Raw genomic sequence first — 144,179 nt, 5'->3', positions numbered from 1 at the left:
GTGATGTTTTCCAGTTCAAACTTTAGCTTCCATCTTCAAGTAATATTTATGTTATAGATTCTCTGTAAAAATCTGCAGCATTAGAAGTGACATGTGTTAGTGAAAACAGTGAACGTGAGTGCATTACACTAATCGCTGATGTATAGACAAAACCAGATTCGAAAAGCGGAAAATAAATGGCCACTGTCTTTCATCAAACAGTTCTGGGAGAAATATATGCCCGTAGCGCTCGGAAATACAAAATCTTAGTGCTCTTACAGTCAGTAAAATGCACCTTGAGCTATATTTCACTAAATGATTGAATGCAAAGAACAGCAAAAAGTTAAATTATAAAATTAGTGATCATGGCAGGAGCAAATATCACTTAATGTGTTAATCTATTTTGAATGAAAAGGAAAAGGAAGTAATCGAAAAATTCCTCTCTGAAGGTTTCAGGAAGTGGGAAGAAAAGAATTTAGAGACATTACAAGTGACTGCTCGTATTTTAGAACTGTGTATCTCATATGCATCAGATGACACCACATGCACGTGATTTAATTTGTTACACAGTTCCCAGAATGAGATTTTCACTCTGCAGCGGTGTGTGCGCTGATATGAAACTTCCTGGCAGATTAAAACTGTGTGCCGGACCGAGACTCAAACTCGGGACCTTTGCCTTTTGTGGACAAGTGTTCTACCATCTGAGCTACCCGAGCATGACTCAGGGCCCGTCGTCACAGCTCTGCATCCGCCAGTACCTCTTCTCCTAATTTCCAAACTTCACAGAAGCTCTCCTGTGAACCTTGCAGAACTAGTACTCCTGGAAGAAAGGATATTCCGGAGACAAGGCTTAGCCACAGCCTGGGGGATGTTAACAGAATGAGATTTTCATTCTGCAGCAGAGTATGCGCTGATATGAAACTTCCTGGCAGATTAAAACTGTGTTACACAGTTTCTGTAGCTCTGAGTTGTAGTGCTCAATTTCTCTGTTAACACACGACCACTGAGGGAGGTCGTGTTGCACTGGGACATTTATTAAGGTGATATTTGTTTTGTACAGTTTTGGCAGTAACCTTCTGTAAACTAAAAGTGCTGACTTGCTCTCTTTTTTGTAAACACCATTGGTGCCATCGATGATTACAACATGGTCATCTTTCTTCAGATTGTTTGTTTCTGTTATTAGGTTTTCGACTACAGCACATAATGTAGCTCTGGGCTTAACTCTTGTGAATACACTACATTCTCTGTGTAAAGCATCTTGAAGGAGAGCACTAAGGCTTTTACAACAGTGTCTCCCATATGACCCCCCTCCCATGAAGTATAGACCTTGCTGTAAGTGGAGTTGCTTCCGTGCCTTAGCAATACAGATAACTGTACTATAGGTGCAACCACAATGGAGGAGTATCTGTTGAGAGTTCAGACAAACATGTGGTTCCTGAAGAGCAGCTATACCCTTTCAGTAGTTGCAGGAGCAAGAGTCTAGATAATTTACATCTCTGACCCTGTAACACCAACCAAAACGGCCTTGCTGTGCTGGTCCTGTGAACTGCTGAAAGTAAGGGGAAACTAAAGCCATCATTTTCTTCGTGGACATGCAGATCTACTGTATTGTTAAATGATAATGGCGTCCTCTTAAGTAAAATATTCCAGAGGCAAAACAGTCCCCCATTTGGCTCTCTGGATGGGGACAAGTCAGGATGATGTCGTCAACAGGAGTAACAAAACTGGCATTCGACGGATCGGAGCATAGCATGTTGGATCACTTAATTGGTCAAGTAGGTTAGAAAATTTAAAAACGGAGATGGATTGATTGAAGTTAGATGTGGTGGAAACTAGTGAAATTCGGTGGCAGGAGAAACAGGACTTCTGGTCAGGAGAATACAGGCTTATAAATACGAAATCAAATAGGAACAATGGAGGAGCAGGATCAATAGTGAATAAGAAAATAGAAATTTGGGGAAGTTACTACAAACAGCATAGTGAACTTATTGTTGTAGCCAAGATACACGGAGCCCACACCCACCACAGCTATACACGTTACATGCCAACTAGCTCCACAGCTGATGAAGAGATTGAAGACATTTGGGTTAAAATTAACAGTCGAGATCGCAATAAACTTAGACATTGTCTCTGGAGTGCAGCGATCTAGTGCTATATTTAGGTCAAAATCAACATCTCGACTATTGATTTTAACCTAAATATAGCACCAAATCGCTGCGATCCATAGACAATGTTGTCTATATTTATGATTGAAGAAATGTTTGACGTGATAAAAGTAATTATTCAGGTAGTTGCTGGAGACGAAAATTTAATACTGATGGGTGACTGGAATTCTACAGCCGGAAAAGGAAGAGAAGGAAAAACAGTTGGTGAATATGGACTAGGGGAAAAGAATAGAAGAGGAATCCACCTCGTAGAGTTTTTCACAGACCTTAATTTAATAGCATCTACATCTACATTTATACTCCGCAAGCCACCCAACGGTGTGTGGCGGAGGGCACTTTACGTGCCACTGTCATTACCTCCCTTTCCTGTTCCAGTCGCGTATGGTTCGCGGGAAGAACGACTGTCTGAAAGCCTCCGTGCGCGCTCTAATCTCTCTAATTTTACATTCGTGATCTCCTCGGGAGGTATAAGTAGGGGGAAGCAATATATTCGATACCTCATCCAAAAACGCACCCTCTCGAAACCTGGCGATCAAGCTACACCGCGATGCAGAGCGCCTCTCTTGCAGAGTCTGCCACTTGAGTTTATTAAACATCTCCGTAACGCTATCACGGTTACCAAATAACCCTGTGACGAAATGCGCCGCTCTTCTTTGGATCTTCTCTATCTCCTCCGTCAAACCGATCTGGTACGGATCCCACATTGGTGAGCAACACTCAAGTATAGGTCGAACGAGTGTTTTGTAAGCCACCTCCTTTGTTGATGGACTACATTTTCTAAGCACTCTCCCAATGAAAATCAACCTAGTACCCGCCTTACCAACAATTAATTTTATATGATCATTCCACTTCAAATCGTTCCGCACGCATACTCCCAGATATTTTACAGAAGTAACTGCTACCAGTGTTTGTTCCGCTATCATATAATCATACAATAAAGGATCCTTCTTTCTATGTATTCGCAATACATTACATTTGTCTATGTTAAGGGACAGTTGCCACTCCCTGCACCAAGTGCCTATCCGCTGCAGATCTTCCTGCATTTCGCTACAATTTTCTAATGCTGCAACTTCTCTGTATACTACAGCATCATCCGCGAAAAGCTGCATGGACCTTCCGACACTATCTACTAGGTCATTTATATATATTGTGAAAAGCAATGGTCCCATAACACTCCCCTGTGGCACGCCAGAGGTTACTTTAACGTCTGTAGACGTCTCTCCATTGATAACAACATGCTGTGTTCTGTTTGCTAAAAACTCTTCAATTTAGCCACACAGCTGGTCTGATATTCCGTAGGCTCTTACTTTGTTTATCAGGCGACAGTGCGGAACTGTATCGAACGCCTTCCGGAAGTCAAGAAAAATAGCATCTACCTGGGAGCCTGTATCTAATATTTTCTGGGTGTCATGAACAAATAAAGCGAGTTGGGTCTCACACGATCGCTGTTTCCGGAATCCATGTTGATTCCTGCATAGTAGATTCTGGGTTTCCAAAAACGAGATGATACTCGAGCAAAAAACATGTTCTAAAATTCTACAACAGATCGACGTCAGAGATATAGGTCTATAGTTTTGCGCATCTGCTCGATGACCCTTCTTGAAGACTGGGACTACCTGTGCTCTTTTCTAATCATTTGGAACCTTCCGTTCCTCTAGAGACTTGCGGTACACGGCTGTTAGAAGAGGGGCAAGTTCTTTCGCGTACTCTGTGTAGAATCGAATTGGTATCCCGTCAGGTCCAGTGGACTTTCCTCTGTTGAGTGATTCCAGTTGCTTTTCTATTCCTTGGACACTTATTTCAATGTCAGCCATTTTTTCGTTTGTGCGAGGATTTAGAGAAGGAACTGCAGTGCGGTCTTCCTCTGTGAAACAGCTTTGGGAAAAGGTGTTTAGTATTTCAGCTTTACGCGTGTCATCCTCTCTTTCAATGCCATCATCGTCCCGGAGTGTCTGGATATGCTGTTTCGAGCCACTTACTGATTTAACGTAAGACCAGAACTTCCTAGGATTTTCTGTCAATTCGGTACATAGCATTTTACTTTCGAATTCACTGAACGCTTCACGCATAGCCCTCCTTACGCTAACTTTGACATCGTTTAGCTTCTGTTTGTCTGAGAGGTTTTGGCTGCGTTTAAACTTGGAGTGAAGCTCTCTTTGCTTTCGCAATAGTTTCCTAACTTTGTTGTTGTAGCACGGTGGGTTTTTCCCGTCCCTCACAGTTCTACTCGGCACGTACCTGTCTAAAACGCATTTTACGATTGCCTTGAACTTTTTCCATAAACACTCAACATTGTCAGTGTAGGAACAGAAATTTACGTTTTGATCTGTTAGGTAGTCTGAAATCTGCCTTCTATTACTCTTGCTAAACAGATAAACCTTCCTCCCTTTTTTTATATTCCTATTAACTTCCATATTCAGGGATGCTGCAACGGCCTTATGATCACTGATTCCCTGTTCTGCACTTAAAGAGTCGAAAAGTTCGGGTCTGTTTGTTATCAGTAGGTCCAAGATGTTATCTCCACCAGTCGGTTCTCTGTTTAATTGCTCGAGGTAATTTTCGGATAGTGCACTCAGTATAATGTCACTCGATGCTCTGTCCCTACCACTCGTCCTAAACATCTGAGTGTCCCAGTCTATATCTGGTAAATTGAAATCTCCACCTAAGACTATAACATGCTGAGAAAATTTATGTGAAAAGTATTCCAAATTTTCTCTCAGTTGTTCTGCCACTAATGCTGCTGAGTCGGGAGGTCGGTAAAAGGAGCCAATTATTAACCTAGCTCGGTTGTTGAGTGTAACCTCCACCCATAATGATTCACAGGAACTATCCACTTCTACTTCACTACAGGATAAACTACTGCTAACAGCGACGAACACTCCACCACCGGTTGCATGCAATCTATCCTTTCTAAACACCGTCTGTACCTTTGTAAAAATTTCGGCAGAATTTATCTCTGGCTTAAGCCAGCTTTCTGTACCTATAACGATTTCAGCTTCGGTGCTTTCTATCAGCGCTTGAAGTTCTGGTACTTTACCAACGCAGCTTCGACAGTTGACAATTACAATACCGATTGCTGCTTGGTCCCCGCATGTCCTGACTTTGCCCCGCACCCGTTGAGGCTGTTGCCCTTTCTGTACTTGCCCAAGGCCATCTAACCTAAAAAACCGCCCAGCCCACGCCACACAACCCCTGCTACCCGTGTAGCCGCTTGTTGCGTGTAGTGGACTCCTGACCTTTCCAGCGGAACCCGAAACCCCACCACCCTATGGCGCAAGTCGAGGAATCTGCGGCCCACACGGTCGCAGAACCGTCTCAGCCTCTGATTCAGACCCTCCACTCGGCTCTGTACCAAAGGTCCGCAGTCAGTCCTGTCGACGATGCTGCAGATGGTGAGCTCTGCTTTCATCCCGCTAGCGAGACTGGCAGTCTTCACCAAATCAGATAGCCGCCAAAAGCCAGAGAGGATTTCCTCCGATCCATAGCGACACACATCATTGGTGCCGACATGAGCGACCACCTGCAGATGGGTGCACCCTGTACCCTTCATGGCATCCGGAAGGACCCTTTCCACATCTGGAATGACTCCCCCCGGTATGCACACAGAGTGTACATTGGTTTTCTTCCCCTCTCTTGCTGCCATTTCCCTAAGGGGCCCCATTACGCGCCTGACGTTGGAGCTCCCAACTACCAGTAAGCCCACCCTCTGCGACCGCCCGGATCTTGCAGACTGAGGGGCATCCTCTGGAACAGGACAAGCAGCCATGTCAGGCCGAAGATCAGTATCAGCCTGAGACAGAGCCTGAAACCGGGTCGTCAGACAAACTGGAGAGGCCTTCCGTTCAGCCCTCCGGAATGTCTTTCGCCCCCTGCCACACCTTGAGACGACCTCCCACTCTACCACAGGTGAGGGATCAGCCTCAATGCGGGCAGTATCCCGGGCAACCACAGTCGTAGTCCGATTGGGGGATGCGTGGGGCGAGCTGGCCGTCCCCGACAAACCCCCATCCGGACCCCCACAGTGATGTCCATTGGCAACAGCCTCAAGCTGTGTGACCGAAGCCAACACTGCCTGAAGCTGGGAGCGAAGGGATGCCAACTCAGCCTGCATCCGAACACAGCAGTTGTAGTCCCTATCCATGCTAAAAACTGTTTTGCAAAGAACGTCTGAACTAATCTACAGAGAGCGCAAACAAATCGACAAAATTTAAACTGTTATTAAAATACAAGATTGCCTAGTAAATGCAGTAATGCTGCTACTTGCGCACTGCTGACACTGCTCGGCGGCGGAAGGAGACTACGCGATTTTATACTATTCAGGTACTAAAAAGCGATGCTACAACTCTCAAATACTATAATACGCCCGAAATTTATGAATTAAACAATGCAAGTACCAAAAACACGCAAAGAAATTAAGAATTAAACTATGTAACAAATGAGTGAGCTAGGAGTATACGACTTGCTGTTGCAGCTGCTTATCCAACGGCGGCAGGGAGCACACTGACTGTGACCAACCGACACTGACCGTTCAAAACAAAAACAGAAGACAAACGACTACGCGAATTTACACTATTCAGGTACTAAAACGCGATGCTATAACTCTCAAATACTATAATACGCCCGAAATTTATGAATTAAATAATGCAAGTACCAAAAACACGGAAAGAAATTAAGAATTAAACTATGTAACAAATGAGTGAGCTAGGAGTATACGACTTGCTGCTGCAGCTGCTTATCCAACGGCGGCAGGGAGCAGCTTTGGTTTAAGAATCATAAAAGATGGTTGTATGTGTGGAAGAGGCCTGGAGACACCGGAAGGTTTCGGATTGATTATACAATGGTAAGAGAGAGATTTAGGAACTAGGTTTTAAATTGTAAGACATTTCCAGGGGCAGATGTGGATTCTGATCACAATTTATTGGTTATGAACAGTAGATTACAGCTGAAGAAATTGGAAAAGGGTAGGAAATTAAGGAAATGGGACGTGGATAAGTTAAAAGAGGGTTTCAGAGAAAGAATTAGGTAACTGTTCACAAGAACAGGGGAAAGAAATACAGTAAACACGAATTGGTAGCTTTAAGAGATGAAATAGTGAAGGCGGAAGAGGATCAAATATACAGAAAGACAAGGCCTAGTAGAAATCCTTGGATAACACAAGGGATATTGAATTTAATATACAAAAGGAGAAAACATAGAAATGCAGCAAGTTCAGCAGGCGAAACGGAACACAAACGTTTAAAAAATGAGATTATCAGGAAGCGCAAAATATCTAAGCAGGAATGGCTAGAAGACAAATGTAAGGATTTAGAAGCTTATTTCAGTAAGGGAAAGGTATATACTGCCAACTGGAAAATTAAAGAGACCTTTGGAGAAAAGAGAAGCAGCCGTATGAATATCAAGAGCTCAGATAGAAAATCAGTCTCAGTCCTAAGCGAAGAAGGGAAAGCTCATAGGTGGAAGGAGTATGTAGAATGTCTATTAAAGGGAAGTGTTCTTGAAAGCAATATTAGAAAGGGAAGTGGAGATAGATGAAGATGAGAAGGGATACACGATACTACAAGAGAATTTGACAGAGCTCTGAAAGATCTGCATCGAAACAAGACCCTGGGAGGAGATCATACTCTGTCAGAACTACTGATAGCCTTGGGAGAGCCAACCATGACAAAATTCTTGCATCTGGTGTGCAAGATGTATGAGACAGGCGAAATACTCTCAGACTTCAAGAATAATGTAGTAATTCCAATTCCAAAGAGAGCAGTTGTTGACAGGTGCGAAAATTACCGAACTATAAGTTTAACAAATCATGGTTGCAAAACACTAACACGAATTCTTTGTGGAAGAATAGGAAGACTGGTAGAAACCGAGCTCAGTGATGATCAGTTTTGAATCTGGAGAATGGTAGGAAGGCAATACTGGCACTACAACTAATCTTAGAAGATAGATTAAAGAAAGGCAAACCTTTGTTTACGGCATTTGTAGACTTGGAGAAGGCTTTGGACAATTTTGACTGGAATACTCTCTTTGAAATTCTGAAGGCAGCAGGGGTAAAAGACAGAGAGCGAAAGGCTACTTACAATTTGTACAGAAAGCAGACAGTAGTTATAAGAGTCGAGGGGCATGAAAAGGAAACAATGGTTGAGAAGCGAGTGAGACAGGTTTGTACCCTATCCCCGATGTTTTCAATCTGTACATTGAGCAAGCAGTGAAGGAAACAGAACAAAAATTTGGAGTTGGTATTAAAGTTCAGGGAGACGAAATAAAAACATTGAGGATTGTCAGTGACATTGTAATTCTGTCAGAGACAACAAAGGACTTTGAAGAGCAGTTGAACAGAATGGACAGTGTCTTGAAAGCGGGATATAAGATGAACAAAAGCAAAACGAGGGTTTGGAGTTGGTATTAAAGTTCAGGGAGATGAAATAAAAACATTGAGGATTGTCAGTGACATTGTAATTCTGTCAGAGACAGCAAAGGACTTTGAAGAGCAGTTGAACAGAATGGACAGTGTCTTGAAAGCGTGATATAAGATGAACAAAAGCAAAACGAGGGTAACGGAATGTAGTCGAATTAAATTGGGTGATGCTGAGGGAATTATATTAGGAAATGAGACACTTAAGGCAGTAGACGAATTTTGCTATTTGGGGTTGCAAAATAACTTATTATGGCCACAGTACAGAGGATATAAAATGTAGCTCGGAAATGATAAGGAAAGCGTTTCTGAAGAAGACAAATTTACTAACGTCGAATTTAGATTTAAGGGTTAGGAAATCTTTTCTCAAAGTATTTGTGACGAGTGTAGCCATGTATAGAAATGAAACATGGATGATAAAAAGTTCAGATAAGAAGAGAATAAAAGCTTTTGAAATGTGGTGCTACAGAAAAATGTTGAACATTAGATAGGTAGATCACATAACTAATTGTGAGGTACATAGTGAATATAATAAGGAAGATTAGAAATTTGTGACAACTTGCCTGTAAGAAGGGATCGGTTGATAGGACACATTGTGAGACATCAAGGGATCACCAACTTCGTATTGGAGCGAAGTGTGGGGGTAACAATCAAAGACGGAGACCAATAGATGAATACAGTAAGCAGATTCAGAAGGATGTAGGTTGCTGTAGTTCTTTGGAGATGAAGAGGCTTGCACATGATAGAGTAGCATGGAGTGCTGCATCAAACCAGTTTTTGGACTGAAGACAACAGCAGCGACAACAAAACATCTCATATGTAATTGCATATGCGAACTGCAAGAACTGAATGAGCTCAATGTAGGGAGCATGCTTCGAGTCATCTCTAGTACTAAAATATAATTGATTCCCACTGACTTTTCAGCATTTTAATAGACCAAATCACTAACTGAGTCAATAAATCATGTTTAATTATTTATAATCGTTGTGTCTACAACTGCATAACATGCAACTACTTTTAAGAAATTGTAGAGATAGAGTCAATAACAGGCAAAGCAGTTGCCAATAGTATTTTATGCTGTTTCGTTAGTAATGGGATTTTTGCAGAATTTTTTCTGATCAGTTAATCGGATTTGCTTCATATGGCGGTGCAAATTTACAAGGAGCAGCGACATGCATTTGTAATGAATGTAACTCTAATATTGTAATTATACATTGTTCGAATCATAAACTGGACCTTGCAATTCATGACGTAAAAGACACAATGTCTCTTCTACTACATTTCAGGTCTTTCATGGGCTCTCTATATTCACACTTTTCTAAGAGCCCAAGTGAATTACAGAAATCGCGATGGTGTGACTTGAATTTAAAAAACAAGAATAATATTTGATATTCAGTGAGTAACATACTCATGTGGAACCGTGACAGCCGTAATGTCAAGTTACAGTTCTCTTATCCAGTATTTTACTAACAGAAAATCATCCCTCAGTGCATCCGGAAAGAAGGGCAAGTTTTTGAGGATTCCTCCAGAAAATGAATTCATGGAATTTTGTCATGGAGTTAGTACTGTTTAGGTACATTCTGGAAATAATGGAATCACTTTCTTTGTACCTGCAGTCTAGAAAATCTGATGCTATAAAAGCTATTTCGAAAGTAAAATGGTGTATTGGTGCATTATCTGCAATGAAAGACGCTCCTGCAGTAAATCTTCAAGCTGCTCTAGTCGAATATTCACCTAGAAAAATATTCAAGAGTCATATTCGATCCTTCAGACAGAGTGAGTGAATCGTACACAAATTTCAAGCAACAACTTCTTCAAAGGTTAGTCGACAACATAACTGCAAAATTTTTCACTGCTAGTGCTAATTTGTTCTTGAAAGAGTGTGAAGTTTTAAATAAAATGTGGTGGCCACAGGAAGAATGTTATTTGGTGATGGCAAAAACGAGTCCTTGTGTAAAGCCACGGCATGAGTGCCCAGTCCTGGCGAAGAAGAGTGAACGATGACCTGGAAAAGACGTCGTGCCCGTTCGCACCGATTGTCCTTTGCTTCAAACACTGCTGGTGTCCCCGGCTCGACATTATGAGAAAACTACTCGTCAGCTGCCTGTGCCGCGCTCTTCGGAACCCCTCTCTCTCTCTCTATCTCTCTCTCTCTCTCTCTCTAAACGCGACTTTAGCTGCCGCTTTTGAAGATTAGGTGAGGCAGCGGTAACCGCGCAGGGAAGTCATCCGCGGCCCCTGGTGAGACGCACAGTAAATGTCATCAATAGTGATATGAGCCGCCATGGCTCAATCTCCCCCAGTAAAGCCCCAGTTTTTTTTAATCGAATAGAAAGAGAGAAACGAATCACTAGCTAGTTTTTATTTGGCTTTCCTGTACCTTCAAGATTCTGCCAGTGATCAGGTTGCAGACTAGCAGATTAACAGGACTAAGAATTGCACAGGATCCCACAAACCTGAGAGCAAGCTTCCTGGGGCCGGCCGGGGTGGGCGAGCGGTTCTAGGCGCTACAGTCTGGAGCCGGGCGACCGCTGCGGTCGCAGGTTCGAATCCTTCCTCGGGCATGGATGTGTGTGATGTTCTTAGGTTAGTTAGGTTTAAGTAGTTCTAAGTTCTAGGGGACTGATGACCTCAGAAGTTAAGTCCCATAGTGCTCAGAGCCAAGATTCCTGGTAATACCATTACCGTGTTTACTACCCGTGCTAAAATTCTGAACAAAAATCTTATCCACAACTCGGCTGCAAAAGGGTCTCCTTCCTTGATTATACTGTCTCTCTTGAGGGCGACGGTCTAGGTCGATGTCTTTCCTAGCTCTATCCCAGTTTTCCTTAATGGGACAAGGGGTAATCCGCTCAGGCAACAGATCGTTTATACTCCACAAATTATCCAGGGCCAAATAAGGGCATAAGAAAACATCAGAGCAGCAGGAACTCCCTTAGAAGCCTCATAATGTGCTGAATTGAAGGCAGTATTAATCCAAGGGATGGACATGTCCCACCTGGTCTGGTTTTTAGCGTAAATAATTAAGGCGACCTTAAGTTTACGATTAACCCTCTCTGAAAAGAAAGGTTGAGGGTACTAGAAGGAGGGCGAATTGGCTTAATGGCATTACCAAAACAAAACTGCCTAAATTCTCATTTGTCACTAACAAGCGACTTTGGGAGACTGAACCAGGAAAATGTTTGAGATAAATAACGAATAGTTAGCGAGGAGGTAACACCTTTACCTGGCAAAAGCCACAAGAAAAGGCATGTGTGACAACTAATACATAACGGTTCCCAGCTCTTGTTTGAGGCAGGGGACCTATATAATCAATGAACACTTTATCCATAGGGCTTTGCACCAATTTGGAGTACAACAAGACTTTCGTGAGTTGGAATTGGGCTTCGTCGTTTTGCAAAATTCACACTCCTGAACCAATTGGCGAATATCCTTATACAAGGACAGCCATGTTATATGTACATGGGTCTTACAAAGTGTTCTATAACGGCCCATATGCCCACCTAATATGGAGCTACGAAAATAATAAAATACATGTGTCATGAGTTCAACAGCTAAACAAATTTTGGGCTCAGCTAGTTTCCCAACTTCACAACAAAGTGTACCCTTTCTCAAGGAGCTTGCTCACCCACCAACAACCGCCTTTTTATAGGACCTATTCCTGAGATCAGAAAATAATTAAGGTATCTCGGGAAAGATGTGAAAAATGGAAGAGCTGACGACTGAACAACAGCCCACAAATTCATTGGCGCTCTCCTCTAACATGGGGCTGAGCGCATCGGCCACCTGGTTATCTGAACCCCTGATATGGCGAACCTTGAAAAGAAAGGCAGATATATAGATTACTCACATCGGAATCGTGCCTGTCTTTCTTGGGCAACCCAAAACACAACTTAGGCCTGGTTGTCAGTCTGCAGGTCAAATTCTCTGTGTTCAAGATAAAATTTAAACTTTTCAAGAGCAAAAAGGACAAGAGCCTCACAGTCATACACTGAATACTTAAGTTCGGGTCCCGCCAGTCTTCACGAGGCAAAGGCCATAGGTCATCTCTTACCAGCATTTTCCTGTAAAACGACTGCAGCCACACCGGCATTACACATACCGGTCTCAAGAATGAAAGTCTTTTCGAAATTGGGAATCGTCGTTAATACTGGCAGGTTATTTAGAGGGGTCCTAATCGCCTCAAATGTAACCTGCTGGCATTCACCCCAAACAAATCCCCATCCTTTCTTAAGAAGATCGTTAAGAGGGGCGGCTAACTGAGTGAAATTAGCGACAAACTTCCTGAAGTAGTTGGCCATCCCGATAAATCGGGTGACTCGCTTTTTGTTGTTAGGGGAAGGAAACTTCTTACAATCGGAAGTACGTTCTTGATCGATTCAGATTCCATCTTTAGAAACAAGATGTCCCAAAAACGAAATTTGCTGCTCGGCGAGAGTCATCTTAGAAGTTCTGACCATCAACCCAGCAGACTGAAGCCTCAATAAGACATGTTGAAAATTCGAAAGGTGTTCAGCAAAGGACCAACTACACACAACAAATCATCAAGGTAATTATAAACACAGTTGAACTTTAAATCCTCCAAAACATGATCTAGAAGTCGTGAAAGCTTGGCAGCGACAGTGGATAGGCCAAGTCATACAAATTCCAGCCTATACAGAAGGCTGTAACGGAATTGGAATCCTCACTCAAGGCTATGTAATAATAAGCCTGATTTAAATCAAGAATAGCAAAATAGGAATCTCCTGCAAACCAAGTAAAACAGTTGTGTAAATCCAGAAGGGGAACTGATTCTAATATGACCTTTTAATTGAGGACCCTATAATCAATAACTGGTCTAAGATCTTCCCACCAAAAGTATAGGGGAGGCGTGTGGAGAAGCTGAAGCATGGTCTCAATCTTCTGCCTTAAAAATTCATTTTAGGTGGTGACAGACGATGAGGAGCCTGGAGAACTGGAACATTATCCACTAAAGGAATTTTATATTGAATCTTGTTGGTCAACCCCAACTGATCAGTTAGTACATCGGGAGACTCGCTCAAAAGATCCCTTAACTGAATAGCCTCAGGCTCACTAAGATGACTAAGATCCACCTGCGTCCATTCAGTTGCAAGGCATTAATGTTGACACTACTAGCGGAACAGAAACAGAAGCCTATTTTCTCTTATGCACAAAACTCAAAGAAAAATGTATTGCTGCCAAAATCGAGGACTAATCCAGCACTCTAGATAAAATCACATCCAAGCAATGAGGTGACAGATAATTTCTTCACAACTGATAATTTAACTGGACAGGAAAAACAAAGAATGGACAGGCTCACTCAGACCTCACCTACCAAAGGCAACCCCAGCCCATTGCCAACACTTCATCTCCAGGGGGAAGGTGTAAGAGGAGCCAGTTTACACAAATGTCGAAACTCGAGGTACCAATCATAGTCAAGTTATGAAACAGAACTTCTGGAATCAAACAGACCTCAGACTGGTTCTCTATTAATTTTGGTACTTACATAAGGAGAAGCTTCTTATCACAAGCGAGAATACATGCGCAAAACCCGGGGGCTTTCTCATTCAAATGATCTCTCGCTTATTTTGGCATCAGCTGCTGGGCCTAGCCCTCACTCAGCAGGACACTCATGCACTTAAGTAACGCCGGGAACCACACCAACAACAAGTTTTACTAAATGATAATTTAACAGCTGTGCCAAGATAGTTGCTACTACAATAAGAAGAGCATTTAGCTCACCCTCACTTCGTTTACGCTGATCATCAGCAAATTCAAAGGCTTCCGTAGAGGGTGGAAGCATGCTGGGCTATAACCCAGATGTCCATTGATCGTAACCACGCTCTGCTACCAATGAAATAGAGAATTACCAAGGTCATGGAAATGACGTGAAAGGGCTAGGCCCCTTTAACTAACATCATTTATCCTTGGACAACAACATTTACTTTCATATATTTTGATAACAACAGGTCCCCTTTGAAAAACATGCAGGAAAACTGAAGTTAATTTGCCATTAAAGGCGTTCAAAATGGTGAATTAGACAGCCGTTAAATTACAATAATAATAATAACCTTAAGCAACTTCAAAGAAATATTAACAATACTGGTCTTTTTAAAAAAAAATCAAATTAAACTATTTTAAGTAAACCAGCCAATTAAAATAATTAAAACAGTTCTAGATTAATTTCTTCAAAACATACACCAAAAGATTTGCAACGAACTTAGAACAAGGATACAATATGTATTAAACCTCTTGTGCAAAGCCAGTTAATCAAAAGCCTCTTTGCCGACAGCAAAATTTCATTTACAGTGCAAGCAGTGGCGGATACATATGGGGGGGGGGGGGGGCGCTGAGCGCCCCCTCCCCCCCCCGTCCCCCACCCACCCACACACCCCTTGCGGGACCACCAGCATTGCCACCCGCGCCGCCCCCGCCAGTCATCCTGCATGCTGTTTGTTCGTTTCTTTCGTCAGTCGACTCGACTGAATCGAGTTATCGAGTGGTTGTACTTTCCTATGTAGCACGCGCATCCGCGTCATCGTATTTTATATGTTTCTGTCTAAACATAGATAGCTAACACATATCTACGAGAAAAGTCGCGGCCATTAGTGATCTCGATACCCTATTCTGTATGGCATTTGTTCGAGAAAAGTCGTGAATATTCTACTGTTTTCCTGTACAGAGAACCTTCGATACGCAGCGTTATAAATACGAACTATTCGCCGAATAAAAAGCTGGTTTACATCCAGAAGCAGAAATATTAAGACTGAAGAATGAGTAACTTTTTTACATCATAAGATGGCATTGTCTTCTATATGTGTATAATCAGTTTAAATAAAATTTTCCTAAACTTTGCATGTGACTTGATTATTTTTTATTACAGTAAAAGTAAAGGCACCTTAAAATGTCTTTAGCGCCCCCTCCTTGAGGTTTTTTTCTTCATCCGCCACTGAGTGCAAGTCAGATAACATAAGAGACCCAGCGCGAGCACAGACAGCCAAGCCGTGCAACTGCAACAAACAGCAAGCCGTGCTAAGAAATTCTCGTGAGCTGTGACACGGCCGCAAGTAAGCCAGACCCACACGACAAGAAACCACCGATATGAAACAGTCTCCCAGCAACTTAGTACGTGCTGTTAACAAACCAAGATAAGTTCAAAATGGTTCAAATGGCTCTGAGCACTATGGGACTTAACATCTGAGGTCATCAGTCCCCTAGAACTTAAAACTACTTAAACCTAACTAACCTAAGGACATCACACACATCCATGCCCGAGGCAGGATTCGAACCTGCGACCGCAGCGGTCGCGCGGTTCCGGACTGAAGCGCCTAGAACCGCACGGCCACCGCGGCCGGCCCAAGATAAGTATCTAACTGGACTATACTACAAGTAAAGTTATGTTTAACCATGACAGCACTTATAGAGCGTTTCCAGTAAGTTAATAAGACCTAGAAAATAAGCTTCTCTAACAGAGAACTGCTGAAAGGGATGTGTAATTTCTTCCAGGAAGGAATATAACAAACAATTCGGTAGGGTCTTACCACTAGCTGGAGCTCACAACATGCTTAAAATGGCTGCATAATAGTCACACCAGAGAGCCCACCAGCTATTAAAACATCATTCAAACAAATATTAAAACTTAGAACAGCTGGTTCTCTTGCATAAGAATTTTAAAAGAAACTTTTTTCCTTTTTTAAAAAACTAGACAAGGTGTAGGCCCCTGATATAGCTATGCATGACAACTGGGCACATTACATAACCATAAGAACATCTACATCTACGTGATTACTCTGCTATTCGCAATTTACTGCCTGGCAGAGGGCTCAACGAACCACCTTCAAGCTGTCTCTCTACCGTTCCACTCTCGAACGGCCCATGGGTAAAACGAGCACTTAAATTTTTCTGTTCGACCCCTGATTTTTCTTATTTTATCGTGACGATTCTTTCTTCTTATGTAGTTGGGTGCCAACAGAATGTTTTCACAATCGGAGGAGAAAACTGGTGATTGAACTTTCATGAGAAGATCCCGTCGCAACGAAAAATGCCTTTGTTTTAATGATTGCCACTGCAACTCACGTATCATGTCTGTGGCACTATCTCCCCTATTTCGCGATAGTACAAAACGAGCCTTCTGTGAAGTTTTTCAATGTCAACCGTCAGTCCCACCTGATGCGGATCCCACATCGCAGAGCAATACTCTAGAATAGGGCGGACAAGTGTAGTGCAAGCAGTCTCTTTGGCAGATCTGTTACACCTTCTAAGTTTTCTGCCGATGAATCGCAGTCTTTGATTTGCTCTACCCACAACGTTGTCTATGTGATCGTTCCAATTTAGGTTATTTGTTATTGTAATACCTAAGTATTTAGTTGCATTTACAGCCTTCAGATTTGTGTGACTTATTACGTAATCGAAATTTAGCATATTCCTTTTAGTACTCATGTGAATAACTTCACACTTTTCTTTATTCAGGGTCGATTGCCACTTTTCGCACGATACAGATATATTATCTAAATCATTTTGCTATTCGTTTTGGTCATCTGATGACTTTACAAGACGATCATCTGCAAATAATCTACGACGGTTACTCAGATTGTCTCCTATGTAGTTAATATAGATCAGGAACAATAGTGGGCCTATAACACTTCATTGGGAACGCCAGATATTACTTCTGTTTTATTCGATGACTTTCCGTCTATTAATACGAACTGTGACCTTTCTGACAGGAAATCACGAATCCAGTCGCACAACTGAGGCGATATTCCATAGGCACGCAGTTTGGTTAGAAGACGCTTGTGAGGAATGGTGTCGAAAGCCTTCTGGAAATCTAAAAAATATGGAGTCAATTTGACAGCCCCTGTCGATAGCACTCATTACTTCGTGAGTATAAAGAGCTAATTGTGTTTCACAAGAATGATGTTTCCTGAATCCGTCTGCTATGTCTCAATAAAACGTTTTCTTCGAGGTAATTCATAACGTTCGAATACAGTATATGTTCCAAAACCCTACTGCACATCGACGTTAGTGATATGGGCCTGTAATTCAGCGGCTTACTCCTGTTTCCCTTTTTGGGTATTGGTGTCACTTGAGCAATTTTCCAGTCTTTAGGTACGGAACGTTCTGTGAGCGAGCGGTTGTACGTATTTGCTAAATATGGAGCTATTGCATCAGCAGACTCTAAAGGGAACCTGACTGGTATAAAATCTGGACCAGAGGCCTTGACTTTATTAAGTGATTTAAGCTACTTTGCTACACCGACGATATCTACTTGTATGTTTCTTATCTTCGCAGTTGTTCTTGATTGGAATTCAGGAATATTTGCTTCGTCTTCTTTGGTGAAGGAGTTTCGGAAAACCGTGTTTAATAACTCTGCTTTAGTGGCACTGTCATTAGTGAGTTCACAGTCGTTATCGCTCGGTGAAGGTATTGATAGCGTCTTGCTACTGGTGTACTTTATATATGACCAGAATCTCTTTGGGTTTTATGCCAGATTCCGAGACAGAGTTTCTTTATGGAAATTATTAAAAGCATCTCGCAACATTAACCACGGTAAATTTTTTTGAGAGGGAACGCTGGCCAGCAGATTAAGACAAGTTACTTCAAAATCACACAGAGCAGACAGGCAGTACACTAGGCCTAGAGCGACAGAGCCAAGTAATAAGGCGTGCATGATGACTCAATGAACATAAACACGAGAAGCTGTTGACACAGCTTACGGAGTGGGAAATCAGTGCACAGAGCTTAATAGCTAGTTGCACACAACATAAGCGATCCAGACCTTTGCCGTCTGCCCAGTCCTGGCGAAGAAGAGCGAACAACGAGCCGTAAAAGACGTCGTGCCCACCAGCACCGCGTGTCCATTGCTGCTGTCCCTGGCTTCACACTGTGCGAAAACTACTCGTCAACTGCATGCGCCACACTCTTCGGAGGCCTCTCTGTGGACGCGATTTTTTTTTTCTTTATTGTGATTTTTATCACCTTACACAAGGCGGGCTGTCAGCAGCTGAGTACACCGCTCTTCAGCCTTGAGATTTACAATAAGTAATAAATAGAGGGAACACAGAGAATACAATCAAAATGGCGGGCAAAACAATGTAGACACCAAAAAACAAAAAACACGGAGCCGTTCACGCCTGACGAGAAAACATCACTGACACTAGTTGACACGGCGCACAAAACAGGGATGATGACGATGGTACACGTGAACAGTGGCGGCGTGTTGGCGAACAAACACTAAACACAAACGAAGGCACACACACTAGACACTAATGGCGATGACCTCCGGCGCGCGAATGTTCGCTGTGCGTGTGCGAGTCCAGGGACCTGCCAAGAGAAGAGGAGGAGGAAGGGGAGTGGGAGAGCAAGAGGGGGGAGCAGAGATGCCACGGGCAGGGGAGGAAGGGGGAGGGGAAGCCCGGGGGAAGAGGGGTGGAGGGACAGGACGGGAGAAAAGGAAAGAGAAGGGAAGGGAAGAGAAGGGAGGGAGGGTGCCTAAAGGAAAGGACACAGGAAGTGGGGGGAGGATCAAAGTTGATAGGAGGGGTAGATGGAGGGGAGGAGGACATCATCAGGGAGGGGGAGCTGGTGGAGGGCACCTTGGGAGAGGGTAAGGAGGGTGGAGAGATGGAGACCGGGTGGGACGTGGGAATACAGGCGCGGCAGCGGGCGGGGGTGGGTGAGGATCGGTGGATGCGACTCTAGCGGCTGCATTTAAGACTAGGCGAGACAGCGATAAACGCACAAGGACGTCATCTGCACCCTCTGGGGAGACGCCAGCTAAAAGCTATCGATTGTAAAATAAGTCGCCACTGCTCATATAAAGAGTTGGATATTATTCTGGAAAAGATACCACACATAGGAGAGAGTCTAAATGCAGCATTGCAGTGGTCAGTGCCTTTTTTAACTCCTATATTCCACTCTGCCTCGCTTGCTGTGCATGTAGCGTGGTTGTGTGGCTCGTTCGTCCTACAAGAAGAACACAGAACATGGACATAAGAGTAGCAATGGTTGGTATATCTGTGTTTTCTCATTATATGGCACCTTATACTCATGTCCTTATGTCATTAGCTTGGAATGGGCCTTAGTTGTGCACTCTCTAATTCATCACTGAAAAGTGTAACGAGCCGGACTTGTAAATATTTATCCTAGACCAACGATAAAAAGACCAGGCTAAATCCGAACAGCTGGCAAACTTTGAGCTTGTGGTTAATATTCACAGATAACGATTATCTTAAATTCAGTGTGCAGGTAAACCTTCAATATCATAACCGTTAAATATACTGGAAAAGATAGTCAAACGACACCACCTAGAGACAAGGCCAAACAACCATTCGTAATGTCACTGCCAAGTGGCCAACACCAAAATAATTGTGTTGCACGTAAAATTAGCGATTTTTTAGTTGAGTGGTACTTGAATGGGGTTAGTTAACAGAGAAAAGACTTATAATTATTTATGTGAAATGAGACAAAAACAATTAAGAATGCATAATTGTGATTTATTTCATTTATAACATACAACATGAGTGGCATATTTGTAAAATGAGTTGCTAAATCTTAGAAAATTGCATTATTTTCATGCGTATGAGCTGTTAAGAACATCTGGGCATTTTAATGTAGCTTTTCCTAAAAATATTTTCGTACAAAATACCGGGACATGCACATCACAGACAGTTGTATTCACACAGTTTTCTGTTACTAGTACAACAGTAAGAACAAATTCAATGACTAGAATTTTCTTTAATGAAACTCCTTTTGGACAAACCTACACTTTCAAATATTTATCAGTCACAATATACACTAAGTAATCGTACTGCATAGATAGATTGATACCCGTAAAAATAATACACTCTTCTTTCACTAGTTTTACCCAATTCTCCTGTAAATATATTACATTAACTTTACCTTCCAGTTTCTGAATGCTGTTATATGAAATTCTTTTTAAATACTCATTGTGGCTGGCTGCACTGATCTTGGTGGTTTCCTGTAGTACTGCTGCCTGCAATGTGCTTTTCCTTCTGTTCACTCTCAGCGTGGTCCTTCAACTGAAGATTGGTAGGCTGTACAGATGAGAAAAATGTCTGGCATGGCATTTGATTCAAGATGTGGGTTTTGAAAGTGGAGCAGTTACAGTTTTTCCATCTACGGCTGATACTTCCCAAATAATGTAGCTAGCTTTGACACATCTGAAAAATGAGCAGTGAAGTATGTTAATCGTAGTGTATTCAAGCCAAGTGATCTGGCAAATAATATAACATAATCTAAAACATGCCATACTAAATTACATTCAACACAAAAATTACCACTGGATAACTAGAAACTGGGAGATCCTGCCGTGGAATTGAGTGGAATCATTTCTGTCACATTACATCACCTTTACGAAACCTGAGCACATGAACCTTGTTTCCATTAGTTTTTGGCGCCCAATACTTCATGACTGTAATGGAGAAGAAACTGCATAAATGTATGTTACACTGTATTAAACTCGCACAAACACATCTTACAAGCGAACATTTCCAACTGCCAATAAACAATCGTGATGAAACTTTGTTGGTGTATAAAGGGGCAAAATTATGGAATAAATAAATTTTTGTTTCTGTCCATTTTCAATTTTAAGGGGTAAAACTTGCCCCAGAGGGTAATTTTGTGATACTAGGTTTTTGTGATATTGCGTCTTTGTGATATTAGGTGTGGAGGGAAATATCTTCAAAACGATGATATATAAAAATATTTCTCACATGGAAGTTGATATGTAATTAACGTTCTTGAAAATTGTATAACCGAATTTTGCAATAATTTGAAATTTTGCAAAATACTTCACCACCATTAATTAATTTTGAAAAATGAAAACTTCTGTTACAACATAAATTAAAGAAGCTTTCGAGCTACATACGTCCATGGGTAATACAGCTGGTTTCTGAGATACCATTTTTGTAAAATATGCTGTACACAATGTGCTGTCAGAGTAATTTCGACATACAGTATCTCATTAATGATATGAATGTGTGGTGTCTGTTCTTTTGGACATGTCCAAAAGAACAGGCACCTCATGGAATCCACTGCTGTGATACATATTATATAAATTGAAGGTGGAGGAGGAGAAAGGAAAGGGAAGGGAAGGAACTAATGACATCAGCTGCATTGGAACTTTATGCTGAATCAGTGACTTCAAGTGAAAATGTGTTCCGGACTGAGAGTCTAGCCCGAAAACTGCTTACTAGGCAGTTACATTAACCACTGTGGCATCAGAACACAGTGTTTATCGCAAATGCATGAACTATCTCAGCATGCTCCACACCCAACTCACATTCCCAGCTAGTGCCACCTGTCCACAGTCTCTGTCCTTGTCCTCTTTGCTCACTAATGTTAGATTCCTGCTAGGGGTTAAATGTAAATGAACATATGCACTCAAGGTTGTGGATTCATTACCCATGTCCAAAAGAACAGGCACCATGCATTCACATAATTGATTCACCTCGGTGGGTAATGAGTACGCGACCTTTATCAAGGTGACTCAGTTGTATGAATGCGTGGTGTCGGTTCTTCAAGATATCGTTAATGAATCCATAACCTTCAGTGCTGATGTACATTTATGCTCGACCTCCAGCATGAACCTAAAATTAGCGAGCATAGTGGACATGGACGAGGATTGTGGATAGGTGGTACTAGATAGGAATGTGTGCCAGCCAAGGAGCATGCCAAGATAATCGATGCCTCTGTGACAAACACTGTGTCCAGTTGGCACAGTGGTTAAGGCAACTGCCTACTAAGCAGGAGTTCCTGGGTTCGAGTCTCACTCCGGCACACATCTTCACTCATCACCACTGATACCACATAAAGTTCCAGTGCAGCTGATATCTTAAGTTCCTTCCCTTTCCTTTTCTTTCTCCCCCCCTCCACCTTCAATTACACAATATGTAACACAGCTGTGGATTCCATGTGGTGTCTGTTCTTTCAGACATGTCTGCAAGAACAGACACCACATATTCGTGTAACTAGTTAGGTATGCTGAAAATACTCTGACAGCACATTTTGTATAGCGTATTTTCCAAAAATGGTATCTCAGGAAGCAACTGTATGACACATGAATGTATGTAGTTCGAAAGTTTATTTAATTTATGTGGTAACAAAATCCTTCATTTTTCAAAATTGATTAATAGTGGTGAGCTATTTTGTAAAATTTCAAATTATTACATAGCAACTTTTGTATGGCAATAATTTTTATATATCATCATTTTCAAGACATTTCCTCCAAACCTAATATGCCAAATTACCTTTTGGGTGTGTTTTACCCCTTAAAATTGAAATTGGCCAGAAACAAAAAAAGTATGTATTGCATTACTTTGGCCTTTCTACATGCCTGCTAAGGTTCATCAAGCTCGTTTATTGACGCTTGGGAATGTTCCCTTGTTAGTAACACACAGTATGACTTCTGTGTACTTAAATAACAGTCTCACAACAATCACATAGCACAACGAGTTTTTGTGCCCAGCACGTTGTTGGTACAGCACAAGACAGCTACTGACTTTCACCACTTCTCGCTGACGTCACAACTTCGAATTCTTGCAGTTGTTCACCCTTTCCATCTAGGTAGTGTTCATTCAAAATGGGAAACAGACACGAAAAGAACAAGAATAAGATCAAAACTATAATCACACTTACAACTCCTCTGTTGCTACATTCACTGTTTCTTTAGTAAGAGTGTAAAATACAAAAGGGTTGGTGAATACAGGTACTGCATCTTTCAGAGTGAATGTGTCTGCCATTTAAGCCATGCATGTAACCTCTTACCGTTACAACTTGTAGCAGCAAGTGATATTGATCAGCGTACATAGATGTCAATGACATGCTTCAGTGTGTTTTATCGTTATGTACATTCAACTTTGTTCTGTTGTCCTGGTGCTCGCTCTTGATATGTTTTGGAGCTAGCTCACCCTGTTTGTAATTTGTGCTTTAGTGTAAACATAGTAAGTTATCTTGTAAGTGTGGATCTTATTCTTTCACGCCATCAGTTCTGCTCGCTTTAGGTAGATCGATAAAGTGATGACTCTGCCGAAAAACTAGAATCATGATTAACAATACTGAAAGCGTTACAATCAAGTTGGAGCAACAACCTTAAAATGTAGCTATACACGACACCACAGTAGAGACAAGCTCCTCAAATGAAGCTACAGTCTCAAGGTAGGAATTTCGGAAATGTTAAAATTACCATCTTCTGGACGAAACGCCCGCATCTATAGTTCAGGCATAGAAGGAGCATGGAAGGCGTCCTAGCTCCACTTTACAAGTTTTATTGTGTAGTGGCACATTTCGATGAGGCACACGTTACGCAAGCAAAGTACTTTTTACGTTCACGGAATTAATGAGATTCTAAAAGCCAGTTTAGTCAAACCCTGGAGAGCAGATTGCATGAACTATTACAGGCGACACCGACTGGTGACATGTCACCGAAAAAAAATGTTGGAACAACTAAAACTGAAGAATGCTCAGTATTGTAGAACACTCAGTATAATGTCGCTTATTTAAAATGAACTACACTTCTCAAACAATCACTATATACACACAAAGAAAGCAAATAACATGTAGACGACTATTCATCAAGAGCGTCGGTGATGTCCGTCGGAGCTGGTCCTAGCTCGGCGAGGAACTGGCTGTACTGCTGCTGCGCTGGCCTTATAAAGCCGATGGAGGTCGGCGGAGTACTTCAACTTTCCCTGCGTCTGTGAGGCGACCTCTGCAGAAAAATGTTCGCATTAGTATCTAGCAAGTTCTGTTTATTTTGAAGAATTATTTTCCTCTTGGTTGCGCCTGCAAGTGCTTGTGTATGTTATATGGTACACAGGGGTGTCTTGGGTGTAGTCTGCCTGGCAGGGGCCGTCGGTGGCAGACGTAACAAAAACCACTAGCTGACAATGACTTGTTGCCTGAGGCTTCCCTTCGGTTATTGTGGTTTAGGCAGCTACCACCAACAATCAGCCCCATCTCAGAAGCACACAGCGAATTGCCCTTATCAGTCTTGATCGACAAATCCGAGAAGATGGCTGAATATTCAGAGCATAAAGGCTGCTGTCAAACAAATTGGCATGGTTTCAGGCCCAGACTAAGCATTTGGGTAAGATGGCCCCAACTCAGGTACAATGCCAGCCACGCCCCCAAGCAAAGTACAACAACTGACGAAATGTGTGAGGGAATTGCAAGTCATGGTGGCAGTTCTGAAATGCGAGAGAATAGCCACTCCAGAAACAAAACTAAACACAGATAAACAAAAACATTAGTCCAAACTCCGTGGTATTGGTTCCGGCGTGCATCAGACCATGCCCTGGGAGGGCGCAGGTGGTCGTCGACAAGAAATCGCCCAACTACATCTACATCGATACTCCTCAAGCCACCATACGGTGCGTCGCGGAGGGTACCCTGTACCACTACTAGTCACTTATTTTCCTGTTCCACTCGCAAACAGAGCGAGGGAAAAACGACTGTATATGCCTCTGTATAAGCCCTAATTTCTCGTATCTTATCTTCGTGGTCCTTACGCACAATGTACGTTGGCGGCAGTAGAATTCTTTCGGCAGTTAGCTTCAAATGCTGGTTCTCTAAATTTTTTCAATAGTGTTTCTCGAAAAGAACACCACCTTCCCTCTAAGGATTCCCATTTGAGTTCCTAAAGCATTTCCGTAACACTTACGTGTTGTTTGAACCTACCGGTAACAAATCTAACAGCCCGCCTCTAAATTACTTCGGTGTCTTCCGATCTGGTACAGATCCCAAACACTCGAGCAGCACTCAAGAATAGATCGCACCAACGTCCTATATTGCGGTCACCATTGTAGGTGGACCACTCTTTGCTAAAATTCTCCCAATAAATCGAAGTCGACCATTCGCCCCCCCCCCCCCCACCCGCCCCCTACCACGCTTCTCACATGCTCGTTCCATTTCATATCGCTTTGCAACGTAACACCCAGATATTTAAACGACTTTAGTGTGTCAACCAATACACTAGTAATACTTTATCCGAACATTACAGGTTTGGTCTTCCAACTCATCCGTATTAACGTACATTTTTCCACATTTAGAGCTAGCTGTCATTCATCACACCAACTGGAATTTTTGTGTAAGTCGTCTTGTATCTTCCTACTGTCATTCAGCTTCGACACCTTACCGTTCATCACGGTATTATCAGCAAACAACCGCAAATTGCTGCCCCCCTGTCCGCCAGATCATTTATGTATATAGAGAACAACAGAGGTCCTATCACACTTCCCTGGGGCAATCCCGACGATACCCCTGTCTCTGATGAGCACTCACCGTCGAGTACAACATACTGGGTTCTTTTATTTAAGAAGTATCCGAGCCACTCACATATCTACGAACTTATTCCATATGCTTGTACCTTTGTTAACAGCGTGCAGTGGAGCACCGTGTCAAATGCATTCCGGAAATCTAGAAAGATGGCATCTGATTGTTGCCTTTTATCCATAGTTCGCGGTATATTATGTGAGGAAAGGGCAAACTGAGTTTCGCACAAACAATGCTTTCTAAAACCATGCTGATTCGTCTCAGTCTCAAGGAAATTTATTATATTCGAACTGAGAATATGTTCAAGGATTCTGCAACAAACAGAAGTTAGGGATATTGGTCTGTAATTTTCCGGGTCCGTTCTTTTACCCTTCTTATATAATGGAGTGACCAGCTCCTTTTTGCAGTCGCTTGGGACTTTATTCCGGGCGAGAGATTCACGGTAAATGCAAGCTACGTAAGGGGCCAGTGCTGTAGAGTTCTCTTTGTAAAATCGAACTGGGATTCCATCCGGACCTGGTGATTTATTTACAGTCAAATGTTTCAGTTGTTTCTCCAAGCCAGGGATGCTTTGTACAGCGACGTGCATACAGGAGTCTGTCCGAAGGTCAAATGATGTTATGTTTGTGCGATTCTCCTGTGTGAACGATTTCTTAAACGTGAAATTTAAAACTTCGACCTTCGTTTTGCTCTCTTCAACTGCCACACCAGACTGGTCAACAAGGGACTGAATGGAAGCCTTAGACCTGCTTAGCAATTTGACATAAGATCAGAATTTTCTCGGGTCTTCTGCCAGATGTTTCACTAAGGTGTGACGGTGGTAACTGTTGTATGCTTCGCGCATAGATCTTTTCACAGACTCCCGAGCCCCTACTAGTTCTTTGTCTACCGCGTTTAGCACGCAGGGGTTCAGGATTCGATCAAAATGGCTCTGAGCACTATGCGACTTAACTTCTGAGGTCATCAGTCGCCTAGAACTTAGAACTAACTAAACCTAACTAACCTAAGGACATCACACACATCCATGCCCGAGGCAGGATTCGAACCTGCGACCGTAGCGGTCGATCGGCTCCAGACTGTAGCGCCTAGAACCGCACGGCAACTCCGGCAAGCAGGATTCGATCGCTACCGTACGTAGGCAATGGGGAACTTACCAGATATGTCAACGAGAAGATTTCTACGGGCTACTATTCGATCAGGGTCAATCAGCAGGTCAGGTACCTCTGACGTGTAACGGGATGCACGAGACTGTTTTTGCACCGACGGAAGGCGTTTACTAATAAGCAACTCAGACGTCTATGAGAAGACGGTGCGTAACATTTATGGAGGGATTCGAAAACTACAGTTTTGGAAAGCTGCAGCTGGAAGATTGGAGGCAACTGACAAAACAGATTGGCCTTACGTGTACAACGGAGAAGGATTCTCGTCGGTTATTTGTGAGGGACAACACATCTGGAACAACGTTTTTGGTAGACACAGGTCCTGATTGCAGTTTGTTACCAGCTGGAAGTTTCACAGGGGACGGTTCCAAGATTCCGATGACTCTAACGGCGGCAAATATCAGAACTGAGATCACGAAAAAGAAGTTTTGACACTCGACCTTGGAATAGAACACACATTTACATGGCCATTCCACGTGGCAAACGTGACGGAACCGATTTTGGGAGCTGAATTTTTGCATTTCTTCCGGCTGGCTTCAGACTTGTCTTATAACCGACTCCTAGAAGTAGCTCAATTGGCTCAAGTTTCCAGCAGATGTGACATCGTACTGCAAGAATTTCCACAGATTGCAGAAATCAGGCAATGAGGAATGGCTTGCAAGCACAATGCTCAGCACTACATTCGGACTTCACCTGTCCCTGCAGTAATGGCCCACCCACACAGGCTTACACCAGAAAAGCTCGCCACAGCTAATAATTACATAGACATACAGATTTCTGAAGGCATCATGTCTCTGTCAGACAGTCAATGGGTGTCACCTATCCACCAAGTCAAAAAAAAAAAGTACAGAAATTGACACGTATGTGGGGCTTATATAGTCCTAAATTCCCGTACTATTCCTGATAAACGTCCGCTACCTCAAGTGGCAGACAACAACGATGCAGCAGGAGCAAGAGTTCTCAGCGTTATCAATTGCAGTAAGGCGTGTGCACAGCTTCCAGTCGCAAAGGGCGACAGGAAGAAGATTGCTACCACTACTCCATCTGTTCCATTTCAACTTTATGTCCTTTGGTCTTAAAAATGCCGCATTATCATGGCAAAGGTTCCAGAGGCTTAAGGAATTCGGAGTGGTAACCAACAAAGACAAGTGCGTGTTTGGGAAAGAGGGCATACAGTTTCTTGGTTTCATAGTTTTCACAAAACGTCTGTCTCCAAACCCCGAAAGAGTACAACTCATCTGTGACTTCTAATTTCTGAGGACTTTAAAGGAATTACGAAGATTCTTGGGAATGATTAATTTCTGCCGACGGCCCTTCCATAGGCAGCTGCGAAACAGGCTCCTTTGATTGCACTTCTGAATCAAAAGTTCACCTCAGGGAACAAGATGGTACCGTGGAACGAGGTTCTACTGAAGATCTTTAAGGATGTTAAGGATGATATGGAGGAGCCTGTGCTATTACACCATCCTATCCACGATGCCAAACTGGCAATCATGGTAGACGCCAGCCAGGAGGCAGTCGGTGTGACATTACAACAGAGGATCAATGGTGATGGGTAACCCTTGTCGTTTATTCCCGTCTCTTGACAGAAGCTCAGCGCAAATGGAGCGCTACAGACCGTGAATTACTAGCCATTGACGCAACAGTTAAATTCTTCAAAGAATACCCGGAAGGCTAGTACATTATAATTTATACAGATCATGCACTATGTGATGATACCTAACGATTACTGCTAGAGTAGTTGTTCGTGTAAACAGTGTCCCATACGAGCAAACCAGTTGTGCCTTTATCTGCAGTTACTGGCACTTTAGGTACTGGAGCTATGCACAGCTCCATCTAATAAGAATAGCTCAATGTAGTCATAGGGGTGAGCCTTGCATATCTGCTTTCATGGTCCACAGCTAATTCGCTGGAAATAATAATCTGTAGCTGAGATACCGCAAGCAAATATAAATGCGAGTTAATAAAATACACAGAAATACAAAATAAAAGTTAAATGAATAATTTAATAACAAGAGTTCTGTTCTAACGTCTGTAATTGATGTAGTTGACAGAGAATTATGATGCCTAATGTTTATTTAAGAAAGGACATCTCGAATAAATGGGAAGTGGTCCTACGATATTCAAGTACAAGACAGACAGAAACTACCCTCAACATATGCACTAAAGTTATGTTGAGAGCGTTACTAGAATGATAGCAAAATCCCCAAACTAAATGGTCATCAAAGAAACGCAAAAACTAAGTACATTTAGTGATCACCATACACGAAATATTCACCAGCTCTAAACAGTTCAATATGATGATTTACAAATTAACAATATAGTAACTCATACCACGTCTATTCTCAGTTCTATGCATCAAGCGGCAAAAGTTAGAGTCCTACTCTTTGAAACCTTTCCAAATATAAATCCCATCAGAAGTTAAAGTACCGTAAAAGCCGTTCACCACCGAGAGTCAAATACCTAGACAGCCAAATGACGCGTGTTACTGATACAGGTCTATCTTCATCCAGAACTGACGTTAAAGCGTCCAAAATTGCTGCCTCGGTCGTCACTCTGAAGGTTCTAGTTTCCATTTGACTTCTGTAGTGTTCCGCTATTGACCGCCTTTCCACTGGGTGAAGGCCATCCCCACCAAAAAGACATAAATCTTACTTGCTACAGACATGATCTTGACCAATTCCTGAACCAAACTAATACGTTACAACGATATTTAAATAAAGAAGAGTCATAAAGATTTGGTTACATTCAGATCATTTACAATAATTACAAATGAGGGGTTGTTCATAAAAAATAAGTTAGTTCTCTTGCTCAAGTGTACTAAAATTTAATGACTATAGATTGTCCTTACATATCGCTTAAACAATTATTTAGGCGTACCGGTACCTGACGGAAATGTCTTTCAGTTCTCTGTTAAATTATAGTGTCCGTTAACACATGCGACTGACCACTTTTAAATTAGCACTGTTTTTAATAGCATTTGGAATCAACATTTAAATAAGGTTACTGGCAAAATAGTAAACTATTCATTAAATAAATACACAAGTATGACAAAGTATGAGGTACTCATGTTGTCTTCATTTCCTGTGTAATTGTGGTGGATACGATGTTCTGACAAACATTTGTATGATGAAACAGATATAAAAGACATCGTAAATCAATAAATAAAATAAATACACATACATAGCTTTCAGGGATGATAGCTGTGGTACAATGCTGTCATCTGAAATATTGTTTGTTGAAATCGCAAGAAGCAGTTAAAAGTTGTTAATTCAGAGGTTCATTGATTAATTCTTTATTTACTGTGAAATATTAACTTCTATTGTCTTAATGATATTGACATGTTGTTGTGTCATAGGATGTGCCTCATTTTCCTGAAATTGCAGGTGTATTCAGATTCGTTTTTATGTGTAACTGTGACTTATTGTCGAAGTTCGGAGAGCTGTAACTCAGCCATCCTTAAGATTGACACTCTGCCATTTCCTGTAGCATTACCTGTTGTTCAAAGGCTATGCGAGCAACAACCATCCAAATTCCCAGTGTTGGGATTTACCCATTTCCAGTGATGCTGATCGTCTCTCCATGTAGCTAGCCAGAAACCGTCAACTAACCATTCTGGCCACAGCGTGCCCTGTGCCTGCCAGCATTCAGCCATACAACAATTCATTTCTCCTCAATGCCGTACCTAGGTGGATGAATAACTCGCCCACACACTCGTAACTTCACAAACGATAACAAACTGGCAATCATGGTAGACACCAACCAGAAGGCAGTTGGCGTGACATTACAAAAGAGGATAAATAATGACTGACAACCTTTGTCGTTTTTTCTCGCCTCTTGACAGAAGCATAGCATAAGTGGAGCGCTACAGACGGTGAATTATTAGCCATTGATAAAGCGGTAAGTTCTTCAAAGAATACCTGTATGGCAAGCACTTCACAATCTATACAGATGATGCACCTCTTACAGTGTTCTTTTCTAAAACAACAGACCTAGCATCGGCCTGTCAATGTCGCATAGTGAACTCCATAGCACAGCACCCCACAGACGTTAAACACATAAGCTGCATGAATAATGTTGCAGCTGATTATTCATCACATAGTTGTGCCAGCGTCAAGGCAGCCTGCTGGAAGAAAATAGCAGTTGATCAAAAGGAAGACTCTGAGTTGGCTCAGTTGTTCGCTAATCAATCTCATTATTGTTAGGCCTTCGATCAGGAAGGAAGACTTAGGTTGTTCACTGGCAGAGGTGATGTCTGGCGAGCAAGTATGACTACCTGCCGCTGTAGTGACCGACAAACCTACAATCTTACCGTCTGAGGAACACATGCCCAGTTTTGGTAGACAGTTGAAAGAGAGAATGTCACGGACCAACACAAGTCCTCCGCAACATCAAGGCAACAAAGCAGTTTTCATACACAAGAATCTGGTCATATCAATGCATGTCTGGCTATGGGATGACACCATACATCCCCCTCTCTGCCAACCATAAACAGGTCCATTCCGACTGCAGCACAAATTGCCAAATGACTTCATGATAGACTGGAACAGAAATCATGAAAGGGAGCAGCTGAACCCTCTCACCTCAACGCACAGAACAACGGGACTGTAAGTGCGGCCACTAAAAATCACCACCTTCGGGGATCACACAGACCTCGGGCTACAGACGACATCGAACCACGTACAGATCCTCGGCCTATTGCTCCAGTGATCACATGGGCCGGAAGAACCATTCGCCACCAGCACCTGGACATAGACGGCAGTAATAAGTCTCAGTGTGTTTTATCTTTTGTATATACTTCTTTGTTTTATTGTGCTGGTGCTCGCTCTCAATATGTTTTGGCACTAAAATGGTTCAAATGGCTCTGAGCACTATGGGACTCAACTGCTAAGGTCATTAGTCCCCTAGAACTTAGAACTAGTTAAACCTAACTAACCTAAGGACATCACAAACATCCATGCCCGAGGCAGGATTCGAACCTGCGACCGTAGCAGTCTTGCGGTTCCAGACTGCAGCGCCTTTAACCGCACAGCCACTTTGGCCGGCGTTTTGGCACTAACCCACCATGTTTGTAATTTGTGCTTTAGCGCAGATATATTAAGTTATCTTGCAAGTGTGGAGATTATTCTTTATCGCCATCAGTTCTGTTTAGTTAAGGTAGATAACTAAAGACGAATAGAAAATGCAGATCATATAACTTAATGAATGAACGAGCGCAGAGCTTCCTCTGGCTTCGAAAATGTTGGAGCTATTCTGTATATCACTCCCTCAAGCTAGGTTCACACACGCAACCAATGTGATGCTACAGCTTGTGGCTTTCTGTAGTGGCATCGTCAGCTACCGTTCACAAAGGACGCCACCAATTCTACGTAGTTGTACAGCTTTCAACATCGTGTCGACTGAGAACAAGTGAATAGGTATTAATTTTATAGTGCAAACTACAGCATTACAGCTGTGACAAGAGTTAAATACAAGGAAGACGAAGCCCAAATGTTATACCCAACAACATATTTCGCACAGTAATAAATCAGGGACCACAAGCACATTTACAAAAGAAATAACATTCAAAGAAGAAAGTGCTGTCTGCTATGGCAAACTAACCAACAGCTGGCACATGAATATCATCTGTCGGCACATAACTCTTCTTAGAATCTCATTGTACTCGTTAATGTAGGTCTCACAGATCACGAAGTTCGTACGACTCTTTTTCTTTCGTAACTTATTAAGTTTATTTGGGTAGGCCTACATCGTCGGTTTACAAAAGTGCACACGCACACACACACAGCTACAAAAAAATAAACATACACTCCTGGAAATGGAAAAAAGAACACATTGACACCGGTGTGTCAGACCCACCATACTTGCTCCGGACACTGCGAGAGGGCTGTACAAGCAATGATCACACGCACGGCACAGCGGACACACCAGGAACCGCGGTGTTGGCCGTCGAATGGCGCTAGCTGCGCAGCATTTGTGCACCGCCGCCGTCAGTGTCAGCCAGTTTGCCGTGGCATACGGAGCTCCATCGCAGTCTTTAACACTGGTAGCATGCCGCGACAGCGTGGACTTGAACCGTATGTGCAGTTGACGGACTTTGAGCGAGGGCGTATAGTGGGCATGCGGGAGGCCGGATGGACGTACCGCCGAATTGCTCAACACGTGGGGCGTGAGGTCTCCACAGTACATCGATGTTGTCGCCAGTGGTCGGCGGAAGGTGCACGTGCCCGTCGACCTGGGACCGGACCGCAGCGACGCACGGATGCACGCCAAGACCGTAGGATCCTACGCAGTGCCATAGGGGACCGCACCGCCACTTCCCAGCAAATTAGGGACACTGTTGCTCCTGGGGTATCGGCGAGGACCATTCGCAACCGTCTCCATGAAGCTGGGCTACGGTCCCGCACACCGTTAGGCCGTCTTCCGCTCACGCCCCAACATCGTGCAGCCCGCCTCCAGTGGTGTCGCGACAGGCGTGAATGGAGGGACGAATGGAGACGTGTCGTCTTCAGCGATGAGAGTCGCTTCTGCCTTGGTGCCAATGATGGTCGTATGCGTGTTTGGCGCCGTGCAGGTGAGCGCCACAATCAGGACTGCATACGACCGAGGCACACAGGGCCAACACCCGGCATCATGGTGTGGGGAGCGATCTTCTACACTGGCCGTACACCACTGGTGATCGTCGAGGGGACACTGAATAGTGCATGGTACATCCAAACCGTCATCGAACCCATCGTTCTACCATTCCTAGACCGGCAAGGGAACTTGCTGTTCCAACAGGACAATGCACGTCCGCATGTATCCCGTGCCACCCAACGTGCTCTAGAAGGTGTAAGTCAACTACCCTGGCCAGCAAGATCTCCGGATCTGTCCCCCATTGAGCATGTTTGGGACTGGATGAAGCGTCGTCTCACGCGGTCTGCACGTCCAGCACGAACGCTGGTCCAACTGAAGCGCCAGGTGGAAATGGCATGGCAAGCCGTTCCACAGGACTACATCCAGCATCTCTACGATCGTCTCCATGGGAGAATAGCAGCCTGCATTGCTGCGAAAGGTGGATATACACTGTACTAGTGCCGACATTGTGCATGCTCTGTTGCCTGTGTCTATGTGCCTGTGGTTCTGTCAGTGCGATCATGTGATGTATCTGACCCCAGGAATGTGTCAATAAAGTTTCCCCTTCCTGGGACAATGAATTCACGGTGTTCTTATTTCAATTTCCAGGAGTGTATATTGTTGTTGGTTCCAGAAGCTGCGAAAGTGCACCTGCCGACCACTCTTTTAGTTGGTTGGTTGATTTTAGGAAGGGGACCAAACACTGAGATCACTGGTCCCATCGGCTTAGAGAAGGAAGTCGGCCATGCCCTTTCAAATTAACCATCCCGGCATTTGCCTGAAGCGATTTAGGGATATCACGGTAAGCCTAAATCGGGATGGCTGGATGCGGTTTGAACTATCGTCCTCCCGAATGCGAGTCCAGTTTGCTAACCACTGCGCTACCTCGCTCGGTGCCACTCTTTTGACTTTTTTCGGTAATAAGACGAAACCACACCGAACTGTGACGGAATGCCCGTATTTCGAAATACAGCCACCAGGGAGCCGTGGTGGAAGGAAAGTGGCGTAACAAAGTACAACCAAGTCGAACATTTTGTGTCATGACAAAAGATGCATTTCGTAAGTTGCGCCACTAAAAACTGAAAGATCGCGTATGCAACTGCTGTTTGCCAGTAGCTGTGCGACACTTTTGTTGCGTTTGTGAACCCGGCTTTACGTTATTTCTTTAAAGTAATTTATATTATCAACAAAAGATCGATATAAACCCTACAGCTCGAGATTCTGGTCGTTGTTCACGATTGTTTGTTTCTATTGGTTGTTCTGCTATTTCTCTCTGACTCAAAACTCAATATGTCGGTATACATGATGGGAGTAGTCAGGTGTCGGATAGGTGGGTAGTGTACTGGTTGTGGGACTTTCTTATAAGGGTTCAGGTGGTGGTAACTATTTGTTGATAAATAAAGTGTGCACATTACAAAGAATGGCAAACAAACTAAGCGGGGATGTCAAAGGTTAGTGTTCTAACTCTAACAGCTATGTGTTTTGTATATTGGCGGGCTGGCCCCTCAGAAAATACACATTTAATATGTCAAAAACCATACCACAAGTCCGTCTATAGCCAGTGTACAAATAACTGTCATCTTGTGCCTAGAATTCGTTAGTTCAGAGTGTTTACTTGTACACATTCTGCTGGTTTACGTGATTAGCATAGAGGTAATGACATTTGTCAGTGACGTTTACAGTATAGTTTGAAGACTTATGTTTACCAGCGGAACGTGTTTGCTATTTCATATTTATTTACATTTTGTGAAACTACATCAGAGATACAGAATGAGAGTCGGTACATAATTTTACCGAAAATTTACGTTACTTAGCTGCATGTAACAGGAAAACGCGTAAACTGATACAAATATTTCTTTATATCGCAAACGATAATGGTGAATGAGAAACGTCCAAGAGTAAATGTATTGAGATTTTGATGTTAGTGTGCATGGCTGCCCCCCAGGGTGTGCCTATGTTTTGCCTTCGTATTGTTATCTCCGTAATCAAACGTTACGTATAAGTTTCAGTATGAAATCGAATAATAAAAAAAGTGCATAATACATGTCTGTAAAGACTTCATTTATTTATTCCTTCATCCAGTCATATAAATTCTCCATTGTATTTATGTGGTCAAAACAAACACTATTTCTTTAATATTTATACGTAATTTCACAAAAACCCATAAAAATACAAATTAAACTCAGTAACTTGTAGAATGTATACACAAAATCAATCCAAAATTTTTGCACACATCCTTATTGAGATTGAAACATGTTTAAATCCACTTTGGCAGTTTCACTTCTGCAGCTGTGCACTGAACCATCCTGATAAGGGGGGGTGGGTGTTCAAAGTGATAGTCTTCATCATGGGGTATGGGGCTGGATTCAGGATATGCTGCGCCCCCCCCCCCCCCCCCGCTCCCCCTCCTCACCACGCCTGCATTTTAGTAAGAATAATCAAGAGCAGTGTATTAACCACTAGGCATCTGTGACACAGTAAATGTAAATGTGACAGTAAGTTGCATCTGGGGGAAGGGGCAATACAGTAAAAGACTGTGAATCATGGAATCCCTGGTTCCATGCCTGTCTGCAGCATTATGGTGCCTGGAACATATTAGAAAGAGCAACACCGGGATATTCCATTCTTTCTTTCATTGACTAGAAACTGTACAGTTCTTGTTTTATGGATGCCCAGATATCTTAATTTCTCCCGCTGTCTAGTTTGCATGGAGGCATAGTCTTTTAACCTATATATAGAAAGATAAACTAAGTAACCTCTAAATTTATTTCTTAATGTGGATGCCTTTTCTGTGCAGCCTTTTCCTTGTGCTCTTTAATTGGATAAAACCCACCAAACTATTAAGGGTACTTATTGCTTAATTTAAACACTGGAAACATGTATATGGTTATTTAACTGAGCAGTACAGTTTATTTTCAGATGTATGATTTTTCATTTTTGCAGTTGTGTGTATATGGTGTAAGGCATATATATTAATTTGTACAGTTTTATTTGTATGTACGGATGTTGTCTTATTTGCATTTACAAACAAGAGACAAGTTATTCTCACTGAAATATTTGTTCAGAGGCTGTTGTTCCAATTATACTTCAGTGTCTCCTTTTTGCTATGAGTGAAGCATTATCTACATGCATTACTAAATTGTCATTTATGTTGGCATTCCATTGTAATGATTATTACATTTGCAAGCATAAAAAGCTCAAAACTATCACATTTATTTATTTATAGTGCCATGGATCCAACTGTGAGAATTTCACATGGATGTAGTGTGTAAATTTTTACTTTGTCAATGACAAGTACTTATACACTGTGTTTACAAGTAAAGATTAGAAAGTTATGTAACTACTACAATGATCCATAACACAATATGATGAAATGAGAAACCTTAGGCCTACAGATTACAAGGTATAAAACATGTTGTTGTTGTTGTGGTCTTCAGTCCTGAGACTGGTTTGCTGCAACTCTCCATGCTACTCTATCCTGTGCAAGCTTCTTCATCTTCCAGTACTTACTGCAACCTACATCCTTCTGAATCTGCTGAGTGTATTCATCTTTTGGTCTCCCTCTACGATTTTTACCCTCCATGCTGCCCTCCAATGCTAAATTTGTGATCCCTTGATGCCTCAGAACATGTCCTACCAACCGGTCCTTTCTTCTTGTCAAGTTGTGCCACAAACTCCTCTTCTCCTCAGTTCTATTCAATACCTCCTCATTAGTTATGTGATCTACCCATCTAATCTTCAGCATTTTTCTGTAGCACCACATTTCGAAAGCTTCTATTCTCTTCTTGTCCAAACTATTTATCGTCCATGTTTCACTTCCATACATGGCTACACTCCATATAAATACTTTCAGAAACTACTTCGCGACACTTAAAGCAATACTCAATGTTAACAAATTTCTCTTCTTCATAAATGCTTTCCTTGCCATTGTCAGTATACATTTTATATCCTCTCTACTTCGACCATCATCAGTTATTTTGCTCCCCAAATAGCAAAACTCCTTTACTACTTTAAGTGTCTCATTTCCTAATCTAATTCCCTCAGCATCACCCGACTTAATTCGACTGCATTCCATTATCCTCGTTTTGCTTTTGTTGATGTTCATCTTATATCCTCCTTTCAAGACACTGTCCATTCCATTCAACTGCTCTTCCAGATCTTTTGCTGTCTCTGACAGAATTACAATGTCATCGGCGAACCTCAAAGTTTTTATTTCTTCTCCATGGATTTTAATACCTACTCCGAATTTTTCCATTGTTTCCTTTACTTCTTGCTCAATATACAGATTGAATAACATTGGGGAGAGGCTACAACCCTGTCTCACACCCTTCCCAACCACTGCTTCCCTTTCATGCCCCATAGTAAATTAAATATGAAAAGGTCATATAACCCAGAGAGTTAAATATAAGCAGTTAACACTATGTGACATGCATGTACAGCTTAATGTTCAGTTTATATGATAATACATCTTATTTTATTTTAAGACAGTGTCTCACTGTGTTTCATAAACTCTTCCAAACTGTAAAATGACATGGCTAAAAGAAATTGCCCCAGAAGCTCTTTAAATGTACATTTGTTGGCTATTTCACATTTGATATCTGGAGGAAAAGCATTAAAGATCTTTATACCAGAGTACTGTACACCCATCTGCACAACCTTCAATTTTTTACCTTCAGTATGGAAATCATGTTTCCTCCTTGTGTTGTACTGATGGTATTCACTGTTACATTTGTATAAATCAGTGTTTTTACTTATGAAACACACAAGTTAATATATGTCTTGAGAAGTAGTTGTAAGAATTCCCAGATTCCGGAATAGGCTTCTGCAACTGCATCTACACCACACATCACTCAGCATTGAATATTTTCTTTGCAAGAGGTTGATTTCCCCAGAAAATAATTCCATATGCTATCAAAGAATGGAAGTAACCACAGTACACTGCTTTTTTAATGCTTAAGTTTGCACTGTCAGAGATGATTCGCATTGCAAAAATTGAAAAGCTGAGTTTCTTGTAAAGAAATAAATTTAAAATAAAGTGATTGATAGGAATTGCCTGTGTAAGCAGACTGGCTTCTGTAATTGAGTTTTGATGAGAAAAGTGCATAATCTTGTGAAAATAATGTTTATTTTTTTCCGTGAAGAAAGTAGTGTAACACGTGTTAATTAAAATGGACTTCTAAAACCACATCAGGGTAAGGGAGTTAAGATCTTCAACCTTGATGATAAAATTCTGAGGTACAAGTAAAAATTGGATTTACTGTTTATTGCAGGGCAAGTAATTTTAATATTTAACAAAATGTTTAAAAGGTAAATATAGTGTATCAGGTATTGCACAGATTGTAACAGGTGTTAATGAACATCATTGTTACGAATTCCAGACTTGTTTCCGTTCTAAACTGTAACTCAGAATCTTTTTGACATTAACATTATTAATTTAGTTTTCTAGAAGAAACAAAGTTACATTTTTCAAGGTTCTGAGAGCAGTTGAATTGTATTAAGCCTATGTTTCTGAAACATCAGTATTTTTGCACGATTCATAAAAAAACCTTCTTCCTTTTATTGTAATATTAGGCATAGGTAACATAGCCATAATATTATTTAATTTTAGATAAGAAACATCATTTTCTTTTGATTTAAATAATGTTTTAATGCTTTCGCAAGATTGTGAAAACATCTTCACGTCACAGTCTTCATCCACAGCACTTTGTCATACACCAACATATTTATATTAGTTTAGATTCCTTAAATTCTCTTTGCAGCTTGCAGCAGCAACTTAAACTAAAACAGTCTGCATTCACTTCCTCCACTTTTACGTTGCCAAACTCTTCTTCACAATCCACAATCAGAGTAGACTTGGGTTGTAGTGAAGCCTTGTACTTGCACTTAGTTCCTCAACTTCCAGGGCACAAATACCAACTTTCTTTACTTCTGACAGAGGTACATTAGACATTGAGATACTCTTCACATGCTTCTTAAGGTAAGCATAGGAATCTTCTGCTGATGAAACAATAATTCTTCTACATTTCACAGCCATCCAAACACTATGCCACCAATCCCATCCACAGCAGTATGTGTCATTGTTTCAGTTTGCTGATGTGTGTTTGATTGCTTGTATCATGTGAAGCAGTCAACCAGCCATGTACCCACAAACTGCCACAATGACACTTACTATAACAAAGAATTAAAATGCAATAGAATTTCCTATTCTTTATCGTGCTTACTCCTTAGACTTCAGCAATACAACTTGTACTGTGTTAATGTTGCTCATTGCATAAAAATGTAATTTACAATGTTCATTTGCACAGCATAAGTTATTAATGCTCAATTACATAGCTCTCAACCATTGTCACATCCACACAAACCTATGCCATCATAACCATATTACCTTTAATACTGTAAGATTGTGCATTTTAATTACTGTGTATAATACTGTCCATTGCCTAAAATTCAGTTACAATGTTAAAAAATGTTTGTTGCCCAACATAAATGAAGAGAGCTCAGTTTAACAGTTTCTCAGCCAATGTCAAGACCTCACTAAATTTAGCATTATAACAATTTAAACTGTAATATCGTGTAGTTTAATTATTTATTGTACTTAACATTGTCCATTGTGCAAAGCATAATTTCAACATTAAGAAACAAGTTTGATGCACAAAACACTATGAAAGTGGATTGTATCTTTGCTTTAAGGTTCAGTTACCTTAGAACTAGTGTCCCATTCAGACACTAGGCATTTGTTTCAAAAACTATTTTGAAATAAACGAAAAAAATGTACTTGTTATTCAACCTTAAAAATATCTCTTCTGCACATTGGATCTTTTACCAGATAAGAGATTTTTGATCACTGCAGAACAACTCCTGAATGGCTAATTTGACATTATCCATCAAAGTTGATAATTTGCTGGTTTCCCTAGGGGCTGAAGACATTGAAGGTCCAACAAAGTCAACTACAATTTTTTTTTAAGAAAGCTGGTTACTTACTGGGACTAATTGTAAAACATTTTTAGCTTTATACACTGCTCTTCCAAAAGACTGAGCAGAAGTCCTAATAGATGAGGCAGAAGTATGTGCAGTTCAAACTGCACCTTTTTTCTTTTTCTGCCTATGCAGTCTTTCTCTTTCTTGAATCTACCTATGCAGCCGTACTCTTTCTTGAATCTGTCTTCTATTTTCTTCTTTAAGCTTACCTACATTTTCCTTCGCTTTCAGTCTTCTAGCTTTGTCACATTCCTTTTCTTTTTCTGAATATTACCTCCACTTCACTGGATCAGATTTCGGCTTTCCCTGACACTACACCATTTGGTCAGACTTAACAGCTATTGTTGAAGGCTCCATTTTATTAAAATGTTATGTAGCGGAGCATTAAAATAAAAAAAATGCACAATGAATTATTCAGTTATTAAAATTTTAATTAAAATTTAAACTAATTAAATTATTATGTAATTCAGCATAATATTTTTAGGTTATGCAATATTTTATCCGGAAACCACACATAAATGCTATGTGATTCTCAGCACAAAATTTTCTCAATAATCTTCTCCGACTTCCTGTTGCTGTGAAATAAGCACTGTTACAGCTAGTTTGGGTACAGGGCAGACAACATTGTGGTATGTTTACTGTTTGAAATTATTTTTAAAGTTAGTCAGAAGTCAGTAAGTGCTCTTAGTATCTAACACTATGAGTATAGTCTCGGTAATTTGCACTCAGTTTTAAGGAAAGGCTATTTTTCCGTGGCTCTCAATGTTTATGATGAAATATCTACTAAACTACCTAACAACGAAAACAGCGAATTGTTGACAAAATTATTTAAGTGGATAGATAACAAATCTACTCACCAAGCGGCGGCAGAAAACACAAGTAAAAAACAGTTGTAATTACCAAGCTTTCAGAGCCATTGGCGCCTTCTTTAGGCAGAAGGGTTGAAGGGGAAGGAAGAGGGGTGAAATAAAAGGACTGGAGATGTCTAGGAAAAGGTGTAGATTTTGGGAAAGTCCCCCAGAACTGTGGGTCAGGGGAAAATTACCATTCAATATGAAAAGGAAGTTTCCTTCCAGATGATGCTATAATTTATCATGTAGTAAAGTCATGAGAAGATCAAACCAAATTGCAAATAGATTTAGAAAAGGTATCTGTATGGTGCAAAAATTGGCAATTGACCCCAAATAATGAAATGTGTGAGTGCTAAAAGAGATACATTAAACTACGGTTACATGGTAAGTCACCCAGATGTAAAGGCCAGAAATTCAACTAAATATCCAAGAATTACAATTACGAACAACATAAATTGGAAAGAACACAGAAGATGATATCGGGAAGGCAAACCAAAGACTGTGTTTTGTTGTCAGAACACTTAGAAGAGGCAACAGATTTACTAAAGAGACTGCCTACACAACACTTCTCCATTCTCTTTTTGGCATACTGCTGTGCAGTGTGGGATGCTTACCATACATGTTTAACGGAGTACATTGAGAAAGTTGAAATAAGGGCAGTATATTTCGTATTATCGAGAAATAGAGAAGTGTGTGTCACAGACGTAATACAGGATTTGGGGTTTACATCATTAAAACAAAGATGTTTCCAATTGCAGTGTGATCTTCTCATAAAATTTCAATCACTAACTTTCTCCTCTGAACGCAAAAATATTTTTTTGATGCCGATCTACATAGAGATAAATAATCATAATAATAAAATAAGGGAATCAGAACTTGCATGGCAGGATATAGGTGTTCGGTTTTTCCCACACGCTGTTCTTGTGTGGATTAATAGAGAATTACTGTGAAGGTGGTTGGATGAACCCTGAGCCTGGCATCTCAGTGTTATTTATGGAATAGCTATCTAGATGTTACAGTTACACATATTTTGTTGAAATCTGACCAAAAAAGATATATTTTTAGTAATTAAAATATTACATATTTTTAAAAACAAAGCTTATTTGGAAGAAGTACAGTCTTTAAGCCATTTATGAACAGTATTTGTAATTATATAAGTCAGTTTGAAAAAACCACTCATGAAGGTTCACTTTGAGGTGGATTGGCTATATGGGTGAAGAGGATAAAGAGAAATGTTCAACAAGTCATCAGCTTTGGCCAGTGATGTAATGTTGATGGCTGGTGTCACATAACCTTTTGGATTATGTATTCAGTTTTGTTTTTAGTTTGTGAGGCCAACAAATGTGATAGTAAAAAACCTGATTGTGGTGTCAGACTGATCTGTTGCTTAGCCCACTTGAAAATTCACGAGCAACATCACATTGTAGCTACCATATTGTTTACAGTATATGTCTCGTGTTTCTTATGTCACTGGTTGAAGCTGACGACTCGTATCAGACATTCCCTCTGTATACACTGAAGGCATGTAGTTGACACGAGAGCGCACAATTAAAGTAATGTCATTCATTTTGCATCCACTTGCTCTTAGTCACATAGATGATTTTATGCTGTCAGCCTCTTTGCCCATGATGCAGTAAAAGTTTATTTTGTTTATTTTATATTGTAACATACACGACAGAATACTATTGATAGGTTAGGGAAAACTTGAGAGACTCTTCTTACCTTATTTAATGCATCAGTTACCTTAGCTATAAAATTAGCTGTTGTGGTTATTGTAGATGTATATTTTCTTAGGTCATGCTGTGCCTTGTAGAGTAGACCAATGTTATTTCATGTAAAATGTAACGTACTATCATTCAAGACATTTCCCACAATAGGCAAGGCAGATGTAATAGTAATTGGCCTGTAAGTTTCCAGATTATTCTTATCATTGGCCGTGTACAATGAGGTGATAAAAATTGTGGTTTACGTCTTAATATAGTGTCGGACTTCCTTCTTCCGGCGCCGTGCAGCGTCTTGATGTGGCATGGACTCGACAAGTCGTTGAAGTACCCTGCGAAAATATTGAGCTGTGCTGCCTCTATAGCTGTCTATCATTGTAAATGTGTTGCCGGTGCAGGATTTTGTACACAAACTGACCTCTCAGTTATGTCCTGTAAATATTTGATGGCATTCATGTTGGGGGATGTGGGTGGCCAAAACATTTTCCAGCCTGTTCTTCACACCAATCGCGAACATTTGTGGCCTGGTGACATGGCACATTGTCATCCATAAAAATTCCATCCTTTTTTGGGAACATGAAATGCTACAAATGGTCTCCAAGTTGCCAAACATAACCATTTCCAGACAGTGATCAGTTCACTTGGACCAGAGGACCCTGTCCATTACACTTAAACATGGTCCACACCATTATGGCGCCACCACCAGATTCCGCAGAGCCTTGTTGACAATTTGGGTCCATGGCTTCATGGGGTCTCCCCCTAACACTCAAATCCTACAATCAGCTCTTATCAACTGAAGTCAGGATTTACCTGACTAGGCCACAGTTATCTAGGGTCCAACTCATACAGCCACAAGCCCAGGGGAGCCATTGTAGGCAATGTTATGCTGTTAGCAAAGGCCTTTGGTTGGTCATCCACTGCCATAGCCCATCAACACCAAATATCACTGCACTGTCCTAATGGATACATTTGTCCTATGTCCCACATTGATTTCTGTGGTTATTTTTAGCAGTGTTGCTTGTCTTTTAGCATTCACAACTCTACACAAATGCCACTGCTGTCGGTCATTAAATGAAGGCCACCGACCACGGTGTTGTCCATGGTGAGAGGTAATGCCTGTAATTTGGCATTCTCAGCCCACTCTTGACACTGTGGATCTCAGAATATTGAATTCCCTAACAATTTCTGAAACAGAGTGTGCCATGCATCTAGCACCAGCTACAATTCGATGTTCAAAGTCTGTTTACTTCTTTCGAGTGTCAATAATCATGTTGGAAGCATTTCCCCATGAATCACCTGAGTACAAATGACAGGTCCACCAATGCAATGCCCTTTTAACCCTTGTGTATGCAATGCTACCGCCACCTGTATTTGTGCATATTGCTATCCCTTGACTTTTTGTCACCTCAGTGTAAATAGGCACAACCTTATTATTTTTCGGTTATTTAAGCAATATCCCATTTTCCATTGTTTAGTTTATCATATCGGAAATGTGTCTGACCATTGAGCACGACTACATTAGTACGTTTTCCACAAAAATCCTGAGTGTTTTTGGGCATCTGTGTGTGTTTTACATTTGCTACTGGTGATTCATTTGTTGGCCACAGAAAAATGTATTCTCTGACAACGAAAATGTTCATATTCCTTGATTTGTGGAAGCTACTGGTATCTTTTATGAATTTTTGTTCTACTTCAGCATAGTTTTGATTAAAAATATTCCTGTCATTTGGATTCCTGCCTGCCTGTCTCTGGTATTCAATTACTGCCCCCTTTCATATCAGAACATTTTTTGTACGCATTTATGGGACCCCATACAGTCTTGGAGATGTTACTCAAACCTGAAATTTCATTTTGGTAAAAACTGAATTGGGTTTCTCTTATTGGCCAACAGTAAGCTTTCTTGTTGTTACAAGTGGGCCATTCCAGACTGAATGCCCTTGTGATCACCACCTGACCATCTCTTGTCTCAATAAGATTTAGCATTGATGTTTCTTACAGAATAAAACTAGGCTGTGGACAACTCAAGCTCAAGATAAACAAAATCCTAGCTTTATGAGGATTTCAGTAGGGGGCTGCAAAATGTGGTATGAGCTCCACAACTACTATGGGCACATTAAACCCAGCTTAAAATTAAAATTTTTTGTGCCCATTGCACTGTTAAAATTTCATTGTTGTATTATACATCATTTTTATGGTACATGGGATCAATTTTTATTTATTTATTTATTTATTTATTTTTTTTTTTTTTTGGGTGGGGATTGGGGGGGAGATCAGTTGCAATTTTCAGCCATTTTCTAACTGCAATAACTTTTTATAAAAAAAGGAATACTGGGTCCCCTTTAGTAGTTTCCAGAGGATTTACCTTGGAAAAGGTTTTATATAGATACGTTGCACTTCCTGCCATTTCCGCACATCAAACTGTATTACAAATGACGTGTCGTGGAGAAATGTTCAATGCAGTCTGTCGCTGAAACTGCATAGTTTTGTAATACACAAGTATAAAAACAAAAAGCTCCAAATGTGGCACATTAGTGTCATCACTGAATTCAAGATGGCAGCTGCTAGATTTGCGTCTGTCAACCAATCACAACACAGGAAACATGGTCCCATCAGCCAGTCATAGTCTACATTTATATTATTGCTTGTCCTGAAAATTTTGGCATCAGATTTATGCATTTTAGTGGTACATGTCATATTGCTAAATATTATCACCTCATTTTTCACTAAATAGCTCCAGTATACAAACACAGCATATATAAGTACATTTTAGGGTAGGTCAGGTGGTCGGCAGTGTCCCGTAAAAGGAATCATAACCCCATACTTCCAAGTAAGAAGGTAGTGTCTTTACAACTACACTGGTTGTTTGGTACATAAAGTAGTGTGTTCTCTTGATTGTAGGCAAATTGCACCATGGTGCCTTCAGGACCATAGAACATCCACATCTCTATGTTCACACTTGAGCCCATCCAAAAAGCAGTGTCAACAAAACATACACACACTCCCTCCGTCCCTCCCTCCCTCCCTCCCTCCCTCCCTCCCTCCCTCCCTCCCTCCCTGAGTGAGTGAGTGAATAAGATGTTGAGCTCAGGAGAATGTCACTACATTACTGTCATGCACTGTTGATCATGGCATATTTGCTTTTTATGTGACAGTGTGTTATATTTGTCCTCTTTCATTATAAAACCCTAATCTGAAACCCGTAAGCAATCTTTGATTGTGTAATATGCATTACTTATTAAGTATGTTTAGCTGCCTTTTTGAACATATGTATGTTAATCTTACTCATCTCCCAGGGCAATTTATTAAACAGTTTCACTCCCTTATTTAATGCTGTTTTGAGTATTTTTGTTTGTTTTTCTTGATAAATGCAAGTCTAATATGGCTCTTGTTCTTTGATCATGTATAGAAGTGCTAGTGCATTACTAAGTAATGTTTTCCCTGATATGCAACCAGGACTGATAGATGTACTAATCTGGTGCAGCAAGTATACCAAGTCTTTTGAACAGTGTTTACAATGAGCCCAACTACTGCTTTCGGTTATTATTCTGATGTTGCTTTTCTATGATTTGAAAACTGTGTCCATAGTTTGCACCTTTGATCCACAGAAAAGAATCCTTAGCAAAGAACTGAATGCATGGCTGAATGGTACCTCAGGTAAAAGTGCATTTAATGGTGTCAGCAGCTTTTCTGTTGTTTGCTGCTGTTGGTAGCAGTTTGTGGGATAACTCGTGGGAAGTTATCATGGCAAATCAAGTCAAATGTAGGAAGTGAATCTCACTCATAATTTCCTATGGTTCGTAAGTGGTTAGCTGGTATTTTGTTCTATCCAGGTAGTATGAACCACATTGTCAGAATTTTCAGCAAAAGTGGAAATAAGGCCTAAAAGTAGAGTATTGCAATGACGGATGTACATATCAGGCTGTGCTTTTATGGCAAGCATGTTTTCACATTGAGATTCACTGGCTTCATCAGTTCACAGCCGGATTGCCCCATCCCATCCTAATTTAGGAATCAAGCCTCGCTACAGGTCAGTCTGTCAGAACATCTACTTTTTTTCTAGTCGCCAAAGAAATACAAAAATATGTAAGCAATCTTAAAATTCATAACCGGACCAGTAAAAGTTATTGTGGCACACACTATATCAAAAGGAAATGTGATCAATTCATGTATTCTGCCAAAAGAAATCATTAGATTCAGTGATTCTCACCAGTTGGCTGTGACCAACCTGAACAATTTGCCAGCATCAGCACACAACACAAGAGTTTTCAAAACTGTAAGTGAACTTTAGCCAGATGTCACCACGTGACAGTAGGTCTTACAAATTGCTGCTGGAACACTAAGCTGAATAGTATGCTGATGACAATTTAACTGAAAACTAAAAACTTTCTATGTGTTATATTATCTAGAGGTATGTCATCTATTCTTGTTCCTACAGTTCTTTTCCTTCTTTGTGCTGTGAAGCTTGCAATTTGTTTCCTTTATGTTCGCTGTTAATTTTTTATATACTGGCCACTTGTAAGCATCCTTGGGCATTTGATTTAAGTTCTCTGTTAGGAGCTACAGTGTTTCAGCATTGATTATGGTGTTACTGTCATCAGCAAAAAGAATTTTCTCTTCATATCTTATACTGTCTCGAAAGTCACTGATATACGCTGAAGTGCCAAAGAAATTGGTATATGCATGCATATTCAAATACAGAAAGACGTAAAGAAGCAGAATACAGTGCTGCGGTCGACAACGCCTATGTAAGACAACAATTGTCTGGCGCAGTTGTTAGATCAGTTACTGCTGCTACAATCGCAGGTTATCAAGATTTAAGTTAGTTTGAATGTGGTGTTACAGTCCCTTAATGAGCGCTTTAACACAGCATCTCTGAGATAGCGATGAAGTGGGGATTTTCCCATATGACCATTTCACAAGTGTACCGTGAACATCAGGAAGCTGGTAAAACATCAAATCTATGACATGACTGCAGCCGGAAAAAGATTCTGCAAGAATGGGACCAACGACAACTGAAGAGAATTGTTCAATGTAACAAAAAGTGCAACCTGTTGTGGACTGGCAAGACAGCCAATCCACTATGACAGGTAGCCAAAAGGCACGCGTTTAAGCTCACGCAGGATGGCGTGAGGTCTGGAACAGGACAAGGTCTTTATAGTAGCAAAAATAGTATGTAGCTTCTGGAATACTTAACTTTAATCCATGATTGGTGAACATCGGTCTGACGGTACATGCATCACAAGATAAATAGCAATTGATAATGGCGCCTTGCTAGGTCGTAGCAAATGACGTAGCTGAAGGCTATGCTAACTATCGTCTCGGCAAATGAGAGCGTAATTTGTCAGTGAACCATCGCTAGCAAAGTCGGCTGTACAACTGGGGCGAGTGCTAGGAAGTCTCTCTAGACCTGCCATGTGGCGGCGCTCGCTCTGCAACCTCGATAGTGGCGATGTATACTAACGGACCGCGGCCGATTTAAAGGCTACCACCTAGCAAGTGTGGTGTCTGGCGGTGACACCACACAACCCTTCCATAAATTGCAGCAGAGTTCAATGCTTGGCCATCAGCAAGTGTCAGCGTGCAAACCATTCAACGAAACATCATCAACATGGGCTTTTGGAGCTGAAGGCCTACCTGTGTACCCATGATGACTGCACAACACAAAGCGTTACGCCTGGCTTGGCCTGTCCACACTGACATTGGACTGTTGATTACTGGAAACATATTGCCTGGTCTGACGAGTTTCGTTTCAAATTGTATCAAGCAGATGGATGTGTATGGGTATGGAGACAAGCTGATGAATCCATGGACCCTGCATGTCAGCAGGGGACTGTTCAAGCTGATGGAAGCTCTGTAATGGTGTGGGGCATGTGCAGTTGGAATGATATGGGACCCCTGATACATCTATATATGACTCTTGACAAGTGACACATGTGTATTTATCCTCTCTGATTACCTGCATGCATTGATGTCCATTGTGCATTCCGACACACTTTGACAATTCCAGCAGGACAATGGAACACCCCACATGTCTAGACTTGCTACAGAGTGGCTTCAGGAACACTCTTCTGAGATTAAACACTTCTGCTGGCCACCAAACTCCCCAGACATGGACATCATTTAGCATATTTGGGATGCCTTGCAATGTGCTGTTGAGAAGAGATCTTCACCCCCTCGTACTCTTACGGATTTATGGACAGCCTTGCAGGATTCATGGTGTCAGTTCCCTCCAGCACTACTTTAAACATCAGTTGAGTCCATGCCACGTCATGTTGCGGCACTTCTGCGTACTCGTGGGGTCTCTACACGATATTAGGCAGGTGTACAAGTTTCTTTGGCTCCTCAGTGTATAGTAAGAACAGAATTTGACCCAATAAACTAGCCCCCAGGGGCTCAGCATTCATTTGCTGAGTACGGGCTTGGCGACCCCGGGGTCCTGAGCTGGGGACTGGTCGGCGCCGCCAGTCTCCTGTCACCGTAACCCCCGGACATGCTTCAGCGACCACCGTATGGTGCGGCGGTGGAATGTTGTGTGCTGCGGGGAATGGTAATCTTGGCTTGACCGCCTGGATTGCGAGGAAGGCCGACCTCTCTAAAAACCCCTCAATCTTCCGGTGTGCTCCGCGCCTATGAGATGCATGGCTGTTGAGGTGGAACAGTCGCAAGCGGGCAACCTCTGGGGCACCTGCCGCACCCCAGTTGTATTAGGCTTACTCAGGCATGCGGGGCCCTGTCTGAGCGGACCTTTAGTTCCCTAGCTGCTCGTGGGACCGCAATGGACCCTTCGACCTCTACATTTCCCCCTGCCAGTGGATTGGGTGGGCCACTGGTAGGAAAACACACCCCATCGAAGAAGCGACTTCGTGCTGCGAGTCCTCCAGCGCCTAGTGTTGATAGAGATTTGTCAGACTGTCGTAACAGAGCACATGCTGACAATCAGAATGTGTTTTTGATTATTAAACGGAAGGAGGGTAGCTTTGAGAGGGTTTCTCCCTTTTACATCCACAAGGGTCTTGAGGGAATTGCAGGAACACTTAAATCTGTGAAGCGACTTCGCAATGGGACTCTGTTAGTTGAGACATCTAGTTCCCGTCAAGTCGCTTCTCTTCGGAAAGCAACCTGTCTCGGTGAGTACGCTATCGAGACCGAGCTTCACTCCACTCTGAACTACAGTAAGGGTGTTGTGACATGTAGGGACCTGGTGGATATCCCCACAGACGAGTTAAAATCTGAATGGGCTGATGAAGGTATTGTTGACGTGCAGCATATTATGAAACGAGTCGATGGGGACCTAGTCAAATCAGACTCGTTTATTCTCACGTTCAGTTGCCCACGACTCCCAGAGCATGTTAAAGCGGGGTTCTTACGTTTGCCAGTAAGGCCATATTTCCCCAACCCAATGCGCTGCTTTAAATGTCAGCGCTTTGGGCATACTACGTTGGGGTGCAATGGGATAGCCACTTGTGGTAAATGTGGTCAGCCTGCCCATGAAGGAGCTGATTGTTCGTCGCCTGTGAAGTGCGTGAATTGCTCTGGGAGTCACCCTGTCTGGAGCCGGGTCTGCCCCATCTATCTCGACTAACGGAAGATACAGGAGATTAAAACATCTAAGCGCATCCCCTATGGTGAGGCCAAGAAGCTCTTTAAGGCCATGCAACCTCCTGTGTTTACTACATCTTTCGCTTCCGTTCTGAAAAAACCGGTACAAATGGCCACTGTTGCTACGCAAACGGAGGTTGCTAGTGTTAGCACTAATACCTGCGTTTGCCAGTGCACTTGTGCTGCTGCGGTTGTTTTGCAACCTGCGGCTCTCCCCGCAACGTCGGACAAGGCTGTGGTTGCTGACATTGGGGTACTTCCTCCCTCTCCCCATATGGGGCCTTCTGCCCAGGCGAGTAATGCTCCACTTGTTGACAAGGCTCTGCCTTCTAAGCCCCCCAAGACGAAGACGCCGAAGCTGAAGGTTTTGCCACCTGCGGAGACTGGTCAGGGGCGGTCCGATGACGAGGCCATCGTACTGTCTGATGTCTCCCCTGGGTCGTCATCGGAGCTGATGGACATTGACGTCGACCGGGGGCGATCTTCTCGCCCCAGGAATAAATCTCCGGCCAGTACGGGCTCTCCTCCAAAGCACAGAGGCAGGATGAGAGTTCAGCCCCCCTAATCACTGGCTCCCATATTACAGTGGAACCTGAATGGGTTCAGGACGCATGTGGCCGAATTACAGCTCCTTGTACGAGAGTGCCCTTTGTGCTTATGTCTCCAAGAGACACATTTTCGGGCCACTGATGCTCCTTCTTTACGGGGCTATACCGTCTATCGGAAAGATGATGTGACGGGGGAAAGGGCGAAGGGTGGTGTTGCGGTTTTTGTCCGTGACCTGCACCCCTCCTCTGAGCTCCCTCTCGTTACAGACTTGCAAGCAGTTGCAGTTGACCTTCTTGTGGGTCGGAGGCTCACGGTCTGTTCACTTTACTTACCACCTCAGGATGCGATAGACTCTGAGGCTCTCGCAGACCTTATTAGCCAACTCCCCCGCCCATTTCTTCTTCTGGGGGACTTCAATGCTCATAATGTCTTATGGGGCTCTTCGACTACTTGCCCCAGGGGTCGCATTCTGGAAAGCCTCATGATGTCTGAAGAACTGTGCAACCTCAACTCTGGTGCTCCGACTCATTTCTGTACTGCTTCTGGGTCGTCATCAGCTATTGACCTTTCCTTTTGCTCTCCAGCACTCGCGGATTCTGCTCTGTGGGAGGTTGCTGCTGACCTCCATTCTAGTGACCACTTTCCCCTTTGGATTCGCCTCCTGGATGAGGCTATGGCATTTCCGGTACCGCCCCGGTGGCACCTCTGCAGGGCTGACTGGACACTTTTCAGCCAACTGGCTGTTTTGGAACACCGTGCCAGCGTCCACGAATGGGTAGACCATGTTACAGCCGTGATCTCCCATGCTGCTGAATTGTCAATCCCACGGTCATCCGGTCATCCCAAGAGGCCCGCCATGCAGCTCTGCGCCGCTTCAGGAGCCGTCCCTCAGCTGACAATCTTGCGGCCTTTCGGGTGGCAAGGGCCAAGGCACGGCGAGTGTTTAAAGAGAGCAAACGACGGTCCTGGCAATCGTTCTTGAACTCCATCTCCCGCTCCACTAGTTCTACGAAAGTATGGGAAGCCATCAGGAGAATTTCCGGGAAACTCGGCCAGCTACCTGTCACGGCATTGCTGCATCAGGGAAGTCTCCTCACGGCGCCGAGAGACATTGCCCAGACACTGGCCATGCATTTTGCGGAATCTACCGCTACTATTAACTGTGATCCGGATGTCTGCCGGTACCGCACTGCCATCGAGAGGGGTCACTTGGACTTCCGGTCTCCAAATTCTGAACCCTACAACTGCCCCTTCACAATGTGGGAACTGGATTCGGCCCTGTCTGAGGCTCATGATACTGCGCCTGGCCATGATCAAATCCGGTACAGCATGCTGCAGCACTTGTTACTGCTTTCCAAGGAAGTTCTCCTGACTTTTTTTAATATGATATGGTTATCTGGCACGTACCCTGACTCGTGGAAGGAGGCGATTTTGATCCCCCTCCTCAAACCGGGGAAGGACCGAACGCATCCCAGCAGTTACCGAAGTATCGCTTTGACGAGCTGTGTCGGGAAGACGTTAGAACGCATGGTCAACCGTCGCCTGGTTTGGCTGCTCGAAACCAGGCAGCTCCTTAGCCCCTCGCAATGTGGCTTTCGGAGATGTCGTTCAACTATAGACAACTTGACCCTGCTTGAGGCGGCCATCCAGCAGGCCTTCCTCCGTAACCAGCATTGTCTCGGTGTCTTCTTTGACATTCATAAGGCGTATGACACTACTTGGCGCCGCCATATCCTCAATCAACTCCATGAGTGGGGTTTTCGTGGCCGTCTCCCCATCTTCCTTCGGTCCTTTCTTTCCCACCGCCTCTTTCGATATAGGGTTGGTAATGTGCTATCTGATTTGTATGTGCAGGAGAATGGTGTTCCTCAGGGAAGCGTTTTAAGTGTCACCCTCTTTGCCGTCGCCATTAACAGTATCGCGTCCACTATCCGGAGTCCTGCCCAATGCTCCTTGTTTGTGGACGATTTTGCTGTTTTCTGTTCTTCCTCCAGTCTTGTCACTGCTAGTCGGCAGTTGCAGCTTACGATACAGCGATTAGAGGCATGGACTGTGAAGACGGGTTTTACCTTTTCTGCCGACAAATGTGTGTGTGTTCATTTTAATCATTCTCGACGTCTTTTTACCTCCCCTGAATTGCGTCTGAGGGACACCATTCTTCCTTTTAGCGACACTGCGCGGTTCCTGGGCCTCACTTTTGATTCCAAACTGTCGTGGTTGCCTCACCTTAAAGACCTCAAGGTGCGGGCCCTGAAGGCACTGAATATTTTGAAGTGTCTGAGCCATCGGTCCTGGGGAGCAGATCGGGCACGTCTGCTGCAGTTTTATAGGGCTTTCGTCCGATCGCGTCTTGACTATGGTTGCACCGTGTATGGGTCAGCAAGGCCTTCGTATCTGAAGATACTTGACGCAGTACACCATGAGGGTATCAGGCTGGCCACTGGTGCCTTCCGTACCAGTCCCATTCCCAGCCTGTGTGCTGAGGCAGGGGAACCGCCGCTCGCCATCCGGCGGCAACTCCTCATGGTGCGACGGGTGTGTCAATTTCTTGCCTGTCCTACATCCCCTGCATACCCTACCGTTGCCCGACCGCCTATGGAACGTCTCTTTTCCAGTCGTCCCAGGGCAACGAGACCATTTGGGATTCGTGCCAAGCATTTGCTTGAGTCCCTTGGTGTGGAGCGTGTGGCCCCCCAACGACAAGGTTTTCCTCGCCTGCCTCCCTGGTTGCTCCAGAGGCCCTGCGTCCTTTTAGACTTGTCGGAGTACCGGAGGAGCTGCACTCCTGCGTTTGTTTTTACCGCCTTATTTTATGATATTTTAAACCAGCATCCCGACCATGTACCAGTATTTACGGATGGCTCTAAACAGGGGGACTCTGTTGGTTGTGCTGTTGTTTTCCCTGATCGAGTCGTCAAGTTACGGCTTCCTGCGGCGTTTACCATCTTTGATGCCGAATTGTTTGCGATCTTGCGGGCATTGGAGCAGGTGAGATGTGTTCCCAGTCGTAAGTTCCTCATCTGTTCTGACTCCCTGAGTGCCCTTCAGACCATGCAACACTTGTACCCAGCGGATACGGTCGTCCAGAACATCCATGATGCCCTCCTCCACCTGCAGCGGCAGGGGAAGGAGGTTTCCTTCTGCTGGGTGCCGGGGCACGTGGGTATTAGGGGAAACGAGTTGGCGGATGTGGCTGCCAAAGATGCATGTTCCCTCCCTCACGTTGTTGACTGTGCCGGCCCCCTCCATGCTGTTACCTCCCTCCTGCGTTTTCGCGTTATGCGTCAGTGGGAAGAGGAGTGGCTGGCAGTCGGTGAAAATAAGCTGCGTCTGGTCAAGGCCACCACGCGGCCATGGCGTACGTCCTACCAGTCATGCAGGCGGGATGAGGTTCTCCTCACTCGCCTCCGCATTGGGCACAGTCCCTTCACACATGGGTTTTTACTCCGGGGGGAGGATCCCCCAATCTGCAGTGCTTGTGGCGTCCAGATTACTGTCCGCCACATTTTAGTTGACTGTCTTTTATTCTCTGACCAGAGGGCGGTGGTTTCTTTGCCACTGGATTTGCCCTCTATTTTGAAAGACGACGCAACGTCTGTGTTTAAGGTTTTACGGTTTTGTGTCCTGTCCAATTTGTTGCCACGGCTTTTAGGGAGAGGTTTTTAATGTGCTGCTGGATGACTGGCTCACCCAGATTTTAGGTAAGAGGTCAACCAGTCACGTCTACCTCCTTGTTTCCCTTCGGTTTCTGTCCTTTCCTTGTGTTTCCTTTCCTTTTTTAGTGCACTCCTTCTCCTCTTGTTTTGCCTCTGTATGTGAGGATTTGGCACTGCGTCAGGTCTGTGTCTTTTAGCTGTTCCCCTTGTTCGTTGTTCGTCTTAGTCCCTTCACTGCATGTGTTCCTGTTTTTATGCGTTTGGGCGCTGATGACCCCGCTGTTTAGCGCCCGTAAACCTCAAACACACACACACACACACACACACACACACACACACACACACACACACACCCAATAAACTACTTGAACACATGTGTTTGTATGTTTCTTGTCTGACAATTGGCTCACTAAACATTTTATCATTATCAGATGTGTGAACAAGCTCTATATTTTACACCCTGTTTTCCAGGTAAGACTGGAACTACTCATTTGTTATTGCTCTTATACCGAATCCTTCTAGTTTGTTTAATAGTATTTTATTTTCAATAATGTGTGAAGTCTTGGACCAGTCTAAGAATACACCTGTTACAGTTCTGGTTGTCAAGTGCTTAAAGTACCACTTCTGTAAACTCCATAACGGGTGATAATGTACCATGCTTGATTAGAAAGGTGATGTTTATTCATGTAACTAATTATTCAGTATATGACTGATTCTGTTATTTTTGAGAATGCAGGCAGTAGTGAAACTGGCCAGTAGTTGTCAGTATTTCTGCACTAGCATACCTTTCTTTAGTAAGGACCCAGCTGGTGTGTGCTTTAGTTACCCTGGAAAAATATCTGAGCTGAAGGGCTCATTTATTACCTTAGTTAAGGGAGTGTGTATGCTGGCTAACCACAACTTCAGAATGGAGACAGCAACCTTATCTACATCTGCTGACTTTTTTAAATTTTCTATATTGTCTCTCTCTTCTGAGAAACGTCATTGTGCTTCCAGTTTAATTCATTGTGGGTCCCTCATGCGTTTTAGAAATATTTTGGTGCAGCTTCTCTGCAATACCACAGAAATAGTCATTTATGAAATTTGCGAATTCCATGAGAATTTTGTGTTACACTATTCCATTTTTGATTAGCATGTTTGTTAGAAAAGTTACAAATAATACCAACAATAATGAAACTCTAACATTCCACAACACTTTCTCACTGTATATTTTACTTCTTTTTTTCCTTTTCTGGAAAAAGCTACTCCCAAAGCTATGCAGTGTATACTACTAACACCTTATCCTCTTTCTGAGCTTATCCTCTTTCTGAGCTCATTATAGAGGGGTACTGACTCAGTATAAAATGGAAAATTACAATGTACAAAATTATAGTCTGTTTACTGTTACAAAATAATGTGTGTAGTGTGTACTTTGACTGGGGGGTGAGAAATGAATGAAGAGTGTAGCATTATCCTGTTATCATTATTACATAACTTATTTATAAAACAGTGTTGTACACTATGATAGCACTGTTTTAAACAGTGTGTCCTTGTATTTGGGAGGGTGGAGATGCCAATCTTCATCCAGCCATCCTGATATAGGCTAGCCACAATTTCCCTAAATTATTCCAGACAAATGCAGGCATTGTTCCTGTTATAAAGCCACAGATGACTACATGTCCCATCCTTGTCATTGTAGCTTGTAAATCTATATATGTGGATCACTTTATTGTTGTTTTTAAATTGTAATACCAAGGAATGTTCAATATCCTTGCAAAAGAGAACTACAGATAAATAAAACTACTACTACTACTGCTACTACTACTACTACTACTACTATTATTATATTACTATTACTACACTTGTCTACATTTACCAGATTCTCATTTTCTGACATACCATACAGCCTTGCTTTTATTTTCTGTATTGTGTATTATTTTGTAATTTATTGAATTTTTTGCATCAAGCAGTACCCTTTTTGTACCTATGATAGTGACTTATGAACTGTGGAGTACTGTAGTGCTTTTGCAAGGAACTGAGAAATTTTTAGTGTGTGGGAGGGCTTTTTAATACTCACAGGTATCCATCTATTGTCCTTGATCACTGCTGTCAAAGTGGCTACTTTTAGAAATACTTCCTCAAAAATAAATATAAACAGTGCGCATAATTCAGAGAACTTCACATCTACATTGTTTTCTATATACAGTGCATCTCAGATTTGTTTCCAAGTGCCTAGAAAAGTATGTAACTTGCACTCTGAGAAATCCATTTGCAGTCTTGCTGTTTTGCAGGTTTTACCAAGCCTTTCTTTAGCCTTACTGTCTGGCAGTAATGATCAGAAATGCCATCATCTTTTATAAATACTATACAATTTTTCCTATCAGTATCTGTAAGTACATGGTCTAAGATTGATGCTGAACTTTTTGATGGCCTAGAAGCAGTGTTTCCATTTGTACTATGCTAAAAGTATTCAGGAAGTTATTACTAATGTCAACCTCAACACCTGTATAGTCATTTCTCAACACAATATTATGTTATTTAATGTTTTCATCAATTGAGAACCCTACATCTTCTACTGGTTTCGGTCATAAACTATCATCACTGGATATATGGTAAAACACATCAGTTAAAAACAAATCCCATTTTCCTTTTAAGCTGGAAAACATAAAGAATGTCACAGTGAAACCACCCAAACAACTATTGTAACCCGTTCTTGAAATGAACATTCTACATCTTTACTCTTCAGGTCTACTTACGTATTTCTCAACATAGTCACCCCAGTGACAAACACATTTCTCCCAACAAGAGACCAGTTTGCCAATACCTTTAACTTTATGTGTATGTAGTGAGTTAATCAGCTGCTTAGAATTGGTATGAGTTGATGTGAATTTGTTTGTGCTGTGGAGTGCTAGCCAGAGGGCCCAAGGTGCACCACAGCCAGTCCAGCAAAGCATCTGGTATCGTCTGGCACAGATACAAAGGCAGTTAACATGGCCGGAAATGTGAAAATTGCCAATGCATGCAATTTGGATGGTCATTGGTTGTTCAGCTGAGAACAGATGATGCACCAAAAAAAGGTGGAGTGTCAGACCATCTAAAATATGGCTACTTACAACTCTTAGAAGTACTACAGTAAATCACAGTTACATATTAAAGCAACCCAGATAATTACCATGGTATCTCTGTCTTAGACTGCACATACAAGATTTTCTCCAGAATCTATACAAGAGGATCAAAGAGCAACTAGAGGAAGAATTAGGTGAATACCAAGGAGGCCTCAGACGTTGGAGAAACTGTGCAGAACAGATCATCACTTTAAAATTAGCCATAGCATATTACAAGAAACGAAATAAACCTCTTCTAATAACCTTCGTGGACTTTTAAAAAAGCGTATGACTGCATCCGTAGACCTTCAGTGTTAAAAATCTTAAGAAATTTCGGGCTCCAACCAAAATTAATCAGATTGATAGAAATCACCTTAACCAACACTGTATCAAAAGTCAAGTTCAGGGGTGAACTCTCTGAATCATTCATCGTAAAAACAGGTTTAAGACAGAGAGATTGCTTGGCACGCCTGCTGTTCAACCGTGCTTTAGAATACATAATGAGGGAATGGTACAAGACTAACCGAAAGAACATCCAAATTGGAAGACCCAAAGACAACATAAGTTTAAATTGTCTGGGATTTGCTGATGACCTTGCTCTCTTGTCCAACAGTATTCAGGAAATCAAACAACAAGTTATCTCACTACAGGAAATAGCACAAAAAATTGGTCTTGGATTATCTTTTGAAAAAACAGTCATCATGTTAACTGACCCACCACTCATAAACAAAATTGCCATAGGAAACCAAGAAATCAAAATTGTAGATAAATTTAAATATCTGGGAGAAATCATAACATATAACCTCAATGAAAAGACAACATGGCGTAACAGAATAAACAAATTGACTAGAGCACAATATATCACCAAGAACACCTACAACAAAAATATTATTTGTGAATGGTCTAATTGTGGACAAATGTGTATAACATTTCTTTTATTTTAATATTGTTGTAATGTATAAGTTTAATGCAGAAAGTGGTCATGTTGAGTCAGAATAATGTCTGTAGAATTTTCAAACTATGTATTTTGGTGGGGATGGCCTTCAGCCAATGAGAATTAGGCAGTGGCAGAACACAACTGGAGTAAAGTGGAGACAGACACTGTTAGAGTGGTGCACTGAGAGGAGTGATTAAGGAAGGTAGACCTGCCTGTGGATGTAGTGTGATATTCGGTCATGTGGGTGATAGATTCTGGGCAGTGCACAGCTGCTACAATACTTTTAATTTTTGAAGGGACCCTAACTTTTGTGAGGTCGTTGTGTGCTCCAGTGCAGAACCCTTTAACTTATCAGCTTGCGTTATGGAATTGAGAATAGACAGAGTATGAGTTTTTACTTGTTATCTCTTGTGTGTTATTGTGTAAATTGTCATATTGAACTCTGAATTATTTTGAGCTTGCAAATATTTCATTTATTGTGATCATGAAATGGATTTAGTTTTTTGGCTGTCTTGGATGACAGTTTAGCTTGGGAATTTTGCTACCATACTCATAACACTCTCAATACAAATTTTCTCCATCTGGTAAGATTATTTTTTGTCCGTATTATAACTGGTTATTTTAAGACCACTTTCCGTGTATTTGTGGTTCCGTGTATTTGTGATTTACTTTCTTAATAAACATTATTCAACAAAATTCTCTGATAATGTCTACATCAGTTACTGATGTTAGAATAGAACTCTTTTTTATTAAGTTATTCACTTATCTTTTATTTAATATTCTGTTTATTTTGTTAATTTGCAATTCTAGTCAAAGTATAGACTTTTTGACTGCAGGACCACAGCTACAGTTTTTTATTTGTTGGGAGTTGGCTGTTGAGAATGGAAGCAGACGATCAGCTCGACCCTATCATGTTACTGAACTACTAATTTTAAACAGAGATGTGCATAACCTAGTTACCCTAAGACTTGAACAGAATCGGGTAAAGTCGCAGTTGGTTTACCCGTATGGGCTGCTGATTAGGAAAGCTACCCAGTGAAGTAGCCACATGCAACGCCGCATACCACCGGTGTAGAGTGTTTTACTTTGTTGACAGAACCACAAACTGGTGTTCAGAAAGATGGTGCTTCAAACTCGCATCGAGCCATCCTGATTTAGGTTTTCCATGATTTCCCTAAATTGCTTTAGGCAAATGCCGGGATGGTTCCTTTGAAAGGGCATGGCCGACTTCCTTCCCCATACTTCCCTAATTTGACAGGACTGATGTCATCACTGTTTGGTCCCATCACCCCAAATCAACCAACCAACTAAATTTTCTGTTAGTGCATGACAGGCTGTAACAGTAATATCAAAAAGGAAACACATTTTGATATTATGCAACTATTTAAATTTAATCACATACCAGTTTCCTGCTTTTTAATCCAACATGTGAAGTGGAAAACTAGTATTTCCTTTAATGTATTAATTAAAATAATGTATAACAGAGATGTAATGAAAGTTATTCCTTGCCTTTTCAGATACTTCAGATTTACAGAAGGAAATGTGCATGAGTTCACTGAAAAGAGCATTAGATGATGTAGAATATAATTCTTGTGGAGCCGAACCATTGAGAAAGAAGACCCGGTTACCTATTTTAAAAAGGCACATACGGAGCAGCACAAATGGTAAAAAAGCCAAAGTAGGTGCCCGTACTCACTGCAGATTACAGAGTAATAAGAAACATTTTCTAAAAGCTCCTCCAAATCATTCATCAAATGGATTGTCATGTACTGCAACCTCACAAGGTTCCGATAATGAACATAAAACAGATGAATCTAGTGATCTTGCCATTAAAAAGAAGCGAGCAAAGCGTTCAGCAGATTCAGATTCCTTGCCAAATCACACAACAGAGGAATCAGATATAAAAAAGCGTAAGGTTGACCAAACAGCCACAGAAACAGAATCAGAAAATTGTCAGGATTCCGCCAAACCATCTAATGAACAGAATACATCAGAGGCAACATGCAGTACATCACAGCGCACAGAATCTCCAAAATTGGTTGCGCGTTTATGTGGAATTGCAGATTATATGAGAGTACAGCAGAATTACACTTTTCGGAAGAATGTTGCTTTTGCAAGAAAAATTTTCGTGTATTCAAGTGATGGATCTGAATATGATTATGATAACAATGGTACTGGTGATAATGATGATGATGATGGTGATCTGTATGATGACGATGATGGGGATCTGTATGACGACGATGATGATGATGATGATGTTGACAATGATGATGATGACGATGATGATTATGAAGATGTTGATCCTGATGCAGAAGTTGTTTCAAAACGACTTAATTTACAGATTGCTGATTTCTTCAAACTGCACCGAAACCGTAAGTGCAAATGTTTTCATTGAATTTTTGTTTTCTGCTCTTGTAGTCATGTTACGTTTTGGACGTTCAAGTGTGTGTGTGTGTGTGTGTGTGTGTGTGTGTGTGTGTGTGTGTGTGTGTGTGTGTGTAGGGTGGGAGTAAACAAAAAGTTCACCATAGATAAAACTTTCCTCTTACACTGGATTATGAAAATATCCTTCTTAAAAGTACTTCATATGATTTACACCATGAATTGAACTTCCTTGTTAGCTATTTAGACTGCAGTTTTACGTCTGTGGAGAGAAATTATTTGCACATCAGTAATGATTGATTGCTATATTACTATACATTTTATTGATTCCCGAGGCAAAAAACAGCCAAATTTGTATCTGATGTTTCAGACTTCCATCCCTACTTTAGAAGCAGTTACTAATTATGAACTTTTCAGGTTAATTTTATGATACTTCAGTATGACCAAATATATGTCTCTTCAAAATGACAGGTCTCTTGAACAGCAGTATTTTTCTCACAAGCACATTGGTATAACTTTACAAATTTCCTTTGGCATACATAGGACCAACATGAAAGAAATGGAACATTTTTATAAAGATGTAAAATGTTTAAACATTGCTAGCATTAGCTAGGACAGGTTGGTAGAAAAGCACAAGGTTGATGGTTCCCTTCTCCATTCTTATCCAATCCCAGAATATGCTCTATTTCTAACAAACTCATATTCAACAGAGTATTAAGCTCTTATCTTCCTTCTCTCCAATTTCGTTAAAATAGGTGTTAGTGCTACTGCAATATTGTGCTTGCTTGATACTCATTTGCTAGCAATGTAACACATCAAGAAAAGAAGACACTTCAATTGGAGAAAATAAGAACATTCAATTGTAAAGTATATTTGATACATATATGTGTAAAAATTGATTTTGAAGTGTGAGTGAAGGATATTGTTGCCATATTCTTCAGGAAAAGGAAATGACCATTGTGTTTAAGAAGTAATATGTGGCAAGTTTACTGAAATAAAACTTGTCTCACAGACCATATCTAGCAAAAAATTTTTGAAGACTATCAGAAATATAAATTTAGCTGTAAGTCCGTAATATTTTCTCTTACATTACACACACCTGCTTAGTAGTGTGTAACACTCCTTTCACCCAGATTGATGAGGACAGTGATACACAAAACAAAAACAGTTGCAAAGCCATCCTGATCCATGATAGGTCAGCCACAGCCAATAGCTCAAGAGACTTTCACATTTTGCTTGAAGCTGTCTGTAGGACTGATGTGTTGAATAGACATTACATCCCTGCAGTGTTCCTCAGAACACTTTCATATAATGCAGGAGAGAGGGGCTAGTACAGTGGGTTTCTTAGTGTACAGGTGGAGGGAAAATATGATCAAATAGTAGATTCTTGAATTATCTGCTGCTGAGGGATGATACCAGATGTATCAAAAGACATGTTTCATCCTCTGTAATCACTCCTGTTTGAGTATACCACTACCATCTGTCAAGATAGTGCCATTCTAACAAATCGAGTTCTTTCTGCTAATGTGTTCCTTAGGTGACATACATGGGGAGGTTAGGTTTCTTCCACGCTCCATAGTAAGGATATGGTGTTGATGGTACGGCTCTTCACCAGTTGTAGGGCATTAAGTTTATAAGTGATTTGCTGAACTGTGACTCAGCTATGTGCTGTTACAGTACATAGTGTTCGATGCTGACTCTGGTCGTGAACATATTGCCCACAGCTATTGATGTTATCTGAGGGGTTTTTCTGTGAATATGGGTACTGATTGTGACATATAAGATGATTAGTGGCTGCAAGACATTGGTAGTGCAGTATCCCGTGCATAAGCCATCCATCATACGACACAATCCAATGTGCTGATATTCTGTGTCCTGTCCATCCCATGCTAGACTGTCACCATGACAATCAGTGCTAGGTCCGACAGCATCTCGGTCACGTGACACACACAACTATTCTGTTCACCATGAAGACAAGAGTTAACTCTCTCAGCAGCTATCTCGAACTTGATTATTTGTGAGTGTATAGTGTAGTTTCATGGTACACTGACTGGGAAAATTAGTTCTGTAAGTGAGACACAGATGTATGTCAACAGAAAAAGAAATACCAAATAGTAGAGCAGCCATTTGCCTGGGCGATGGCATATCTGGAAATAACCATCAACCTGGTGTAACAAGAAACATGATTCATCCAATCAGGCAACGTGTTTCCACTGATTCATGGTCCAATCATAATGATTCCAAAGCCACTGCAATTGAAATTATTGGAGTCCTTGGGTCAACATGGAACACGTAGGGGTCATCTGTTGTGGAGCCCGATGTTCTCCATTTGCAGCCCATATCATCATTAGAATTCCGTTTCATCTGTACTCAACTTACATACTTTCCTTATTGTGTCATGGGCCCCCAATGCCATGAGGTGGCGACTAGTCTCTCAGTGGGCAATGGGCATAATGTTTCGGCTCATCAGTGCATACCACAAGCAATAACAAACCCATCTCTATAGTCCTGTAGAGGTGCACCTAAAACATCTTCCATATCTGAAGATTTCTTTCTATTGAGAGTGACAAGCTGATTTCTGTTTGAAAACCTACTGTTTAGTCACAAGGCAGTTCCAACATTTCATTGCCTCATTCTTTGTTTCCCACAGAACAACAGTGTATTTAATGTTTTTTTAAGTCAAGGAATGCAGTATTTCAAATGGTTCAAATGGATCTGAGCACTATGGGACTTAACATCTGTGGTCATCAGTCCCCTAGAACTTAGAACTACTTAAACCTAACTAACCTAAGGACATCACACACATCCATGCCCGAGGCAGGATTCGAACCTGTGACCGTAGCGGTCACGCGGTTCCAGACTGAAAATGCAGTATTTACTGGATAGTACTTGCTCATATTGCCTTCTTCATCCTTGTCACATCTGAACGTGTGATCAGTCTCCTCAATAGGATGTAAAATCCTAACCTTTCTCATTCCCTTACTTTTTCATTCCCCTACCCCTATCCCTTCTCCTCCCCCTAACCTCATATAGCTTTTAATTCATTGACTTCTAGTCTTGCTCTTCTTACTCCCGTTTTAACTTCATTCAGATTATGTTTTTTAACAAAACTCTGTCTTTATTCAAACATTGGGTAAAACTATCTGCTTTTGTAGTAACTTTCTAATGTAGCTGTTGAAACATGGGTCTTTCCGTCTCTCACAACCTTGCTTGCCACCTGTCTTTTTGTAGCATCCTTCACAATGCTTTATAAGGATTGCCATTGGTCTCCCACATTTTCAACTCCAGATATGAATTTTCATGTGGGCTCTGCAGATAATCAGCAGTCAGTTTCTAATAGCACTATAATGTTTTCCCACATTCCTGAACATCTCTGTCAACAGCCATTGCCATTGGCTCACACTACCTTACAGCCACTATTCCTTTCTCTACAGTAACTAATGTGAAGAGACCAGGTCAGTTTGTTACTTGTAGATATGCTGCCAGCCTGATTCACAAAATATTCAAGGTATTTTTCAGATGAGCCAGTATTATGTGATGATCATCTTTATTTTCCACAGCCCCAAAGATAAAAAACTACTATGTGAATGCTTTTTCTCAGATTCAGGTGAATGACTAGACAGTAACTGAGTTTTGGAGTTAAAGTTAGTTCTTGTTTTTGTTGTTTTAATCATGACTTACATATATTAAATAAAAGAGAGCCTCTTATTATGTTGACATGTTGAATAATCAGGTCTTAGGCTTGTTGTTCGCATCGGGTGTTTGTATGGCATGAGCCACTGTCTTCTTCAGGTGCTCCCTGAGACAGGTCCTTGGGTGGATGAAGTCCAGTATTTATGCCTGGATGGTGCTAGGTGCTCAGTTTGTGCTTCTCGTCACATCAGGTGCTCCGTCTGTGGTCTGTGCCTGGCAGGGGCAGCTCTAGCACTGTCCACATCCATCTCAGCTGTCCTCTGGTGCCGTGTCCATGGTCTGACCCTTGCTTGTAAAATATTTTTTATGCTGGTGTCAGTAATTTAGACATCTAAGGATCATTCAAAAATATATGGTATATGTCAGCTTAATACAAAGAAAACATATGTCATATATACAGTGATGAAAATACACACGTGTTTAATGAGAAGAGGACAAGAAAAATATTCGGCCACAGTTAAGTTGAAAGAATCATAATGGAATTTGTCTGAAGTGGTTTAGGAAAACATAAATCGGTATGGTGATAGCACGAGCCACCATCTTCCTGATTCTGAGATTGTGTCTTAACAAATGAACTACTATATCTCATTGAGTTATATACAACATACAGTTCTCTTGTATTTGCACGTATTTGAAACAACTTAGTTTAATGTAAAGGATTATACACTGTTAATGTAGTCTCTTCATGGTTTTCACTGCCCACAACCCCACACACATGCAGATGACTTAAGACCATGACCATGCTGCCACGTCTCTGTTACATCTCCATGTCTTCCTTTCTGCCTTTCTGAAAAACCAAGTGAACATCCATTCATGGAAAGCAAGATGTTGAGTGGTGAGACATAGGTGTTATGCACTAGCGATCACCCTTTTTATTACTAATTCATACTCTTGAGGTCTCTAATGTTTAATTATGTTGTATCCAAAATTTAAGAGATAGGATTTGGCTGCATTTAAAAATAAATGTATTTTAGTTATCCCTTTCATCTTTTGGGACATACTGTTTTAAAATTTTAATCTGTGATAGAAAATGCTTGAGTTATTATATAGATATTTTTAATACACACGACAGAAACTACCATATATCTTAACTGTTTTAATGCATGTCGTTAAATCTATGTTGTAGCTGCATTTGTTTCAAGAGTGGTTAAAGCATGTTCTGCTTCGGTTGTAGCTGCAGATTTTTATTAAATTACCATATATTTTTGTGGTGTTTCAGTATTGATATGAAATAAACACTGTAAGTAAACTAACATTTCTGAAAAACACTTATTTGGTCAGAAATATATTCAACCCCCCAGAAATGAATTATTTGGCTCTTGGGGGCAGTTTAAGGTGTTCCTGGTATTATATTGTGTGCAAATAAATTCTAGTCTGTTTTGCAGCTTTGCTGGAACTGTAACAATCTAAAACTTGGCATGGAATGAGATTGTCTAATGTCCCAGAGTAATCATTGTTTTTAAGATGTCCAGCATAAGTGGTCATGGAATTGGACATCAATAATAATAATACTAATAATACAAATTCTGTACATTCTTTGATAGGACAGAGCTACTGATCACAGAAAAGCATATTACTGTGACTGTTCCTGTAGCATTTTTATAAAATATTGTTTTTATATAACAAAGGATTTAGAAACAAATATATATAATGAACTTGAGTATGAAATGTCTTTCAGACAGTATCCATGTCCTGTTAAAATTAGTATTAAGTAATGGAGAAACTAAGACCATTAATAGTATTTGATACAGAAATGGGACAGCTACTTCCAAATCTCTGAAATATAATGCTGTGCTGAATCATTTATAAGAAACTACTTATCTACATGTCTCCGAGTGAATACACTATACATATCAGATCATTCCAAGGAGATAAAATAACAAATTACAAAAACACCATACAGGTTTTGCAGTTACAGGAAACAATTGCGCAAATGGCTGAAGGGGCCTTGAATCCTGTCCTTCATTGAGTATCTTTTTAGGAGCCATGATATAAATGAATTTATTGTGCTAGTAGCTCAAAGTCCTCTGTTCCCCCCCCCCCCCCCCCCCCCCACATGGAGTCTTGTGGGGTTATTGTAACACATGGTGTATGCCCCATGCCATACATGTGGTATGCAGTGTTCTAGAACATGTAGAAGTAATTCAACTACCTGTTCTCAAAGTTTGTATTTTTATGTCAATGCTGAATGCTACAGTAGACTTGCTCGTAGAGCATAACTCACATCATGCTAGCTTGCAAGAGAGGAAGGTAAGCCAGACCAAGATCAAATCCGCACGGCACGGTAACGATCAAGGATGTTGCACTGGCCAGCCTGAGTGCGGCTGTTATGCAAGTTCCCACACTCCTCCATTTACCCCTTTGAATCTGCCAGTTGATAGTATTGTTTCAGTGCACTGGACACTTACTGCTTAGGTTCAGCTGCTGAGAGAGATTTTCAGCAGTGTCGCATTATTTCACGTCGTCGTGTACCGTTTGTTTTAAAACTACCTCTGTTTCTGGGAAATTTCACTTTTGCATGTTTTTGATAGCAGTAAATAACAGATGCATGAACTCTTTCAATTGTTCGTAATTGTATGCGTACAGTAATTTGCAAAGCACTCACTTGATATTGGTTTTTCTGATGTCACTGTTTTAACTGCTCCTCTATTTTCTTACGTCTGCCATGTGCAGTTTCTTTATCCCACATGTGACTGGATTTAAATTGGCTGTCCACTTAATATGTTGTTACGCAACAAAATACACGCTCAATTTGATGCTGTGTTTACTTTCAAACACCCTAACTGGAAGTTTGAAGTCCTCTGGTCAGATACACAATGGATATTTAGCTTTACAAATTGCTAATATGACATTCTTTTTTCACAAAACTTTCTATGTTATCAGTTCATTCTCTGTAATTACAAAATTGGGATGTTGTTATAACTTTACTGCACAAAATTTTAGACACCATTTCAAATGAGCGCACTCGTCACTTTGTTGTGCTGTGGATCATGTAGAACTGGTACCAGGTGGTCATATGACCCTCCACTGCTGACTTAAATCATGGGAGTGAATTAATGTGTATGTGCCATTTGGTTGTATGAAATCAGCTCAGAAAGATGGGTCAGCACATATGCGTGACAACTGCAGAAGGGAGCTATTATGTTTGGACTTGCCCATGGCAACAACGTGAGTCAAATTGCCAGATTTTTTGGTGTATCTAGGGAGACAGTCCAACTTAGAGCAATGGTGAACCTCTTGTAGCCATGCAATACAGTGTAAGAATAGTGGTCTTAAAAAGGTATGAGCTGATGAAGACAGTAGAGATGAATGACACATCAGTTACAAACCCGACAGGAATTGCTACTGTAAGTGAATGCAGGTCCATCTCAACCAGTTTGTGAGTGAATGTTGCAAAGGTAACTGCATGCGATGGACATTTGGAGTCAGTTACCTTGAATGAGGCCATTGCGTTACCGAAAGTAGGTAGTATCTGGCTGGAGGCATGTGGTGTGGTCTGACAGTTGCGATATTGGCTCTTTTTGTACGATATGAGCTATCAAGTGCATTGACAGTCCAAGAAGGTGTTTGATCTGCAGTACGTGGAGGGTGTAGTTCAGAGCAGAGTTAGTTCTTTGATATTTTGGGGGTATTTTAAAAGTACTGTGACTTGGGCACACTCAGTCCACACTCCCTCTCTCTCCTGGGTTGATGAACACTTGGCCTTTGTTGCACTTTGACTGGCTCCCTACATCACCCGATCATAATCCCATGTAATATAACTGCTGCTGTTTTGAACAACAGGTAAAATGTAGCAAGCGACATTCTCACAGTTAGGGTGCTAAGGGAGCTGATCATTGATGAATGGTTTCAGCTGGATATTGCCACACCTTAAGAAATTCGCGAACTCTCCTGTTCGCTGAATTTGAGGACATTATCAAGACTGGAGGCAGAGTTGCACAGTATTAATGTGTTTCCTTGGGATGATCAATTATTTGTTTAGTTTGCTTATTAGTGCTATTAACATCAAATGCACTGAACGTACTTTTATAGAATTTTCTGGGATTATTCATTGGAACTCTCGGTAATGCTAAGTAGGAGTGTGATTAGTCACAGAAAAATTACGTATGATTATTTGAATTTGATATGTGCTAGTTCGGTACCGCATGTATTTCAGTATGTGAGTGACAGATACAGGATGCTCCTCACCTTTAGGGTGAAAGTTGTGTATATGGTTGAGTGTGCTACACTGAGTATTTTGAGACCAGATACCAAAGTTTAGGAATGAATATTTCAGGCAGTATAGCTCTTGGGTGAGCAGTGTGTGTAAGCTGCTTATATTTCATAAAGACAGTTGTAAGTGATGTGTCTATGATGGAGTGAACCACTGAGAGTATTAATTGTTGCAGGAACTCATAGATATGCTTTCAGTGTTTGGTACAGCATGGTATAGTGCCCAGAATAATGAACAAATGCACAGATCAATTTTCACAGCAGTGTGAAACGGGCACACTCCCAGTTGCAAGAAATTAATTGCTGTTTGTAGACACTTATTAGAAACTGTGTCATTCGAGCCAAAGAGAACTGGACATGGTTATCAACAAAGAATTGTTCACACAGTAGAGTTAGAAGAGATGACGTTAGATAATGTGGAAGAAGATGCGTCAGCATCTACCTATAAACTTTTGCATGAAATGCAAGGAATACTGTGTGGACAGTAAATGCATTCCTATCATAAAAATGGGTACAGGCATTGGGAGGAAATTATTTTGAACCTTGATTCAGTTCTACCTGGTGTACATCATTTGAATTTGCCTAATTGACTCATGGGTATGAGACTACGTAGACGCATTTTTTTTTTTTTTTAAGCATGTAGCGTGACTAATTTTTCTGGGAATGCTCTGCATATACATATATGAAATGACAAGTTGCACCTTAGTTTGAATTTGTATGCAATATTGTAGATCTGACTTGTGTCTGTGCATGTCAACCTATAGGTAAAATTAAGACGAGGGCATAAATTTGTGTCAAATGGAGTAAAACACTGTGGTGTTCCGACCAGCCTCTGAACTGATGACTGTTTCACTTAGTTACTAGTTGCCTTCGCTGCGAATTACATTGGTTCAGAATTATATATTTGATTTCAGGCTTTGCTGACAACCTATGACAATGTGAGGTTTATGACAAACATTTTGTTTTTCCTTTCAAACAGTGCCTTGTAGGGATGAATCGAACATTCTTCAGTTATTAAGAAATTCTAAAAGTGTGGAGGAATTTTGAGACCAAGAATGTGAGGACAACTGTGAATGCCTGAATTGGGTAGAATAATCCAAAATGACATTTTGGCTGAGCAGTGCAGCCGTGTGCAATATTTGGTTATTTGTCACAGTATTAATACTGATTATGAGTAAAATGCCTTTCCTGCATGCACCCAGTGTTAAAGGAAAAACTTTCCTCACTAAAGTAATGCTGTCACATCTAAGCAGCCAATGCAAATTATCACTGTGATCTAATAGGGGATAGTAGTTGTGGTAAAATTATGTATTGATTTGTGATTCCTGAATCAGATAATATAATAAAGTGCATCAACAGTGTTACATAACGAGAGATATCCACAGTTATTTTCGTAAATTGTGTGTGATGAGTGCATTATTGTACAAAGCAAGACAATAGATTACAGAAGTTAACAGACAGTGCTCACATATATTATTTATTGGTTAAACTGATCTGATATCAGACACTTAAGTCATTCTCAATAGCCCATATTACTTCTGAGCTGGTGACTGCATCAGTATGTAGTGGAAGTGTGCATCCCCTCAGGTATCCTTCTAGAGTCCTCTCTGAAACTGGAGTAGATGAACACTATTGATAATTACATAAGTAGTGGAGCTGGTTTATCTAATGAACAATATATGTGTACATTGACTGTTAATCTCTGCAGTCATTTAGTATGCTCACTGGTGCTCTATGCCACCAACATGGCAAATATGAGAAAGGCAATCATCATACAAAATTTTATGCCCACAGTGTTATTAGAATGACTTTTTTTTATTAAGATTCAGTTCCTCAGTTTGTAAAAAACACAACTGTTACAGTATCACTTTGTTCTGTGGGCTGTCAGTCTGACTGTTAAGTTCCCTTTTTGTCAGTAACGCACAGAGGTATCAAGTTGAAATTCATGTCAAATAGTCGGGCCTGTGGCCTCTTTGTGATTTAAACAATTTAAGCTTTTAAAGTCATTGCAATAAAAAATACGGCCATATGTGTCACATATTTTGATACTCATAAACTCACTTACCAAAATCTATAGATGAGCTATCTATATACACGTCAGGCCTGGTCATCTAGCAGTATAGTGTGTGCCTGGAAACAGAGAAGCCAAAGAATCGAATATCAGTTGAACTTCGAATTTTTCATTCTTAGTTTTTCTTGTCAACAATGTGAAGATTTACCAGAAACAACATGTGGTTCAGATTCCGAGTGAAACTGACGGTTCCTTTTTCCTGGTTAGGTAACTGAGGTACATTAGTGACATGCAAGTCACGAAAGGGCATCCAATGCAAAGACATGCACCAGACCATAGAGCCACATGAAAATATTATTATTATTATCATCATCATCATCATCATAATCATCATCACCATCATCATCTATATACACAACTAAGTTTTTTGGGAACCCTCAGGGTGTGAGTCCTACTCGCACTTTTCCAGTTTTTTGGTAGTAATTTCAGGCTAGCATCACTAAATTCATGAGGAACAAGAATTTGTGAGTGGGTTTTGCTATGAAATTTTTGCTAGACTATCATGTATAAGTGGTGGCAAGTAGAATACTATAATAATGGTGGTTTTTGTTGTGTTGCCAATGCCTTGCTTTTATTTTGGCACGTATTCTTAAGCTGTTTAGTGATTTTAAAATTTCTGAAATTGGTTTCTCTAGATGGTCAATCAATCAGGTCTTAGTCAGAATTTTAAAAGCAGCAGCCAAGTTGCAAAGTGTTTGGATAGAAAATTGTCATTAGGATTGCTCTCAATTAGCTATGCAGTCCATTATTGATGATCATGATCAAGCTGTAGTTGGACTCTTCTCTTTTAAAGTTTATCGGCTCCACAATGTTGCATGATGGCTCATTGCGAGGGATCGGACTTCGAGTATCTGTAATTTTCACCAAACTTCCGCGAGACGAGCAAGGAAAAGACATATGTAGAATTTTTAAGCTAAGTGGACAATACTGTTACACTCTGGAAGAGAAAGTGCAATAGCTACAATGTTATAGCATAGCATTCTTGTCTGCCTGTCAAAAGGAACAGTTTTATGTGACACATGTTTGGAGTGCGATTATACTTTTTCCTGGCAATTAGTGTGATAGTCAAGTGCAGTGTGATCAAAACATGATGTCAAGTGTTTGGTCACGTACAGATTATAGGTGCCCAGTGCAAAGAGCACTTGATCTCCTAGGTCATGCAAGAATTGGGCTTTTCATCTGATACTATGGCAAGGGTTCGAGGAGCTTGAGGAGCAGCAAACCACTGCCATCAGTCGACTGTTGCAAATTTTAATTGGGGATTAACAATCCACAATGGAGCAGATAACTAAGGGTGCTTCTCACTGCTCACTGTTTGGCCCACTGCATCTTGCCAGTCCATTTAACATGCACCATTGCTGCTCGCTATGATCCTCACCAGACAATAATATCGAGCTGGTTTGTGTTTTGTGCTGTCACCATTGCCGAATGCCCTGAAGCTTGAGCTGCCATTGGCTGCTTCAGGATCACTCCAGCAGCACTACATTTGACTCTTCTAGTGCTGTGCTTGATTTGTGAACAGCTGCAGTGGGATTACTCTTGGTGGCAGGGAGCAGTGTGGTCGCAATGTAAATGTAACAATGATACCAGCTGGCAGTGACATGAGATGTGCCGGAAGTGTATAGCAAAGTGCCAGCAGCATGGGTGCAGCATAAATGTACCCTAACAGATTCAGTGGTGGAAGATCACAATCAGTGAGCAATTGTACAATCCAGAACCACAATCCCACTGTGTGGTTTAGAATTCATCACACTCAAAGTGTTTCATTACACTTGCAGGGCACAGTGTTCATTATCAGTACAGAAACACTGCCAGTGGATGATCGAAACATGAAAAAATGGTGCCTGTACCAGCAGTCAATAGAACTGATGATACATGCTGATGGCTAGGTATTAGTACCAAGCAAGGTGGCGCAGTGATTATCACACCGGACAGGCATTCGGGAGGACAAGGGTTCAAATCTGGATCTACCCATCCTGGTTTAGATTTTCCGTGATGTCCCTAAATCATTGCAGGCAAATGCCGGGATGGTTTCATCAAAAGAGTATGGCCAGTTTCCTTCTCCATCCTTGAAACCATCTGTGCTTGTGCTCCAGCTCTAATGACCTTGATATCGACAGCGTGTTAAACCATCATCTTCCTTTGTAGATATCAGTACATTGAAAACCATTTGAGTTGATGTATATTTCTTGGCAGTAGGATACTGTTAAGCCAGATAGTGGAAGTGTTCTTATGTGAGGGATATGTACATGTGGTGAAGTAGCGAACCAATAAATTCAACAACAGTGTGCATAAGCCCATCACTCCTGAATTGTCATAATGATTTGAGGAACACACAACACCTATGTGGGTGTTTGCATACATCCTCCCTCCTCTTCCTCACTCGACCACCCTCTCTCCGTGAAGCACTGTGTGTCAATCCTAGTGATCGTACACGGTACACACAATCAAGAGATATGTATTCAACGCAGAGCCTGCTCCAACCAACTTCCTTGACTCTTGGACAGTAGTTGACTTGTAGATCAGTATGGCTGTCGGTGCTTTCATTGTCTGATGGAGACTGTATATTGCCACTGTCATCAGGTGAAAATAGGTTGCTGCATTATGTGATATTATGTGTTTCATGAGTGTAAATGGTAAATCATAAGTTTTCTCCAAGACAGAGCTTATCTTCAGGAAGTATGTTCAAGAGTGGAACTTAGATTAAGGGACATGATTGAAATATTTCATCTGTTCAGAATATATCACCAAATTAAATTAGTTCCTATTTTCAATAAGGGGACTGAAGCACGAACTAAAGGTATCCATTAAAAACACTGGGGTTTAATTCTAAACTGCCTCATAGGACATAACCGATGTTGTATCCGCATTTGCAATGAGTCTTGTCTGGTAGGTAAGGGTGAGACTTACCTGTCCACTATTGATTTATTACTCAGTTAATCTGGTTCAGACATTGCTAGCAGTTTATACATTATCATACAACCCAGTCTTTTCACAACATTTTTTAAGCAGGTTGACATAGTCCCAAAAGCCTATACTGTAATACAAGAGAGAGATTCCACATGCCAGTCTTATAGTGCATGCAGAATACCATGGCCGGTAGATGCGCAGATATCAGGTCCTGCATAGGAAGGGTGGTAGTGATGGGAGTTATGGACAGGCGCTGTAGGGGAAATGTCGAGTGCTGGAGAGGAACTGCCATTCTAAACTGAAGCCTATGCTCGCATTAATATTTAAGTGGTGCCCTTCCACACTCACACTTTCATGGTGACCATTCAAAAAGATCTACTGTCACCTCTTCTTTGGTTAATATCTAAAAAGAATTTCGCCAAAAATGTAGTGATTTATTTTTGCTTGGCTTGATAACCATTTGTAACTTTCAGAGAAGCATCATGTGTGGCAAATTTTAAGTAAAACCCACACATTGCTCTGGTTGTCACGTTAAAATTTGCTTCTTTTGCCAAAACACAGTGGAGTTTACACTGTCTCACCTCACTAATATGTTGTGCAGACACAGTTGCGAAAGAATTGTGAAAAAGCGGTTTATTAAGTGAGAAACTGAGGAAAAGTAAGGTCATTAGCTTAGTAAAAAAACACATTCTCGGTACAAAATAAACTTGTCCTCGCTTATGTTGTTCCAAAAACTATAGCATTTCTCATTTCACCCTTATAAATTGCATTCTTTAATAGAAAAAGTCTGTAGTTACTGGAATAACACAGTAGATAATCAAGTTTCGCACAATAACCATATGTCAAAATACTCTCCTCTTTGTGTGCTATCACATTTCGATATCTCAGACTGTTAATGAAATATGAGGAATGGTGTGGATATTTCACTCTGGCTTTATCACTGGTGTGGCGTGATCACAACTGAGTGTGCTACATCAGATCAATTTTCTCGAGATTGGTGACAGATAGAGACCTCCACCCAAGTCTAAAGAAAAATTTAGTATGTTAGCTAAATCAATACTGTGCAACATATTATGTAATATGCACCAAACGCAAAATCATAGTGACATCTATTTTTCATTGCAAACTTTTCAAATTTCGCGCAGTGTCTTACTTCCACATAAATATCAGAATAACTATGACCATTAACAAAATGATGGACATGTCATCATGAACCTGACATATAAAGCTATAAGTAAACAAATAATTTTTTACTGAATAGTTGTGTAAAATTGTTTGAGAAAGATTGCAGGGTGTGCGCCTCGGATCTGTCATCGCCGGCCTGCCAAAAGGTTTCAGACACTATCGGCCTCCCCTTCCAAACAAATGAATGAACTCGCCCAGCGCTTTGGATGAAAACTAGGCACTGCGCATCACCCACCATACCCTGTGTGGGCCGTACACAGAGATTCCCATCATTAAACAGCAGCCTGATACGAGGGCTATCCACAAAGTACATTACGTTTTGGAATTAAAAATAAATAAAATATTGGAAATTTTTTTTATTGTATACAGATTAAAGCCACACTTAAATACTACTTTTCTACATAGTTACCATTTAAATTAAGGCACTTATCGTAGCGATGGACGAGCTTGGAAATTCCTTCGTCGTAAAATTCGGCCGCCTGCGCCTTCAACCACGTAATGACTGTCTTTTGGGACAGAAAAGGTGTGATTTTTGTGGATTTCCTGGAAAGAGGCACTACAACAAACTCTCAAAGGTATTGCCAAACTCTGCACAACCTCAGAAGAGCAATACAAAGCAAGCGCAGGGGAAAGTTGGGCTCAAAGATCTTGCTGGTTCACGACAACGCCCGGGCCCACATGGCAAATGCCACTCGTGAAGTTCTCGAATCTTTTAAGTGGGAGTTGTTTCCTCATCCGCCGTACAGTCCGGACCTGGCACCGAGCGACTTCCACTTATTCCCAGCAATGAAGAAGAGATTGGCTATGCAGCGTTTAGATCACGACACACAGCTTCAAGAAGAGGTAACCATGTGGTTGAAGGCGCAGGCAGCCGAATTTTACGACGAAGGAATTTCCAAGCTCGTCCATCGCTACGATAAGTGCCTTAATTTAAATGGCAACTATGTAGAAAAGTAGTATTGAAGTGTGGCTTTCATATGTATATAATAAAAAAAATTTCCAATACTTAATTTATTTTTAATTCCAAAACGTAATGTACTTTGTGGATAGCCTCGTATATAGTTTTAAGCTTAAAGGTTTCTTAAAACTGAATTTTTCAGTGTTTTTAGGTAGACCAATTGGATATTAGCAAAAAAATCTATTAGCAAAAAAAAAAAAAAAAAAATCAACTGAAATTTACGAATATCTTTGTTTCCACTATGCATTTTGGAGAATGGCCCATCACTAGAATTACTTTGAAGTGAGTTCAACATAGATCTTCATCTTTTTCTGTACTATTTGTGGGTAATCTATGGAACTGTCGGAAATGAACATTTTAATTTTGTGGATCTGAATATTTCAGTTATGCCGGTTGTTGCATTTGCGTAAGTTTATAAGTAAATATCAGTATAAACACCTTTCAGTGGTCACCAGCTTTTTTCCAGAAACATACTCACTCTAAGCATTTCTATTTTTTAAAATGACATGTTATAAATTCTGCAGTGAGGTGGAAATATAAGGAATACTGCAGCTAGTAGCAGAAAAGATATGAAAAAAAATTCACTTTTTACTCATGAGTGTTTGCAGGGGAGGGTTACTGCCCCTATTATGCTTTCCATGTGGCTAACTGATCGTGGAAATAAACATGTTAAAATTGACTGAACACTTTTTCTTTCTTTGTGCGTGTTATAAAACTGGGGCTAGAAATAACATAATTTGTTTTTTTTTGTGCTTCAGTGATTAAGTGCCAGACTATTCATCCAAAGGTTTTGGTAATTTTTTAGAACATTTCTCATAGAGAACAGTTGTTTGGAAAAAACTACTTTTAAAAATGAGCACACAAAGTCTCAACCACAAAAAAACATTTATTTTGTGGTAACCAGTTTCGATCAGTTTTTGACCATCTTCAGACCCTCATACAGTAACCGTAGGCAGCGGCATTGAACGGAGTGGGTGATATAGCTCCTCAAAAGTCAGCTGCTCATTTGTATAACTTCACAAACATCAACTGAGCAGTTGATGTTCGTGGAGCTATAAAACCCACTCCATTCACCACTGCCGCCTTCAATCATGATGAAGGTTTGAAGGCGGTCAAAGGTTTTGTGTTTCATACCAGTCAGTGTGGGATTTTTGTATTTTTGTCTGTCATTTATCACTTGTTTCTTCATGTTAGAGTTGGGCTCACACTAATACAGGTAAAGAGGTAACAGAGAACATATATTGCATAACAAATGATTAATCATGGTTTAGTATCAAGCCTGTGTAAGGTATACATTAGTTGTTTTCTACAGCTTGTGTCTGTGTGTCTTAGTGTGCCTAGTGGTTGGACATGGGGATAATGGTACTGATGTTACCTCGGTGTTTCATTTCTCATGTGTGCGCCTACTGTAGATATTTCAAACTTTTTAATTTTTTGCCATCTGTGCTGCTATATTTTCTTTAAATCTGATAAAGTATTTACCTGTTTGAGGAATATGGGAGTAGTCATAATCAATTTATTTGATTGTTTATGTGCCTGCATTTTGTATTGTGTTGTTGTTTTGCAACTATAGGGTACTTTCTGCTCAAGCTTGTTCTTGATAGTGAAATCTGTTTTGAGGTTTTTGCATTTTAAGACATTGTAAACTTTATATGATGTTTTTATCACAAGGATAGTACCCCAGCTCGAATGGCTAAATCTGGATAAAAATGCTTGTAAAATATGGAGATGTGTTTATTCTGCTACTCATCAAGGTAATTTATCTGTAAAATTTTGCGTCTGCATAAAATCAATCTTGGTATGTTAGCAAATTTTAAATTGGGGGGGGGGGGGGGGGGAGGGGAGCAAGTAAGCAAAGTGTTATGAAAGGAAGCGGGTGGGCGGGGGGGTGCGCGCGCGCGTGGACACACACACACACACACACACACACACACACACACACACACACACACACACACGAGTGCGGGCGCAGCACTATGAAGCGCGGCACACACACACTCTGCTTGGTTGCCTTGGGTTGGCATTGTGTTGCAATACAAAACACCTCAGCAGCTCATAGCTGCTGACAGCTGCTGCTGTGAGCTGAGGAGGTTCAGTGACATTGCGCACTACCAGCGTCCTGTCGGCCGCTGTAGTCTCCCCCTCCAGCCAGTTCCTTCAGTTGCCTCCTGAAGTCTCATCCACTGTGTAATCTGTCACTTCTTCACGTTGTTCGGCTGTGCCATCCCGTTGTGCCATCAAACGCAGCACACAGCCACTGTCAGCTCCCAGTGTGAAACAAAATATGCCATACGCACTGTCGGCTCTTGGGGCTAACACGTTATTGTTGCTCGCACCTGCCACCCACTCTATCAAGTGTCACAAGTGCTATGCCTGCCTATTGCTTGACACTATCATCACTGTGCTTTGAAACACAACAGTCTAAATATTTGGCTGCATAAGCTTACATTTGCAATACACTAGTGTAAAAATATACATTACACACTTCCTGTATTGTTTTTAATCATAATTAGTATGTCCATAGAGCTTCGTCTTTCTGAAAGAGTTATTTCATTACAACTATGTGTCAGTGCTAATTACAGTTTACAGTCACACTTTAAACACTTTATTTATAACGCTAATGGTTTTCACTGCTCTTCCCCTCTTTCTCTTTAGAAAGAGACTGTTCCTTGGGAGACTATTTCTTCACATTTTAAATGTGTTCATTATCATAAAGCCTACTACTCCTGCACTCTTTAAGATCCAAAGTACTTGGATGCTTCAAAGAGAAAACCTCATAGGGTCCCTTATATACATGGCAAAACTTTTTTTCTCACTTTATCATCCTTTTTCTATTGAACATGGGTACATATTAACAAAAGGTCCCCAACCCTGTACACTATAGGATGCACAATCTTGTCATATTGACTTTCTTGTGCATCAGCTCTCCTGGTAAGCATTTTCAGCCTTTCAAATGTTTTTGTCCCACATCCCAGGCCTATATCTGGATATGTATGTTGGTTCTAAACCATATTGTTACAACACATCGATCCATACCGTACTAGTGGACTGATTCCCATTGTCACTGATAAGGCACTTTGGTATGCACACTGTATGAAAGTAGTGCTAATTTTTCTGCCATCTTACTTCTCGTTGCTTTCATCAAAGAGTACAAACACATGTATCAAGAGAATAAGTAGATTGCCACTATACACACATCGAAAAAAGTTTTGCATCACTCCGGTTCTGAGAGTTCTAGAACCTGTACAGAAAACTGGAATAGAGATCAACATAAACATAATTTCCTCCATGAAAACCACACATTGCATGTTGTACCACCATACAGTGAGACCTTCAGAGGTGGTGGTCCAGATTGCTGTACACACCGGTGCCTGTAATATCCAGTAGCAGGTTCTCTTGCATTGATACATGTCTGTATTCATTGTGACATACTATCCAGAAGTTTGTGAAGGCACTGTTGGTCCAGATTGTCCCACTTCTCAATGGCGGTTCAGCGTACATCCCTCAGAGTGTTTGGTGGGTCACATCGTCCATAAACAGCCCTTTTCAATCTATCCCAGGCATGTTCGATAGGGTTCATGTCTGGAGAACATGCTGGTCAGTCTAGTCAAGCGATGTCGTTGTCCTGAAGGAAGTCATTCACAAGATGCGCACGATGGGGGCACGAATTGTAGTCCATGAAGACTATTGCCTCACCAATATGCTGCCGATATGGTTGCACTAAAGGTCGGAGGATGGCATTCACGTATCGTACAGCCATTACGGTACCTTCCATGACCACCAGCCCCCGTAATGCTACCCCAAAACAGCAGGGAACCTCCACCTTGCTGCACTCGCTGGACAGTGTGTCTAAAGTGATCAGCCTGACCGGGTTGTGTCCAAACACGTCTCCGATGATTGTCTGGTTGAAGGCATATGCGGCACTCGTTGGTCAAGAGAACGTGATGCCAATCCTGAGCGGTCCATTCGGCATGTTGCTGGACACATCTGGACCGCGCTGCATGGTGTCGTGGTTGCAAAGATGGACCTCGCCATGGTCTTCGGGAGTGAAGCTACGCATCATGCAGCCTATTGCGCAGAGTTTGAGTCATAAAACGATGTCCTGTGACTGCGCAAAAAGCATTATTCAACATGGTGGCATTGCTGTCAGGGTTCCTCCGAGCCATCACCCGTAGGTAGCGGTCATCCACTGCAGTTGTAGCGCTTGGGCGGCCTGAGCGAGGCATGTCATTGACAGTTCCTGTCTCTTTGTATCTCCTCCATGTCTGAACAACATCGCTTTGGTTCACTCAGAGACACTTGGACACTTCCCTTGCTGAGAGCACTTCCTGGCACAAAGTAACAATGCAGACATGATCGAACTGCAGTATTGACCATTTAGGCCTGGTTGAACTACAGACCAAGCCGTGTACCTCCTTCCTGGTGGAATGACTGGAACTGATCGGCTGTCAGACCTCCTCCATCTAATAGGCGCTTCTCATCCATGGTTGTTTACATCTTTGGCTGGGTTTAGTGACATCCCTGAACAGTGAAAAGGACTGTGTCTGTGATACAGTATTCACAGTCAACGTCTATCTTCAGGAGTGGTGGGAACTGGGGTGAAGCAAAACTTTTTTTTGATGTGTGTAGATATATAATTAGACAGCTAGATTTCAGGAGTGGGCCAAGAAGATCTGCAGTTGATTCTTTGTGTTCCTTTTCCAGTACTGCATGCAAAGACCCTTTGTGCTGTGCTGTAGTAGTCTTCGTTTTACTGACATTTCTCTCAATTCATCAACAGTTTCCTTATCCATTTTGTCATGTTGTAAAACCAGCAATCCCACTGTAACTTTTCTGTGCATTTCCTCGGACCAAAATGTCCGCAACTGAGATGGATATACCATATGACGTCATTTATAATTTGTTCCAGAATGGACATCCTCCTTATCTTTTCATCTACATTACTCCTGTGGTATAATATACCATCACGCAAGAGGTTATGTGCCTTGATCTTGTCTTACCCAGGGCTATTGTACTTCCTTTTAAGCAGCAATTACTCTTCGTTCTTGTTTTCTCTCTTCTGGTGTCCTTTATTACTCTGCATGCTGTCCCTTTGTGTGTAACCCCTTTTGTGAGACTAATACTGCTTTCCTTAGGCAATGGAGGTGCAGAATGTTCTTCTGATCCTACCAGCATTTGACATAGGGCATCTGGCACTCTCCATGAAATTCCTGCCTGTATTGAACACTGAAATCAAATTCTTGCAGAGCAAGCATCCACCTCATTAATTTGTAGTCTGCATGTTAACATGAAAGACAAAGCCTTGTGATCCATTACTACAGTAGATTTTCGTCCAGCTAAATAATATCCATATTTGGTGAAACCATACACTACTGCAAATGCTTCCTTCTGCATTATTGAGTACTTCTGTTCTTGTGCATTCAACACCCAACTACCGAAACCAATGACTCTAATTACTTCTTTTTCTTGTTCCTCATCTTTTTGATATAAATGGACCCCTAGTCCATAATCCAACATGTCACACCCTAAGTAAAGCATCTTTGACATATTGGATGAGCAAGTATTGGAGCATTACAAAGTTTTTGTTTTGTTTTTTCAAAATCTGCGGTACACTCTTCTATCCAGGACTATGTTTCTTTCCTTCAACAATCTATGCAGTGTGCCTCACTATTTAATGTTTGCTCACCAATGAATCAGTGGTAGAATCCACAGAGACCAACGAAACTTTTCAACTGCTTCCTGTTTCTTGCTGTCAGCTTGTCTAGGTCAGCTTTTATTCCTTCTGGCCCACTAATGTGCCACAGGATAGGTATTTCCAGTCTTCCGAAGTCTGACCCCTGAAAATTAATCCTGGCACCTGTATGTTCATATCTTTCTAATATCTCCTCCAGAGTACTTAAGTGTTCTCCCATGTTGCATTGGGTACTAACATGCCGTCTATGTAGATTGTAATTTTCTTCAGTGAATCTTCTCCTAGCACTTGGTCTAGCATTCTAACTTGTGGGCTGTTGTATTGACATTGAGCTCTCTCTATTACTTCATTTGTTAGCATCTTGTGTAATTTCCTCACTACTGCTTCTTTTCTGGCATGTGGTATTGGATAAGGCAGCTTAAATATGGCTTATGAGGCTTTATTTTTATACAATATGCTGGGCCTTTTATTATTCGTGGTCTATTTCCAAAAACTTTTGAGTATCTTTTGGTTAATTTGGATAGCGTTTCAGCTGCTCTTCTATCAATATTCCTAATTCCATGTATTTTGCTGCTGACTTCTTCCCATGCGAGTTCACTTCTTGCTTCTGTACTGACAGGAACTATACTCTCCTGGCTATGGTTTGCTAAATTTTCCTCTTGCATTACACCTTTACAGGTTGTTACTTAGTACGTGCGGGAAAGACTTCATACTCTATATACTCTCATTGAAAGTTTTCATTTTGTCTTTTTCTCCATCACGAAATCACACCTAATTTTCTTATAATCCATTTCTACTTTGTGCTCCGTCAACAAGTCTGACCCTGTAGTAACTTCCGCTCGTAAATTAGCAGGACTTCTACATCCATTATATTTAAATACAACTACTGTATCCATCATATTTACATCTCCTCCATTCTGAACTTCCAACATTACTTGACTGTTTATCATTTTCCCACATTCCCCAACTACTCCTTTTATTTTGAATCCACTAACTGTTAAGCTCAGTATGTTGCTACCTGATTACAAGAGCTCAATATGTACATTATTAGCTATAGCACACTGCTGGCTTCCCGAACAGACTGAAGACTTAATTACATGCCCAGATATTTTAACTTCAGTTATCAGAATAATGACCACCTTATCTTTTACTACTACATCTTCTTGAAGTAGATCTTGTTTGTCACTTAGTTGTTCAGCCTTTATTGCATAAATATATCTTTCTTCTCCATTCGTGTTTAGAGGTCCCGCAATGTATGTTTCAGGTCAGGTCACTCTTCCATTCTCGGCAGCTTCCATTCCACCTCTTTGCCTCCATCTGTTGTAATTATCTTCGTGCAAGGACAGTCTTTCTTCCCCTCTTCTGCCTGTCCATTTTCTCATCATGAGATCTGAAAGCGTAACTGCCGTGTCCTCAGCCTCTACCATTTCTCTGTTCGATCCGTCACTCCTGTTCATAGTGTCTCCCATTCTGCAGTGCTGCACTACTGAAATTGTCTCTGTTCACTTCTGGTGACCTATCCTCATGCACTGATTGTGCAACCCTGGCCTGCTCCATGGTATCAATAATAGTTCTTATTAAATGACTACGTACTTCACGTGGCAGCCTTTGTATCATCCAGCGCACCATATTTGTCTCATCATACGACGCATCAAGATAGTGATTACTCTCGAAGTCTGTTTCTAAGAACTTGCTGTAAGTTTTGTCCATTCTCCTATTATTATGGGTGACTGCATATAGAGATTAATATGTCATCCTGTTTGCTCTTAGACCAATAATTTTTGAGGAACACATTCTCAGATTCTGCATAGGGTAAATGTTCCTTATCTAACCGTATACCCCAGTTATATGCTTTATCCTTCATTTGATTGATGCAAGCAATTTTAGTCCTTTCATCCCATAATTTTGACAGCAATCCCTGAAAATTTCTTATAATCACAATGGAGTTCAACTTGCTTTTATGGTGGAATTTACTGAACTTACAACTGTTTATGTACTCTACTGGAGGGTAACTTTTGGTCACTACTGCAATTTGGCCATGTAATGATTTAATTTGCTACTTAGGGTCTCTGATAAAATGTGCTTGATCTGTTGCTCGGTTTTTTGTTGTACTTTCTGTACTTCTGCTACCACCTGCTCTGTGACTTTCACCTTTGTCTGACCTCTTGAACCTGTTTATTAGTTTCTTTTCGTCCTTATACATTCATCTTTGTGAAACTGCTAACTACTGGTTTCTATTTCCTCAACTGTGATTGTATTTCCTTGTTGAATTTCTCTTGTTCTTCCTTCCCTTTCTTTAATTCATTATCTCTTTTTTCCTCCCATGCGTTAAACTTTGCCTCAGAATTTGTAAATTGTTTTCCCTGATCTTGTTTTTGTTATTTAATGTTTGATTGAAGTTCACTTAGTATTCGTAATTTCATTCCTTTGTTGGACCTTTTAATTTCACCTGTTTGCATAGTTACTTTCTTTTTAGGGATGATTCCATTTCTTTTGTTTGCCTATCTGCTTTTGATCTAACTCCTTGATTGCCTTCATTAGTAGTTTGAAATCAAAACCAGTTCCTCTGCTTGGCTTTGGTGTTTCTTCAAATATGTCATACCCCCTATCTTTATTTGCCCCAACTGCTTCCTGCCTTTCCATTTTGGTGTGTTCATGGTTTTTGTACCAACTGTTTGGCGTGTGGCATGACTTCCCACACTTTCCCACTCCGTACTATCTTCAAAGAACAATTTTGTTGAGTAGCTATCAGATTTTCATCCACATTGGATTCATTTTCTTGTTCCATTTCACCTCCTGACAGCCAGTTTTCGTGTTCCTTTACATTTGACTGATAATCATCTTCATCTGAAACACTCTTAGGTTTGATTTCCTCTACACACAATATTGACTCCATTTTACACTATTTGAAATTTACTTCTATTTTTCTGAACATTATTCCAAATTTACCAATATTCACAGTTCTAAAATTTCACTGTTTCATCATGAGCAGTTTTACATATTGCTGAAGGCCTATGCAGCCTCTATCATTGACTACTTCCTGCTGCACTATTAAGCAGTTTCTACTGCATATTTTTTTGGTTAATGGCCTATTGCATTTTGTGACGTGTTTTGCGCTTCTGCTGGCTGCTGTACTGCTGGCTGCTTATCATTGCAATGCAGCATCGTTTATCCATTGGGTAGTCTGGTTTCTCAACATGGAGAGCTGACAGGTCCCACCTCCTGCAGTTTTTCAGGGCATTTGTTCGATCACGCTTAGACTATGGCAGCGTGGGCTACGGATCGGTCCATCCTTCCTACCTCCGGATGTTAGATGCTATCCATCATGAGGGCATTCGGATATCGACTGGAGCCTTTCGGATCAGCTCAGTTCAGAGTCTGTGCGCAGAGGCTGGTGAACCACCACTCTGGATTCGGCGATGTATCTTTTCGCTCGACAGGTGCTGAAAATCTCAACGTCACCTCAGTCATTGGCATTTAGTTCAGTGATCCAACCCACCTTTGAACGACTGTTCAGGAATTGGCCCCAAGTGACCCAGCCATTTGGTATACATGCTACAGATTGTCTCAAAGATATGGATCTCTCGGGCACGAAAATACACGCCCAGGGATGGAACGCACTGCCACCTTGGTGTCTTCAGAGGCCCAAAGTGGTTTTAAGCTTGACACAGTACACAGAAAGTTGTACCCCAGATTTGGTTTATACAACTTTGTTTTTGTCTATTTTAAGTATGTACCATAGTTTTATCGTTATTTATACACATGGATCCCAGCAGGGGATTGCTCTCAGTTGTTCTGCTGTTTTCCCTGATAGGGTGTTTAAAGTGTGTCTTGCAGAACAATTTAAACTTATGATGCAGAGTTAGATGGCATTCTGATGGCACTGGAGAGGGTTCACAGACATCACCGTACGAGTTTTCTTGTCTGTTCTGACTCTCTTAGTGCGCTGCAGGCACTTCACCAAATGTATCCGGTAGACCCACTGGTTCAGCTCATCCATGACTCCTTACAGGGGCTTCAACACCGTGACAAGGTGGTGATCTTGTGCTGGGTACCTGGCCACATTGGGATACAGGGTAATGACATGGCTGACAAAGCTGCCAAGGAAGCATGTTGAGATGGTGCTGTCCATCAATATACCATCCCATTGCATGCCATTATCTCATTTTGTGACAGATGCATCATGCGTCAGTGGGAGACTGAATGGTTGCAGGTGACAGACAACAAACCGCGGTTGCTCAAATCGACCAAAAAGGCTTGGCGGACATCATGTCAGCCTCACCGCTGGAAGGAGGTTTTGCTTACCAGACTGTGCATTGGACATAGCCCTTTCACACATGGCTTTCTCTTCCGGTGGGAGGATCCACCATTCTGTGAAGTTTGTGGTGTGCTGCTTTCAGTTCAGCATATTGTGGCTATGTGTGTACTGATATTAGGGCAGCCCTCAGTCTCGCTGGAGATCTGCCCACCATCCTTGCAGATACTGATACCATTGTTACAAGAGTTGTGAAATTTTGTGAACAGTCAGGCCTCATCCCTAAACTGGTGGGGAAGGGTGGCAGACTTTAATATGTTATAAACTGCTCCACGTGTGGGGACAGCCTTCGTCCCCACCAATGAGATTTGCATACTGACTTTTCGTCAGGGCACTGATGACCATGATGTTGAGCACCGCCTCAAGACAAATCACCACCACCATCACCTTCTCCTTGCTGGCTTGCAGCAGCTGTTCCTTCCGAAACATTTAGAAAACTGTTCCTTTTTTTTTGTTCTTCTTACGATTACGTCCAAGTATCTTGCAGTCTGTGCTGTTGCGCTTCACCCACATGCAAGCTGCCACCCTTTTTTTATCAGTTTGCTGGAAAAGTTTCAGTCTGACTATTTGATATTTTTAAAGATATCGGACATCTAGAGTAGCCAGTTTCTTGAAGAGAAACTTACTCCCAAGGTACATGGTTGGTAATTACAGCCTCAACTGTGTAGCCTATGATACATGCTCTGTGTACTCTGTTCATAGTTACACAAAACAAGCCCATTCGGAGGCTATGACAGTGATTTACGTTATAAATTAAATAACACACTTGAACACTTGATAGCAAATCACTTAACCATGCTTACTAACTGGACTCGCACTTGCATGTACTCGTCATTCATTATATAAAATGAGTTAGCCATTGCCATTCTTTCTCTATACAACTGCCTTTTCAATATTAAATGTTTCATAATCGACAAATTAATATTTTAACTTACCTCAGTTGCTCTCTCATACGTAATCACCACCAGGTCATGTGATGGCTTTGGGTATGACTCAAGTGTGACTGACTCACTGCCTCCTGCCACCCTATCTCTAGGTGCCAACTCGTTCCTTCCAGAACTATGGGGGCATTCTAGTCAGTGATGCTCTGCGCCGTAGCAAACAGGCACGCTGTGTTGTAACCAATAAGCGCAAGGGGGCAGATTCAATCTGTCAAATGCTGGATCAACATCTGTATCATTACAAGCCTGAAGGCCCTAATCTCATCAGGTTAGATAAACAAAACAAATTATATATATATATATAAAATCAGACTTGCCACCATTAATACGCTTAGGGCTAAATCAGAATTCTCATATATAGGGTGATTTTGCTAAATGGGGATAAACTGCTGGAAATGATCTCTGAATGGATAAGAAGCAATGAGGGTTATATATGGACATATGACTGGAGGTGGGCTACAAGGGGGTCGGGGTACACCCATTTGAATGTTGAAGGAAACAATCTTTTGACAGTGTAGGTCTCAGTGATAGAAAGCAAATGAGAACACATCAGGCAAGTGGGATTCTTCTGTTTGTACTTGTGTTTTAGCTTCACACTCAATGCAAGTGAGCTAGAGTACTATCATGTAGTAGCCACATTGCCGATCATTCCACGGAAGACACACCTTCCAGCAGGGGGAGCCCGGGTCATCCATAGGAAGAGGAGATATGCCTCACCTGTGAGGCGTTGCTGAAGGTTGACTGATCCCACGAGGTGCTCGCCGATAATCACTGCCCACATATTGAGGCTGAACCAGTGCTGATGGTTCACTGCCACCATACCATGGAGATAACACTGGTAGTTATTGTGAAGACTGGTCGTGCCTTCCCTCATAAGCATTGTCTCACATACGAGTAGGAGGGATGATGGAAATCTCAGCATGGTAGTGCACTGTGCGATGAACTAACAACAAAACCATTGCCACAGAGATGATTCCATAGTAATAAAGCTTCTACGTGTTGTGGTATGGACGGTGGCAGTTGTGGAGATTGTTTCATACCTTTGTCTGGCATACCTCATGATTGCGGGCAACTGCTTGGTGCTGATACTGGGGTCACTGTAAAAGGCCTTTTATCTCCACTTTCAAGTGGTGAAACATTACTTGGAATACATTTCAGATTATATGCATGTATGACCTTTTTTTGGTCCTTTATCCTGTGGGGAATTGTTTCTTGCAGTTTGTCCCCATTTAGCGAAATGACCCTGTGTAATGTAACAAAGTACATAAATGATAAATGTCCAAATTTTCCAATATGATTTGTTGGTTTGTTTATTGTCACAAACAGCTAAAATAGATAGTTAACAGAGGCGTGTGTTTTTTCTATTTGAAATTACCATATCATTATATATAAAATTCAAATTTAGTTTTGCAAAGAGGATTGCAGAAAATAGTTTTGTTTTCTTCAAATAGCAATAACGTTATTTTGTTGGAGAGTTTTTAAGAAATGAAAAAAGTTAAATTTATCTGAAAATGAGTTCTCCATAATTTATTTCAGCATTTTACCACTGCATAACTTTATCTTTATTCATTTTCATCTTATTTGTGATTTCTATATTGAGTATTAGTTGTTGTTGAAGTAGCAAGTTGCCAGTCCTCAGTATGGAAGAAAATGTTATTTTTCCCATTTGTCTTTTTCTAGATCGTGGTCAGTCAATTGTTAATCCTATCAATGAAATTAGTACATTTCTTACCTTGACACACTTGTTTTGGGGAATTATAGGGAGGCAGCATAGGCTGGATTTTTGTCTAACATGCCATTTAATGTTACATTGCTGTGTTAAATATCATCAGCAGACTTTTCAACTGGCATTTACTTACTTTGTGTTGCAAGCTGTCAGACATAATAAAAAATTGTTGTTTTTGAACCAGATATTATTTTTATTTTAAAATATATTATCCTGTTCTAATTTCTGGTGTGAGCATATTGCTTTTTGTCATGTTTCAGGTGAACCTAGTGCACTGAACGCATCAAAGCCCCAGTCTGGGGAGGTGCGAGCTACTGAGCAACGTCAGACAACTACATTTGGAATAGGCTTGTTCTGTAAGCAGCCTATTATTAATACTTACTTTAATTAGGAGAGAAGCAGCAGTGAAATGTTTGAGCATTGAGAAACTTGTAGAGGCAAGATATTTTCTGCATAAGTACTACACTTTTGTTTTGACTATGCAAGCATATAATCCTTTTATTTTGTTGCAGAGCTTTAATGATACATTGCAAGTAGAAAGCTAACAAGTATTTTAGAGAACTGCCTTATGGCAACTGTACACATAACTTAAATTGTAAGTGTCTCCACCTTTCAGATCTAAAATATGGCACCAAGTGTGATGACACAGAACTTGGAATCTTGAGTTGGGGTTCAGATCCCAAAGTGACCATTCAGATTCAAGTTTTCTGTGGTTTCCCCAAGTTGATTAATGCATATGCGTAGACAGTTCTTTTGAGATGGACACAGCCAATTGGCTGTTCGGTGCTCAAGTCTGCGCTTGGACTCCACCTATACTGACAGTCACGTAAAAGGACATCAAACCTTAATCTTCCTTCCCCCTACCAACCCTCAGACCCTCCCCCCTTCCACCCCCCTCCCCTCCCCTCTCTCTCAACTGTGACAGTGTCAGGTATTGCTTATTGCACAGACTGAGCTATCCCCAATAACCTTGCCAAACCAGAGCTATTTCTGTATGGCTGCCTTCTGTTGGGACCAAAATAACCTTTCAGCCAGGTTGGGTAAGTGATTGTGTATAAGAAATTCTTGTTAAAGAACTGTCAGAAGTATAATCCTCATTGTGAAAACAGGTAACCATTGTTTGTTCCAAAAATTTTCATAAACCTTGACGGGAAGGATAAAGTTCATAACAAACTTTGAAAGAGAGTGAAAAGTAGCACAAAGACATTGCACGTGATAATACTGTGAGGCAAGAATATTAAGAAGAGGGCTGTTTGTGTGTTGGTATTTAACATATCTCTTCTATCAAACCCTTTTGCAGTATAAGTTGTGTGCCCCACATTAAGTCTTGTAATCTGTGGACATCAACACTATGGCTGTTTAACAGTAGATGTTTGTATATTAGCAAAAAATCTATCACTACTCATGAATGGGGGATGCTGCAATTGCTTGCTTAATTTGTTTGGACTATTGAAATAGTTATCTATTTCTGGAAAAGTTTTGTTCTAGAAGTAAAATTTATTTGTGTGCCGTCCGTACAATAATGATATGTTAATTTTCATTACATTTTTTTATGAGTTCCTCTTGCTCCATGTGTGTGTGGTATTTCCTGGTTGGGTTGAATTCCTTCCCCAGAGTGAAATGGTTTTCAGTAAATAGTGCTCAGATAACTGAAATGGTTGTGGCAAGTGGGAGGAAGACCTGAAGCTCCATGAAGTGTTACTTCCTTTGTATTTCATTACAGAGTACTCTGCAACAGAAATCAGGAATTTCAGAGTTGTCTTGCTGCTGTCTAATTGCTTGTAAATTACAGATGAATTTCATACCACCAGTTTAAGCATTAAAAAAAATACTATTTTATCTCATTGTTTAGTGGTACTTGATACACTTAACATTGCTGCCTGCTTGACCCACACCTTATATTGTGTGATTGCAACAATAAGTGATGCAGGTTTCTTGATAATTTTCCCACTCTGTTAAATTTCTATATCATTAATTGCAACATCCTTTTTGTCCTTCCTTTGTAATACAAGCATTTTTCCCCCTTCTGCACACAATCTTTTTTCTTTCACCTAGTCTGTGTTTCAGAGAGAATATTGTATATCTTTACTTGTCAGTTTCGTCATGCATTATAAATCTGTCGATTTTGTTTATAGCCTCCCCCCCGCCCACACACACACGGGCAAAACTGAGGACTCTGAATACGTTAAAGAACTTCATCTATTGTACGACAAAAACCACACAGGTTACTGAGGTCGTCAAATTTGCAGCATAGTCAGTTATACTACTATAATCATTAGTTCCAAAAATGTCTTTATATGATGAAGGAATAATCCACTCTCCTATATGAATATTTTACATTACAGGTTAGATGTGGCTATGAAACTTTAAAAAAGAATAACCGAGTGGAAAAATACATTTCATTAATTATAAAATGTTCAAATCATACTGTACCTGTTTTTCAATGAGATATCAGTGCAACATCACACTTCATAAATGCAATTCCTCAACAGTTATTGACATTTATTTGACTGATGAGTGCTAAAAAATTTCACACATATAAAAATGTGTAACTAATAGGTGACTCATCAGGTTTATGTATGCAATGTTACTTAACAGTTTTCTGCTGAGTAGTTGCTCTCTACACAGCATCTCACATGAGCAAAGCAGTTGTGACTTTAACCTAATGTTACTTGCACATTAGGTAATTGGGCTCTACATGGCTTTGTTTAAAAGGAATATATCAGTGTAACCATGGAGTCAAGCTGTGCATGTGTGCTTTCATGCCAAGCTGTGATCCTGTAGTCAAATACCCGGTGCATTGGTTAAAATTATGAATTAATAAAATACACAGGAAAATTAAATAAAAGATAAATTAATAAAATGATTCTATTGTAATATCTGTAAGTTATGTAGATGACAGAGAATTGTGTTGAATAATGTTTATCCACCGAAGTACAGCTCAAGTAAATGGAAAGTGGTGCTGCAATGGCCAATTAAAATACAGACAAAAGTAACTTTATCAAATACAATAGTAGCATTGAGAGCATTACGATAATGGTAGCAGAATCCCCAAGCTAAGTAGTCATCTATCACACCTAAAAACTTAAGTCCATTTCATGATGACAGTACATGAAATGCTCAGCTCAAAATAGTTCAGAGTTCTTCAACATGATGATTTAAAAATTAATAGATGTGAGAGAACATGTAGGAACTCATACTCTGTCTACTCTTGATTCCGCAATGCAATCGGAAAAAGTTATTGTGTGGTAGTGGCCATTCATCGTCCAGAATCAATCACCCACTCGATTGAAAAACACACTATATCACCAGCAGGTCTTCCTTCTTAAAGGACAAATTTAAAAGTGTCTGGAATTGCTTACTTGAGCACACCTCCCAAAAAAATCTCTCTACACTTGACTCCATTGATGTTCCGCTACTGCCTGCTTCTCCATTAGCTTGAAGGCCATCCCCACCAAAAATGCTTCATTATTAATTTCTCCAGACATGATTTGACTCAACTTGGCCACTTTCTGCACTAATGTAATACATTATCAACAACATTTAAATAGAGAAATGTTGTAAACATTCAGTCACACTCTGAACGTTTGCAATAATTATGAATAAAGATTAGTTCATAAATAAATATGCTAGTATTCTTGCGCAAGTGTGCTCATATTAAATGACAACAAATTGCCATTAAATATTGTTTAAACAATTATTTATGTCTGCTTGAGAGAAGCATATTTCAGTTATCATTTCAATAGTGGTGTCAGCTAACACACGATTGACCACTTCTTAAATTACAGGTTTTTTTTTTTTTTTTTTTTTTTTTTTTTTTTTTTTTTTTAGTAAATGTAATCAATAGTTAAATAAACATCTGGCAAAAATAGTGACATATGCAAATAAATTCATAAGTATGACAATATTTGAGGTACTTGTGCTGGATTCCTTTGCTTTGTTATTGTGGAGGATACAATGTTCTGACAAACATTTGCATAATGAAAAGAGATCAAAAATGTAATAAATCAAGAAATAAAATTGATACAGACATGTAGCTTCCAGGTACGATAGCTGTAGTGCAATACTATCATCTGAAATAATGTTTGTTGAAATCACATTAAACATTTAAAAGTTTTTAATTCTGAGGTTTATCATGAAAATATTTTATTACTGTAAAATATTAACTTCTGTATTTTTAAAGGTATTGAAAATACTGTTGTGTCAATGGATGCACCTCATTTTTCTGAAATTATGGGTTTATTCAGATTTGATTTATTATGTAACTGTGCCAATGGCCTTGCCACAGTGGTAACACCAGTTCCCGTCTGATCACCAAAGTTAAGCACTGTCAGGCTGAGATAGCACTTGGATGGGTGACCATCCGGTCTGCCGAGTGCTGCTGGCAAGCAGGTTGCATTCAGCCCATGCGAGGTAAACTGAGGAGCTACTTCATTGAGAAGTAACAGCTCCAGTCTCGCAAATGGACATATGACTGGGAGAGCTGTGTGCTGACTACATGCCCCTCCATATCCGCATCCAGTGACGCCTGTGGACTGAGGATGATATGGTGGCCGATTGGTACCATTGGGCCTTCATGACCTGTTCAGGCGGAGTTTAGTTTTTTAGTTCTGTAACTGTTATTGATTGTTGAATTCCTAAGAACTGTAAAAAGCCATCTATCAGCTTGTCTGGCTTTCTTAAGTGATTGACCGTTATCCAAATTCCCTGTACCAGAATTTACCCACATCCTGCCCTTTGCTGACATTTTTGCACCTGGGCTCACCTGGAGCAGTCGCTGCAGCTGGTCAAGCTGCAGTGCTTTGGCTGAGCCGGTCAAGCCCCACCCTGAACCCCAGGTCACTAGCATTCAGCCATACAGACCAGTTCATCTTATACTGGTTCTAGGTGGCCAAACAATTCGGCTACATACACATAACTTAATGGGTGGATGCAGAAGTCTCTGGTATGGAAGACTGAAATCCTTAAAAATTCATTTCTTTTGGAAAAAATGAGGGTGCTTAGTTCATAACTTCCTGTGAATTTCATTCTTCAGATGGCAGTAGATGTCTGGTGTGATAGTTTAACATTTTCAAGGCCAGATAATCAATAACAGCAACACTTGCTGCTAGTTAGTTACCCCATACATCATTGGGTGAAGGTTCAGTTCAGACTGTGCATTGAGGCCTCAGCAGCAACTGACTGTTAAGGAGTAGTGTACCTGGTTTTAATGTCATTTAACAACTCTGCACAAAAGTAACAGAGAGCAAAGACAGACACCAATGGATGTGAAGGGTTGTGTATTTTCCATGGGGCTTATAGTGAACTCAAGAGTTTGTGATGTTGCCAGTTTCTGCAGTGTGATAGGAACTGTGAGAAATGTGTGCCTGATGTAATGACCATTTCCTATGTAATCTGGGAAGGTTTAACTTTCACTGTTGTTTGCTGTTAATCATTGAGTGATGGCTATTGCTGTAATTCACTTTTAAACGATATATCACTGGAGATTGGAATTATTTCGGTATATTTATGTGATATGTCTGCTTCACTGTATTATGTTCAAATGCTCTCCTCATGTTTCTGCCTACCTCTGCTATACTCTATTAACGAAGTCCATCAGAATAATCATATGAAGAAACCTACTTCCATGAGCTGAGAATCAGTAATAAACTACTCCCTGTACCTCAAAGTCTGTATATTATTAGAATAGAAGAAGCAACAAGGAAAACAGTATTCAGTTTCTTCATTATAAGAATTTAGAGAAAAAAAAAAGAAAAAAGGAAAAAAAAACAGCATACAACTTGCTAAGCACTTTTGCAAGTCATGTATTAAATTTTGGGAATGCAGTCACATAAAATTCTTTCTTTCTTTCCTCCCCTCCCTCCTCCTCCTCCTCCTCCTCCTTCTTCTTCTTCTTCTTCTTCTTCTTCTTCTTCTAATATTTCGGCCGTATATATTCTGGTCGTCTTAAGAGTGAGCCGACTTTAGCTACAATACTTTACAGTACTTGTTCCAGTGTTTTAAACCACATGAAATCAGGTTTATATGGCTGAACTCCCGAAATTTAATGGATAAATTATTACACTAAAAAAATATCAAGAACCGCACATAAGCAATTTCTTTGTGCACCAATGCAACCTAACATATAAGTCGACATTCTCTCCAATGGAAATAGTTATGCTTGAATTGCAAAGCACCCTTGTTAAAATAGTAGTAGTGCATGGTGTTTAGATGTAATGCATACAGAAATCTGTGACATTCAGCACAGGGAGCTTGACGAGCCTTTGCTCTGAGAATACTTCAGAAACCGTGGGTCATTTCAGGTCACAAGCAACAGCAATCAAGAGATTTTGCATGGCTAGTTAACCAAAGAAGTCTCAACAGTAAAGAAAATAAAACATCCAATGGAAAAGAATGTATTTGTTGTGATTACATGATAGGAATGTACTTTTGAACAGTTGTCATCTTTCTTGCGTCATAAAGAATAAATGAGACTTGGTAGGTCAATAAATCGAAGAGGCAATATAACAGTACACTCCTGGTCAAGACAAATAAAAGCTGCCTAAATAAGCAAGCTTAGAAGCAAAAAAACTTCTATGAGAATATGACATAACTACTGATCTGCAAACTGCTTTATTTGCAGTAACAGATTGTTACAGCAAGAACAAGAAAGGAAACTGTTGGTGTAACTTGTGTCAAGAACATTGTGAAGGGAGTAAACAATAACTTCGGAGAGACTGCTGCTTTGTTGTTATATTTAATACACCGAAGTCACCAGAATACATTGCAGTGGATCTAATTTGTTAGAATCTCCCATATACATGCCCAGATTAGTGTGCAAAGGGCAGGTGACATTTGGTACAGGCAGTACAGCCACCAATGAAGCAATCCAGATTGGAGCAGAAATTATCATTTCTTCATTAAGAGAAAGGAAATCAAGGTTACTCACAAAATCTAGTATGCTAAGATGAAAAAGAGTAGTTCATTGTTGGCACTCACACTGACAGTTAATAAACGCACTATGACCTGCACCTGTACATGCTACTGTAAATTTGCACTTCTGATTCAACCAACAAATACTGCTAGAATGGACTCAGTAAGAAGGAGACTGCATTGGTAATGAGAATAATGCATCCTCCAAACAGGTAGACTAATAGAATTTTTCTAGTAACACCACCTCACCAATGTCTTCAAATTCAAAGCAGGGGATCAGGAATAATGAGCCTGCTTCAAAGCAGTCAGGCCATGCTACCTTGCTCCTGTCTTATGGAAAGACAGGAAAGAAAGAGAGTTCTCACAAGTGCACCACAAGGTTGGCTCCCATACTGCAGTGGGGCATGAAGAAGTTCAGGAAACATGTGGATGAATTGAAATGTCAAGCAGAGGGAAGACTGTTGTATGTGTGTTTCCAGGAGACAAATTTTAAAGTTTGTGAAGTCATATTCTGTAACTGAACACTCCATGAAAAGGAATGCCACAGCAGGAGAGAGCTAAAGGAAGAATGACGAATTGTGAAATTTATGAATACCTCATCTCGTCTTATGCCTCACCATCAACTTACAGACAGCTGCTGCATCAGTGCATGCGGATCATAGCATGCCCATATGTTCTTTTACCTTACCTGAGCTTATGTTACTTTACTTGATCAACATCAAGAAGCTCAAATTGAATCTAATCATACAGCCACTCAACCATTCCTCCCATATTGTATGGGATTCAGCAACCACTTGCCCTGGGGTTAAGCACAGGGAGCTTGTTTATCATCAGAGACATGTTTATTGGACATAGGCAGATAGGCAGAGCAAACACGTCAGCCATGCCATGGGATCATTCTGTATCAGTGTTCTCTCAACACACACACTCTCTCTCTCTCTCTCTCTCTCTCTCTCTCTCTCTCTCTCTCACTCTCTCACTTTTCATAGATGCTTTGCAACCACCACCTCACCTGAAGACGTCAGCCAAACATAGTAAGTGCAGGATAAAGTAGCCAAAATGCGTGCTCAGGTAGACAAAATCGGATGCTGCGCAGTCAACTTGCTGTCATTGAACATCACAACAATGTCTAGGATGGGTGGGTCATATTAACAACATAAGTGACTACACTGCTCAAGTATCCATTCCACAGTTTTGCTGGACATCTATGAAGGCACCATGCTGCTGGGCAATTAAAAAATGCAGGAAGGTGGCTCTGCGTAAATTTGAGAGCCACCTACAAAGGAGCTTAAGCCTTTTGGATAATGAGGGAAAATATTGTTGAATTATTAACAAGAAAGACAACAGGTTGCAACTTAACTGGTGTGTGTGCGCTTTTACTTTGCATTAGTGTAGATTATCTAGACTAGAAAACAAATTACATCACACAAGAGTGGTGATACACTTCACACACTCACAGTTGAGCAATGCACAGCTCAATTTGAAGTACTGGTTTGATATTTATTTATTTGTCTGTTCGTAGACAGCGTAGACAAGTAACAATTTTAATGTAAAAGTGTTTTAAGTAACAGTGTTTTACATCACATTTAATATTTTACCATGTTATTGCTAGAAATTTCCACAGCACTGTCAGATTGATGTGGTGTGCTTGGGACTGATAAGAAACACTAGACACACTCTATGTTATACAAATCTGATTTTTTTTCGTACACTTTAACAATTTGAGGAACACAAAATATTGAATTTCTATTACCATCTTAGCTTAATAACTAAAGTAATTGATGGGTTTGAACAACATATGGGGATGATGAGATTTACTGTGAGCATTCAGATTCCTTAACACTTTAAACCCACTTATCAGCTACAATTTATGAAGATGCTTCTCGAAAGTATCCTTAGGTAAATGGTGGTAGCTTGTTATATAGCTTGAGTCTTATGTGTATAAAACAGCTTTGCATCTTTCACAGTCTTAAAAATTCTATGTGTAGCTTATTTCTGTTTCTAGTTTTGTGGGAAAGAATAGCTGTTCTGCAAGGTAAAGTATTTATTTATTTGTGGGAAAAGATACGTTTTAAAATAAAGTGAAGGTACAGTCAAGATATGTAGGTCTTCAAAATGCTTTTGACATGATTTTTGGCTTGTAATTCCTGTGACTGCTATTACAGCTTTCTTCTGCCATGGAAACACTGTTTGAGGAGCAGAAGAGTTGCCTTATAGTTTTATTGCATATTGCAGATGAGACAGAAATAAGGCATAGTAATAAGATAGTAGTCGTTGTTCACTGACTAATGTTTTTAATTTGCTTAACAAAAAGGCTACTCTAGATAACTTGGTGCATAACTGTTCAGTGTAGCTTTTCCAGGTCAGTTTTTGATTCAGGTGGATTCCGAGAAGTATTATAGAGTCACACTCATGTACTTTTTCATTTAGCTTGTGCAGGAAGAAGCTCATAGTTTGTCTTGCTATTGCGTAGGATAAGCTGCTTATTGTTGAGCCCTATGGTAAACTTTTCAAGTATTGCTTTTTTTTTTCCACACACCTCCTCCTAGTCATTATCCACCGTAATCAGGGTAGTATCATTGGCTTGTATTGTGGACTTGTGAGGCAAGGAAGTAGGAAAGTCATTCATGTATACCAGAAAAAAGAAGGGTTCAAGCACCGAACCTTGTGGTACACTGTTATAACCTTTAATCACCAATAATTGCGTGGATATTCAAACACACTCACTTAGGAACAATAGCTCGTTACATGATAACAACTCAGTATCTCTTATTCGACTGCCATGCCGTACCATGCGGCCGGCGCCGTTCGTAGCTAGGTGGCGCTCCCGCTCTCAGCCGAGTTGCGGAGCGCCTCTATCGCCGTTTGCGCGTACTGTCGTGGTGGCACTGTTAAATATCATGGCACTGTCACAACACTTTTCCCCCCTTGGGGGGGGGGGGGGGGGGGGAACACAACAACAACTCACTTCCTGGGAGACATGGACAGTGCGGAGACATCCACGCCCTCTTGTGAGACCCCGAGAAGATCCCGCGGAGAGACACAAGAGTATGGTCAAAAATGTCCAGGACGGAAGCCTGTGCGTTGAACGTGCCTCCTGGACGAGATGATGGGTGAAAACTCCGGAGCAGCATCCATAGGTGTCGTGGACCTGGGGGTGTGCTCCAGCGAGATGGGTCCTGGAGAAGGCGGCGTCGCGACTGGGGCCGGTTCCGGCGTACTCGGAAGTGGTAGCGACGTCGGCTGCATCAACACGTACGGTAGATCGGCAGCAGCAACAGGACTGGCTTCTCAGGCTGGTGGAGGCGAAGGAAGGGGCGGTGGCACCGGCGTGGCCACCACTCGTGTGCGCATCTGGTCATAATGGCGAACAACCATGTTGGCGTCCGTACGTATTTCACAAAGCCGGCGGCCGCGAAGAGCCTTGACCACCCCCGGAATCCATTTAGGGCGAGATCCGTACCCTCATGCCCAAACGTCAGCACCCACGGAGTATTTTCCCGCACTAGGGGCCACAGCACAAGGCCTGACAGGGTGAAGCAGGTGCAGTAGAGTGCACGGTTGGTGGCCATGCAAGAGTTCAGTAGGGCTGCGATCACCCAGAGGTGTGAAGCGATAAGAACTCAGAGCATCATCTGTGGAAAAATCACTAAGGAATTTTTTCATCTGGCTTTTGAAAGTGCGGACAAGGCGCTCGACCTCCCCATTCGATTGTGGATGGAAGGGCGGTGCAGTAACATGATGAATCCCTTGTCCAGTACAAAAATCACGGAAGGCCTGCGAAGAGAACTGAGGGCCATTGTCCGTGACGATCATGGATGGAAGACCTTCTAGCGCAAAGATTTTGGACAAAGCCAGCGTCATCGCCACAGTGGTGGGCGACAGACATCGAACAACAAACGGAAACTTCGAGAAGGCGTCAATTAACAGTAGCCAATAAGTACCGAGGAAGGGGCCGGCAAAGTCAGCGTGCACCCGTTCCCATGGCTGCGGCGGATCAGGCCACGGAGAGGGCATAGTACGAGGTGCAGCCAGTTGTTGAGCACACTGACCACACGCAGCAACCATGTGGGCGATGTCCGAATCAATACCGGGCCAATAAACGTGCCTGCGGGCCAGGGACTTAGTCCGAGAAATACCCCAATGGCCTTCATGCAACAGTTTGAGAACATCTTTGCGAAGAGAGGCTGGCACCACGACCCGTGGAGATGCGCCATCCATGGCCAGAAGAACAACACCATCACGAACAGACAGATGAAGGCGCAAGGCATGGTAGTTGCGAATGGGATCCGATGCCCGGCCCTTGGTCCTGTCCGGCCAACCCCGTTGAACAAAACCGATCACCTGACGCAGGACCGGATCCCGTGCAGTAGCCGACGCAACCTGCGAACCTGTAAGTGGAAAACCCTCGACCGCATGACGTTCTTCCTTATGAATGTGGAAACAGAGTAGTTCATCACGATCGCAAACCGGGTCAGGCGATCGCGACAATGCGTCAGCGTTGGCGTGCTGGGCCATGGGGCGATAGTGAATCTCATAGTGAAAACGAGACAAGTATAAGGCCCAACGTTGCAGGCGGTGAGCTGCCTTATCCGGAAGCGACGCCGATGGGCTGAACAGAGAGACCAGCGGCTTGTGGTCGGTGATGAGGTGAAACTTAGAACCATACAAAAAAACGCTGAACTTTTTTAGAGCATAAATGATAGCGAGCGCCTCCTTTTCGATTTGAGAGTAACGCCGTTGCGCATTGTTGAGGGTCTTGGAAGCATAGGCGATGGGTCGTTCCGACCCATCCTCTTACCGATGGGCGAGAACAGCCCCTAGGCCATACTGTGACACGTCAGTAGCCAGAACCAAGTGCTGACCCGGACGGAATGTGCAAGACAAGGCGCCGACTGCAAATGAGCCTTCAGGCGGACAAAAGCCTGCTGCTCACACTCGTCGGACCAACAGAAAGGGACGTTTTTGCGTAACAGTTGATGCAGAGGATGAGCTACCACCGCCACGGATGGAATGAATTTGTGATAATAAGCAATCTTGCCTAGGAACGTCTGAAGTTCTTTGACCATAGACGCCTGGGGTAGAGCGTCAATGGCCGCAACGTGCTGACTTAGAGGACGTATACCCTCACGGGACAAGTGGAAACCAAGATACTCAGTGGAGGGTTGGAAGAACTGTGACTTGTCCAGATTGCACCTCAACCCAGCCAAATGCAAAACCCGAAACAGTGAACGCAAATTGTGAAGGTGCTCCTCAGTGGAGGCCCCCATGACAACACGCAGCCCTGTCATGCTGTACGAAACAACGTGGACAGGAAGGAAGTGCGGAACGAACCTGCTTCTGTGGTTGCTGTTTTCGATGCGAGCGTTGCGGCCCAACGCGACGTTGTTTACGCAAGTGAACCGCCGCCACATCTTCGTTCTCCTGTGAAACAGGCAAATTGTCCGTGTCGATAGTTGACTGTACGGCGCCTACATCACACCACGCGTCTATTTGCGCGCCAGCAGCGTGAGACACTTCGAAGGATTGAGAGATGCTTAGAACTTCCGACAACAACGGGTTTGGCAGTTGTAGGGCACGTTGCCGAACTTCTTTATCAGTAGCAAGCCATAGAATAGCATCCCTAACCATTGAATCAGCATAAGACTCATGATGAGTGTCCGTGACAAACTGACATTTCCTACTCAGACCGTGTAGTTGCGCCACCCAAGCCCGGTAAGATTGATGGGGCTGTTTACGACACTGGTAGAACGCCACGCGGGCGGCAACGACGTGGGTGTTTTTTCGGTAATAGTTAGACAATAAGTCACACATTTCTTGGAAGGACAGAGAGGCAGGTTCCCGCAGAGGGGCTAACTGAGATAGCAGCTGATAGATCTGTGGGGAAATCCAAGATAGAAATAACGATTTACACGTAGGAGCATCGACAACGCCGGAAGCCAAGAAGTGTTGCCGCAAACGCTTCTCATAATCCTCCCAATCTTCAGCGGCCTCGTCGGAAGGAGGGAATGGAGGCGGAGAAGAGGAAGACAGATGATGAGTAAGCGACGTCGACAACGCCTGAATAGCAGCCGTCAGCTGTGTTTGTTGTTCAATGAGCACTTGAATAAGCTGTTCCATGTCTGCCCCATCACGAACACACGAATCCACAACGCAGTGAAAATATCCAACCTCGTCACCAAAAAGTGTTATAACCTTTAATCACCAATAATTGCGTGGATATTCAAACACTCTCACTTAGAAACAATAGCTCATTACATGATAACAACTCAGTATCTGTTATTGGACTGCCGTGCCGTGACATGCGGCCAGCGCCGTTCGTAGCTAGGTGGCGCTCCCGCGCTCAGCCGAGTTGCGGAGCGCCTCTATCGCCGTTTGCGCGTACTGTCGGGGCGGCACTGTTAAATGTCGTGGCACTGTCAGAACATACACCTGTAACAACTTTTAGGGCATTGAGCTGACTGTTATATACCGTAACCACCTGCATTCTGTTAGTCAAGTATGAGCTAATTTGTAAAAGTGTGTTATTCTTGATACCATAGCACTCTAGCTTACGTACGAGTATTTCATGTGACATAGTGTCAAATACTTTACTCAGATGTAGTAGTAAGGCACAACTGAAGGAATTTTTCTGAAAACCTTCAAGAATATCAGTAACAAGAGTTTCTACTGCATTTATTGTAGACAAACCTGGCCTAAATCCAAGGAGCAAAGTGGAAAGTAGATTGTAATCCTCAAAATAGCGGGGAAGTTGTAATTTAATACAACATTCTATTACCTTGGATATTATAGGTATGAGCAATATTGCACTGTAACTTTCAGGTCTGTTTTTATCTCTTTTCTTACAAATTGTGATAACAATAATGGCCTTCAGCACCTGAGAAAATTTTCCAGTCTTAAAAGTATTATTGATCAGAGAGGTAACAGGGGTGACCATAATGTTGTAAAGATGGCATATTAAGTTGCAGACAGGCTCAATTGAAAGACAGTTACACATTGTCTTTTGGCCACAGCCTTCGTCAGAAAAAGAAATGCACGCGTTTCACTTGCTCACTCACTCACTCACTCAAGCAAGCACACATCATGCAGACATGACCACCTGGCAGTCGTGCATGCAAGGTGTATATACCCCAGGACAACTGGGAAATCACAGAAAAACCTGGGAATTTTTTCATCTGGGAAAAACACGGGCATTTTTTAGAAGTCTATTAAATTTTTGTAATTTTGAATCGTAAGAACTGATACTGTAACAAGGAATTTTGCTTTAGCCCGTAACTGCAGAATAATACTGCAACAATAAAACATAAATGAGACAATAACACTCAAATAAAAATTTTGTTGTGGAGAAAACACAGTGCACACACAAGCGTCTGCTAACAGAAAAATGTGTCAAAGGCTTTAGGACAGAGACTGTGCAATATGTTATAACAAAAAACTGCTTTTGATGAACACGACATCGCAAATGTTTACATGAAGACCTAAGTGTCTTTCTCATGAGCCTTGTGTTTACACAACTAAAGGTCGCGGGGAAATATTGTGAATGGTGGTTTGAGGATCTTGCGTTACATGTGAGAATGTGTGAAGAATTTCTTAACTCACAGAATGTTTGATTCTCACTCAAAATTTAACACTGTGAGAACAAGTCACTTAGCAAAATTTCTGGGTTTGAAATTTTTCTGACACATTTGTGTTTGACAAACTTCAAGGTTAGTTTTGCATGTTTGTTTTAGTTCTTTCATAGATTACAAATTATGCAGTGATGACAACAAAAAGTATGATTATCCTTAAAAAAAAAAGTTGTGAAGTAAGTTCTTGAGCATTCTCACACACATTGGCTTTTCTATGGAAAAGTAGAAGTGCTCGGAAGCTACCATGCTGTATTTGGTTAAATTCATATCTATACTTTTGTAATACAAAAATATGCAGTGTACATGTTGCTGTACATCAAAGATCCTTCCAAAACAAGTTTTTTTGCAAAGTTTTGTTTTGTAACGTGCCGCAAAGGTCTACACCGGTCTACAAAATTTTTACCATTCAAAGGATTAATAAGATTTACAGCTCTGAGGGAAAGTATATAGTCACTTACCGTAGAAGAAATGTACTTTCACCTGGGGTATGGCATATTTTCACCCACAAAAAAAATGTATTTTTAACCAGGAAATCCGTGAAAAGCCCGGTGATTTGTTTTACTCATCTGCGCATACATCCTGGTGCGTGAGCCAATCTGAGCTGCCAGAGTTGACAGTCAGGGGTGTGTGTGTGTGTGTGTGTGTGTGTGTGTGTGTGTGTGTGTGTGTGTGTGTGAGGAGTGCTTGCTTATGTGGATGAATGGCATGTGTTTCTATTTCTTTTTCTCGTGAAAGCTGTGGCCAAAAGCTAATGTGTAAGTGTCTTTTAATTGTGCCTGTCTGCAACCTAACGTGTCATCTTTATGGTAAGTAGCAATCTAACTTTTCCTTACATTGTCGATATTCCAACCTGGAGTTTCCATTATTTAAAAATGTTGTTGTGATTAAGATGCCATAGAGATCTTCACTGTAAGAGCTATGTAGGTTTGTGTATAGTTTGGTAGGTAATTCACTGCAAGAGCAATGTAGGTTTGTGTATAGTTTGGTCGGTAACCTATTTCCATTTGAAAGAAAAGTTATTTGAGTCAGATATGTTATGGGAAGTACTTCTAGAAGTTGCATCATTTGTGTGGAGGTAGTAGGAGCTTCACACTTAGTGCTGTTTACAAAGAATTCATTTAGTATTTTTGGCAATATTGGAGTTGCGTGTCTGTTTTTATGGGTCCCAGCTATTGTGTTTATTGCCTTCCAGGCAGCTTTACATTTGTTGCTGGAATTTTCAATGAAATTCTCATTAGCTCTCTTTTTTGCTGTCTGTATTTTGGTCCTGTATTTCTTCCTGGCTTCTTTGAACCTCTGTTTCAATTCTAAGTTACCAGTTTTATCCATTTTATGTAGGGCAACAACAATGTTTCTCTGGTTATGCAGGTCATGTGTGAACCAGTTGTTCTGCTTTTTCTGTTTGGTGCACCATCTATTTTCACCTTTTTAGTTACTTGTGGGCAACAGATTTGAATTAAGTTTGTTAGTATGTTAATAAATAAGCTAAAAGCATTATCATTGTTGTCACAATTATGTAGGCCTACTCCATTCCACTTGAGTCCTGTCATTCCCACAGTACAAGATGTTTTATCGTAATAGGTTTTGAAAAATGGTGACAGTGAGTTTTTATGTGTAATGTCAGTATTAATATCACTGACATATGTTATCTTGTGGTGCCAATATTTTGCCAGCAGATATGTATTTAGAATCTCGATTTGGTCAATAAACTGACTCATATCAGAGACTGTGGTGTGATAAATAGAAATAAGCACCAACTTTGGTTTTGGGCATATTTTTGCAACAATTTTAAAAAGTTGTTTCTTGCAAAGCTGATCAAATTTTTGTGTTATATATTCAGTGTAAAAGTTTTTGCTTATTAAAATATCAACGCCTTCATTTCTGCATTTGCTTTTACAGTGTGAAATTGCTAATTCATATCCTTCTGGGAAATGCAGACTAGTTTCTGAAGGTGTAAGCTGGTGTTCATTTGCACAAAAAACATGGTATAGAGGGCTGGGTGGAAACACCTCTGTGTGAAGACAGGATAGCTGTTGGGAGTCTGTGAAGCATCAATGACACTAGTAAAACATTATTGGAGTTCAGTTATTTATTCACAATGGTTACAAGTCATCGTACCTTCACACCAACCTCGGCTGTTGCTCATTCAGCTGCACATTCTAGCTGACGTTTGTCATGTCAACTTAGTGTTTGTATGCCCAGGAGATTATGTCAGTAGCCCTGGCACCATGGTGGACTGCTGGTAAGCAGGCACAGCCGCTGCCCAGTGTGAAATGGTTCTCGTGCTGGCTGCTGGGGTGTACGAAATCTCACTCTGAATTCTATGACGGCCCTTGATGATCCAATGGTGATATACCTGGTGTTGATGATCTTGTGGTCGGTTGATCTCCTCCTTATCTTTTGTAGATGTCAGCATCTGAAGGTGCCTGAGTGTTGAAGAGGAACATAGAAGCCACCCTTTTGCTGGCTTCCAGAGTGGTGTCCGGTATTGGCAGCCCTCTGGGACGTAGTGTTGTCAGAAGACAGTCAGTTTCACCATCAGTAGATGGTAGACGGTAAGCAGCATGAAGTTCATCAGGTGAAGCCCATCATCTTCAGCACATCTTTAGTTAGTTTGTAGAGGGTGCTGGAGCATCTGGGACATAGATTCACTACAGTTTCGTAATCATGGAATTGAGTACTATTATTGTGAATAATATAGATCCCAATGATTAACTCATGATGAGGCTCGGAGTATTTAAAGGGGGCTAGGATGAGACTATGACGCAAGGCTTGGTTCATAATGACTGAATGTGTCCTTATTCTGCTACATTCACTTAACTGCTGTGTTGGTCCATTGCTATGTGCTGCTCTGAAAGAGATACAGTTTCTTGCTATGTGTCTTATGAGCTAACAAATATGGATGTCTTGCTTTGCTCGGTTTTCTGTCGCAGTCTCATTTCTGCTAAATGAGTACCCTTATTCGGCAGACATTGTTGTCAATCTGACCACCTTGCGACATACTGGCTTTCTTCCTGCTTCTGCCTCTGTTTCTGACATGCCTTGAGTTTGCCTGTGACGATATGAGTGAGTTTTAATAAATTTTTTATTCTAAATTCTGCCCCTTATTATTCTGTGCTGCAACATGTCCCTCCTCTTTGGAAAAAATTGTTAGGGATTTTCCTTTTATTTCACTTATTACTAATTAGTCTATGCCTGCCTTGTATTTTTTATTTTTTTAAAGTTATTCTATAACTGTGTTCTGGGTTGCTTCTCAACCTAAGTCCTGAATCTTAGTTAGCTTAATTAATCTACTTTGTCATTCTGTCTTGGTTGCATACACTATTTACACTTTCCACTTACATTACTTATTACTAGTTTGTATCCATTCCACAGGTATCTGATGGATGGTGGCCTCATTTGAATGAGATATCTTACGCTTTACACAAAAGTAAGTTGCACAAATGAACACTTGAACCAAGATTATGCTTGTCGTTGATACACTGAAAATAATTGTATTTTGTGTATGTTTCTCACGATATTGTATCACGTGTTGCATTATTTGACTGACTGAAATGTGTCCTTTTCTGAAGTTAATAATTCGTCTAGGTATTGTAGCAAAGTGGAAACTAAGGTATTGCTAATAAAAGTTAGGTTCTGTTCAGGTAGTATGTTTGGTGGTTCCTCCGGACAATACAACATTGGTCAGAACACTTTAATCATTGTTGTGTCCATGATGGTAGATGGAAGGTGAAAATGTGTTTCTCCTATTTCATACCTAGTTCCATTAATTAACAATCTATTGCCCTGCAATTCTAGTTTCATTATCCTGGTTGGTTTACAATTTTTATAGCAAGTGATTACTACTGTTTATGGAAGAAATCCATTTATCTCTAATTTTCTGGAATTTTGGCAGTGGATCTAAAACTTTTTTCCTCGCACTCTACTGCTTCCATTATCCCTAAGAACAACTGCATTTTACTTGACGGATTGTTCGTTTGTATAACCCTTGTTGGACAAATAAAAACATTTTGTCTAATACAATCTTTTAAATCTACTGCAGACATAATGACATTAGCATCTCTTTGTCTAGAAAGTAATAATATTTTTTGAGTTTGTATCTGTATCCATTTTGCAGTTGCGATCCATTTAATGGGATAGAGATGAACCTTGTAACACTGGCATTGTGTGTTATATCTACTACTGTGAATTGTATTTTATTAAGTAACCTGGCTTGATCAGTATGCACTCTTACATTACATACATGAATAAATAAAACTATATTCTTACTGGTTATAGGCATGACATGTTGTAGTGCCTCTGGAAAGTCTTTTTGTGCTTCCTGTAATATCATCTAAATTTAATGTGGATTTAATAACATTGCACTCAGTTGTCCATGAGCAGCATGATGGACTGCTTCATGCAAAGTTTCGATCTCATCCTTATGTTGCTAAGGATTGTAACAATGTAGCTGTTACCACTTTCTCATCTGGTGTGCTTAACCAGGTCTTTATTTTCTCTAGATCACTGTTTAAGACAGTCCCAGAGTTCTGCGCATATTGTTCTAATTTTGTTGTTAAGTTCTGTACTGTTTCTGTAACATTGAGTATTCCCTTCTTCATGTTTCCTATGCATGTTGTGTGCCAATCTGTTTTTGCTTTTGTATCCTCTGCTAACTCACTAACTCTTGTACATTGCCATCTGTGCTGTTTAAATTTTTCATCATCCTCTATTCCAAACATTGTTTTTAACAGTTTCCCTCCTGCATCTAACCAACCTTGTTTTTTAGTAATTACCATTCATTGTACCATTTCTGTTAACTGTTGCAACTGAGTCTTCAATTTCTCATATGAGAGTGTTAATCCCAGATACTCATTCTGCATATCCTCCCATAATCCTTCTGTGTCTACTTCTTTTTGTAACACTGTAAACTTAACCTGTAGTCTTTGTACATCATTCCATATTTTCCAAATATTGAATGTAAACACTATTGTCCATCTGTGACTCATTAGCAGAACATCCTTTGTACAGAGGCTGATTCCATATCACACCTCCTCTGCAATAGTATGGGAGTACTAGACTCAGAAAAAGTTTTGCGGATAACATCTTCGTAAGCCATCAGAGAGAAAAGGAAGTACTGTCAACCATTCCCTCCCTTATACAAATACATAAATACAGAACATGTCCAGTAAAGAAAATTAAGACTAACCTAAGTAACTAACAAATACCATATGTGCATTTGCATGAAATTTACGCTATTTCCTAGACCTAAAGGGGTAAGGAACATTGCCTAATGTTCCTTTTTCTTTGGCGATTCTTCTTTTTCTGCAACAGTTGAAGGAATGTGTGACAGTGCATCAGTCTCACCTCTAATCAGTGTGACTCTGCTCACATGGACTACAGAAATTCCAGTTGACAACTGTAATTTTATGTTGACTGATGAGGTTATTTCGATAACTTGGTAAGGTCCATGATATTTCATTAAAAACTTTCTCATTTTGCCCTTTGGGGTATATGGATTAGCTAGTAACACCCACTGTCCTGTTCCGTATTGTGGCAGTTTACTCGTTCATTGCCTAATATGTTCTTGCTTCTCTAAAGCTTTTGTGTTGGCATGCTTTACCCTTTGCCAAATTTCTCTCACCTTCTTCACAAAATTTTTCACTGATTCACCCTGTGGACCCAGTTTGGTTGAATTACATCAAAATGGGACGGCATTTTTTGCCCAGATACTACCTCGTACAGCGAGAGGCCAGTTCCAGTATGAACTTTCGAATTACATGCACTGAGTAACTTCTTAACTGTTTCATTAGGTCCAATACAGAGTTAGTGCCCTGGTCTGTGATGATGGTTTCTGGCATGCCAAATTTCAGTAACCAGTTGTTTACCATGGGCTGCACTAGTCGTTTCTGATCTGGGATGGCTACCATAACCAAATATCATTAGAAATGATCTTACACCGTAAGCACACATTCATTACCTGCCTGTGTTCTATTGAAATGTCCGAAAACATCAAATCCTAGCATAGAAAATGGTTTGTCAGCTTTTGGTTGTTTCTGTAACTGAACTTTCTGATGATTTGAATCTGCTCTTTGCACATGTGGGATGCTGTTTCTTACATATTCTTCTACATCACTGCAATGCGTTCTCCACCAAAATCTTTCAGCTACATGTCTGTCAGCTGTTGTTTTCCCCTCAGTGTGACCTGATAAGACATGGTTGTGTGCTTGATGCATTACTTCCATTGTCAGTAATGCAAGAGCTACAGTGCAAGAACCACACTTAGTAAATCTGCATAGTAAGCCTTCTTGAGTTTCAAACTGAGGTTGCGTTTGAAATAGTTGATACTCACTGTTAGGTGATTGTGCATTTATTCAATCTGTATGGCTTCCACCTACCACTTGTAAAACTGCTATCTTCCTACTTAGGGTCTCTGCAGTCATGTGTTTCACTCCTGGCTTACTTCACAGTTGAACTCACATAATTTTAATGCCTATTTTGTTAATGACTTTATGGACCTTTCAACCCTAACGACCATTTTAAAAGACGAATGGTGTGTAACCATTTTGAATTTCTGACCATACTAACAGCGACAAAAATAAGAGAGTCTGTAAATAACTGCTAACATTTTTTTTTTCAACTGTGAAATAAGTAGTTTGTCTTGTTCAATTGTCTGGAGGCATCTGCTGTGAGATCATCTTTTTCATCAACGTTCTGCCTTAAAATACAGCCCAAAGCATTGTTGGAGGCATCTTATGGAAGTATGAATTCTTGTGCAAAGTCAGAGAATGTTAATGTAGGATCTGATATTAATATTTTCTTGAGCTTGGCACCTGATTCTTGACACTGTTGTTTACTGAAAACAAGCACCTTTTTTAGCAAATTATCTAACAGCTGGGTAATTTCAGGGAATCCCTTCACAAACTTATGATAATAACTGCATAATCCGATAAACAACTGTAATGAAACTTCCTGGCAGATTAAAACTGTGTGCTGGACCGAGACTCGAACTTGGGACTGTCGGTAGAGCCCTTGCCCGTGAAAGGCAAAGATCCCGAGTTCGAGTCTCGGTCCGGCACACAGTTTTAATCTGCCAGGAAGTTTCATATCAGCACACACTCCACTGTAGAGTGAAAATTTCATTCTAGAAACATCCCCCAGGCTGTGGCTAAGCCATGTCTCCGCAATATCCTTTCTTTCAGGAGTGCTAGTTCTGCAAGGTTCGCAGAAGAGCTTCTGTAAAGTTTGGAAGATAGGAGATGAGGAACTGGCGGAATTAAAGCTGTGAGGACGGTCCGTGAGTCGTGCTTGGGTAGCTCTGTCGGTAGAACACTTGCCCGCGAAAGGCAAAGGTCCAGAGTTCGAGTCTCGGTCTGGCACACAGTTTTAAAGTTCCAGGAAGTTTCATATCAGCGCACACGCTGCGGTAGAGTGAAAATTTCATTCTAGAAGCATTCTTTGATATTGGTAACGTCCTGAAAATGCTGTGAAAGCTGTTTTGGTTCTATCTGCAGGAAACACTTTCAGTTGGTGATAACCGTCTCTAACATAAATTGCTGAAAAACATTTATACCTTCCTAGGTTGTCTAATATATCCATTATGTTCAGGATCAGATACACATCTGTTGTTGTTTGTGTGTTCAGGTGATGGTAACCACAACAAAATTGATATTTTCGAGTACCATCAACTGACCTATTTGGTACAATAACAATATAACAATGCGCAGTTCAGTTGGTGACACATTAGGCGTCAGCGTACCATGCAACACCTAAACATTTACAGCCATTGGACTCATTGGAAAGATGTTCAGTTGTGTACTGTGAAAGATTAATTTTTGCATGATGCCTACCCAGGAAGTAAAGTCCATGAATCATGGAATGCAGTTGCCCCACAGTTGGCAACACTTCCATATGATCATGAAACTCTACAGTTCCAGTCCTAAAAACAAGCTGCATTGTCCCCAATTGTCCCCAATAATAACAAATCATTATTTTCCACTCCATGTAAGCTATACCTGGGGGTCCCTAGTGTTCCCCTACCCATGAGGTCTAGACTGATCACAGACACATTTGTACCAATATCGGCTAAAAATGTACGTTGTTTACCATTTACAAAGCTCATCAAACAACAATCCATCTGCACATTAGTGTCTGCAGTATTCCTTGCTGGGAATGTTTTCTGACAGGCAAAACACCCTTTTTATGTTTAACATTTTCCGTTGCTTCTTTCCATTACATAGCTTCCTATTTCCACACTCATTTTCTGATGGACGAAATGCCCACATCTGTAACAGTATGGGCATTGTGCCTTCAAATGCCCTTTCTTCCCACAATGGTAACAATTCTTTCCAGAAACAAAAATTTGCTTATCATTGTGTACTTGGGTAGCAATATCTATTTCCTGTAAATGTGTGCTGTAGCCGAATCCTCTGGGTGTTCTGTTAATACTCTTTGCAAAAACTCTGCCGGAATTCCTAGAAAAAACACATTGAAGGCTCTGTTTTCTGCCTCCTTGAGTATGATGCGATCCGCTTGGACTCCGTGTCATCTCATATATGTGCACATTTACTTTATGGATTCTATCTGAAAAAGTGTCCACAGTCTCATTTGCCTTTTCTGTCACACCACTCAACGTTTCTCTAAAAGACCTAGCACTATTCTGATTACAGTGTCTTTGATGTGAACCTTCCACTAAATTTTGAAATGTATTTGCCCAGCATTTTGTAGTACATCACGTATGTCTTGGCTTCACCCATAAGATGTAAATTGGCCATCTACAGAGAAGTGTCATGTGACCAATTACTCATCCTGGCCCAATACATCATTAATGAACACTGTTATGTCATCTGTTGTTTTGGTGGGGAAGGGTATGATTAGGTTAGCTGCTCAGAGATATACTGAAAACTGGGGCTTTGCTACTGGAGACTTAAATTCATACGAACCGACTGCGACTCTCGCTCAGACCAAAAAGATTCTAATTGAACCATCAATTCGTCATGGCGTAACTTTTGTTGAGCATTTTACTGTAACAACTGCAGCACTTGCTCTGTCGGAGTGATTATGCTATCGCTAATAGTAGTTCACCTAGTGCCTAGCATTTTTGTGTAATTTACCACTAACTTATATTTATTCTGAAAATATGCTTCCAACAGAGCAACATATACCAATTGAGAAAATTACAACTTACAATGTATGAACCTAGACTCAACTACTTCTTTTGCCTATCAGCATCCAAGAGACTCTCAACACTTGTATGCTGCATGACTATTTCTACAAGTAGAACAAGTTACTGATATGAACTTACTGCTTGGTTCACTATGACCTGCTAAATTGCAAATAGTACATCTCACTGGTACTAAATATGTCTTTTTACAATTTCGTATCAATAAAGGTGCTTTTTTGACATAGTGTCCCCATCAGCATGCCTAAAATTTGCCATATCATAACCAAAAAAGGTAAAAAAAAAATCTCTTTTGTACTTAATGCATTGCGGTTACTGCTGCGATGTGACATATGCAGACCAATTCCTCTGAATTCCAGATGTTGGATTCAAACACTTCTGCCAAATCCACTAATGACAGCTACGGAGACCATGCTTCTGGCACCAGTTTACAGAGGACCAAGCAGAGACATCTCTGTGTGGAGTCAGGATAGCTGTTTCAGACCTAGGAAGCATCAACAACATTAGTAAAACATTATTGGAGTTCAGTTATTTGTTCGCACTGTTTACGAGTCATTGTCCATTTGCATCAGCCTCGGCTGTTGCTCATCCAGCTGCACGTTGGATTCTAGCTGACTTCTGTAGAGTCAGCTCAGTGTCTGCATGCCAGGAGAAGACATCAGCAACCCTGGTGACTACATGCAAGCAGACACAGCCAGTGCCCAGTCTGAAGTGGTTCTCTTGCTGGCTGCTGGAGTGTACTCGGTCCCACTCAACACTTGATGACCCACCCAGAATGTTCCTGGTGCAGGTAGTTGGGTGGTCAGAGATCTCCTCCCTACCACTGGTAGCTGTCAGCACCTGAAGGAGTGTTGAACAGGAATGTGGACCCAAAGAGCCCCTGTTGCGGGCTTCCACAGTGAAGTCTGGTATTGGCAGCACTTTGTGATGTGGTGTTGTCAGAAGACAGTTTTTCCATCAGTAGACGGTAGATGGCAACCAGCATGAACTTCATCAGGTGAAGACCATCATCTTGAGTACATTAATGGCTAGTGCATAGAATGTGCTGAACGTCTATGTCATAGATTCACAACAGTATTGTAATAATGAAATCTAGTGCTATTACTGTGAATGTCTTCAATCTCAATGATCAACTCATGACGAGAGCTGGAGTATTTAAAGGGAGCTATCGTGAGGCTATGATGCAAGGCTTGGTTCATAATGACCGAATGTCTCTCTTTATTCTGCTATATTTACTTAACAGGCTGTTAACTACTGCGCCGATCCCTTGCTATGTGCTGTTATGAAATAGACGAAGTTAATGCTAATGAAAGTGCTCATCTCGCATTGCTTGGTTTTTCTGTGTATCCTTACTCGACAGACAGTGTTGTTGATCTGTCCTACTTGTGACATACTGGCTGGCTTCCTTCTTCAGACTCTGTATCTGGTATGACTTGAATTTGCCTGTGGCAATTTGAGCGAGTTTTAATAAAATTGTTCTGTTTTCTACCCCTTACTACACTGTGTGCAACAATAATAGCATGGGTTTGAGTTCAGGATTTAATCTATTTCATCTATTTTGTTTCCGATTGATTGCCCATTTAGATGCATAAGTAAAAGTCTGTCATCAGTAATGATAGGTAAGCAACTTAATGCATCTGTATTTACTGTTTCGTTGACGTTGGCTGGGGCATGATGGTCCATAAAAAATCTTCATTGCTGCTTCTCACATCCCTGCTTCTGATAGAGTAATAAGAGGTAGCACTATCCTTCCTTTTGGCTACTGATGTGACTGTATCTGCAATTCTGGCTGGTCTACTGCTGTTGCATTCTGTTGAGGTGGTTCCTCTGCTGGTTCAGTAGTGGGTTCTGTATGTGGTTCATACCACCCCAGTTCTATCACTGTCTTTTGGGACTTAGTTTTAATTGCTTCACTTATCAACTTTCCTAACATGCAATATCCTTTACTGTTTTGGTGACGTCCAAGTCTGGAGAAACATGCTGTATCAAGTTTGCTGACTTCTTTTAATTTGACATTACTGAACATCTTACATGGGCTTTTGTTTTTTATTTATGCTGTGAATTTCTTTGTTTACAGGTGAGCATCCTAGCTGGTGATATCAGTGGCCGAAGTTTATGAATATGATATTTGTATTTGCTAGAAGTGATAGAAGTCTCAAGAGCTGTTTAAACAAGTTCATTGCTCTGTTTTTGTAAATGTCATTTGCTGCAGCAAAAATCTCTACACTGTCCTCTTCAGATGGCCATTTTTCACAACACTTCTCGTCACTTCTTTGAAATTGTCACCTGGCCTTATCATACCTGTTACTGCCAGTGAATTACTAATGCTTTTAAGTTCTTGAGAAAGTCCCTTCATGTGGTTGTCTCAATATACATCAGTTTTTGTTTCTTTCTTCTTCCCAGTGTGTGTTTCATTTTTATGTACATTTTTTGTCTGTCTGTCTGGGTCATTCTTCATAGAGAGATTTGTAGTACCAGTAATGGTATTGTTAATTTGTCATGTTTTCATTCTATTGTTCAATTCTAGAGGAGGAAAAACAGTTTTATCATTGTTCATTTTGCTGCATTTTTCTTTGAGCTCAAGAACAGCGAACATATCTGTGACACGTAATATGTTCACACTTCTTGTTTTGTTTCACACACCCTTTAGTGAGACACTATTTGTAGGTCAGTGCCATGTATCACTATATACATCTGAATTGCTCGAATGACAGTGGTCTTTGAGGTAGTTGCTGCTCTAAATTTGCATCTTTTTACTTAGACAGCTGTATTTCTTTTTTAAGATGTTGATTTCATTTTTAAGTCATTTTGTTAACTCATCTTTGTCCCTTAAAACCTTTTAAATTTCTCATTTGCATGTTTCTGTAATTCAGTCTGACATGACCACACAAAATCATTTGTTATAAATCTTATGGACACTTTTGAGCGGCCCCCCCCCCCCCCCCCCACACACACACACACACACACTCACTCTCTTTTTAGACTTATTACCAGTATTAATTTCATTTTTTCACTATTGTTTTCACTTAAAACTTGAATCTGTGCAATTTTTTTTGCAAAAATTGTAGGGTTGAACCATGCATAGTCTGCTTTCATGACCAGAAGCTAAACCTGTTGCAAAAATTATGTGAATTCAGATAAAATTCAAGTTGAAATAAAATAATGTATTAATAAAAATGACAATTAAAATGGCAGTCCTACAAATGCGCATTTAACCGCAAAATAATAATAATAACAACAATAATAAATGAAATACAGCAAAGATTGCATGATTGCATATTTAAAGAGGGTAGCAGATTCCCCAGATACTAATTAAACATTACCAGATCATACTATAAACAAAAAATATCTAATATGGACCTCCATTTAAAATCTACACTGTTCACAAATACAGTATACAGTATATGTTAAAAAAAGCTTATTTCCCTTCCGGTCTCTCTCGGACCATATGCAATGTCATATGTCTAATAGTTCATGCACAATACAGGGCTATTACAAATGATTGAAGCGATTTCATAAATTCACTGTAGCTCCATTCATTGACATATGGTCATGACACACTACAGATACGTAGAAAAACTCATAAAGTTTTGTTCGGCTGAAGCCGCACTTCAGGTTTCTGCCGCCAGAGCGCTCGAGAGAGCAGTGAGACAAAATGGCGACAGGAGCCGAGAAAGCGTATGTCGTGCTTGAAACACACTCACATCAGTCAGTCATAACAGTGCAACGACACTTCAGGACGAATTTCAACAAAGATCCACCAACTGCTAACTCCATTCGGCGATGGTATGCGCAGTTTAAAGCTTCTGGATGCCTCTGTAAAGGGAAATCAACGGGTCGGCCTGCAGTGAGCGAAGAAACGGTTGAACGTGTGCGGGCAAGTTTCACGCGTAGCCGCAGAAGTCAACGAATAAAGCAAGCAGGGAGCTAAATGTACCACAGCTGACGGTTTGGAAAATCTTACGGAAAAGGCTAAAGCAGAAGCATTTCTTAAACAGGAGATTGGAAAACCGATGGATCGGTCGTGGTGGAGATCATGATCAACAATTCGTGTCATGGCCTCCACGCTCTCCCGACTTAACCCTATGCAATTTCTTTCTGTAGGGTTATGTGAAAGATTCAGTGGTTAAACCACCTCTACCAAGAAACGTGCCAGAACTGCGAGCTCGCATCAACGATGCTTTCGAACTCATTGATGGGGCCATGCTGCGCCGAGTGTGGGAGGAACTTGATTATCGGCTTGATGTCTGCCGAATCACTAAAGGGGCACATATCGAACATTTGTGAATGTCTAAAAAAACTTTTTGAGTTTTTGTATGTGTGTGCAAAGCATTGTGAAAATATCTCAAATAATAAAGTTATTGTAGAGCTGTGAAATCGCTTCAACCATTTGTAATAACCCTGTAAATTGAAACATTAAATTTGCACACACTTGCACAATATGAATCACCAATAAATTTTTGTTAATACATGATAAACAATAAAGATGACCTACTCGATAGAAGTGTCTCTTTGTGCTGCATTTAATGGTGGTTTTAGGTTTTATGTGCATGTTATTACTTTCAAATGAGTGTCTTTATTATAGGTCAAATTAACATTTCATTACTTAAATAATAAATCACATAATAAACTATTCATTGTTACATAGGGAAAGGTGCAAGGGATTTCATGTTGCATTCATTTTCTGTGTAAGTGTGGAACTTGTGATGCTCTGACACATTTACCTGTTCTTCAGTACTGGTTTGTCAAGATCACTTGAAATGCTCAAAAGTTATTAACTTTTAATGATTTGTTCATTATCATTCAGCTATGGTGATGATGTGACTCCTATAGTTTTATAATATATATAATATTCAAGAGTCATTACATGCACCTTAGGACCATGATTATGCCGATGTGGTTGGTTTTGGGATACGACGAATGTGTGAATTACTATTTAATTTCAAAATATTTAAGAATATCCATTGTCTGCCATGCTGCTGAAGCCACCGTTCTTAGTGTCTTTACATTCCTCCACTTGCTAGTTCTTGAACCAACTACTTCACCGAACTCCACCAAACTGTGGTAAAACTTAGCTTCTGAGTGTCCCAACTTGCTCTCCATGGCTAGCGCCCACCTGGCCCTGGTCACTATGACTGGCTCAGCCTCCACTGGCTCACTACAGCCCCACCTTGGCCCCCTCAACCAAGCCAAACTTAGAAATCCACAGTTTCAGTAATTTTACACAGCTGATAGCTTGCCAGCATACCTTTTATGTTACAAGATCATGACAACAGTTCCTGAACATGTTTGCATGTAGAAAGACTAGGAATAAAACCCCATCCAGCCATGAAAATTTGTGGTTTTCATTTTTTCCTAAGTCACGTAAGGTAAATGGCAGGCTGGTTCCTTTTGTAAAGGATATGGCTGCTCTTCCTTGCTCTCAACCTGCAATCTGACCTTGTTCTCCATCTCTAAGGACCTTGCCATCAGTGGTATGTCAAACATTAATCTTCCTTCATTTTTAACTGTAGAGCAGTTCCTTAGCTGATTCAGTGTGATTTCAGGAAATTTTTATCCATCATTTATAACCTGGAAACTTTTATTTTTCCCTCATATTGATGTGCAAAATTATTATGTCAGGCAGTAAAAAAAAGAAAATTGTTTACATTGTGACAGTCCTAGATTTCCTCTCAACCACAAAAATGCTTACATGCATTGAGTGTAGCACAGGTTTCGGCCACAAACAAAATGGCAGTAGATCCATCCATCTTACTCCCTGCATCTGGTTCTGTTGGATTTCTATCACTTTTGTAGAGTGAAAAGAAGTCTGAAAAAGAAGTATTCAGAGGTATTAAGTGAAGTCAGATCAAAATTACCATTTGCAACAGACAAACTTTCAGACAAGCTTATATACGGTTTCTGGCAACAGGGTAAATACTAAGGCAATTATACTTTTATTGTAAGTTCCCCCTTCTAAATGCTACATTCATTCTTTAGTTCAGTCTTGAGTACTTGCGCTGTTATGGAAGTACTTCATTCTTCTGGGAAATGTGCCAATGTGTAATGTCTTTTCTACATAATTTAACCCCATGTTTTGTTGGTACTGGTTGTAGTCACAATCTACCTCAGCTGAAACTTCTTAATTTTAAGTGGTTTCCTAAAATACTTATACCTCATATGTCATTGAGTATGCAGAGTTCCACAAACTGCTTCTATTTATGGAGTCACAGAAGTTTAGAATATGATACCTGCATGTATTTCACGTTTCACATGTGGTGGCAACAAAGTACGTACAATTTACAAAGTTAAGAGTGGTGATCACTGGTATACTCACTACAAAATTGTTGAAAGTGCTCCAGAAGTTAAGTTAGCTCTCAGATAAATAGCAAACTGAAAGCACTTGGGATCATTTAAGCTTTAAGGCAGCAGATATCATTAATTTCCTCAACAAATTTTATACCCAATTAGAATTTATACATCGCGGAAAAAACAGTTTTCTACCATTTACATTTCTATAGAAAAATAATAATCAAATTTGATATATTTCAAAAATTATTTTTGCAGACGTGTTGCATAAATTAATCATCTGGTCCTAAAATGAGCAATATCAGGTTAAGCAGGTATCTGTACATTTCATTTCATATTTACAAATTCTCCATTGCGTCATTCATGGAATGATTACAAGTCCTAATATACTCTGTAATGTGATTGTCCGACGTGGTTTTTGCCATGTAAGCACAAACACCTCACTGGTTTGCTTGCTTGTAGTTAAAAATATACACAGCAGCAAAAAAAAAAAAAAAGAAAGTCATAAATAACATTCCCCACACTGAGTTATGCAGTGAATATTGTCTCTGCATGTGTGTGAACCATATACAGAAACTGGCTACTTTGCCTGTACCAATGCCCGTGTGACGGATAGCCTGGCCCACGAAATTTAGCATATGTACACTTACTTGCTGCTTTTGTTTGCCATTTTCCTTGACATTAGCAGAACAATAACAAATTTTACTATCCTTGGTGATTAATGCTTTTATACACCAAAAACTATTTCTAATGAGTCAACATAATAGTTGTTGAAGATTATTTGAGTACATAAGTTGGTTGAGTACATAAGTTGGTTGATTCATCAGCATAATAGCCAGGTGATTAACCCATGTCACTACTGAATCAAATTGTTGTGCATTATGTAGACTAGTGTGAAGGAGATAAAATGCAGAAAATATTGCCACATGTGGCTTAGTGGTTAAATGGTAGTCCAATTGTCAGACACTGGTCCTTATTTTTCCTTCTCTTGTGGATGGCAGTAATTTTCATTCCTTTTCTAAATACATCTGAAGGACAGAATAAACTCCAAAAGGAGGTCATTGAAACTGATGTTGTGACAAATGGCTTGTGTATACTGCAATCAGATAACTAATTTTCAACCAAGATAACCATTGTTCTCTAGCTCACACAATTACACTGGTTCACTACACTATTGATGCATCTATTCTAAAATCTTCAGGCTGTGTTAGAAGACACCCTTTTCCAAGTTGGGCCAACGGCCTTGCTGCAGTGGTAACACAGGTTCCCATCAGATCACCGAAGTTAAGCACTGTCAGGCTGGGCTAGCACTTGGATGTGTGACCATCCGGTCTGCCAAGCGCTGTTGGCAAGTGGGGTGCACTCAGCCCGTGTGAGGCAAACTGAGGAGCTACTTGATCGAGAAGTAGCAGCTCTGGTCTCGGAAACTGACATACAGCCGGGAGAGTGGTGTGCTGACCACATGCTCCTCCATATCCACATCCAGTGACGCCTTGGCCGGTCGGTACCATTGGGCCTTCATGGCCTGTTCGGGAGGAGTTTAGTTTAGTTCTTCTTTTACGCGTTGGAGTAAGGATGGCGGCTGAGCAGACAAGGGTAGGCTGGCAACACGAGTGATGCACAACCTCATATTTGTTTTTGTTGTAGGGATCAAAAGCAAGAAGTATGGCTGAACAAAGCAAGAAGAGGTTTTAGCCAGAGTTCCTTAAAGAGGTAAATAATTTTCAGATATCCAATCTGTAAAGGCAACCCAGTAGGGATTTTAGGTGTGGACGTAGTTAATGGAAGCATATATGATTTCGTTTCAACCAGATGTGAAGTAGCCTTTTCCCCATTTGAAAACTGGTTTCTTTGTGGTTTTAGGCAGGTATTCAATCATATACATTAAAAGAATGTGAGTGTGATAATTTGAAGTGCAGTTGAGGTAGAAAATTCTGTCAGGGTTCTAAATGAACTAACACCGCCAGAACTCTACTAAATCATGAAATGAGGCAATTCAGATCTGTCTTCCTGGTCCAAGGCCATGATATCTCTTTGATGATGGTAGACTTCACCACCTAGGTTTTGAAGCAATAATCCAACATTTAATACTCTGTTTCAACCTCGAGGTAATGATACTGAATGGTAACGTCTCCATTTACGGAAATCCTGGAGACATCATCTCAGATTTATATGACTATGTTTCTACAAAGCTGTCCCTGATACCAAGTTGGAGACTTTGCCTATTTTGAGCACTCTAGTGCATATTTCAAGAAATTATTTCACTTCTAACTATTCGTACTGCTCGGGTTTTATTAAGGTTAAATTTTCCTTCAAATTTGAGGTTCCTTGAGACTGACTGACTATCAGTTGGACAGGGGGATTGGCAGGAAACTGAGGAGACTTCATTGAAGTCCATAGTTTGGACATTTGTGAGGAGTGATGTAGAGAAACAATTGCAAAATGTAAATTAGTTTGGCTGGATTGAGATTTCTTTACAATTTCAAACAATAATATTTCACAATCATAAACAATGCATCACATCAAATGATGTTGCAGTGTCCATGATTCCTGTCTCTATGGCTAAGAGCATTGTATTCATGGAGAAATTTTCAAGTTCTGGAAGTGATTGCTTTGATTGAACCAGGTTGCTGTGCCCTGCAAATGCATAGATAGTGTCCCTAAAGGTCTGGATGTGCATTCCGGCACTAAGGGCACAAATAAGCTGTTTGGTGCATTAGAGACACCAGCTTGGCAGAAATTTTTGTGTTCCATAGATGACATCCCAGTAATGCTGAATGTATCAACTAATTTTAAAGATTACTTGATTTTGCATTCAAAATGTAACTACATGTTAACCATTTACCTAAGAAATTTTAAATGATATTCACACAATGCTTCACCTGTATCTAAAACAAATTAATCCTCTCCCTCTCCCTCTCCCTCTCTGAAAATTCATTGTAGTAGAAGTACTTGTCAAACAATAATTCTCAATTTATGTTTAATATTGTTTTTGTTTTCCGTCAGCAGAAATGTGATCAAATATTTTTCCTTGTTATAAAACTGGGTTAGAAATAAAATGATTTGTTTTTTGTATGACACAGTGGTAAGTCTAAGACTACTGATTCAAAGTTTTAGGTTTGATACCTGGTCAGTCTTGTGATTTTGATCTGTCATTTATCATTTTTTTCACCGCAAGCAATGTTGTAAAAAAAATGTTATGTCACTGTAGTTCAGAATGCACATTAAACTGTAGGTCAAGGATGCCCATACCCAGGGGCAAGTGCCCCCCCCCCCCCCCCAATCTCTTAGGGAAAGGAAAAAATATATGGTATAGTCAGGTGTTTTTCTTTCAAGAAAATTATTTAAAAGTCTGCAGTGTGCAGATTTTTAACAGGGTCGGAACTGGAACTTTTTTATGGTTACTTACGACTCACCATTCATCTTCCAAAATATTAAAAATACTCCATAGCCCCAGGTCTATACCCCATACCCCTACAGACTACCGCATGGGCACCCTTGCTGTAGGTCACTGTATAACGGGGTGAGTCAGTCAGTCCAAAGACTGAAGGAAGACAAGTTCATACCAATTTCAGTAGGACTATGCATAATAAAACACTGTGGTGCTGAGGACGACTTTGCTTACCCCTATATTTTGTACAAAAAATTTGCAAATTAAATGAATGTTCTGTTGCTATGGAGAGTCATAAAACACTGGCATATTGCATCACAAAAGACATCACTACTTTCATATAAAATTTTTAAACTTTCGCTTTACCATTGTGCCACTATGTTTTGAGTAAAAATTAACACGACATTCTTGCTTATGTTTAGAAAGACATAATGATGGTGCATTTTAATTATAAGATAATTTATCTAGCCTTGTCTCATGAACTCAGGTGGGCTTAAGTTCATATTTCACAGTAATAGTCAGTGAAAGGATTTTAAGGTGCAAATTATGGACAGAAAAGGTTCTGAAAATACGTACAGAAAGGTGTAAAAAAGGGTGGTGATGAAATTATTCTATTCAAGTTTAAACTAGCTGCATGAACTTCCCATTTACAGGGTTCTGTTGTACTGGATTACATATATTATTTCAATGTTTTTGACACTAAGTCACTGGCACTTCGAGCTCAGTAGCTCATTATATGTGGAGAAACTCTGCTCATCATCTTCAGAAACCAATGGAGCATATCTTGTCAGCACCTGCAAAGGAAGTTCTCAAAGTTGCAAAGGTTTCCACATCTGGATTGTTCTTCAAATGTAATTTTGATTTGTCTTTAGAAAATCCGTGAAGGATGTCCCGTACATTCATCAACTTCTACCACTGCTCCTCCTCCTCCTCCTCCTCCATACTTTCATCAAAACTCTGAATTACATCAGGCAAATATTTGTAACCACACACTGCAAAAAGTTCCAACTCTAGGTCTTTGTTGTTTACTACTTGTTGGGCCTGCATGATGGCTGCTGCATCCACGGAGTGTAGGGCACGTATGAAGTGTTTCATTTTATCAAAGTTTTCACATGAGAGAACTGTGCACCTTGCACCAGTACCCCGTCTTAGTGATGACAGGAAACTATGGAAGGTTTGTTGATGCAAAGTTTGACAACTGGGAGCCCTTACCAAAATGATTGTCACAGCAGCAATGAAGCCATTTACCATGCAGTGATTTTCCCTAATACTTTCTCAAACACGGTGTAGACTATGTGCAGTAAATGTCACAAGGTTGAGTTTGTGATACATACCCTTCAGTTGTTGGAAATCTAGAAGCAGTGGTCAGTCACCACAAGCCTGACTTTTTCGTAATGTATGCCCCTAGGCACAGGTTCATGCATGAGTCATTGAACGATTACTTTATCGTGCAGGCATTTGTCTTCTCAAGTTTGTACATTTTAAAAAGCATAGGGTTTACCCATTCATCAGATAATGGAAAAACCAACATATTCAAAATATATGTTTGCAGCTCATCAGTAGTTTCACCTAAAACGAATCCCAATTCATGTTTGCCAACCACTGCTTTCATTTTCTCTAAAATGTTGTCGTAATTTAGGTGTTTGTAACTTTGTCAGAGTGCTCTCATCTGATATTGACCTTTGTGTGTACTTGCCATGAAATGGTTTGAATGCAGTATTGTTTACCTTATGGATTGGAATTCTGACTGGATTAATACCATGGCAAGATCTGCACCTAACCCATTCAGTGACTGCTGCTTTTCAGATCATGAAGTAAAGGAGTGTACCAGAGTAATTTGTTTGAATTCCAGCTTGCGAAGTTCAATGTTTTTTTAAATGTTTGTTGCTCTGGATGTGGTGATTTATTCTCTTTCTTTGATGCCTATCATCAATTGCAATATTTACTTCACAGGTGGCACATTGCAGAATCATGCCATCAGCTTCAATAAATTGAATCTTGAATTCTTCTGAAAGTGCACACAACTTCTCTTTCTTAACCTTCGACACGATTTTTTGCCTTCAGGGCCTCGGCATTCATTTGCTGCGTGAGCACTTGGCGACCTGGGGACTCCTGAGCTAGGGACTGGTAAGTGCTGCCAGTGTCCCCTGTCACCGTAAGGTCTATGCATGGTGCAGTGTGGCAGTGGAACGTTGTCTCTCTCAGGGAACAGGGATCTTGGCTTGATCGCCTGGATCATGAGGACAGAATAAACCTGTATTAAAAGCCCCTCAATCTCAAGGTTTGCTGTGCGGTGATGGGATGCATGGTTGTTGAGGTGGAACAGTCGTTAGCGGGCAACCACTGGGAAACCTGCGACACCTCAGTTGTATAAGGCATACTCGGGCATGCCGGCCCTGTCTGAATGGACCCTTGTTTCCCTAGCTAATTGTGGGGCTGAGATGGAACCCTCAAAATCTTCTTCACACCCATTTATCCAAGAGAATGATAGAGGCTAGTCCTCCTGATATTAAGAATACTTCAGACTTCAGTAACAGAGCTCATGGAGTTGTGAATAATAAAGTGTCTTTGGTGATAAAGAGGAAGGAGGGGACATTTGAAAAAGTGTCCCCCTTCTATATCCGTAAGAGTTTGCAAGGTGTTGCTGACACATTAAAATCTATATAACAACTGTGTAATGGCTCATTGTTGGTCGAAACTAACAGGTCAAAGCAGGTCATTGACACTGTCCACAATGAGGGGATTCGGCTGGCCATGGGTGCTTATAGGACCAGTCACGTACCCAGCCTCTGGGCTGAGACCTGGGAACCGTCACTTACCATTTGGCGACAACTCCTCATGGTATGTAAGGCATGTAAGATCCTTGCAGCTCCAACTTCACCTGCACACCATACTTCTTCAATGAGCCACGTGCCTTACTGCCATTTGGGATTCGCGTGCAGTGTGTGCTGGAGTCACTCGGCATGGAGCAAGTACAACCCCAAATTCTGGGTTTTAACTGTTTGCTGCCCTGGTTACTGCAGAGGCCCAGCGTCATTTTAGATGTAGCGCAGTACAGGAGAGATTGGACTCCTGCTTCTGCTTTTAATTCTATATTTACAGAAATTTTATATGTGCACGGCAACTGTGTAGCTATCTTTTACAGATGGGTCTAAGCAGAGGGACTCGGTTGCTCTGTCGTTTTCCCAGATTGTGTCCTCAAGATCCGACAGCCTAGGAATTTACTATCTTTGACATAGAATTATATGCAGTCTTGCGGGCACTGGAGCAGATGAGGCATTCTTCCAGTGCCAAATTTCTTGTCTGTTCAGATTCTCTGAGTACCCTTTACTCTCTCCAACGTTTGTAGCCAGCGGATAAAATCATCCAGAATATCCAGGATGCCCTCCTTCAACTACAATAACTGGGGAAGGAGGTGTCTTTCTGCTGGGTACCTGGGCACATGAGAATTGTGGGGACAAAAGGGCAGATCAAGCAGCCAAAGAGGCATGTCATGATCCTCACGTATTTCAGTGTGCCATCTCCCTGCATGCTATCACCTCGCTGTGGAGGTACAAGGTCATGCGTCAATGGGAAGACGAGTCGCTGAAAGTGAATGACAACAAGCTCTGTGTAGTAAAGCCCACAACTCAGCCGTGGCGAGGTCCTTCTTATTCGCCTTTGCATAGGCCACAGCCCCTTGACATATAGATTCTTACTCCAGCAAGAGGACCCTCCAATGTGTGGTGCTTGTGGTGTGCAGATCACTGAGTGACACATTTTATTGGACTATGTTTTATTTGCCAACCAGCAGACAGTGGCGGGTTTGCCGACAGATCTTACCTCTATTTTGAGCAGTGTTCCAAGGGATGTGGTCAAAATTTTAAATTTTTATGAATTGTCCAACATTTTGAACAAAATTTTAGGGTGGCGTTTTTAATGTGTCAATAGAATGACTGGCTCACCCAAGTTTTTTGTAAGTGGTCAGCCAGTCACATTTCTCTGTCCTTCTATTTAGCTCTTCTGTGTTTCTTTTCCGTGTTTTAATTTCATGTATAGCTTCTTTCTCTCCTAATTAGTTTTAGTGCATGTGAGATAGTGAGAGTTCAGTCCTTTTGAGTGAGCGTACAACAATTTTAGTTATTTTAGTTTATCTTCACATTCGTTTCTTTGGATAAGTGTAAGGCTGCTGATGACCTCGTCGTTGGTGCACATAAAATCCAATACACACACACACACACACACACACACACACACACACTCGATTTTGTTGTGAACAATCTTTTGTGGTAAAACACTAACACAGCGAACAAGACAATACACAGTTGATAGTGGAACCATTAAATTCATGCTAGCTGTAACAGAATTTAGGTTTCAATTGTTTCAGCATCAATTTTATTTGATTTCACAGCTGCAGATTGATCATTGCTACTGAGGTAGACTGTCGTTACTGAGGCTGATCATTGTTGCTGGGAGTACGAATGATTACTGGTGCTTCCCATAAATTATATTTCAAACTTTATTGGCCATTGTTTACTTTTGATTGAACAAATACTTAAAATCCTGTTCAGGAAGAGAAAGAAAAAGGTTGAATCTATTAAAAATGCAGATAAAAGTGTGCTTAAGTGTGCAATAGAAAGGGAAAAAGTGCAGAACGTGGTAATCTCACAAAAGATGCAACAAACTGTGTTTATTTAATTTGATTTCATGTTCCCAGATGCATATGTTGACCTATCTGTGAGATAGTAGCTATATTTTTGGAAAGGTGTTGCGCATTAAAATCCGTCCTTTAATAGTAATAATACTTCCCACTGTATAACAGATTCCAGATAGCGTTGACGTATTCCATCTACCCAGATAGCTTCTTTCCATACCTAAAATGTCCTGGTGGAATGTCTTCCCATGTACATCAGTTACTGTGCTATGGCTTCCAGGAATCATACCAAGCAGGAATGAGTAAAATGTGTGTTCAGATGCAAATTATAGCTTAATTGTTGATATTGTATTAGAATATCTTGGTTATTTTAACAACAGTTTTACACTGCTTTCTTATTGCACTGAAGCAGTAACTGAAAGTGTTGTGAATTATTAATTCACAGATTTTCAGATCAACAAACACTCCTTCCTTATATAGAAAAGAAGTGAATATTTTAAATAGTATGCTTCAGAATCTAGAGAAATTGGATGTGTTTCATTTTCATTGTGCAGGAAAACTGCTTTTAAATGGGTGTTTCTGCAAAAAGTTAACAGATTTTTATTTGTGTTAAATGCCTAAAGAATCCAACAAATGGTTAAAACCAGTTATGGTGATCAGGTTGTATTCCATTTTAAAAGCGTTTCTTGTCTATGTCTTAGTATATTGTATTACATACCATTACATGCCCAAACATTATGACCATCTGTTTAATACTTTTGGAAAGCAATACAACTGAAAATTTTGCATTGCATGGATTTGACAAGTACTCAGTGGTTTTCTGAAGGTGTATGGCACCGGATTTCTGTGCCATTTCACACAGTTCCTGTAGATTATGGGCCGACGGTTTGCGTGCATGGAGCTGTCACCTGATAGTATCCCATATATGTTGCATCAGATTAATTTCAGTGAATTTAGTGACCAAGACATCAATGTAAGTTCACTGTCGAGCTGCTCAAACCACTGTAGCACTATTCTATCCTTGTGACACAGACTCGTATCCTACTGGAAGATGCTATCACATTTGGGGGGATATCAAGCACGAAGGAATGCAGATAGATGTCAATTTTTTCATAGCCCGCAGCTGTCGCGGATTTCATTGACAGTCAATTTTTTTATGTTTATTATCTGTTGGTTCTCCAAATTGCATGAGAGTGGAAGAAAAAGCATTAGTCATAAGCTGCTACTCTGCCAATATTGAATTTTATGTCCAATGTGAGGGGTGATTGTATATTGTCTTGGACTCCTAATTTAAATTTGATTATAATATAAGTACACACTAAAGGAATAATTACACCAGGTTGAGATTAAAATGACACTTAAGCACACACAGCAGATGTTTTCTAGATGTTGTTACAAACATTGCTCACTAGTGTGAAACATGAAGTGAAAGAGTTCATAAGTTATTGGTTAGTGACAAAAACGAACCTTTAATTTACTGATAAATAAGCTACAGAAGTGCACATATACAAAATACAACCAAATACTCTCGAGTCAAAAATTAAAGCAAAAAAACCGCTATTGCCCTGTCCATTGCGTAATTCATGATATAGTCATACAAACTTTCTACAGATGTCCGTACAGCTGTGTCCTGCAAGGAACATGGCATTCCGGTCAGCGGTCAACTACACCAACAATGAAGTCATGACACCTATCAGACGATGTAGTGTTTACCAGGTAGACCTACATCCACAATCACTGTGCACATACCATAGATGGTGCAATATGCACAGAGAAGATGTCTACCAAATTCTCTGTGGTGGAGGGCCATAGGAAGAATGGAAGCAGAACAGTCGCAAAATCATGTGGACCAGTGGCTTAATGTGAATCATTCTGTTGTTTCTTGAATGTGGTGACAGTTTGTAGAGACCGAAACTGTATCCCGAAGATGAGGGCAGGGCCAACCATGTGTGACATCAGAAACAGAAGACCATTATTTGGCTGTAAGGGCAGAATAGTACCGCCATTGCACTGTGTGGCAAATTGGCACCTGACTTTGCAGCGTCCAATGGACATGAATCGAGGCAAACAGCATACAGAAGGCTTCGGCAGAGTGGTCTTTACTGTTGAAAACCTGCTGTGTGTGTGTGTAGCTCTGATGTATCTTCACAGAAGGGAACGTCTAGAGTGGAGTCATCAGCATGCCACGTGGATGTTCAAACAGTGGGCCAATATTCTTCTCACAGATGAGTCCCGATTTAGGTTGGACAGTGTTGCTTAGCGGATTTGTATCTGGAGGGAATGTGGAACACTATTTTGGAACACAAACATTGTGGAAAGAGACTTATTCGAGGAGGAAACACCTCTTCATGAAATTGCACAGGTGGATCGGCAAAGTTAAACTGGTGTCAGGTATCGTGATTAGATCTTAGGTCCTCAAGTGCGATTGTTGCGGTATGCTGTTGGCCCAGACTTTGTACTAATGAATGATGATTCTCGAACTCATAGAGCATGGGTGGTTGATGTTTTCTTGTAAACGGAAGATACTGCATGCATGGTGTGGCCTGCTCACTCCCCGATTTTAATCCAATACAGCACGCCATGGATGCCAAAGGGAGATGGGTTTCATCACATCAGCATTCACCAACCACTCACTTAGACTTTCGATTAGCTCTGCTGTAAGAATGGGCATTATTGACTCAACATGAAACTGATGTCATCATTCACAGCATGCTCCATCCTTATCAGGCCTGTATTGCTGTCAGAGGTGGCCACACTCCATACTGAGCACATTAACCACTTGTCAGAATGTGTGTACATATCCTGTAAGTTGGAAAAAACTAAGAACATTTTTGTTTACTGTTAAGTATGTTGCAGTTCCTTACAGTCTGCATTCGTTACATTGTGTCTACTTCACTAACATCTTTTTATATTGTTTTGAGGCAAAATAAATGCAACTGTGCAAAATTTCTGTTTTTGGTTCAATTTTGGGCACCAGTCTCGTAGCTTTAGTTGGAGGGGTAAAACAGAGAAATAATTGGAGCTATGGGTAAAGTAACCTCCCCCCCTTCCCCCCATTTCTTACTTCAACTGTATCAGAAAAACAATAAACTAAAACATTCTAATTATTGTGCTTGCTACTTTTTGTCACATGACAATACATAAAACTTAGTTAATCGAAACAGCAAAGATTTTGTTCCTTCCAAGGTTTTTGAGTGTACTGTCATATCCAGTTGTTGAAAGTCCATCATCACCTGATGATGGCTGAACAGTTCCTCACTGAAATATTATATATTTTTGATGATTAGATTTAACAGTACACCAGGGAACCTTGGAAGCAGTATATACATTGGGACAGCCTTAGATCACAAAGATTTTGATTTTGTTTCATAGTGCTTGTTTTTGGGTATGTCATACCCATGATCAAGCTTAATGCCCTGTTTGATGGATGGGTCACCATAAACCTTACCTCATACACTCGCTAAAGAATATGATCAAAATTTTTTATACACAAAGATTCAAACTTCCTATACGTGGTTTAAATGTCTCCTCACTAGCAGTCATGGCCACCTGGGGGGAGGAGGTTTGAGGATTTCTTTCCAAAAAGACTATGCGTGTCGGGCCCCATGTAGCTTTCACTACAGTCCAGGAAGTGCTTAACTTTGTGTTCATTGTGCACACTTGTTGCTTTAGTTCTCCATGAAATCTGATCTTTGGAAAATAATTCTGCCATCAGAAATTACATTGGTGCCAACAATGAAATGTCACTTGCAGTATTGTTGTTTCTATCATGACATATATTGCAGGGTGTACTCCATTGCAGACTCTGTGTCAAGTGCCTGCTTTGACACGCTGCTGTGTGTGAATTTTGTATATCTGTTCAAATTGTTGACACACATTCCAATTTCTGCTGCTTCTGTGATGACTGGGTCCCCCACTTGTTTGAAGTATAGGCTATAATCCATATTTGAACAAACAATATTTTGTGCTTATTCCTAATGCTCCATTCATCAATAGCATATCCCTGTACTTGACGGGGTGCCACCACTGCTCTTTACAACTCTGGGAAATGTTTTGACTAGATTGTCCTACTTCGCTACTGCCACTTTCGCATGAAATATTGTAATCACCTGGGCTCTTGAACTATCATTCACAGGGAGTAACATCTCTTCAGTTTCCTTAAGTGAATGAAAGACTATTTTAATCCCATGTCTGTTTAAGAATTGTTTAACTTGGTGTTGCTCTTCAGATCAGAAGAAATATCATGTTCTGATTGTCTAAACTCGGATTTACATTTTCTGGAGAGAGCTGGCTTGCTTTCATGTTTTTGATACCAGTTTTATCTGAACACAGTGGTTAGGTGTTTTATTTTGGCAGTGTGATGGTTCTCATCAGATGTGTTTCTGACTCTTTCAGTGTGTTTAACACAGCATTTGGGAAGGATGAAAAGTGTGTCCGTCCTTCTCCATTTCCACAGAAAACTTTTATAAGATATAAGCTGTGCATGTGGTCAAAGAATTACTGCAGTGTTTCCTTTCCATGAGGCCAAATCAAAAATGTATGACCAGCATAATCATAAAAACAGAATAGTGCAAGTGTAGGAGAGCATTGTTTAATACATATTCTTCAAATTCTCCATGAAGAAATTGACCACAGCTAGTGACAAAGGTGAGCACATGGCCATTCCATGAGCCATATCATATTATTTGTCACTATACATAAATTAAGTGGTGGTCAACATGTGTCGGAATAATTTGACAGTACCTCGAGGAAAGCAGTTGGTGTGCAAAATCATTCATTATACCAAACAGACCTGTAAGAAAATTGCTGTGTTGGAGGCTGCCATCTTCTTGCATCTAGTAATGTCATTGTGTAGATGGACATAGTGGAATAAATATAAAAGATAATGGCTGGAAGAGAGAGAGAATAAACTCTTCATTTGTTAACCTGACCACTGGCATCCTTCGTCCCACAAATGCAACAAGGTTCACTTCAGTGTTCGACACTTTTTCAGAACCCTCGGCTCCCTCCTTCAGCAAGACCCACCACGTGTGTGCTATACATATGATGCCACGATAGCATTGCATAATATCTTAATGGGAAGTGGTGTGTGGCATCAAGTGGTTTGATAGGAGACTGACTGTGTAATTTGAGCAGTGACTCTGTCAGTATTAAACACTTCAATTTTTGTGAGTGAACAAATTTTATACCTAGCATCTTAGAAAGGGCAACTGAGTTGCTTTTGACCTCTTAAATGGTAGTGCTTAAATATCGTAAGTTATATTCACCCATTCGATATTCTAATTTAATGTTGAAGAAAATACATTTTTATTGTTTAACAGCAAAGGTGCTGTTTATTTACTGGTTGACTGGTTTCAGACTTTGCCCATTTTCACAAGTCACCTATTACAGAGAACAGAAATTATTATGAGTTGTTGCTTAAAGTGTGGGTAATAAAGACATCAGTGATAAAATGGTTGTACAGTTTAGGGTTTCGCTGCTCTCCCTTTCGCATTTTTGTGAGAGTGGGCATTTTCATGCCTTTTCATTTTTTTGCACATGTTTACAAAATCTGTGACATCAGTGTTGGACAAGTTAACTTCTGGGCTGAAAATTGGACATTCTTACTACTTTACACTTAGTGTACACTTGGTAAATGTGTTGTGTATTTATATTTAGCAGTGGCAGCTAGTGAGTATACATTTTAAGTGTTCACAGATTTTTGGATAGCATCTGCTATAGAACAGTTTTGATTATGAACAAATCTATGCAACTGCATCAATAATAATAATAATAATAATAATAATAATAATAATACATAACTTTTCTGATGTAAGAAAGATAGGTTTTATGAAATTTTTTTTTGTTTTGCACATAATTAAGTACAGTTTAGGGTTTCGCTGCTCTCCCTTTCGCATTTTTGTGAGAGTGGGCATTTTCATACCTTTTCATTTTTTTGCACATGTTTACAAAATCCGTGACATCAGTGTTGGACAAGTTAACTTCTGGGCTGAAAATTGGACATTCTTACTACTTACACTTAGTGTACACTTGGTAAATGTTTGCTTGTAGTCACATTTATTTGATTTTGTCACTTTTTCCACCAACGGACCTGGTCTGGGAGGCCTTAGTTCCTCTGTGCCTAACTTTTCCTGTTAATTTACTTTTCCTGCTAATTTACTTTTCCTGGTAATTTACTTTTCCTGGTAATTTACTTTCCTGTTAGCACTTAAAATACATTCAAGAGAGTTCATGTCAACACTGCACACATAAGCTGATTCCAACACAGTAAACTGCCATTTGTGAAAATGATTAAGTTCATGTATTAATTCTGCCAACATGATCACTGACTACAGGTAAAAGAAACCTACAAATCTGGTGTACCCTCCTGTAGGAATCCAAATGGGTTACTGTATGATTAAATCCAAAACTTAAGATGCTCTAATTCACTATAAACCCATAAAATATGTTTTTCTATCAGTATAACTATAAAATATACTGATGTCTGATCTAATTTTACAAGATAGTGAGTGAATTGGCGTATCTGAGGAGTGTGCTACCAGTGAGATTTATGCGATGTGGATGGGGATAACAGTCTGCTGCAGTGTGCCACCACCTACTGGCATTGATGTGAACTTCTGGTTGAGTAGTGAGAGCTAGCTGTGCACGCCATGAACTGTGCACATCCTTTATTGTATCCATATGTATTTGATCCATTATGTAATTACGTCATTCCAGTTATGCATGTGCAAAAGCTCAATAAAACAAGCACAATTGAAGGTGTGCTCATGGCTCTGATGCCAGGTTTCATGGAGTCTTGAGGAATATCAGTGTAGCGCAGTGCAGCAGATTTAAGTGCTGTGTATTTCAGATCACCACATCTATGTTATGCTTTACAGCATTCAAAGAGATATAACAAATAAACCTGTAAGGTATCAAAAGTTAGGGTGTTTACGTGCTCTTGTGCTCTTACCCTGCAGCTGCTACTAGTATTCAGAAAGTGTTTGGTGTGGCTAGTTGTATTTATGTCATTACACTTAACTATATCTTACATCTGCATTGAAAGAAGACATTGTGGTAGTTACCCCTTACAGTATTATGTTAATATATGTGCACAATATAGATTTGTCCTTAATTATGGTACCTGCATTATCCAGCATGATGTGATCAACGTGACAATGATACTTCATTTACAATGGAGAATTTGCTCCTACTGGATTATGTTGTGAGTCATGCTGGCTTATTTATCATAAGTGTTATCATAAGTTTGACAGAGGTTGATGCAAAGAATTTTAATTCAGTGTGAACACAGTGTTCCATCATATTACAGGTGTACAATAAATTTTCATTTCCTTTTCAGCTAAAAATCATAGCATATGAAAGGCACTCCATCCTGTGCAATAATCATCAAATATGCGACCACAAATGATTCATAAATACCTTCAATAGCACCTCAATCATTATTTGAATTGCACTCCATCCTGCCTTAATCACTTATCAAACATGAGGCTACAAAATACAAGGGTTGACTGAAAAGTAATGCCTCCATCTTTGTAACTCTTCAACAGTTGACAGCATTGGTACATGGCAGATATTGGCTTCTTCTGTAGCCTCTTCCCTACAGTTCCATTTGGCGGGAAGCCTTAGCATTGAATGATTGTGTTCTTACAGTGTGAAGTATGGAACCCTGTGCAGACTGTCAGTCAATGCGATTTGAGCAACGTGCACTCATTGAATTCTTGACAGCAGAAAGTGTCACCCCAAAGGAGATTCATCAGAGAATGAAAGCAGTTTATGCTTATTGTGTTGATGTGAGTACTGTGCGTCGTTAGGTGAGTAAACTTAAAGACGTTGAGGCGGGAACATCTGACCTGCATGACGGACAAAGCGTTGGACGTCCTGTGACACCAACCATCGAGTTTCACAAGCAAAATGTTGACAGATTGATTCAGGACAATCGTCGTATCACTCAGAGAGAAATTGCAAGCACGAACGGCATTTCACAAGATCGTCTGGATCGCATTATTGCTTTGCTTGGCTATCGGAAGATCTGTGCATGATGGGTACCCCGGATGTTGACTCCTGAAATGAAAATGCACAGACTTGAAATTTGCCAGGAACTCCTCTCATGTTACAAGAATGAAGGTGACACCTTTCTCCATTCAGTTGTGACAGGAGACGAAACATGGGTACACCATTATGACCCGGAGACGAAACGTCTGTCTATGGAATATTGACACAAAGACTCATCCCAGAAAAAGAAATTTAAGATGCAGACGTCAGCTGGAAAAATCATGGCCACAGTGTTCTGGGGCACAGATAGTGTTATCCATGTTGATTTTGCTTGATTGTGGAACAACAATAAATTCAGAGTGTTACATGACTATGCTGCGAACTCTGAAACAGCTAACAAGGGTCCGAAAAGAAAAGGGAAATGTTTTCCTGCAGCGTGACAGTGCCAAACCACACACTTCACATGCCACTAGAGACTGAATCTCACCACCGTACGGCATCCTCCATACAGTCCAGATTTAGCACTGTCTGACTTCCATCTGTTCCCGATAATGAAAGACGATCTGCTGGGACATCATTATGCTTTTGATGAAGACATTGAAAGAACTGTGAGACTGTGGTTGCAGAAGCAGTCTGTCGACTTCTTCTGTGACGGCTTCAGAAAACATGTTCATTGTTGGCAGAAATGTATCCAACTGGCTGGTGATTATGTGGAAAAGTGAATATTGGCAATTAAAGATGACATTCTAAGGATTATTTCTGCATTTGATTTATTAAAATATTCCCATCCAAAACCAATTAACGAAGGTGGAGGCATTACTTTTCAATCAACCCTCGTATATAAAATGGTTAAGGCCATTTACAAAAAACATTTTGAATCATACAGTAAAACCACTAACAAATAACAATATATATTTCAGTGCCTGATTGCAGCTGCCACCGTTCTTTCCTTCAGTATACACTGAAAATTATGACTGTGTATAACAGACTAGCGTAAGTAGACTCTGTTGGCTTATGAAGGAAAAGACACGTTTCCTCTTAAATAGTGCTAAAAAGGAAATGAAGATTTATTGTACAGCTGTGATGTGATGGAAAACTGTGTCACATTGAATATAGTCAGTGTTGTTAATACAATGGCAAAGTAAATTGGATGTATCATGTATTATATAAAAGTAGTCAGCGAATAATTGACAGCATCTTTGATGTTAAACATTTAAAAATATCTTTTCTTTTGTATTTGAAATCTGCATCACGTGACATAATGAGAACATTTATATTCTAATTTAATGTATTTTTTATGTTGATTATGTTTGACTGAAGTATAACTAAAATTTTATTCTGCTATCAGTTCTCCCTTATTTTCATTTTTAACTCAAAATTTTTAAATATTATGGACAATAGGGGCATTTTCCTCTGTAGACTTTTGCATTTTCGTACCATCTGCCAATCTTTAATGCATTGGAGTGTGAACTAAATGCTGTAAAACCAATTGTCAGAAATGAACACTTAGTCACCACCTTGAATGCTGTGTCACATGTCACAAAATATTTCCATTCATTCAGGCCATTTACAAAGGACATTTTGAATTGTACAGTAAAAACACTCACAAGGAAACTAATATTATTGATTTCAACTTCTTATAGAATTATTACACATTTTGTGCCCACCTATAGTGACTTTTGAGGATCAATCAACTATTGCTTAGTAGTTACCAAGAATCTCCTAAGCTGTGACTGTGTGAACTCTGTGCGAAGGAAAATTTTGCTGTAGGGAAGGCTTGGGGGAACAGACCGAAGATAGAGGGATCTATGGCTGTAACTAATAATACTATTGAAGAAGGCTGTGGAACAGGGTTTTCACAGTAAAAAATGGAAAAGGAGAGATGACTGCAGGAAGGATTTCTTCAATTCCAAGTTTGTAGAATTTATCAGACCACTTTAGCTATTTATGTCCTATGTTTCAGATGACCCAACATTGCCTGGGGGTTCTGGTGCTGCTGCTGCTGCTGCTGCTGCTGCAGCTGCAGCAGTAGCAGCAGGATTTGAACATGATGAGAATGGCAATGATGCTGAAGAATTTGATAGAGCAAGTGCTGCATCAAACAATTTGAAGCATGGGATTCCTTGGTGAATATTTTTTTTCAAGGAATGATCAAACATGACACTTAAATTATGAGTATTATGTAAAATGTGCATGTTCCTAAGTAATCAATCAGTTTGATGTTTATACGAATTTAAATTGTGGAAAGAAAAAGAATATATGTGTTATATCGCAATTTATTTTTATTGAATTTTAATTTTAGTTTTTATATTTTATTATTCCCTGGCTTATAAATACTCTGCAACAGATATCGCACCGACACTGTCTTTTTGTTGCGTGGTGCTCAGTGGAGGTGCTACTTTTGTACTTTCATTAAAGTGTAAAAGATTATGGTTAAGTTATAAAACTTGCCGTCCATGCATAATTTTCTGTATGCTGACTGATTGTTTTATATTTTACATTTTTTTCTTTCCCTGACTGAACATTTAGTTGATAATTTGTATTCAGTTTCCAGATGTTCACAGTTTGAACATTAAGTTTCCTATTATACTATGGTTCCCAATGTTCTACTGTTTATAATTTAATAATGTTAGTTATGTGAATTTCTTGACTGTATTTTTTTTTGTATTGTTGTAAATGTAATCAAAAGTATTAATAAAACCAATTTATGATTTGGATTTTACTTATATCTCTATTTAGTTGTCACTAATTTGTAAATATGTATTTTGTGCCTCTGAGTTACGGGTTTTTTTAGCAAGGAAAAAAACAAACACAAACACAAACACACACACACACACACACACACACACACACACACACACACACACACACACGCACAGAGAGAGAGAGAGAGAGAGAGAGAGAGAGAGAGGGGGGGGCGGGGTCTCAATGAAAACCACACCAAAGTGGGAGGAGAGACTGCAATGTATGCAGGCTATTGTCATATATCCTTTCAGTATGTACATTAATTGAAGGTGGTTTTGAGATGCTTCCTTTTCTTCATCAGCTTCCTCTTCAAGAAATTATGAGCAACAGCTAAAAGGCCCCCCTCCTCTGTCCCTCCCTCCCTTCCTCCCCACTCTGGCACTCCGGTACAGAGGTTACAGACGAGACACTTTCCTCTTCCACTTTGGTTACTTATGTGGTACAAAACATGGAAGTGAATGTGGCAATGACAATGTTGCTTAACACTTTCACCAGTGATTTTGTAAATTTGTTACAAGCTTTGTTTATGGTAGTCAACAGAGGTGCTATGCGTGTCATAGTTCTGAGGTCTCTGCATGGAATGTGATACAGGATACCTCCTACCTATACAGTAATTCTGTGTTGCTCAACAGGCCGCTGCAATTCTTTTGACTGAATGCCATTTCAGTGATGTACTTAGTCCTAACATATCCCAGTAATCTTACTGGGGAAAGAGGAACTACAGTTTAACGTGGAATCCAAACTACATGTAACTCCTGACAAATCTTCAAATTATTGAGAGGGGAAGGCAGAATGAAAATTCCATGGCACGGCCAGGATTTGACACTTGAGACTAATTTCCAATTTTATTTGCATTGAATTACATACCTAGGTCCATTTCCAACATTGATATTGTGAAGTGTAAATGTCGGAAATACTAAACTCGGTCATCACTCTGATAGACATGAAAGACAGAATAATAAAACCTGACCCATTCTTGAGTGTATGGTACAAACCAAGTATTAGACATAGTTACTATTACATTGTAATTCCCCATATCAGGTACAGAGGTGAATAACAGAACAGTCTGTCAATAAGTAATAGCACTCAATTTTATGGTCGTACAGTTACTCACAAGGGAACCTCCCTATCGCACCCCACTCAGATTTAGTTATAAAGTGGCACAGTGGATAGGCCTTGAAAACCTGAACACAGATCAATGGAGAAAACAGGAGGAAGTTGTGTAGAACTATGAAAAAAATAAGCAAAATATTCAAACTGAGTAGTCCATGCGCAAGATAGACAACATCAAGGATAGAGTAAGCTCAGGAGCGCCGTGGTCCCGTGGTTAGCGTGAGCAGCTGTGGAACGAGAGGTCCTTGGTTTAAGTCTTCCCTCGAGTGAAAAATTTACTTTCTTTATTTTCCCAAAGTTGTGATCTGTCCGTTCGTTCATTGATGCCTCTGTTTACTGTAATCAGTTTAGTGTCTGTATTTTGCGACCGCACCGCAAGACCGTGCAATTAGTAGACAAAAGGACGTGCCTCTCCAATGGGGACCGAAAACATTTGATAGCAAGGTCATAGGTCAACAGATTCCTCCACAGGAAAACATGTCTGATATATTCTATACGACACTGGTGACGGAATGTGCATCACATGACAGGAATATGTTATCGACCCACCTAACTTGTACACTTGGCGAATGGGTAAAAAGATTCTTCTACCTTGCCCGGTTTAGGTTTTCTTGTGGATGTGATTATCACTCCCAAAAAAGTGATGAAAACATAAGAGTTTGTCATATAAACTGCAACAAATGAATGCAACAGTTTGACAGTCGCACAGTTTTAACATTTTCAAATTTTTCCGTGTATAGACTGTCAAATCCTGCATATGTCCAAGCAAATCTGAACATGTCCTGGAGTTTTGGAGAGCGAAGTTGATTATGTGTGAGTGCCTGAACTTTGATAATTGACACACGATCACGTAAACAGTACTGCTCTGTGTACCTGTGCAGCTTCGCAAAATAATTGTCTGAAAAAGGAAACCTTAAACTTTTCACTCGAGGGAAGACTGGAACCAAGGACCTCTCATTCCGCAGCTGCTCACGCTAACCACGGGACCACAGCACTCCTGAGCTCACACTATCCTAGATGTTGCCTATCTTACGCATGGACTATTCAGTTTGTATATTTTGCTTTTTTTTTTTTTTTTTTTTTTCATAGTTCCACACAACTTCTTCCTGTTTTCTTGAGTGATCTGTGTTCAGTTTTTCAAGGCCTATCAACTGTGCCAACTTTTGAGGGGGGTACGATGGGGAGGTTCCCTTGTCAGAATCTAGCGATCGAAAGCAGGCATGTACATTGTCATCTTGAGTGGTTGAAAAACTAAGAGTCATTTGACTGAGGGCAGTAAATATGTGCTAGATGTGGAAATCAGATCATCTTGAGTGGTTGAAAAACTAAGAGTCATTTGACTGAGGGCAGTAAATATGTGCTAGATGTGGAAATCAGATAGGTGTGGGTGAACGGGGCACTAGTGAATGGTATTCATCTGAGTGAGTATGTTAATGAAAGACTGAAATTTGGTAGTGGTGATGGTAGGATTTGGTTTAATCTGGGTTGTTTCTTTGGATTTCGACTTGGCATTTATTGTGACCAGTGACAAAATGTATAGAAGTATTTGTGATAATATTTTAGACAATGGTATGCTTCCCTTGCTGTATCATTGGTTTGTAATCGCGGCTTTTCAGTATCAGCATAGTAATGAACGATCCACTTGCTCAAATCCGCAACCTGAATTTCATCAAACATTTTTGTGCTGAGCTTGTGCCAGATGAATTGGCCCAAAAACCTGGCAACAAATAATCACTATGTTTTGGCAAGAAAGGAGGAAAAATGCTATCTACAGCATGTTAGACCTTAATGCTGATTTTTCTCCCAGGATTAAGCACTGTAGCAGTAACGAGAGGTCTAGCATGCTCTTAGTTAAATGGCTGGTGTCTGAAATGAACTAATGAGATATTTTTTCAACATAATGTAGCAGGAACAGGGCCATGAGAAAACTGCAAACAAAATTATAAAGGAGAAAAAAATATTGTAAAAGGAAGCAGGTTGAATAGTTAATAAAATTTTCTTGTATGTGTTGCAAACCCAAACTGGAGAGAGAATGGGAAATGTCTGAGGACCATAGAGTCAAACAGTGACAGGCACAGGTCTAGTAGGGATTGGTTCCAGTGGATGGATGGGATATGGGATCACATTTTGTTACTACACCCCCCCCCCCCCCCCTTCGTCTCTGGAAATTTACTTGGGGTCACCCACACTTGTCACATATGTCACAGGTACATGTGATTTTAATAATAGTAAAATGTTTCAAAATAATAATAATAATTTATTTACCTGTGATTAGTACATCATTTTAATTTAACATCCAAGAAATCGTATTTCAGAAAAATACACCTTTTGGAAAGCGTTCACCTGAAACTCTGAAAGCAACATGTGTCATGCAGCTAGAAATAAAGTTCTAACAAACTCTCTCAACTTTTATAACACGATAATTTACTAATATAAAATTGGTAATGTGCTTTCAAAGTTATCAATATTTCACTTAGCAGTGCGACTGAGAACACAAATCTGAAGACATTGGCTATATGATCATATAAATTAGGGAAATCCTGTTTCGTTCAGTAATTTCCACCTATGTTCTGGACAATAGTCTTTCTGTGCCTCCTCCTCCTTTAGAGGAGGCCATTTCCCTTTCTGGATTTCTTTAATCAACTCTCTGTGGTTAAACAGTTCTACCTGTGGGCTTCTCAACTGTGTTGGATTAGTTATTATAGTTGTTGTTGGCAGGTACAGTCAGCCTAGGAATGGGTGCCTTTCCATAACTAGAATGTTACTGGTCAGGTCTTAAGCCCATCAATGTGGGCAGGCTCTCACACAAGCAATTGAAAAAAAAAATGGTTCAAATGGCTCTGAGCACTATGGGACTCAACTGCTGAGGTCATTAGTCCCCTAGAACTTAGAACTAGTTAAACCTAACTAACCTAAGGACATCACAAACATCCATGCCCGAGGCAGGATTCGAACCTGCGACCGTAGCGGTCTTGCGGTTCCAGACTGCAGCGCCTTTAACCGCACGGCCACTTCGGCCGGCAAGCAATTGAAAAGCACCAAGTATGAAATTTTTCTTGTAATTTGCCATTTTTGGACACACTGTTTGCATGCTGCTTTATTCTCCAACAGTTAGCTGTGGAATTTGGCAATTGATTTATGTAAAAAATATAGATGTTTCCACTGAAATGTGATTTGGGGTGTGTAATGACCACTCCCTTCCACATTGGGTCCCAACCTGGATAGTGAATTATCTAAAACAATTTTGTGCATCAAGAAATAAAGCAGACTCAGGTGTCTATGTTTGAGGCATTTCCAGTAGTACTGTGGCACAATTGAGCTCACTGAATACAATTTTTGTTACCTTTTATGCTGTCTGTATAGTGTCTTGACTTCAGTGCAATTTAGTACACTGTTGTGTACATTTAGGAATTATTTAGAAAGGGCTGTTAGAAAATTCATGAAAACTGGATTTGTGCTTGTAGGATAATAAGACGTGAATGTGTATCGCTGTTACCAGAACACAAAAAGTACCTATTGTTGCTTTTATAGAGACAAAGGAGCAGAAGAAGCACTCTGGGAAAAAAATTAGTTGTCCCCCAGGAGACATTACTCTTATACTGTGTATCATCTCCACCACTGTCCTTGATAAAGTGCCCAGTTTGCCAAGGAATCCAGCTGAAGCCACTCACTGATTAGATTCTGTGGACCTACGGAAGTGCTGGAATGTTGATTGCTACAGTTCACCAATTGTTCTGAATAGTCCCATATATTTTAAAATTACATGATTTAGCAGGCCAGTTCAGAAGCTGTATGGTGTCTGAGTGTTTGTGAAACCAGTAATGTAAGAATTCAACCCTGTAAATATGGCTGAAGTTCATTTAATGGAATTTCCCTGTCAGTGTTCACTTGGAAACATTGAGATGGACCTGCATTCACTGACAACAATAATTCCTGTTGGGTTTGAAATCAGTGAAAATGCGCTGTAGCTTTCAGAAAATTAAGCAATAATTTTTTGAGTGCAGACTTTTTTTTTCGGTGAAACAGGAGGGATAGGAATGTCATTTATAAATGAGATTAACAAACATGATATAGACAAAGGGAAAAATAGGTGGTGCAGAAGGTAAAAATGGTAACGGATTTGTTGACTTTGGATAAGATGGAGTACTGAAGCAGCAATAATAGATTGAGTGTGATTTGAGAAGGGACATTTTCCATTGTAATAAGCAATTAGGAAACTGACAGTATGTTTGGAATAAGCTGAAAGTTGAAAATATGATATCATTCTCAAAAAATACAATGATTGCCATGATCAGAACAGGAAGTAAAATCTAGACAGTTGAATTTTGAGGAGATGAAACAATCTCTTAGACAAATTTCCACAAGAGTATGATATCTGTCAGGGATTCGCTTCAACTTTCATGTTGTTTGTATTTACAATAACCCATATACGCTCCAAACTCGGAAGTTCTACGCAATATTCGCTGTATGTAGAAGACTTTTCAATTTTCTGTTCACCCTCCACCCTTGGAACAACTCATTTATTGCTGTTGAAACTTGAGGTGCTGGAGAAATTGATGAAGGCAGTTTTAGTAACTGAAAAACAGTATGTGTTTTTGTGAATACACAATTCCTACCAAAGTAAAACGTATCCAATTTTAGAGAACCGGTAAGGTTCCAGGACTTCATATTTAATAAGAAACTGATGTGACTGGAACACATGAAGGATCTGAAAGTAACATGATCAGAGCACTGAGTATTTTCAAGTGTCTGAATGGAAAGGGGGAGAGGGGCCTGGCAAAGAGATCACATTTAATGCAAACTGCTGGGATGCAGTGCATATCAAAGGCATCAGATAATCCAGTGAGAACATGCAAGGCAGTTGCCGCACTATCCTCCTACATTTTATGATATCCTGTTGAGGAGATACATTGTATCTGACTGAATAAAACAGTAGATGTAAAGTCCACAAGAAGCCCATATGATACTTCTCTAAAGCCAAACAGATGTGCTAAACTATGAATAGGGCTCTGCTTGTAGACATCTACGTCTACAAACAGCATTTTCTTCCAGTGAGGGAATGACTGTCATACAGTGCATGTGGCAGGCATGAAACTGGTTCACCGAAAACAATAAATTGTAGTTTAGATCCCATTAAGGACACACATTATGCGGTTTTAAAAAATTGAAATTATCTTGTGGCAACAGAAACAGAAATTAGCACTCATGCGTGGAATGAAACACAATGGCAAAATTTTTGGAATC

The 144,179-nt window shown here is 40.6% G+C and overlaps 1 protein-coding gene and 1 pseudogene across 7 annotated transcripts; both read left to right on the top strand.

Annotated features, from left to right (window-relative positions):
* Positions 1-34,886: 34,886 nt before the first annotated feature.
* On the top strand, positions 34,887-137,794 carry LOC126470571 (myb-like protein O). 7 transcript variants are annotated; one of them, XR_007586247.1, is made up of 6 exons: positions 34,904-34,944; positions 60,506-61,360; positions 89,334-89,429; positions 106,020-106,168; positions 106,989-107,043; positions 137,041-137,177. XR_007586247.1 is itself a non-coding variant. In XM_050098522.1 (5 exons), exons 1-4 carry the CDS (start codon positions 34,905-34,907, stop codon positions 106,994-106,996), a joined length of 999 nt encoding a protein of 332 aa, XP_049954479.1. In that variant the 5' UTR covers position 34,904; the 3' UTR covers positions 106,997-107,043; positions 137,041-137,177. The 7 variants fall into 7 exon arrangements, 5 of the variants coding, with proteins under 5 accessions (XP_049954476.1, XP_049954479.1, XP_049954480.1 ...); XR_007586246.1 differs by lacking the exon at positions 106,020-106,168 and having other exon boundaries at positions 89,334-89,510; XM_050098522.1 differs by lacking the exon at positions 106,020-106,168.
* Positions 120,295-120,412, top strand: LOC126471988 (5S ribosomal RNA; annotated as a pseudogene).
* Positions 137,795-144,179: the final 6,385 nt, after the last annotated feature.

The sequence above is a fragment of the Schistocerca serialis genome, chromosome 3, assembly GCF_023864345.2.
Source record: "Schistocerca serialis cubense isolate TAMUIC-IGC-003099 chromosome 3, iqSchSeri2.2, whole genome shotgun sequence".
Lineage (NCBI taxonomy): Eukaryota > Metazoa > Arthropoda > Insecta > Orthoptera > Acrididae > Schistocerca > Schistocerca serialis.
This window is presented reverse-complemented; position numbering and strand designations above follow the sequence as displayed.

What these genes read in the sequence shown, in the direction of transcription:
- LOC126470571 (XM_050098518.1), top strand. Translation starts at nt 34,905, where the DNA reads ATGTCGGTATACATGATGGGAGTAGTCAGGTGTCGGATAG. An exon ending in CTTCAAACTGCACCGAAACC is followed by an intron (nt 61,361 to 89,333) that starts GTAAGTGCAAAT and finishes GTCATGTTTCAG; the next exon opens with GTGAACCTAGTGCACTGAAC. An exon ending in ATTTGGAATAGGCTTGTTCT is followed by an intron (nt 89,430 to 137,040) that starts GTAAGCAGCCTA and finishes CCTATGTTTCAG; the next exon opens with ATGACCCAACATTGCCTGGG.